We start from the raw sequence: 134,554 nt of genomic DNA on the forward strand, positions 1-134,554 counted from the left end.
TAGTGACAATCATATTTTCATCTGAATCTAGATGAATACTATGAATGTTTTTTTATAGCCGTCTGGATCATCGTCGCAGCAGAAAAAGACGAAGCGAGGCCCAAAAAAAACTGGAAGGGCGGTTCATTATAATGGAAGTTGGTCCAGATGGCGAACCAATCGCTCCAGAAGCTGCCGCCAAAAAATTCATCCCGATCAGCTTCAGGCTCTGGAAAGCTTCCAATCCAATAGAGGAACGAGATGCGGTACCCGAAAGAGAAAAAGAATGGTGCTGGCGTCCAATCCGTCGTTTTGCCACAACTTGCAACCCATGTTCACGGAATCAAAGTTGGGATCAGATCGAGTAATTATATTATTATCTCCCTCCCATGTTCAATGAGTCGATCAGATCGAGTATATATTATTATCTTCCTCCATTTCAAATTGTAAGTCATTCCAACTTTTGTTTAAGAGTCAAAATAATAAAATTCTAACATTTATAATACCAAATAGTAAGTATAATTAGATTTCTCATTAAATATATTTTCATAGTGTATCTATATGGTGCTATAAATTTTATAATTTTTTCTTTAATTTTAGTCAAATATAAAAACAGTTTGACTCTCTATGAAAGTTGAAATGACTTATAGTTTGAAATGGAGGGAGTATTATCTACGAAGACCAGATCCAGATCCAGTTGGTAATTTTGAATGCGGGTTTCTTGCACAAAAACCAAAGGATAAGAAACTATGTGAACCCATTGCGATCGATATCGCAAATACTAAGATAGAATTAAATAGCGGGGAGGAAGTGGATTGGTAGGGAGAGGAGAAAGGTCATCAAAGCAATTTATTTTGTAACTACAACAACAAATTATGCATTGGAAACTAGGTGGTGTCTACTATGTGACATGGAAACCAAATGTCATAATCCAACATAAAATTATTTTGAGCCAAAATCAAAATATGCTGGAAAGCCTGATCCACTGGCAGGGCTGAATTCAGATTACTGTACTATCAGCTCGCAGTACAGCATTTGACTGCCACATTATTCCCTCTGGATAGTCTATCTCCGTTTCAAAATGGAAGTTATTTAGTTATGTCCAAAATTATAGAAAAACATGGCAACATCTATAATATCAAATTAGATTAGTTAAATACATTGAAATAAGTTTTGTAGATTTGTCTGGTACATTTGAAGTTAATATATTTTTTTATATGAACATGTTTAAAATTAGAGATTCTGAAACGGAAGGATTTCCTCAATATCATTGTAACCCGATAACAAAAAATTGGATAAGGCTAGCTGGAGGATCGGAACTACAATAGTCACAGCAGCCCACATGACCCGGCTCTATCCTTATCTTTCCGAGCGACGGAAACCCGAGTCAGCTTTGTGGAAGTTGAATTTCGAACAGCTTGCTTGCTGCAGAATTCCTCCACTCTAGCTATTCGATGACACCAATGTATGAGACGTCCTCGACCATATTCAATAATTTTTTACGCCGCATTACATGTCACTATGTATGTCTCGCTTGTAAGTTACAACTTACTACAAGGATAAGTGGACAACGGCCGCCACCTCCAACAGTAACATGTTACATGTATACGTGTGACTTTCAGATAAAGCGAACATCATCCACTCTGTTCGCTGTGTTATTCCCGTAAGTTTTTTCCGTTAAAAAACGAATGTGCTGCAAATCTTGATGTTATTATGCATATAATAATGATGAGCAAAATATGCTAAGTGTGAGATTCGAGAAGGGATTTATTTCAAAAAAAAAGAGATTCGAGAAGGGATGCGATCGATCGAATAGTACATGTATGACTCCGCTAACGACTCCATGGAGGCGTACTTCCAACGCTGTGCCCATCTGGGCGTCGCCATGTCTTCCCCAGGCACCGCGCACGCATTTTCTGCGACCAAATGCATTGTACTCCACTATATATTGAAAGCGTAACGGGCATATTTACATCATGCTGCGTGCGTGTGTTGTTGTTGTAGGTGCAGTGAACATGGCCGGGTAACGAGCTGAGTCCGTATTTATAGGCAGCTCGCCCCTTGTGACACTTGATAGCTCAGGCGCCTTGATTCTTGAACGCCATTATTTTGCTGCAGCAACTGCAACTTGCTATCCATCCGAACAGAAACAGCAAGTTCTTTGGAGACAAAATTGCAATTTGAACGGGCTCGGCTCGGCGGCAGAAAGTCAGAACTCAGATTTGTCGCCATCGCGTGACCCTATGCGGGTTCGGTGAGCTCAAACATCAGAAATAACAAAGTCGATGTGATCCGCTTGCTGCTTTTTTACTTACACAAATTATTGCTGATACCCTTTCGATGCTGCGGACTTGTTCGCTGCAAGTCCTTTATTTCTTTTTTTTCCCCGACACTACGCCGCGAGGGAGCCACCTCCTTGCCGCGCAAAAGGGAAGAAAGTTCAATGGGGAGATGGGGGCTGTCCCCAAACCGATGTCAGTGAGGACCTGCCCCGGATTGGCGACGTGTGGCTGCTGGAGCGATCCGACCACACTTCGAGCGCACACCCCTCCGGCTGGGAATAGAAAAGGCTCGTAGCTAGGCTCTCTCCAACACGCGACTCGGCTCCGTGTATGTCCATCCGGGCCGCCCAACCCAGCCCGAGCCCGAACCCGCCCTGGTCCGGTCACCTTCGGGCCGTGCCTAGCCCGGTCCTATTACTTAGCGGGCCGTGCCGGGTCAGCCCACGGGCTGCGCCGGCGGCCCAAGCACAAGCCCACGGGATTGTTTCGTGCCGGGCCGGCCCACGAAGCCCGGCCAGCTTGTCGGGATCGGGCCCTCCGCGGCCCACGAGGCGCCGGTACTCGCCGGCGCGGCGGACCGGCAAGGCGCGGCAGAGCGGCGACGGTGGCGGAGAGGCGAGAGGAGAAGTGCGGCGAGGCGCGGGTCGCGGGAGGAGGCGCGGCGGTGAGGTGGCGTGCCGCGGATGGCGGCGGCGTGGTCCGGGTCGGAGTGGCGGCGGATGGGCACGAAGCACTGAAGAAGGTCGGAGCGGCCCGGATGCAGCACGTGGAAGCGGCGGCGGAAGGCGGGGGAGGAGCAGACGGCGGCGAGGAAGGCGCGGCAGGTGAGGGCGGCGCGGACGAGGGAAGAGAGGGACGGAAGGCGGAGGAAGATCTCGCGGAGGAGGACACCGAAGAGGGCGCGTATGGTGGTGCACGGAGACGAGGAGTCAGGGGAGGCGGAGACGAGGAGTCGGGGGAGGCAGGGGCGCTGCGTGGCAGCGCGGAGACGAGGAGTCGGGGGGTGGCGAGGCGCTGCGCGAGGGGGGACGACGGGGTCGCGGGGCGCTTGGGTTTGGAGTTAGTGGGCTGAGTTGTGTAGCTAGGTTTTGGTTTGAAGTTAGCTGGGTTGTGCCTTTGGAGTTAACGGGCCAACATCGGACCAGTCTGCTAACTCCATGCCGGGCCGTGCCAGCCCACGGGCTGGGGCGACGGCCCAAGCCCGGGCACGGTTGACGGGCCGGGCTGGCTCGGGCACGGTGGAGAGCAGGCCGGGCCATATTAGTTGTGCTTAGGCCGGACCAACGGGCTGCAGGCTGGACATCTATAGCTCCGTGCGAGATGAACATCGCAGCTTGGCTCCCAGCGCAAAAACACGGCCTCGTGGTCGGCTCCTTGATCTGCCATCGCGTCCTCCTTCGTCCATTGACTACCATCGTCCACGTATCTTGCTCTCGCTAGCGCATCCTCTATCTCCTTTCCGTCTCTTCTGGTCCTTTTTCTCGTCTTGCTGGCAAGTCGCAAAGCATCATCAATTGATCACGGATCTCGGATCTGGCCAGCCGCAGTTCAAATCCACCCGAGGGATCCGACCACACTTCAAGCGCACACCCCTCCGGCTGGGAATAGAAAAGGCTCGTAGCTAGGCTCTCTCCAACACGCGACTTGGCTCCGTGTATAGATGTCCATCCAGGCCACCCAGCCCGGCCCGAGCCCGAGCCCGCCCTGGTCCGGTCACCTTCGGGCCGTGCCTGGCCCGGCACTATTACTTAGCGGGCCATGCCGGGTCAGCCCATGGGCTTGTTTCGTGCTGGGCCGGCCCACGAAGCCCGGCCTGCTTGTCGGGACCGCCCCCCGCGGCCCACGAGGCGCCTGTACTCACCGGCGCGGCGGACCGGCGAGGCACGGCAGAGCGGCGACGGTGGTGGAGAGGCGAGAGGAGAAGTGTGGCGAGGTGCGGGTCGCGGGAGGAGGCGCGGCGGAGAGGTGGCGTGCCACGGATGGCGGCGGCGTGGTCCGGGTCGGAGCGGCGACGGATGGGCACGAAGAACTGAAGAAGGTCGGAGCGGCCCGGATGCAGCGCGCGGAAGCGGCGGCGGAAGGCGGGGGAGGAGCAGACGGCGGCGAGGAAGGCGCGGCAGGTGAGGGCGGCACGGACGAGGAAAGAGTGGGACGGAAGGCGGAGGAAGATCTCGCGGAGGAAGACACCGAAGAGGGAGCGTATGGTGGTGCGCGGAGACGAGGAGTCAGAGACGCTGCGTGGCAGCGCAGAGACGAGGAGTCGGGGGCGGCGGGGCGCTGTGTGAGGGGGGACGACGGGGTCGCGGGGCGCTTGGGTTTGGAGTTAGTGGGCTGAGTTGTGTAGCTGGGTTTTTGGTTTGAATTTAGCGAGGTTGTGCCTATGGAGTTAACGAGCCAAGATCAGGCCAGTCTGCTAACTCCATGCCGGGCCGTGCCAGCCCACGGGCTGGGGCAACGGCCCAAGCCCGGGCACGGTTGACGGGCTGGGCTGGCCCGGGCACAGTGGAGAGCAGGCCAGGCCGGGCCGTGCTTGGGCCGGGCCAAATTAGCTGTGCTTAGGCCGGACCAACAGGCTGCAGGCTGGACATCTATAGCTCCGTGCGAGATGAACATTGCAGCTTGGCTCCCAGCGCAAAAACACGGCCTCGTGGTCGGCTCCTTGATCTGCCACCGCATCCTCCTTCGTCCATTGACTACCATCGTCCACGAATCTTGCTCTCGCTAGCGCATCCTCTATCTCCTTTCCGTCTCTTCTTGTCCTTTTTCTCATCTTGCTGGCAAGTCGCAAAGCATCATCAATTGATCATGGATCTCGGATCTGGCCAGCCGCAGTTCAAATCCACCCGAGGGAATGTAACGAACATGACACCATTTATGTCATTTCGAGTAATTTTGGTGATCGTATGACAACGCAATCAATGGGACTAATGGTTTTGTTGAGTGAACATTTCTAGATCCCAGGAATGAAGTAAAAAGGCCATACAAAGCAAAACACAAAGAAAGAACTCAAAGAAACGCTGAATTGGACAAGTTCTACTGAAATCAGTAGCACCGAAAGAACCGATGCCCATAGCATCGGTGCATCCGATGGTTGTCGGAAGATCCGACGCCCTGGCATTGGTGCAGGACTGAGCACCTTTGGAGATCAAGTGAAGAAAGAAGTGAAGCACCGGTTGAACCAATGACTTCAAGATAAGCATCGGTGCATTCAACGTACCATGTTCCAGAGATGATGTCAAGCGAGCAGTAGCGAAGTCTTCAGCACCGGTTGAACAGGTGGTGCGTCGGAGCAATGACGTCAGCAAGGGCAACGGCTACAAGATGATCAAGAGTCACCGGTTGAACCGACACCATAGCATCGGGTCAAACGATGGGTGCCAACTTAGCTGCAGAAGCGTCAGAGAAGCCAACGGCTAGTTTCAGCCTGTGAGTGACCGAAAGAACCGATGCAGAAGCACCGGAAGTTCCGATGCCTATGCAGAAAAGCTGCTAACGGCTACAAACGGCTAGTTTGAGTTGGTAGCCTATATATATGTGCTCCCCCGGCCATTTGAAGATTGCTGGAGTTGCTGAACATCCCACACACACTCAAGAACATCTCCAAGCCATCCAAGAGCATAAAGTTCAAATCCTTAGTCCTTAGCGCAAGCTTCGTGAGTGTTAGTGCAAGGTTAGCTCTTGAGTGAGTGATCAAGCAAGGTTTAGATCCTTGTGTTGTGGTTCTATAGTGAACTATCCTTGTATCTTGGTGCGCCGGCCATACTTGGAGCTTTGGTGGCTCGCCGGCAAGTCAACGACCCTCCGGCTTGGTGTGGAGCGGCGTCGACGACATTGTGCGGGGGACGGAGACCCCTCCTTCGTGGGCAATCTCCCTTAGTGAAGATCGGGATTAAGGTGACCGTGATTGTGTTCACGGAAGAGACTTGATTGCCGGGAAGCGATACTCTTAGTGAGTGTTTCAACAACGTGGACGTAGGGGTGTCTTTGTGACAAACCGAACCACGGGATAAATCCTCGTGTCGAGAGTTCGCTTCCTCTCATCCCTCCCTTTAAGCTTCCGCATTTCATATTGCAACTTGTGTGCCTTTACTTTAATAGAGTAGTATCTTGTTAGGATTGGTAATATATTGCTAAACTCTTTTGGGATGAGGGTTTTACCCTAAAGTGAACCGTAGTTGCACATCTAGATAGTTTGTTTTAGTTTAAGTTTTGTGCAAACTAGTTGGAGCCATAGGTTAAGGTTTTAATAGTGCCTAATTTACCCCCTCCCCCTCTTAGGCTAGAGCACCCGATCACTTTCAATTGGTATCAGAGCCGGGACTCACTTCTCTCACAAAGAAAGCCAATTCCATTGGCAGACTTGTGTTTACCGGCTCATTAGATCGGTAGGTTTCACCGCCTAGTGAGTTAGCTCTTAGGGGGAAAGGATGGATCATTTTAGACCCGCTCCACGGTTCGACGGCACGGGCTTCCAAAGATGGAAGGTTTTGATGCAAGTCCATCTCCAAGCAACGAGACTAAACGTTTGGAGAGTAGTGAGTGAAGGGGTAAAAAATAATAGTCAACAAGAGAAGCAAAATGATGTCACCGCCAAATGCATAATCTTGTCTTCTCTTAGTGACAATGTGTTCAATCGTGTTTATTCTTATGAAAATGCTAAAAAGCTATGGAAGACTGACATCGAGAACCATGAGGGCACGGAGGATGTTGCCAATGAAAGATATCATGTTCTCATTGATAAGCTTAATAGCTTTAAGCAACTTGATGATGGGAATGCCGAATCTATGTACTCACGATTGAATACTCTTGTGAATGAGGTTAATTCCTTAGGTGTGAAGCAAATTGAAGATTTGGAACTCATTCGCAAGATCCTTCACTCACTCCGAAGGCCGGACTATTATTTAGTGACAGCAATTCTATATGAAAAAGATATCACCACAATGACACCAAATCAAATCCTCAACAAGGTGATTGTCCATGAGCTACGCAATGACATCAAGGCAAAAGCGCCTTTTTCTTCACCAACGCATAGCGCTCTTGCATGCAAACAACTCAAGAAGTTGAAGAAGATGGTCATCAAAGGTAGCTCAAGTGATGAGGAAGAAGAGGATGCAAGAAGCTCCTCAAATGATGAAAAAGAGCCAATGAACCCCAACCTCTACAAGCAAGTAAAGAAGATAAACAAATGCTTGAAGGAAATCAACTCAATAGGATATATGGTCTTCCTCAAAGATGGGCCTCACCATCAACTTATGAAGGTTGAGAAGAAGTTCAAGAAGAATAAGCAAAAGAAGGAGAAGAAGCCCAAGTATGAATCATATGTCGTATTTGGTGAATAGGTAAGCGGTGGTGAAGAATCAAGTACAAGTTCAAGTGATGAATCAAACAAGAAATTCACCACCCGCATGGGATCATCATCCAACACTTACTTTATGGCCAAAAGTATGGATAGCGATGTAAGTGATGATGACTCCGACTCTCCTTCAATTGATGAACTTCTTGACCGTGTTCATGAGCACCAAAAAGTCATTAAAAAATAATCAAAGGAAATCAAAAACCTTAGTACTCTCAAAGATCTAAATGCTTCTCTTGCTATAAATTTTGAAGATTTGATGTGCAAATTCCAATTGCTTAGCAAGGAGCATGAAGAGCTTAAATTAAAATTTGAGAGCATTAATGATACTAATGACTCTTTGGAAATGAAGCAGACTATCCCTTGTGCAATTCCTATCTCTAGGGTAGATGCTTCAACTTCTTGCACTGATTTAATTGATGAATCTTGCTCTAACCCTTACAATGAGAAATGAAATGAGAATGTTGTTGTAGAATCATGTGATGATCTCATTGCCAAGGAGAATGATGAGCTCAAGCAAGAAGTGGAAAGGCTCATGAAGGACTTGTATAGATTGAAGGGCAAATGCATAGAGAGCAATGTCTAACTTTCTCAAGATAACCGTGAAGACATGGTGAAGAAGCTTGAGAAGGGGTCCACCGTGACTTGCTCAAAGTGTCACAAAGAAGGTCACAAGTCCAACAAGTGTCCTCAACCAAGGAAGAGCTTCTGGATGAGAAGAACAAGAAGAAACTCACAATCAAGAGTTCTCTCATCTACACTAAGCCCAACCGGAGGAACAAAAGCAATAGCACCTCCTATGTGATAAAAAAGAAGACCAATGGCAAGGTGGTTGCTCACAAGTTTGGGAAGAAGGAAAGGAGTTGGAACCAATCCATTTGGGTGCCCAAGGACATCATCACCAACATGAAGGGGCCTCAAATGGTGTGGGTTCCAAAGGAAACTTAAAGCCAAGAACGACTTCGGGGGGTTTGTAGGCTTAGCTTACAAGTTGAAGTGAAAGTTCAAGTCAAAACAAGCTAAGCTCACAACTTGGACATTTGTTGTCCAAGTCCCCCATAAGGTAATGGTAGCTAGATTTCAATTCAAGCATATCATGTAGCTCCATTACTCTTGCTAGAATATTTGCATGTCTTGCATCTCCTAGTGTGATATATGGTGGGTTGCTTGTGTCATGATTCTAACCCATGAGCAACCTACATGATTTGATAAGTGTGTAGAAAGCTACACAAGGTTACCCTTCATGGTATATGGATCTCATGAGGTATGTATTTCATATGTGTACCATGAACACAAGCTATAGGGTAAACTTCCCAATTGTGTCAAAATCAATGTGCATATATTTGCTTGGTAATTCAAACACTAAATGCACACATTTAGTGGGAGTTCATCCTATAGGTTGTGATTTTGAGACTAACATATTTGCAAGTTTGATCTTTTGTAGTCTCACATGGGAGTTAACACTCTAAGAGAATGTTATTCACGATTAATATGAACAAACAACTCTATAAGAGTGATTAGCTAGATTGTGCTTCATGCATATTGAGCCATGTTCTATTGAACTTAAATGTTCATATCTAAGTTCAAAGGTTATGTGCTCATACATTTGCTTAACCTTGGTGTACTAAGTGCTCTTTGTTTAAAGACTTTCAATTGGTTGCAAGTCACTTTCAATTGGTACATGCAAGGTAAACAAAGTAACCCCCGGAGGTATGCAAGTTTCTAAACTCATTCAATTGATATTATTGACAATTTCTTATTATTTTAGAGCTACCTCCGTGCATGATATGGCCTAAGCTTTCTAGTTAAAACTTTTAGTTGTGTACTTGATTTTCACATTATCATTTTGTGCACATACTTATGGAAATCTTAGCTCATGTCATGCTAGTTTCGTAATTTTGTGATCCACCGTAGTAAATTTTTTCAATTGGTATCTTTATTGATATCATACATTTGGATCATGAGTCATGAAACAAACTCCCTAGGCTACTAATCTTTTCTTGAGCTATATTGTTTTGCAAGACCTTTTAGGTGATTTGATTCCAAAGTGGGAGAAATATGGATTAAAGAAAGGCATGTTCCCAACAAAGGGGTGAGATGTTCCCAAAAAGGAAAAGTATATTCCAAAGGGGGGAAATGCAGACTGGATCAAGTCAACATATGAGATAAGAGTAGCAAATAGGGGGAGGAACAAAGGGGGTCATGGTTTTAGGGGGAGGCCAAACTGTCATTGGATGATGGTAAGCATCCAAGCAAGTGTAAGTAGTTTAATTTGTCAATTTTTGCAAATTTTATGCTTCCTTTGATTGTGTTGTCACCAATCACCAAAAAGGGGGAGATTGTAACGAACATGGCACCATTTATGCCATTTCGAGTGATTTTGGTGATCGTATGACAACGCAATCAATGGGACTAATGGTTTTGTTGAGTGAACATTTCTAGATCCTAGAGATGAAGTAAAAAGGCCATACAAAGCAAAACACGAAGAAATAACTCAAAGAAATGATGAATTGGACAAGTTCTACTGAAATCAGTAGCACCGGAAGAACCGATGCCCATAGCATCGGTGCATCCGATGGTTGTCGGAAGATCCGACGCCCTGGCATTGGTGAAGAACTGAGCGCCTCTGGAGATCAAGTGAAGAAAGAAGTGAACCACCGATTGAACCGATGACTTCAAGATAGGTATCGGTGCATTCAACGTACCATGTTCCAGAGACGATGTCAAGCGAGCAGGAGCGAAATCTTCAGCACCGGTTGAACCGGTGGTGCGTCGGAGCAATGACGTCAGCAAGGGCAACGACTACATGATGATCAAGAGTCACCGGTTGAACCGACACCATAGTATCGGTTCAACCGATGGGTGCCAACTCAACTGCAGAAGCGTCAGAGAAGCCAACGGCTAGTTTCAGCCTGTGAGTGACCGGAAGTTCCGATGCCCACGCAGAAAAACTGCTAACGGCTAGATTGAGTTGGTGGCCTATATATATGTGCTCCCTGATGAGGACATCACTCCTATAGATATACAAGATGTTCCTCCACTGTACATTCAAACCATTCAAGGTCCAATCACAAGAGCTCGCGCGCGATAATTAAATTTAGAGGTGAGCTCGCTCCTAAGCGTTTCTATTAATAATTGTGAGAATAGTTTGCTACCTAATTTTTACAATGTGATTAGGAACCAAGGAGAGGGCCAGGGAACACATGGAGAGGAGCATGGAGGCGTGGAGGAACAGCAAGGGCCGCCAAGCCACATGGAGGCCCAATCCAATTTAACTTCGAGTCCACCTCGGAGTCCAGGAGTAGCCTGACGTAAATTGGACGCCCAGGCCACATCCGAAGTCCGAATTTGACGATCCACATATGGATGGAAAGCTAATTTCATGGAGCTTCTATTGGCGTTGGTTTCTGGCCCAAACTCATTCTGAGTCATCAGGAATTGTCCGAGGAAATTGGCGTCCAGAATCTGTCCCGGTGCTGCGACATCGTAATTTGGCCTTTGGGACGTGTATCTTCGTTGAGCCCATTAGGGGCGCGTCCAGGGGGAGCCACGCCCCTATCCCCTATATCTCAGTAGCCGCCGCCCTCATTAGGGTTTGGATTTTGCTTTAGATCAATCTGTCTTTGAACAGTCGCCGTCTTTCGGTTTGTAGAACCCCAACTTTCGAGCTTAATCATTCATTTGCAGTTGTCACTACAATTTGAGTGCTGCGTTTCTTTCGAGTTCTTGCTTGTGTTCTTCGTTTTGCAGGCAGGGATTAGCCTTCTCGGCGAGGTCAACCGGATTGTGACTATGGTTGATAACCAGAGGAGTTGTTGTGCTAAGATTGCGGGGTTCGAGTTGCTGACTTGAAGCCGGATCAGTGTGTCGCATTCCGACCAAAACGAGTTATCCTTCACATGACGGAAGATCGGGCACCCCCGTTCATATCAAGTGGTAATCAGAGACTCAGGTATTACCGTCAGGCTTACCCTAGTTTAGTTTGTTCCATCGTCCTATAACTCCAGAAAATTGCCATACAAAAAAAAATTCTGCTGTCTTCGAACCCTTGTTTAGCCTTTGCAATTTCGTTTTCAGACTCGCTTTGTTCAGTTTGTGTCCGTGGTCGAGTCGTGTTGCTAGTTTAGGGTTTGTCTTCATCGTAGTTCAACCGCACCATTGCTGTGTTTTTGTTTCCGCCGCTATCCCATCCAGCATTATCCAGATCCCAAGTCAATCCACCCCATTAATCGACTTGCCCTCGCTAGTCGCCTTGTGTGAACTCTCGCCGCGCCAGCCCTAGATAGGTTGCGAGCCGCCTTGTGCCTTCCGCCTTACACCGCAGCCCCCTTGGATCCATCTGGCGATTACCCATTGCGCATATCAGGGAGAATTTGTGCCCTAGCCGCTGCTGATCTATCTGCCGAGTTGTGCCTTCAAAAAAACATAACTTGAGATATCTTCCATAACACAGGCATAACTTTTCGCTCGGTTCTCCGTTTTGGCTGAAATTTTTACAGGAGCTTGGCAATGAAAAGTTGCACATACGATTCACCTGGGTTCGCCGGTCAGGCCGATCTCAAAAAAATCAAAAAAATCAGGAAGATAATTAAAAAAATTCAGTTTCTGTCCAGCATGCTTTTTGGCATACCTGTTTGATTTTCAGTAGACCACATCTGCTCTCTGTTTTAGGTGAAACTTGGTGTGGTTCCTATTCTGGTGTTGCTTGTGCTGAGAAAAATATCAAAAAATCAATGAAAAAATAAAATCAAAATCAATTAGGTTTTGCACTAGTGCCTTTTTGGCATTGCTAGTACAATATTTACGGTACTGCCATTCTGATTGTTCTGTGAGTTTTTTCCATTGTTCTTTGTTCCAACTTGTGCTACGCCTAGGACACGTCTTAGCCAGCAATTGTGACTTGTACTTTGGATAGTTATTGAACTTTGCTCATCTGCACTCGATTTTGTTCCACATACACATACATATTGTGCTTGTCCTACAGCTCCACATACATACACTTCATCTCAGTGCAGCGAAGGACCCTTGCAATCTTGGTACCTTCTTCCCACAGGTTTTCACCATCCACCGGTTGTACCATCCCACTGCTTGTGTTGGTAAGAACTTGGTAAGACACGTGTGAGGGTGTGATTCCACCAACAAACCCACCTATTTCATAGGGTCTTTTTGTTTCACTAACCATGCCGGACAACAAACCTGTTTTGTCTAGTGAATTGCAGGCCATGAAGGACGAACTCAAGGAGTTTTTCGCTAAGGAGATAAACAAGGTGGCGCAAGACGTCCAAGGGGCCAATCATACGATTGAGGGTGTGAACAAACGCCTCTCTACACTGACCGACAGGGTTCAACGTCTTGAAGTCAACCCTTCCAAGAACAAAGACGACGATGATGACTGGCTAGAGGACGATGATGAAATCATTTTTGGGTCTGATGGCGAGCCTGATATGGCTAAGACTCGTGCGGAGAAGGTCCGTCGTCAACGTCTTCGCAAGAATAAAACAGGTATGGGAGGAACCAAACATCGGCGCACTATAGGTAATGATGATCCTTATGCCAAAGTCAAATTTACCATACCTTCTTTCCATGGTCGTTATGATGCAGAGGAATACTTAGATTGGGAGATGACTGTTGAACAAAAATTTGCTTCCCATCTTGTTCCTGACCAACATAGGGTTAGACAAGCCACTAGTGAATTTAAAGATTTTGCTATAATCTGGTGGCAAGAATGTGCTCAATTAAATATACAACCTGATTCATGGGACGCGCTTAAGATAGCAATGCGTGATCATTTTGTTCCTGCATCTTATAAGCATGATATGCGTAAGAAATTACAACGTTTAGATCAGGGTGATATGTCTGTTCAGGAGTATTATGCAGAGCTTCAAAAGGGCATGATTCGATGTGGTGTAGTTGAGGATGCTGAGGATAAAGTGTGTCACTTTTATGGTGGTTTGAAACGTGAAATTCAGGACATTATTGACTATAAATCTTTTACTACCACCAACCAGTTGTTCCAGCTTGCTATGCTTGCAGAAAAAGAATTGCAGGGACGACAACAATAGCATCAACCACCTCAGAGCAGGAGCACTATAAATCTATATGATATGGATGTTTCTACTGTGTGCTATGCTTTGATATGTAAGGATGCTTTATTTCCTATTCGTGATATAGCTAGCACTTTGCCTCCTGCGGTTGCTGACATTTTGCAAGCGTATGAGGATGTGTTTCCAAATGAGCTCCCACCGGGGTTGCCACCTTTGAGAGGTATTGAGCACCAAATTGATTTGATTCCGGGAGCGTCTTTGCCCAACCGAGCAGCATACAGGACCAATCCCGAGGAGACTAAAGAGATTCAGCGACAAGTCCAAGAGCTGTTGGACCGTGGGTATGTGCGTGAGAGCCTTAGTCCTTGTTCTGTACCTGTGCTTTTGGTTCCTAAGAAAGATGGTACATGGCGCATGTGTGTAGATTGTAGAGCCATTAACAACATAACTATTCGATACCGTCATCCTATACCTCGGTTAGATGATATGCTTGATGAGTTAAGTGGCGCTATAATTTTTACAAAGATTGATTTGCGTAGTGGATACCACCAGATTCGCATGAAGTTGGGTGATAAATGGAAAACTGCTTTTAAGACAAAATTTGGTTTATATGAGTGGTTAGTGATGCCTTTTGGTTTAACTAATGCACCTAGCACTTTCATGTGCTTGATGAATGAGGTTTTACGTGCTTTCATTGGTAGATTTGTGGTGGTTTATTTTGATGATATCTTGATATATAGCAAGTCACATGAGGAACATTTGGATCATCTACGTGCTGTTTTTTACGCCTTGAGAGCGGCGAGCTTGTATGCTAACCTTGAGAAGTGCATTTTTTCACCGATCGAGTTGCTTTTCTTGGCTATGTTGTGACTCCTCAGGGCATTGAAGTGGATGGTGCAAAGATTGATGACATTAGGAGCTGGCCTACCCCTCAGACTATTACACAGGTGCGAAGTTTTCATGGTCTTGCAGGGTTCTATCGGCGTTTTGTGAGAGATTTCAGCACCATTGCCGCCCCACTACATGAGTTGACGAAGAAATGTGTTTCTTTCCATTGGGGCCAGCACAAGATCAAGCTTTTGATACTTTGAAAGCGCGGCTTACTTCGGCGCCTTTGCTGCAACTTCCTGTCTTTGGTAAGACTTTTGAGCTTGAATGTGATGCCAGTGGCGTTGGCATTGGTGGCTTGTTGATGCAAGGAGGTAAACCTGTTGCTTATTTTAGTGAGAAATTGAATGGGCCTACTCTGAATTATTCCACGTAAGATAAAGAATTTTATGCTCTTGTTCGTTCTCTAGAGACTTGGCAACATTATTTATGGCCTAAGGAATTCATTATTCATTCTGATCATGAATCACTTAAGTACCTTCGCATGCAAAATAAACTGAACCGTAGACATGCCAAGTGGGTTAAATTTATTGAATCTTTTCCATACATCATTAAACACAAGAAAGGGAAAGATAATGTTATTGCTGATGCCTTGTCTCGTCGTTACACCATGTTGTCTCAACTTGATTGTCGCATTTTTTGGACTTGAGTCGATTAAGGGACATTATGAACTTGATGCTGCTTTTAAAGATGTGATCCTGAATTGTAAAGAGGGTCGTGCTTGGAATAAATATGTGCTGAATGATGGGTATTTGTTTAGAGCTAACCGCCTATGCATTCCAGTTGGATCCGTTCGTCTTCTCTTGTTGCAGGAAGCACATGGTGGAGGTTTGATGGGCCACTTTGGGGCCACAAAGACGTTGGATGTGTTGGCCAACCATTTTTTTTGCCACAGATGAGGCGAGATGTTCAGAGGTTCGTGAGTCGCTACACTACATGTCAAAAGGCTAAGTCACACTTGAATCCACATGGTTTGTATATGCCTCTTCCTGTTCCTTTTATTCCTTGGGCGGATATTTCTATGGATTTTGTGTTAGGATTGCCTAGGACTAAGAGGGGGAGAGATAGCGTTTTTGTTGTGGTGGATCGGTTTTCTAAAATGGCACATTTTATACCATGTCATAAAAGTGATGATGTTGTTCATATTGCTGACCTCTTTTTCCAAGAGATTGTACGCTTGCATGGTATGCCTTCTACTATTGTTTCAGATCGTGATGCGAAGTTTTTGAGTCACTTCTGGCGTACTTTGTGGAACAAGTTGGGTACAAAATTGTTATTTTCTACCACTTGTCATCCGCAAACTGATGGACAAACGGAGGTGGTGAACCATACCTTGGGGACCATGTTGAGGGATGTTTTAAAGAAGAATTTGAAGATGTGGGAAGAATGTTTGCCTCATGTGGAGTTTGCATACAATCGGGCAACACATTCTACCACCAAGGTAAGTCCTTTTCAGGTAGTGTATGGTTTTAACCCCCGCGCTCCTATTGATATTTTACCTTTGCCTACTAGTGAGCGAATTCATAGTGAGGCTAAAGAACGTGCTGAGTTTATATTGAAAATACATGAAACAACTAAGCAAAATATTGAAAAGATGACTGAAAAATATAGAGTTGCTGGTAGCAAAGGTAAGAAAGAATTAAAGCTTGAACCGGGTGATCTAGTGTGGTTGCACTTGAGAAAAGAACATTTTCCAGATTTGAGGAAGTCTAAGTTAATGCCAAGAGCTGATGGTCCATTCAAAATACTTGAGAAAATTAATGATAATGCATACAAACTTGAGTTGCCTCCCGTGTTCGGGGTTAGTCCCACCTTTAACATTTCAGATTTGAAACCTTACTTGGTAGAAGAGGATGTGGTTGAGTCGAGGACGACTCTGATTCAAGAGGGGGAGGATGATGAGGACATCACTCCTATGGATATACAAGAGGTTCCTCCGCTGGACATTCAAACCATTCAAGGTCCTATCACAAGAGCTCGCGCGCGACAATTAAATTTAGAGGTGAGCTCGCTCCTAAGCGTTTCTATTAATAATTGTGAGAATGGTTTGCTACCTAATTTTTACAATGTGATTAGGAACCAAGGAGAGGGCCAGGGAACACATGGAGAGGAGCATGGAGGCATGGAGGAACAACAAGGGCCTCCAAGCCACATGGAGGCCCAATCCAATTTAACTTCGAGTCCACCTCGGAGTCCAAGAGCAGCCTGACGTAAATTGGACGCTCAGGCTACATCCGAAGTCCGAATTCGATGATCCACATATGGATGGAAAGCTAATTTCATGGAGATTCTATTGGCGTTGGTTTCAGGCCCAAACTCATTCTGAGTCGTCAGGAATTGTCCGAGGAAGTTGGCATCCAGAATCTGTCCCGGTGCTGCGACATCGTAATTTGGCCTTTGGGCCGTGTATCTTCGTTGAGCCCATTAGGGGGCGCGTCCAGGGGGAGCCACGCCCTTATACCCTATATCTCAGTAGCCGCCGCCCTCATTAGGGTTCGGGTTTTGCTTTAGATCAATCTGTCTTTGAACAGCCGCCGTCTTTCGGTTTGTAGAACCCCAACTTTCGAGCTTAATCATTCATCTGCAGTTGTCACTGCAATTTGAGTGCTGCGTTTCTTTCGAGTTCTTGCTTGTGTTCTTCGTTTCGCAGGCAGGGATTAGCCTTCTCGGCGAGGTCAACCGGATTGTGACTACGGTTGATAACCAGAGGAGTTGTGGTGCTAAGATTGCGGGGTTCGAGTTGCTGACTTGAAGCCGGATCGGTGTGTCGCATTCCGACCAAAATGAGTTATCCTTCACCTGACGGAAGATCGGGCACCCCCGTTCATATCACTCCCCTGGCCATTTGAAGATTGCTGGAGTTGCTGAATATCCCATACATACCCAAGAACATCTCCAAGCCCTCCAAGAGCATAAAGTTCAAATTCTTAGTCCTTAGCACAAGATTCATGAGTGTTAGTGCAAGGTTAGCTCTTGAGTGAGTGATCAAGAAAGGTTCAGATCCTTGTGCTGCGGTTCTAGAGTGAACCATCCTTGTATCTTGGTGCGCCGGCCATCCTTGGAGCTTTGGTGGCTCGCCGGCAAGTCAACGACCCTCCGGCTTGGTGTGGAGCGGCGTCGACGACATTGTGCGGGGGACGGAGACCCCTCTTTCGTGGGCAATCTCCCTTAGTGAAAATCGGAATTAAGGTGACCGTGATTGTGTTCACGGAAGAGACTTGATTGCCGGGAAGCGATACTCTTAGTGAGTGCTTCAACAACATGGACTTAGGGGCGTCTTTGTGGCAAACCGAACCACGGGATAAATCCTCGTGTCGAGAGTTCGCTTCCTCTCATCCCTCCCTTTAAGCTTCCGCATTTCATATTATAACTTGTGTGCCTTTACTTTTATAGAGTAGTATTTTGTTAGGATTGGTAATATGTTGCTAAATTTTTTTGGGATGAGGGTTTTACACTAAGGTGAACTGTAGTTACACATCTAGATAGTTTGTTTTAATTTAAGTTTTGTGCAAACTAGTTGGAGCCATAAGTTAAGATTTTAATAGTGCCTAATTCACTCTTTCCTCCTCTTAAGCTAAAGCACCCGATCACTTTCAGCGACTTAGCTACTGGCGGCTTCTGTTGCAGTCGCAGGATTCTCCGAAAATAGCCGGCCGCTTTGACCATGTCATTCCCAGGCTCCGTGAGCTGCCGAGACATGCGTACCATAGTGGCATAGTCACGCTTCAAATCTTGTGTGCTGACAACAGCTCTGAGCCTCAGCTAGGAAGTCACACGAGCCCGAGCCTAAGCGTGCGCGTGAGAGAGCCGAGTGAGCGAGAAAGCGTCGCGGGACTGCGGGAGCGGCGACCCACTCTGTTGGCCACGTGGCAGAAATCTAGACTAGGTCCTCACAGTCAACAGTGGCGGAGGGGGAAGCTAATTGTAGAGGAGCCTATTTCAGAAAGCAAGTGAAATTCAGTTCAACAATTCAAAAATAATAATTATATATACATATATTATATATATAATTGGTCATATATTACAAAATACAAGTGGTCATGACAATTCACAAGTGATCTAGAGAATTTCTACCGAGGGGGGGGCGGACGGCGGAGCCCAATTTCGCCTAGGCTCCGCCCTACTGGCAGAGAGGTCTTTGAGGACCGTCCTCGTTGAATTTTCTTCCCACAAAAAGCTCTAAACATAACAGCCCGCTTCATATACAGCTGGCCCAATCGGCCCAAAAGAAAACCCGCCCACCAGCCGCGTTGTTTTCGTTCTCTCATCATTTTCCTTCTTTTCTTAACGGAACGATTTTCTTAACCCACTTTCAGTAGGGAGTGTAATCATAAAGTTACGATGATGACACCTATCTTATATCCTATGACACTCCTTTCTCTCTAATGCTATATCAGCAAATATAGGTCCTGTTTAGTTCCCACCCCATAAACGCAAAAACACAAATTTTTGCGATGGAATCTTGCTAATTTGAATTACTAAATAAAGTCTATTTACAAAACTTTTTACATAGATGGGCTGTAAATCGCGAGACGAATCTAATGAGCCTACTTAATCCATGATTTGCAACAGTAATGCTACAGTAACCATCTGTTAATTATTGATTAATCATGGATTAATTAGCATCATTAGATTCGTCTCGCGATTTACAACCCATCTGTGTAAAAAGTTTTGTAAGTAAACTTCATTTAGTACTTCAAATTAGTAAGATTTCATTTAGTACTTCAAATTAGTAAGATTACATCGCAAAATAATTTTGTGTTTACATGACGACGAACTAAACACGGCCTTAGTGTTCATAACATTTCCGTAATACCTCATTAAAATTGCGTCCCGCTCCGGCCACCCCTGGCCCCCGTCGCGTCGCGCCAGTACCTATCCTATTTCCGTGTTTGACCCGCCGCAGCGGCCATCCCCCAAGCGTGCGCTCCTGGCCCTTCCCAAAATATTCCGTACATCCATCACACGTCCTATCTAGTCGCGCCACGCCGCCGCCATGTGCGAAGACTCTAGTCTCCGTCAGGCTCAGGCATCTCCGGCCGTTCGCGTCATCGTCGTCCGTCCTGTGCTTAGTCTCGTTATTATTTATCATCATCATCAGCTAAGGTTCAAGTATTAACAGTGGAAAACTTTGTACATATTTTGCTTCCTACTATAATGCATAAGCAGAGCACCAGCTATATTCCTCTAATTAACAGTGGAAAGTGCTAAAATTTGTACGAATAAGATTTAACAACTTGCAAATAGATGAGTGTTGAAGGAGATGAGTACTAATAGCTAACATTTAACACTTGGTGACGATAAAAATCTAGTGATCGGACCTCACACGCGAGGACCAGTGCCGACTGCCGAGCCAGTCTCTTCGACACGTTTTTTTAAAAAAAAAACGGTGTCAACAACACTCAACTCTCGGCCTTTCAAACAGGCTCTAATTTGCTGGGAGTCTAATCAAATTCACAAATTGCTTGCGTGAAGGTTATGAAGGTATACATCATCACGTACGAAATTGTCACAATTTTTTCTACAGCACTTTTTGGCCTGGAATCGAGATGAACCACTTGTAAGTTGAATCGAGGTCCAGAAAAGCGGAATCGGCCATAAATAGACGTACAGAATCGAAAGAAGAGATAGATTACTGCACAAGTGCACATGATAGCTCCCCTGCTTACCCTCTCTGTAGTCTGTACACACCTAGCACCAGCCCAACACTGATCGATCGATACTCCAGCAGATCACGATCACGATAGCGCCAGCCAACCTTTGCCTATCTCTTATTGCCTAAGTAGTACGGTAACAAATAAATCCCAAAGAACTAAACAAACACAGTAATTAAACTAATTAAGCAGACCAGCAGCTCGATCAGCTTGGTTGCTAGGAGCTGCGGCCCGCGCTTCTCTTCTCCGATATCCACTGCTTGTACTGGTCGAAGAACTCCTTGTTCTCCTTCTCCAGCTCCTTCCACACTGCGCTCGTTCACAGGCGATTCACATGAGGGTTAGTTCATCAGAATTAGAATTACAGCTGGATGGGAAAATTAGTGGTGCTTGGTTGCCGGACCTGTGGAGGTGACGACGGGCTGGACGTCGGCGCGCTTGGCCAGCGCCTCCATGCACTCCTCCATGCTCATCCCGAACGTCATGCACCTCTCAATCAGGTGCTGCACCTGCGACAACCACCGCAAATTACTCCTGACCTTTCCTAAGAACACGGAGACGAGTGCAGTCTCTGTACATATACAGGAATGGATAGATGGTCATCAGTTACCGTGTGGATGTAAGAGGCAGGGTTGGAGTCGTCTCCCAACGCCATGGATCCTTTCTTGTTATAAAGCAACACTGGATTTTAAATAAAAAAAAGCTACTACACTAGCCAGCGTCTTGTTGGCCTTTCTCTCTTTCGTCTTCCTCCTGGTTGCCTCGCTTCAGCAAGCAAGTCTATGGCTGCTCGCAATCTGACTCTGTGTGTGACGATAAGGCGTGCAGAGTCGACAGGGGAGGATCCTATATATACATGCGCCACGGATGAGGACACCGCCCCCCGCCCGCCGCCTCGCTGGGACGAGTCCACGGCGCCTCCCGCCCCCGCGACGGGGCTGAGGCGTGAACCGCGCGCACGGAGGGGGCGCCCGGTAAAGCGGGGCGGGGCGTTCACGTGGGCGCGGGGCGGCGATTGGTGGAGCGGAGATTGGAAAGCGACGTGGCAAATATCTTTCGTCCCCCGCCCCCGGTTTATGCCGGCGGGCCCCTCCGGCGAGGAAGCCGCCAGGTGGTCAGGTGGACATGCACCTCGCGCCTTCACGTGCCACCTGGCCCCGCCGGCCCGCCACGCCGCGACTGTGCTCGGCCCGGCACCGGTTGTCCGGGATCCTCTCTGCGATGTGCGAACTCTGAACTCTCGTTCCTTTCACCTAGAAAAGAACTCTGAACTATGGGCGAAAGTGCGAGATCTCAGTGGCAGCGACTCGGCACAGCACAGTGGCATAGGCAACGGCGGCGGCGCAACGGATCCCGCCGCAGCCACTGTGCGACACGGGACCTCGCAAGTGGCCGAGCGGACAAAAGGGCAGCGTGGGGCCGTGGCCCGGCCGACGCGTAGCCCGGGTAGTTGTCTACATGGCGGAGCACCTGTCGCGCATGCACGGCGCCTACGCAGCATGCCTGCCTGAGTCCGGATCTCATCTTCTATCCCTATCCCATCTTCCTTTCTCCGGCTCTCTCCGGAGTCCGGATGACTGGATCTGGAAGGGACGAGGCCGGCGTCGCGGTCATGCTCCTGCACACGGACAGAAAGCTGCGGCGGGCCTACAAGCTCCGCTCCCGCTGCCCGGGCGGCCGGGCCGGAAGTACCGGATCCGGCGTCCGCGGCGAGGAGCAGCGACGCACCCGTGCGCATCGGATCAGATCAGCGAGGCACGAAGGTAGATCGGTCGAGCCGCGCCCTGCAGGCTGCAGCACCGTTCGCACAGGCACAGCCCAAGGGCATGGCTGATGGGGGCTATTCGGGTCACTCGCGTGATGCTGAATGGATCCAGCACAGAAGGGTTTAGGGGTAGCGCCCGTACATTCTTCTGGGTGGAATAAATTGTTTCGTTGAAAAAAATCTATTAGAATAAAAATTAAAGCTTATTTAGTTGGGTCCGGTTTTACCCTTAAAAATATTCCACTAAAGCAAATTTAAATAATTCTATTGAAACAAAATGAAAGAATATTTTTTTATTGGAACATGCATAAGAAAAAAAAATAAAAAACTGGATCTTAAATCCACCAGTGGGCAGGGCGTCGTGGGCCTCTCGTACCCTTGTGTCTGAAAAGACTGCTGGGCCTCACCAAGCTTGGGCCCGTTTAGTTTCCAAAAAAATTCACACATTATCCGTCACATCGAATCTTCGATACATGCATAAAGTATTAAATGCAATTGAAAAAATAACTAATTACACAGTCTAACTGATTACCACGAGACGAATCTTTTAAGCCTAATTAGTCTATAATTTGACATTATTTGTCAAATAACAACGAAATGTGCTACAGTGCCAAAATCCATACTTTTCACCAACTAAACACACCTTTGGGAAAACCTCAAGGGTGGCCCGTTAAGTCCTTGCGCTAGAGAGCCCAAATGCCTGAGAACTTCGGCCCGTTTAATACTCAGTATTTGCTTGAGCCAGGCTAAACCAAGGGTATGAGATTACAAGTTTATTAGGATCCGGATTATAATCTCAAAAAAAATATCAAGATTAAATTAAACTCGAATACACATATCCAGTATTACAAGGTTGGGTTTCGCAAAAAAAAAAAAAGTATTCAAGGTTGGGATTTATTTCAGGTATACGCGCCCAGTAGCATTTTCACATCAAAACAAATAAATTGCTATGGTATTGATCAGGAAAAAAAATGCTTGTCTTTGTCCCCCTTGGAAAGAAATGATTTCTTGATATAAGAGCAACTCCAACAGTTTAATTTTTCTCTTTCCCCTTTCCACTTTTTCTCAATATAGGGGATTGATGGTGAAAAAATATATTCCAACATATTGATTTTCCATCTCCCTTTCCATTTAATTTTTTCTCAATCACCAATATTATCTCTCCAATCCCCAATAGAAAGAGGAGAAATAGAGTCTCCCTTTCCTCTTCGTCGCCTCCCTCTGTCGCCTTGAGGTTGTGCCGCCAGGGCCGCAATACTGCAGGGATCTGCATGCCATAGTGAATGATTCATCTCCTCGGATCAGGCACAACCTGGCGACGACGATAAGTTTCTTTCAGAGTGCAGAGTTTGTTTCAGACAAGGTCCTTGCAGGGTCATCGCAGGTTAAGATTTCAGAACAAGAAATAGCAGGGCACTGAATCTAAGAGCAAAACATGGCCTGGGTACTGTTTCAATTATTTTTCGAGAAGTATTGACACTGAACCTAAACCTGGATATGAGATACAGAGATAGTGCCTTTTATTTGTCAGAGCATTGCTATCTGCAACATGGATAGACTAGGCAAAATCAAGAGCCATCATCTGCAGCCTGATAGCAGGATGTATTTGCCACAAATGCTCAACTGTGCTGCTGGCGTTCTTGCTACTGCTTGCTGCTGGCATCAAGGCTGCACGCTCCCTGCTGTGCTGCGATGGATGAGCTTGCTCTGTGCGTTTTCTGCCTACGTGCTTGCCAGCTGCTCTGCCTGCTTGATGCGCGAGAGCGCCACCGCTTGCCGTCCGCCGCTGCGTGGACAAAACCTGGCCTGGCTCTTGGCTCGCATGCTGCGCGCGCTGCAGTGTGCAGTCCGCACCTCGGCTCCTGGGCACTCGCGCGTCCCTGCCGCGCGCGCGTGCCTGGCACCGCTGGCCACAAGGGAGCAGACGAGGGCGCGGCGGCTCCTCACCCTGCTCGCCGACGGACGGGGAAAGGAACATGAGGGGAGGGAAGGGGAAAGGAAGTGAAGAAGATGTGACAATGACAAGTTGACCCCATGTGGCAGAAGGGGGAAAGGGAAAAGAAAAATATCTAACTGCTCGAGCACTTCTCCCCTATAAGTTGAAAGTTGGAAAAATAATTTCCCTATATGGTCAGAAAGGGAAAAGGGAAAAGGATTTCCCTTTCACCTTTCCCCCTCCTGTCACATGAGTTCAACTTGTCATTGTCACATCTTCTTCACTTTCTTTCCCCTTCCCTCCCTCGTTCCATTTCTGTCCATATCGAAAAGTGCTCCGGCAGTTAGATTTTTTTCCCTTTTCCCCTTCCTGCCACGTGGGGTCAACTTGTTATTATCACATCTTCTTCACTTTCTTTCCCCTTTCCCTCCCTTTGTGTTCCTTTCCCCGTCCGTCAGCGAGCAGGGTGAGGAGCCGCCGGCGCCCTCGTCTGCTCCCTTGTGGCCAGCGGTGCCAGGCACACGCGCGCGGCAGGGACGCGCGAGCGCCCAGGAGCCGAGGCGCGGACTGCACACTGCAACACACAGCACGCGAGCCAAGAGACAGGCCAGGTTCTGTCCACGCAGCGGCCGGCGGCAAGCGGTGGCGCTCTCGCGTAGCAAGCAGGCAGAGCAGCTGGCAAGCACGTAGGCATAAACGCACAGAGCAAGCTCATCCATCGCAGCACAGTAGGGGCGTGCAGCCTTGATGCCAGCAGCAAGCAGTAGCAAGAACGCCAGCAGCACAGTTGAGCATTTTTGGCAAATACATCCTGCTATCAGACTGCAGATGATGGCTCTTGATTTTGCTTAGCCTATCCATGTTGCAGATAGCAATGCTCTGACAAATAAAAAGCACTATCTCTGTATCTCATATCTAGGTTCAGGTTCAGTGTCAATACTTCTCGAAAAATAATTGAAACAGTACCCAGGCCATGTTTTGCTCTTAGAGCCCGTTTAGTTACCAAAAATTTTCACCCAAAAATTTTTACCTCCCCTTTAAACACATGCATGTAGTATTAAATATAGTTAAAAAATAAAGCTAATTGCACAGTTTGAATGCACACGACGAGACGAATTTTTTGAGCCTAATTAGTGCATAATTAGCCATAAGTGCTACAGTAACCCACATGTGCTAATGATGCGGTCAAAGGCCTCAAAAGATTCGTCTCACGGTTTCCAATTGAGTTCTGAAATTAGATTTTTAATTAGTGTCCGAAAAACCCTCCCGACATCTGGTCAAACAGTCGATTTGACATCCAAAAATTTTCATTTTGGGAACTAAACAGCCCCTTAGATTCAGTGCCCTGCTATTTCTTGTTCTGAAATCTGAACCTGTGATGACCCTGCAAGGACTCTGTCTGAAACAAACTCTGCACTCTAAAAGAAACTTATCGTCTCGCCAGGTTGTGCCTGATCCGAGGAGATGAATCATTCACTATGACATGCAGATCCCTGCAGTATTGCGGCCCTGGCGGCACAACCTCAAGGCGACGGCGGGAGGCGACGAACAGGAAAGGGAGACTCCATTTCTCCCCTTTCTATTGGAGATTGGAGAGATAATAATGAGGATTGAGAAAAAATAAGGGGAAAGGGAGATGGAAAATTAATCTGTTGGAATAGGATTTTTCACCATCAATCTCCTATATTAAGAAAAAATGAAAAAGAGGAAAGGAAAAAATCAAACTACAGTTGCTCTAAGACTTTACATATTTCTAACCCCTTAACACAAGACACGTGTTCAAAGAGAAGAAAAGCTGAAAGCACCTGATTCTCCGGTCAGGTCGTGAGGGTGGAATTAGAACTAACATCGCAGAATCACGTGTTTGAATCAATTGAATGAATCAGAAAAAACGAATTGCCAGATGGCAATTCTATAAGGTTGTTCCTTCATGTGTATAAAACGGCGGGCACCTAGCGGCGGGCAAAGCTTCTAGAAGGATGGTCCAAATCGGGGGTCTAGAATCTAGAGGCGGGCACCTAGCGGCGGAATTATCGCTCGTTCCCCGGCGGCGCTGCCTGCCTGGGTCGTCAATGACCGTTGCTATCAGCCGCTGCTAGGTCGCAGTCAACAGGGCGACAGCGTGGAGACCGAATAATTCTACGGCTACCCAACCCAACTACACTCGCAAGTACCACTACCGGCATTGGGTCTTGTTTGGTTCGCGGGCACTATTTCTAGCGCATACAAGCGGAGAAAAGAATCTTACTCCCTCCGTTTCAAAATAAATGCAATTCTATGATTCAAAATTTGTCCTAACAACCACAAAAGACAAGAGTCTCGGAAACTTCTCGTACAAAAAACAAGCAAATGTCTTGATTTTTCTTACAAAAGACAAAGGACAATTAGGAATCATTGATTTACGTGTTCGATCCTAAAATTACATTTATTTTGGGACGGATGGAGTACATGCATAAAGTACAGAATGAAGTCTATTTGCAAAATCTTTTCAGAAATGAGTATAACTTTTTGCGACGAATCTAATAATGGTAATTAATCGATGATTGGCTACAATAATGCTACAGTAACAGTCCTCTAATTACGTGGTCAAAGGCTTTATTAGATTTTTCAAGGTTCCTAGCGCTGGAGTTCTAGAGTTGGTTTTGTAAACTGACTTAGTTTGACACCATAATTAGCGGTCAAAGTTAGCTACAGTTCCTAGCGCTAGGGAACCAAATAGAGCCTTGGTATAGTGTAACTGGTACTATATGTATGATGTGAGATGCTAATATTATTCTAAGTTAATCGTAGCTTTCTCATTATTATTATGTTTTCATTTGTCGTACATCGGTTTATCCATTTTGCATGGTGTGATCTCTTTGTGTAAATATATATCAAATGCACTATATGCATCTAAAACATGAAATAATTTAATAGAATTAAATGAACAAGGAGTGAAACAACTGTATGGATAAGAAAATGCCCCTTATTTCAAGATCACATTTTAAGATGCATCCGTTTCTTTGTTGTAAACTCTCTTCGTTTCTTCAAATGTACACAGAACGTAAACATTTGTGGATTATTCACATGCATATATATGTAGACAAATATATTTTGTCTATTGAACATAGCGGGCATCACTTTTTAGGTTTAGTTTGTTTATTTAATTAGTTGTCGCATCGAATATTCGGATATAAATTTGAATGTTGAGATGTGAACTTAATATAAAAATAATCACATAAGTTGCAACTTAACTCTAGATGAATCTATTAAGTATAATTAATGCACAACTAGCGGATGATTACTGTAGCAATTAGTGATCAAATTATGGACTAATTAGACTTAATATGTTCGTCTCGTGATTACAGTGGCGACTTATGAAATTAGTTTGATAATAAATCTATATTTTTGTATTTAAACAAACGGGACCTTAATCCCTCGGCCTTATGTCCAAACTTCCTCTCATGTCACATTCTTTTTTTTTTTTTGAGACCACTCTCATGTTAGTATGTCACATTCGGGAACAGCACCACTCTCATGTACGTTGGGGCTGTTTCCGAAAGCTAGCTGCCACAGGTCACCTCCACATGAACCAACAACGGCGCCTCCAATTCCGTGTGTCCCTAGCAGCCCAGGAAAGCTACACAACACAGCTCATGCCACCAGGCGCCGGCGGGCCCCGCCATCTTCGTTCTTCGATGCCCACGAGACCTTTCCGCACCAATCCCGCCCGTCAATTCTAAACGCCCCCGCGAAAACATTTTCCACACGCCACACGGAACACGTAACTCCCCGTCTCCCCCGCTCTCTCGCTGTCAGCGCTGGCCCACCGAGCCGTACTCGCCCCCAGCCCAGACCACTCTGCCACCGCCAAGCGGGCCCGCCGCCACTCACGCCAGCCCGCTTTACACCAAACCCCAGGCTGAAAGGGCCACCGCCAGGTGGGCCCCGCCCATCACACCACAATCACAAGCACAGGTCCCCTTCTCCCTCGCCTTTCCTACCCGCACGCCAGAAGAGAACGAACTCCACTGCGCGCACACCATCCCACCGCCGCGCGCCGCGTCTTCTCCGGCGACGAGCCGCCGCCAGCCGCTCGCCGCCGAAGAGAGCTCCGCGCGGCGCGGCGTACTCTCGTGTGGGAGACGCTGCCGAATTTCTCTGACCAGGTCGTCGTTGCCGTGTTCCGCCGAGAAGAGATTTTTTTATTAAAGGGGCTCTCCTTTGCGGGGCACTGGCTTGGCCTCTCGGAGTCTAGTTTATTTTGGAGGCGGCTCGAGGCTCGCTTCGGAAGCGACCAGGTCGCCGCCGTAGCCGCCGCTTCCCGTCGTCGCCGTCTCGGGGCTAGCCGTAGTGATGAGCTTCGCCGGATCCTAGGGTTTTGAATTTGACGGCTTCTTCGAGCTGCGCAAGGCTTCGAGGGGAAGATGGTGCCGACGGGGCTGTTCGGGTGGGCGTCGCCGCACGTGCAGCCGCTCACGCCCGTGTCCGAGGTCTCCGAGCCGCCGGAGTCGCCGTCGCCGTACGGGGACGGGCCGGCGGGGGATGCGGGCGTGGGGGCGAGGGAGGGGGAAGGCGCTGGCGCCGGCGAGGAGGAGGTGGAGGAAGACGAGGTCGAGCCGCCGCCCGCGGCCGTGTCTTTCTGGAGGCTTTTCGAGTTTGCCGATGGGGTTGACTGGGCACTCATGGCTGCTGGGGCGCTCGCTGCTGCCGCGCATGGTGCGGCGCTCGTTGTGTACCTACACTACTTTGGGAGAGCCCTGAATTTGCTCGACTCTGAGCGGGTTGAGTCGGCTCTCCATGGGCGCAGCAATGAGCTGCTCCACCGATTTAAGGAGGTAAGCTGATGCTTCTGATGCATGCCACTTAATTGTACAAGAGTAGTTGCATTTTCGATTTACTTGGATGGATGCTTGAAATGTTTAATTTTTTATGGTGGATTAGCTTTTCTCTTGTAATGCCATTCTCAGAAGACAATTCAAATCTTCCTGTCAATTAGCTACAGAGTCGAATTTTGTACTTTGGGGGCTTGGAATTTCTCAAAAATTGTAAGATATTCAGGTCGCTTTGGTTACATTTAAATTGCATTTGAAATATTAGGGTTAGGAGGGTTTCAAACCGCACATGTTTGCTGCACTGCACTTTTTAAGGAGGTAAAGCCGATCCTTCTGATGCATGCCACTTAATTCTAAAAGAGTTGTTACATTTTCAATTTAGATGGAAGGATGTTTGGAATGTTTATATTTTTGTGGTGGACTACTGGAAATGTACGTGCCTGGCACGTGTTTTAAAAATCCAAGAAATAAAATATTTATATTATATATAAGACACAGCAGACAAACCAACTCTTCTTTTGTCTAAAATAGTTTAACCATGTAGTGATCTAAAATAAGATATTTATTTCTGGATGAAGTGAAGTGAGCTGGAATGCACCGAACCAACAAATCCTACCACCGCTACTACGCTAACCTTAGCACCATGAGGTCGTGCCATAGTATCATCCAAGCGGAGGAAAATAACGGATGATACGGATTCTATTCTGCTTTCCATTGGTAAAATGAACCAAGGTGGTGTCCTTTTGTTCTAGAGATGGGTTATGTTCCATGTTCTTTCGTTTAGGCTATCCGCAGCACCTTATATACACGAGCTATATATAACATATCTAAAGGAAAGTATCCACACTTCAATCAATCAATCACTTAATTAGATATTTCCATAAACAATGCAATAAGAAAGGAAATGCATGCCCATCCACTCAATCAGTTGTACGTTAAAGATGCTTCCTTTTTGCACACTACCAGTCATAGTCGTAAGAATGATCGATTATGTACCAAAGGATTCCATCAGTCAATCGCTTAATTTAATATTTCCATAAGCAACACAATAAGAAAGGAAATGCATTATCTCTCCTAATTGCTGATTGTAGCTTTTCCATATGAGACCCATGATTATTGGCCGCGTCCTCTCTTGCCATGATCAATTAATGTTAATATTTTCCTAAATTAACGTTGACATTGCCTAAATATCTCATCAAATATGATGGGTGGGTATGCTGGGTACGTAGCAGAGCCGTGGTGAGAAAAGTTAGAGGTTTTGGGTGGAAACATTTTAGAAATAGCTGTTTTTATCTATCCACCATCTTGAGACCTGCGGTGTGGGGCCATCTGTGAGGGGTAAGGGTGGTCCACTTTTATAGTATAGATATATTCTGCCATAATGCCATTCTCAGAATACAATTAAAATTTTGCTATCAATTAGCTACAGATGTTTCTTGCACTTTGGGGACTTGTCAGTTCTAAAAAATTGTAGGATATAGGTTGCTTCGCTTACTTTTGCTTTCACGGGGTCCTCTAGTAGGAAGTTCCAATTGCACATATTTTTGAACTGCATGTTCTTAATTGCAGTTTCATAGCTCAAGTTAACATTTCAAATCGGTGCATTTTCATTTCGTTTCTAATGCATAGTTTTCAACATAATTGTAAGTGGTGGTTTGGGGTGTGTTTGGTATCGCCTGTGGTTAAAGTTCTGGGTGCCTGCTGCTGCTGGGTGGCACGTTGTGGGATTGTGTGCAAGCTGCGGCAGATAATGTAGGAGTGAAGTAGCCCATGGTTTAAATGTTAGTTGTGTTTTATGAAATTGGCCATTTAAAAATTTATGTTGAGGTTGATGCTGGATGGTCTCATTGGTCTGAAGGATGCCATGGTCTAAAGGCTCCTATCAGTCTGAGCTGTGTTGCTTAGCTTTGTTAATACATTAGGGGAAAGGGTTACACCAATGGATGTCTCATAGTTGATCATTATTGTTGTATCCATAGTGTAATTTGAACGTTATCAAAGAACTTCTGTATTAAGCACCAATATGAGTTCTTTTGTACTCTGTTTATTTTGTTTCTGAAAGGTTTCCCGGAATATCCTGTAGCTGCACTTAGTAATATCCATTTTGGAAATTTTCTTGCAAACAAGGGAAGTGAGGCAGCCAAGTGTTGTACTCAGTCTTGTCGTTTATGGCCACCCATTTATTTACTTGATATTTCAGTGTTTCAAGTTGTTCCATTCTGCTCACACCCAAATTTCAGTCCTACTCCCTCCAAATAGGTGCGGCCATTTCTTATAGCCACTCTTCCTCCAAACAGGCGCAATTGTTAGGGATGTAACTAGAAAATGTTAAAAAAAGAGGGAGGGGGGAGGGGAGGGGGGGGGGGGGTTCATAAGTAGCTACATTTTCTCTACCGAAGGGGCCAAATATTAACTTATAAACTAATTTAGCATGAAAATGCATATATAGTTATATACATAAGGGTGTAGATGAAGTATGAGGGGCCAAGGGGCCCCCATGTGGTAGCTCCATCCCTGGTGACCTAGCACTTCTCTCATGTCACCTCCCTCGCACTTTCCCTTATTCTTGAATCCATATCTTGCAATCTTACAATTTTAACATCTACATGTTGCAGCATGCCTTGTATATCGTCTATATAGCTGCTGGTGTTTTCATCGCAGGATGGATAGGTAAAACTCGAGTTCTGTTCTCACTCGGCACAAACACACATTCCTGATTATTTTAATTCTGCAGAGGTATCATGCTGGATTCTCACTGGGGAACGGCAGACTGCTGTCATCAGATCAAAATACGTCCAGGTTTTACTAAACCAAGACATGAGCTTCTTTGATACATATGGTAACAACGGTGATATAGTCAGTCAAGTGCTCAGTGATGTATTGCTCATTCAGTCAGCTATAAGCGAAAAAGTAAGTTTAAAGAGTGTGCCTGGAATTATGATCCGCAGAGTGAACCCACTTTTAGAGTCTTCTAACGACTGAGTCCTTTGTAGGTTGGGAACTACATACACAATATGGCTACATTTATTGGTGGTCTCATTGTTGGCCTTCTCAATTGTTGGCAAATAGCACTTCTAACTCTTGCCACTGGACCCTTGATAGTTGCAGCAGGAGGAATATCTAACATATTCCTTCATAGGCTGGCTGAAAACATTCAAGATGCATACGCCGAAGCGGCTAGCATTGCTGAACAGGTTGCTACCTTTATCCAATCTGCCAAGCTTTCTTATCTTTTTTTAAGTATACACCAACCTAAGCTGCTGTCAGATACATTGCTCATGGCCGGTGTATCTCTTATACTGATAGTGTTGTTTCAGACGGCAGCTATTCTGCAGTTTGGATTTGTAGATTATACATTCATTCTGGTTTGGTGCAATTAATAAGGTCAAATATGGCTAGTTGCCAAAGGCCTGCTATCGTAGTGGTAGCATCGCTGGAGGCACTCCCCAGAGGTCCTGGGTTCGATCCCCCTCGGGGGCGAATTTCAGCTCTGGGGTTAAAAAAACTCCCTCGCTTGTCCCACGTCCAAAGCACTGTGGAGCCCGGCCTAACTCACAAGGCGACGGGCCCCTGTGTACGGGTGGGGCAGGGGTTCGGGGGTTTTCTTGGCCTGCTGTGAGAAGGTCATTCTACCTCTCAAACAATGCCATGGGGGCGGTCTCACCCCCCGCAGGTCAAGTTTTTTTTTTAAATATGGCTAGTTCTAATGGGAACATGTGCATGTACAGGCCGTCTCATACATCAGGACACTGTATGCTTTTACAAATGAAACTCTTGCGAAGTACTCCTATGCTACCTCACTTCAAGCCACACTGAGATATGGAATTTTGATAAGCCTTGTCCAAGGAATTGGCCTTGGATTTACATACGGACTTGCCATTTGCTCTTGTGCTTTGCAACTTTGGGTTGGAAGACATCTGATACATAAAGGAAAAGCTGATGGTGGTGAAGTTGTGGTAGCTTTATTCTCTGTAATTCTGAGCGGCCTGTAAGCATCTAAATTATACAGTTTTTGCTGCTGCTTTTTTTTTCAGTCATGTATAGCCTTATCTTTGTCTCTTTTTGAATTTGTAGTGGTTTGAATCAAGCAGCTACAAACTTCTATTCATTTGAGCAAGGACGCATTGCTGCATATAGACTATATGAGATGATTAGTCGTTCAACTTCCAGCACGAATCAAGAAGGGATCACCTTACCCCAAGTGCAGGGGAATATTGAATTTAGAAATGTGTATTTTAGTTACCTGTCTCGTCCAGAAATTCCAATATTAAGTGGATTCTTCCTCACTGTACCGGCGAGAAAAACTGTTGCACTTGTTGGTAGAAATGGCTCAGGGAAAAGCAGTATAATTCCTCTGATGGAGAGATTCTATGACCCAACATTAGGTAAGAACACTGAAAAGCACCTTTTGTTTTCCGCATTGATTCGTCCATTTAAAAGGCTACTCTTTTTATGTTTTCAGGTGAAGTTCTTTTGGATGGTGAAAACATAAAAAATTTGAAAATAGAATGGTTAAGAAGCCAAATTGGTCTGGTGACACAAGAACCAGCTTTATTGAGTTTAAGCATTCGGGAAAATATTGCTTATGGAAGATCTGCTACCTTTGATCAGATAGAAGAGGCAGCAAAGACTGCCCATGCCCATGGGTTCATCTGTTCGCTTGAAAAGGGGTATGAAACCCAGGTAATGGAATTATGGAAGTACCATACATCTTATCATCTATCTGGGCTAGGCTGGTCAGGCATTGAGGCTCTGGTACTCACTTTTATGAATTCTGTAGGTTGGTCGAGCTGGTATAGCACTCACTGATGAACAAAAGATCAAAATTTCAATTGCCCGTGCTGTGCTTTCGAATCCATCCATTCTGTTGCTTGATGAGGTCACGGGAGGACTTGATTTTGAAGCTGAAAAGGCTGTCCAAGAAGCATTAGATGTTCTCATGTTGGGAAGATCAACCATTATAATTGCTAGACGTCTTAGCCTCATTAAAAATGCTGATTACATAGCTGTAATGGAGGAGGGTCATCTTGTTGAAATGGGTACACATGATGAACTACTGAACTTAGATGGCCTTTATGCCGAGCTTTTAAGGTGTGAGGAAGCAACAAAACTTCCCAAAAGGTAATGCTTTTTTTTCTCGTAGATAATATCCACCACATGGTGTAAGCATACCTAAGTACTTGTGCAACCAAACTTTAGATCCAAACTTTAGATCCAGCATTGTTAGCTACAGCATTAATTGAATACTACCATTCTGAAGAGATATTGCTTAACCCTTTGTGTTTACTTCATGACTCTGCATTCCATGCTATCAGCTGCAATTGCATAATTTGATTTAGTCGCCCTATTAATCCTATCTTGATCCATGTCAGGATGCCTACCAAGAATAGCAGGGAGCGTAAGTCACTCCAAATTGAGGACGCATCAGTGAGCCAATACTTTCAAGAATCATCTTCTCCTAAGATGACAAAATCACCTTCACTTCAAAGAACACATGGAATGCTTCAGTTTTGGCGATCAGATACCAACAGAAACTCACATGATTCACCAAAGGACCGAAGTCCACCTTCAGAACAAACTGTGGACAATGGGCTCCCTATGGTTGCAATTGAAGCTGAAAGAGTGCCTTCCATCAAGAGACAAGATAGTTTTGAAATGAAACTGCCTGATCTTCCGAAAGTTGATGTCCATCCTATACAACGGCAGTCATCTAAGAATTCAGAACCTGACTCGCCCATATCTCCTCTTTTGACTTCTGATCCTAAGAATGAGCGTTCACATTCACAAACTTTTAGCAGACCACAGAGTGAACGAGATGATACGAGTTCTGAGCAGAGTGAACTGGATGAGGTTCAGCACCAGAAACCTCCATCCTTTTGGCGTCTTGCATCACTTAGTATTGCTGAATGGCCTTATGCACTTTTGGGTACAATTGGTGCTGCTATATTTGGCTCGTTTAATCCTCTGCTTGCTTACACAATAGCACTTATTGTGTCAGCATACTATCGTATAGAAACCAATGATATGCGCCATGAAGTGAACAGGTGGTGTTTATTCATAGTCGGCATGGGTGTTATTACAGTGTTTGTCAACTGGTTGCAACATTTCTATTTTGGAATAATGGGGGAGAAGATGACTGAGCGCATAAGAAGGATGATGTTCTCTGGTAATTGCAACCTGCATGCTTATACACTTTTCTCGTATTTTGCTACAATCTTGGAGTTAGTTTTTATCTTATGGAGTTTTAAGACTTATTCATATTTATGATTTATTTGACAGCAATGCTGCGCAATGAAGTTGGATGGTTTGACAAAGATGAGAACAATGCTGATACACTGTCCATGCGCCTGGCAAATGATGCTACATTTGTCCGTGCTGCCTTCAGTAACCGACTCTCCATCTTTATACAAGACACTGCTGCAGTATCTGTGGCTCTTCTTATTGGAATGTTGTTGGCATGGCGGGTGGCACTAGTTGCACTTGCAACTTTACCAGTTCTTGTTATCTCTGCTATTGCACAGGTAATAAAGTCTTTTGGTTTGTCTGCTATCCCATGAAAAAGTTGGTATGTTAACATAAATCTGTCACCTGTCCTTGGAATTGTTGCATAATTGAATATTTGTTTCGTTGGAGGTTTGATTGGAAAAACATCAAATTGTTGCATAATTGAATATTTGTTTCGTTGGAGGTTTGATTGGAAAAACATCAAATAATAGCAATGATGTGATAATACATCGGAAAGGAAATATTTTCATAAGTTGTGATCAACAAAGCCTGGTTAGACTACGGATTATTTGGTCTTATTGTATACAATACGATTTGAGCATAAGAAAACCCTTCTGGAGGCTTCCAAAATTGAGTGCTTGCCTTAGCATGTACTTCACTTTGAAGCTTGCTTGTGTAAGATCAAATAGTCTGTAAAAGCTTACCAAACACGTCGAAGTTTAAACTCTAAAAATATTACTTTTCACGTTAGTTAAGGCTTCATGGCAATTCCCTACATGTTCTACCCCTCTCAATGAAAATGGACTATATGTGGGTAGTATCAGATATTGAAAGTTTTATATTACGCAACTTGCTCTTAGAAGTATAGCTTGTTCATGTCATATTCCACATGTTATAACTGTAGCACATAAGTGCACTGTCAAATCTCTTAAAGCATCAATAAATCCTGTTGCAGAAATTGTGGCTTGCTGGTTTCTCAAGAGGAATCCAGGAGATGCATAGAAAGGCTTCGTTAGTACTTGAAGATGCAGTACGGAACATATACACTGTAGTAGCATTCTGTGCTGGGAACAAGATAATGGAACTCTACAGATTACATCTTGGAAAGATACTGAAGCAAAGTCTTGTGCAAGGATTGGCTATAGGCTTCGGCTTTGGTCTCTCACAGTTTCTTCTTTTTGCCTGCAACGCTCTACTTCTTTGGTACACTGCTTTTTCAGTTGACCGGCAACGTCTGACAATAGCCACAGGACTGAAAGAGTACATTCTCTTTTCATTTGCATCATTCGCATTGGTGGAGCCTTTTGGACTTGCACCTTACATACTTAAAAGGAGGAAATCTCTTGTGTCAGTGTTTGAAATTATTGACCGTGAGCCAAAGATTGATCCTGATGATACCACTGGCTTGAAACCACCCAATGTCTATGGAAGTATTGAATTCAAGAATGTTGATTTCTCTTATCCTGCTCGCCCTGAAATTCTTGTGCTGAGCAATTTTAACCTTAAAGTTAGTGGTGGGCAAACAGTTGCAGTAGTAGGGGTCTCTGGATCAGGAAAAAGCACTATTATTTCTTTGATCGAGAGATTCTATGACCCGGTTTCTGGCCAAGTTCTACTGGATGGTCGAGATCTGAAGTCATTTAACCTGAGATGGTTGCGAAGCCACATGGGCCTGATTCAGCAAGATCCAGTTATTTTCTCGACGACAATAAGAGAAAACATTATTTATGCAAGGCACAATGCAACAGAGGCTGAGATGAAGGAAGCTGCAAGGATAGCAAATGCTCATCATTTCATTAGCAGCTTGCCACACGGCTATGATACTCATGTGGGGATGAGAGGGGTTGATCTAACACCTGGTCAAAAACAACGGATTGCCATTGCTAGGGTGGTTTTGAAGAATGCACCGATACTGTTGTTGGATGAGGCCAGTTCTGCTATCGAGTCTGAATCAAGTAGAGTGGTACAGGAAGCTCTAGACACTCTGGTCATGGGTAACAAGACGACGATTCTCATTGCGCACAGGGCAGCAATGATGAAGCATGTGGACAACATTGTTGTCCTAAATGGTGGTAGGATAGTTGAGCAGGGTACACATGACTCTCTGATGGACCAGAATGGTCTATATGTTAGATTGATGCAACCCCATTTTGGCAAGGGCCTTCGCCAGCATCGGCTAATGTAATTATGGTTGAGCTTGTTAGGTGTAAATTATCCTAGGGCATGATCAGGTTCCGTTTTGCTCTGTCCAGCCACCCAAGGCCCCTTTCTGGCAGATGAAAATGCTGGAAGTGTCCGCTTGTTGGCGCTGTTTCTGAGTGGAAGGGTGACCTGATCTTGACAAAATTTTAGCTTGAAGATTCAGGTAAGTAACGGTGTTGAAACTGTAGGGAACAGCTTATTCTGGAAATAGTTAGCAAAGTTTGGAGGGCGTTGTAATTGCTGTAATATATGAGTTGCAAACATTCTTTTGGAGGCTCCTGTTCGTGGTTTCTTGCCTCTACATTGGAGGCTAAATAAGCGGTGCAGCGCCACGGGATCGAGCCCGGGCGGGTGCGCTCCCCACCGGGAGGCCGCACCAACCGAGCTATGCTCGGTCTGCCGTTTGTGAGAAGATGTCGTGGCAAATACTCAAATCCTTGTTTCCCTTTTCGTCGATTCGTTTCGGTGTTTTACCGCTGGCATAGCCCTGCACCTGCCCTGATTGGGTGCTGTTTCACCGAACATACAATTTTGGACGCCACAAAACGGTAGCAAATCAATATTTGACGTTTTACATTTCACCAAATGAAACACGCACGATTATGGCGCGCGTAAGTATACCATGACTGAATGAGAGCGTACACTACAGTTAAACGAACGCTGGCGGTCACGCAGTCAGGTCGGAGATCTTGAAAGAGTCCGCGACGACTTTGAGCCTGTTCCGGAGCCTGCTCCACCGTCGTTCGTTCGCGGTCACGATCAGCGTGTAGTACCGACCTGGTAGAAGAACAGAGGTTCATGAGTTCATCTCCCTTTTTTTTTTCAGACTAGCATTGCTTATGATTCTGTGCTTCAGTGGCTTCCTACCGTTTCCAATGGCGACTGTCGCGAACGCGGATACACCGTAGCCCGGAGCCTCCAGATCGTACTCGAACGTCCAGTAGTTCTTGCCATCCACCGTGCGCTGCAAAAACAGTAGGATCAACTGAACACTGAGCTGCAACGCAATAGAACAGTACATATAAAGCAGCGCATAAATTACTCATCATAGTTTCTGCTCAGGCTTGGGCAAATGTAGAGCATCCAATTAAATTAGCAACTCTGTGGACGAGTAAGAAATGTTGATTGCATGGACAATGAATAGACGGCAAACCTCTTGCATCTCATAGATCGACGGTATTTGATTTGGGGCAGCGTAAACGTTGTTTACCAAATTGAAGATGGCCTGGTATGATGTGAAAAATGTTCATCAGATCAGCAAGAGATTCAGTACTTCAGCTGCAGGGTTTTCAAAGTATATATGTCTATCTTCTGTGACTAATCAAAGCAAACAATACATAGTAGGAATATATATATATAAACCCACCTCATCCATTGGCCCTAGGTCACGAACATCTGTTTTATCAGTAGGAATAAACCCCACACGGACACACTGAAGAGCCAGATTACGATCTTTGAATGCGGAATCATGACCCAAGAAGTCGAAATCCTAACGAGAGACAACCAAGCAAAGGAATTATGAAAATTTTCATACAGGGGAACAGGTCGTTGGCATTTGAGTCTTCACTATACAGGAATCATATGGCGACCTACCCTCCATTCGGCTGGATAAAGATACGAATATCCATCTTTTGCATCCACGTAAGACTTGTAATTCTTCGGTACTTCTGGAAACTAGGAACAACTCCAGTTAATGTCGAATCAAAGAACCACAAAGTCTGCTTGAGAGCTTGAGGATATCATATACACTGATCCTGAAAGACGGCCATTACCTTCAGCAAATGCAGAGGTTGTCTTCAGTAGGCCGGTGGCTAATGCTCCAGCACCAAGCAAAGCTAACTGCCTTTTCGTGACATCTATATACAAGTGCGGAGATGTATTGTAAACACAACTCTGTGGAGCATCGGATGAATTGAGAAAAACTTCAAAAGGGGGCATTACTCTTTTCATGCGAGGATGCTCCGCTTGAGCTTGCTGAGACAACAGAGTGAGAAGCCCCATTCAGTTTGGCAGTCACCGCAAAATTTGGCGCAACCAACTGAAATCAGCACCAGGTTCAAGGTATTAACTCCTCAAAACAGGCAGGGGAAATAAATAGATTCTAGAAAACAATGAGACGTGGCTCGAGCACATACTTGTTTGGATACGGAGCAAATCAGATTCTGCAGGCTTGCCATATCACCTTCAGTAGTTCAGGGTAGCACTGAGCTCGTGGAAGAGTTCTCTGAAGCTTGTACCCCAGCATCAGTTATCCATAGTGGCTGGACCAGGCTCGCTTTTCCAGAGTTGAGTGTGTGGCTGGAAGCCAATGCAGCCAAGTCTGCATTTTCATTATCCTCATTTCATCACTTTTGCCCCGTGTCTTGTCCTGAGCACTGACTGACAAAAATGGGCCATCCAAGAGCACTGACTGACAAAAATGAGCCATCCAACATCCTTTCTGATGGATAGCTGATGGCTTGGCCTGTTTCTGCTCGTTTTCCAGGGTTGAGAATTAATAGCATCAAGAGACAAGAGATGAGATGTTTCTGATCGAACATGCAAGCAACAAGTGGAAGCGGAGTATCTACATAATATATCAGCTGCCGTTTCACAAATTTAGCAAAGAAGCAAAGCTACAAGACACAGGCATATCAGATTGATGCCGTTAAAGACATTAAACATCAACTGTTGCAAATACAAACATATGGATACCATGAAACAAAATTTTCAGGTTACATAGTTTGATGAAACCATGATAAGCAATATACAACAGCTGCTACAACTATTGAAGGCTAGTAAGTCTTTGGAGCTGGTTTCACTAACCCTAACCCAGAACCACTCCCCAAATACTTGAAATCCCTTGCCTCCAAGCGTTCATCATGCGCAGCAAACCCAGTTCCTCCTTTCTCCAAAGGAACCAGATTCCTCTCCTTAAATGGTTTGCTACACTCCAAGCAAACTTTATCCTTCACTAGAAACTTGTCAGAGCACTTCTTGCAGAAGACATGGCCACAGGTGCGGATCGCCACCAAGGACATGGTGTTTGTGAGGGTGGACTTGCAACTAGGGCACATGTAGCTCTTTTCCACTGACTTCTTGCTCTTCTGGTCAGCGTTTTCTTCAGTGAACGAGATTGGGAAGAGCGATTTCAACTTGAGCTTCTCCTGCCCCTCAGGGCAGACAGTATCGGTGGAGGGGGCATCTAGCTTGACCGTAGCTTCAGGGGTAGCCGAAGGGAGCCAGAATGCCTTCATATTGCGGAGAGCTTCCTCTTCGAAGGAAGTAACCTTCACACTGTTTGCTCCATGAAACCCATTCTTGTCTTGGGAGCCACTGCGATCATGGTACTGGGGAACAGCTCCATGATTCTGTTGATCAAAGGCGTCCAACTCCTTAGCCTTCTGCAGCATCAGCTTCTCCTCCTCCTCTTCCTTCTCTTGCTTTTTCTGGGCCTCATGAGCTGCTAGCTTGCTGGAATAACAAGAGTAATACTCAGTATTCTGCTCAGTAGTTCAATTATCAAGCAGATAGTTTAGGGCCAACACTACAGCATTTTTGGCGTCCATCATGAACATCAACAGAAATTCTAGGAAAGGCAACTACAAAGAAGGGAACTAGTCTGATGTTCAGTGGCCGATGAATACGATTACTGGTAAACTTGAACAAACATATATTCAGACACAGAGACAAATGACAAGGGTCAAATGTTGGTGCTGAACTCCACTACGTACATACAAGAGTCCGATTCAACACAGTACAGATCCAGGAAAGCCAATTTTATCCTATGTACAAGTGTGAGCTTGCAAAACTAAATCTAACTTCGGGTGAGACACTTTAGGCCTAAAATATGGGTGAGCTTAGCTTAATATCCTCACAGAACTATCAGCCACCTGCGCCTTGCGGCGCTGATATTAGCCTGACAATTCTTCTCGCAAATACGCTGCGACCTCCTCTCCTCCCCTCTATCGCCCACCCCTCCCTCCCCAATCAACTACGTCTCAAAACTCCGTAAAGCAAGTGAGCAATCAACAGCCCATAGAGGTGAACCGTACAGTGTGGCCACCTACCGCTTGATGTCCTTCTTCTGGGCGAGGAGACACTCGAGGATGCACTCCTTGCAGAAGGCGTGTCCCTTGGGGCAGCAGAGCGGGTCGATGAGAGGCTTGAGGCAGAGGCAGCAGGCGTCAAAGGGCTTGATGGAGTCCTTCCCCAGGCGCTCCCGCTGCGTGCCGTAGCCGAGCTTCCGCTTCTCCTCGTATGTGAAGAAGGCGAGGTCGTTGTTGTTCTTCGAGTGCCGCTGCGGCATCTTCGCTCGTGCCTCGACTCGGCTCCAAGTTCGGGAGGGTCCAGGGGATCGGCCGGCGGAGGTAGGCTTCGCTCGCTTGGAACCCTAGATTTGTTTTGTCGGGGAAGGAAGGGAAGAGACGAGGAGGGGCGACGGGAGAGGACGAGAGAGAAGCGGTGGTGGGCTTTGCGCTGTCTGGATCGGGCTGGGAAAGAGATGGGCACACGATAAAGTGGGCTGTGCGGCTGAACGGGACGGCCCGGATGAATCCGGGCAGCATTTTTTTTACCATCCTTTAATCTGAATTCGAATATAAATTCGAAGCTTCTCATATATGAATACTAAGATGGATAGTTTGAATGTGAATTTGCATTTGGATATTCATACAGTTCAACTTAAAATGAATGTACTAAAATTTAACCTAGACGAATAGGATATTAATACCAAGTTTATAAATAGTCAACTCTAATTAAAAGCAAAGCACTAGGTAGATCGAAGCATGGACGGCATCGAGGTACACCCATGTATTCCATGGAAAGCATCTCCAAGAGTTATCCATTTTTTATTCTCCAAATTATGGTTTTTACTAACTCCTAAAATAGTATGGGGAGCGAAAAAATAGACCATCTCCAAGAGTATGTTATACTTCACTTGAAAAAGGAATTGAGAGTCACAATGGGGTGCCTATTTTTTAGCAGAAAGATAGGGAGTAGGCCAATTGTTAGGAGATGGAGAATTAGAATAGAAAATTATTGTAAAGTTTTTTTTCCTTTTTCCAAAAAAAACAAGGATGTGGAAGGGAAATAGTGAACTGTTGGAGTTTCTCTTAATAGGAAGGAAATACCCAAGAAAAAGCACGGGGATTAAGTTATTTCACAATTAACTGTTCGTCCCTAATTACATCTTTGCAAATTCTCTCACTCCTGCTGCGCACCCCTTGGATTTTGATCGTGACCCACATTAAAATTTGCACGGTTTGTATGAAGATGTTGATTTGCATCTGATATATTTCTTTTATACTATCAAATATAGTTTATAGGCCCAATACAACAAAATCCAGGAACGAAGCCTAGAAATACAGAAACTTCCGTCCATCTGGTGATCTCGTCGTTGCTAAGTACCACTCGCGTCCAGTTAGCGGTCGGCGCTCGACGGGACGGTGGCTCCCCGCTCGGCGCTCCCTCACCCCGGCGACCTCGCATCCTCGCCCCATCGGCCATCGCTCCCGTCCTCTCCTCCTAGCGCAGTAGCGCGAGTCGCGTCCTGGACCAAGAGAGCCCTGGATAAGTGAAATGATTCGACACCGTCAGAAACTACCAGGTTCAAGGTTTAACCTGATCTTCTAGTTCAATTCCAAGCCGAAGAGAACTCGAAAACCCAAGAGTAGGGGCACCGCACCCACTACCGACAACTGCTAAGTCCAACCGCGCGAGTACCAAACTACCTCCTGAACAAACTTGATCATGTGAGCAGCGAACAGAGCCGGACCTAGAAACTAGGGAGCATGGCCATGGCCTGCAGCACCACGAACACGAAGGACAGCATCTTGACCTGCTGATTTTCCTTTCCATTGCAACGGCTTCGGCTCGGCGATCTGACCATACGCGCCGGAGCCTCTCTCCTGGCTGGAGCCCGCAGCCGCCGGAACGGCATCTTGCGGCAATTCTGCGGCGTCCACCAGGAACATGTCAGGGTCGAAGTGATCCTGGCTCGAGGAAGCGAAGCCGTGCAGAGCTGGGTGAGCAGCGTACGCGTCCAGCGGCGAGGCGAGGCTGGTGTGGCCGAAGCCGGTGGAGGACGATGCGACGCAGCACCCGGCTCCGGCCCGGGCGTAGTGCCCTTGCATGGCCGCGTTGCCGGGAGGCCCGAACGCCGCGGGAGCAAGGGCCTGGCTCTGGCCGTAGCCGGTGGCTGCGAACGCGCCAGGCCCTGCAACCCTGGACCTGGAGCATGATGTTACGGGAAGCATCATCGTCTGGGCGTTCCTCGCCTGGAAGCCCGCGAGCAGCATCCTCGCCTGGTTCCTCGCCTCGTCCCTTTCTTGCATCGTTCGACGGGCAAGTGCGGCCAGATGCCAGATGGCTTCGTCAGCCTCTGCGGACAAGGCGAGGACCTTCTGCCTCTCCAATCTGGCCCAGCTGAGCTCTTCCTCCAGAACGCCGCGCCCCTGCAAGAGAGGACGGGCAAGGGCAAAGCTTTTTTTATCGACTTCGGACACATCTCTGCTAATGCCATCTCTGTCATGTCGTGTTAGTACCATGAACATTCATGTGCAAGAGATACTTTTGCGCATGTCAAATTCATACATTTCATAGAAGCAAAATTCATGGGGAACTTTGCAAACAGTTTGCAGTTTTCATACCTTTATCTTGTTGGCGAAAAATCCATTATATTTATATACAAGTTGTACCACAAAATTTTCGAACATTATATCTCGACACAGAGCAGGCATCTAAATTTTATCTCAATGCATCAAGACATATGTAATCACTTATCGCTTTCTAAAACACGATTTGAGCGAATAAATGTGAACTTAGGCGAGAGAGAGAGAGAGAGAGAAGAAAGAGAGAAGAAATGCTGGAACAAGTAAAGAGAGGAAGTGAGGAACGGACCTCTGTATCGCTGATCGACAAACCATTATCTTGGCTCACGAGACTCTGCTCCTCTCCTCTGTTCTGCATCTTATTCTTTCCCTTCTCCGCTGAGTCCCCTCTTTCTTCAGTTGATCTCTGCACCGTTCACCATATCATCCTCTCCTCTACGCCAGCTTCCTCATCCCACAGTCCTCCACAGAATCTGAAACAGGGAATAAGAAGTACTGCAATATCTTGGTTTCAAAAAATGGAAAGCACGCTACAAAAGGAATAGGTGGATCCTCGAGATACATACCATGGTAGTAAACCTTTCAATGGTAATGGTTTTGGACTTGCCATGTATTATGTGTTAGGAATGAGAAAGAAATTGAACATTTGCATGCAACTTTCCTTGGACACGAAGCCTTCACAGCATTGATCAGTTTTTTCTTTTCTGAATGAGGATTGATAAGAAATCTTCGAAAGGATAATGGATAAGACTAGGAAAATCACACTCATTTAGATAATATAAATACTTCACAAAGAGAAAACAAATCGTTTTGGCCTTCTGATATGCTAATCAGAATCTTTGCACACAGCAGCAGCTGAGGCATGATAAAATAAGGTGACAAATCGGCAAGATATCTTGCCATCTTTACAACATTTGAGCACCATACAATTTGCTACGTTCTTCACTCAACGTACTGATTGAGAGGCATCAGAGGGCTTCTTGAAGTGCGTGTCCTTTGATCTGAGAATTGCTTCCCCTTGTCAATTTCATCCAGCTTGTTCTCCGACCTGAACTTTGCCACGAGATCTGGAACTGAAGCTCTTAGTTCTTCAATTGCTTCCAAGCTGTTTTCATTGGTCAGTAGTTCCCGTGGACGGTGCCGAATCGGACTATTAGCCTGATGGGTGAACAGTAGTTAGTCAGTGGCTATAAATAATCAAGTGACAGTGATATAAAAGGTTGTTTGCATTGAGCAATATTCAATTCATCGCTTGAAATTTTAAACATGCTTATACGAAGACATGGTTCTGTTGCAATGAGAGATTTGCCACTTTCAGCCAGACAACAGTAGTACAGTTTCGTTTGGCTAAACTTCAGCAAAATATACTCGAAATGCTTAGAGCTTACCATGTAATCCTTCTCAAGACAGTTACTTGAAATGTATCGTATAGACTCTCTGCCTTCACTGTGTTTTTCATTCAGCTGTTTCAGATGATCCGAGAAAGTGGTGGAGACACTTTCTATCATCTTTCTAATTTCATGATCCAATAAGAGGGAATCTGGAAATGAGTATGGCCAACATAAGGAAAATGACACCTTTTGGCAACAAATTTATTATAAAGGTTAGTCGAGTTACTCTTTGAAGAAGTCAACACATCTGATGTAATGGCATTAAACTCTGCATCATTCTGTGAAGAAGACATCAGCTTTTCTTGGAAAATATTTTCATTTTTGTTTCTTCTTTCTCTGCAAACCAGAAACAAGTATGAGATCTGCAAAAGCCCTAAACAAATGCTCTGAATACCAACAAAAGATAAGTTTTACTGAACATGATTACAACTTACTCGATAAAATCCTCAGCCTCCATGATTGATCTCTTACAAAGATCATGCAAAGATGATTGTGTATGTGACCAGTAAGATACAGAGTGGCCACCTTTCTTCAAGCTGCAATGCACAGTGCCTCTTCATCATAACAATGAATGGAAATAAAAGCACTTCAAGAGTGAATAGCTGATTAAAACTGCTCTATGTTTGAGGCTGGCAGGTGTGGGTACCATTGGTGCAAGATGCCTTCCATTTGATCATTTAATTTAGCATGCGATGACATATCCTCCTGGAACTGGCTCTCTACTACTCCAACATAAGCCACCGACTCATCTTTGCCATTATCTGAAATCTGCTCTAGGTTGCGAATCTCCAAATTTAGGTGTTTCTGCTCTTCACTGTATCTCTCATTCAGCTGCCCCACATATGCTGAAACCTGTTAACAGATACGTTAGTTAAACCTGAAGTCATACTAAGGCCATTTTATTTGCTCATGCAATAAACTATCTGACCATTGTAGTTTTCTTGGCAGTCAACCCTGATAAAATCGCAGCAATCTTGTTCATAGCAGCTTGTTCATCTTTAACACAAATTTCCTATCAAAAGGAAGTTCGTCATTGGAGAGTTCGTTCATAAATGAAATGTATAGCACCACATATACCAAAATTAACTACCTTAAACTCATTCTCAAATTCAAGAAGCTTTGAGGACCTTTCTATTTGATTCTGCTCCATAAGCTTGATGAGCCGAGACACATGTATCCTGATATATTTAAAGAAATCAATTGATGTCTTTGACATGGCTTGTGCAGAAGTAAGACTCCTTTTCAATCCCTGAAAATAAAAAAATCCAATGGGTTGCTGCATCAACAAAATGTCTAAATATGTTCCATACAGGCACATGAACTAACAAGATCAAGGAGACATACAGCCTGTTGTAGTTCTGCAGAAAAGGCTAAAAGTTCCTTGAGCTCTGAAGTAGATTTCAGAACATCATCCAGAATTTGTTCAGCTTCCGAAACCATCATTGCTAGAAACTGTTAATGTTCATAATATAGAAAATAATTAGACTGCATTCAGCATTACTATTTTTTTGCATGAGATACTGATATGAAAGTTTCTGTTATTTCATACATTGTCGACAGTAATTGCATGAGTAGATATGCTAAGCCTCATCTGCTCAGCGTCTATGATAGATCGATGTCTCAGGGTATCAGCAAGCCCCTTCATGCATTGGACCCCAGAGACATACATGTCTTTGGCTTTTTCAATTCTTCTCTCCAATTGATTTGCTGACTGTAACCAATTGTTTGTTGCAGCTATTTTAGTGTACTAGGAGAGGGGCAGTAGTCATTGAAAAGTATAGCATTTCAAGAGTGGCACCTCAGTTTTAGCTGAAAAGTATGACTTCGTTTGTTCATTCATAGATTCCAAAATTTTATGCTGTTCACAAACTGATCCAACTACTGTCTTCTGCAGAACTCCAAGACACTGATCCAATTCATCCCGAAAACTTGATAGCAAGCCTTCATTTGCAGCTTCAGTTTTTGATTGCCTTTCTATAAATGATTGTGGAAGACACAAACAATCAGTACAAAGAAACAGCAAAACAGATTAACTTACTATAGATGATTGTGAAAGACAAGAACAGTCAGTACAAAGAATCAACAAAATGGATTAAATTAAGTTACAGCAAATATTTACCTAGTTTATTCAAAAGTACAGTAATATCTCCAGATGCATTTTCCAAATTGTTGCGCATATCCTTTGCACGTTCCAGAATTGAGTTTTCTATACAATGTGATGGACAACACAAAAAGTAATGACCATTGATTGAGAGTATTACATATATTAAACTCTTCGAGTTAGAAATTATCTTGATTACTTGTAATACAAACAAAATTTACCAGAACAAAGTAAATTTGAGATTACGAAGTCCTTCTCCCTCAGCAACATGTTAGCTCTACAATGAGCTTCTTGAAGATCTAGAAACTTTCCCTTCCAGTTTTCAAGATTTACCTAAGGATATGTGCAAAATGTGAGGACCCTAAGAAATCTAAAAAAATGAAAACGAAGCTTCTCCAAAGTGCTTTACCTTTAAATCTTTGTTCTGACTTTCGAAATCCAAGCGGCGTTCCTGCTCTGCTAGGTACAAGCCTTTTAATTTTTCAACTTCCTAACACATCACCATAAGAATATGAGTCAGTTCAACCTCAATTTAGTGGAAGAAAAAATACAACTACATCAGAATTGCGAATAGGTATACTTTGTTCTGCTTTTCAAGGCTGAGCTCCAAATGTTCCATTTTTTCCCTCATTGACTGCGATAAATAGTCAATGCTGTTAGAATATTAAAAAATACAGGAGTCCCGTAAGAACTATATTTAATGAAAATCTGAAGGCTTTGGTGATGGAGGTATTGTGCACTTGTACTTACCTTTTTTTCTGCCTCATCTAGGACAAACCTTTCATGAGGGATATAGATTCCATTCTTTTCCCTTGCAGCTTTGACATCTGACAAGTGACAATATACTTGTGAGATCCGATAATGTGACGGACGTAGGAAAATCTAGAGGAAAAGGGCGAACCTTGTTTCATTCTTTCCATTTCTTGGTAGATGTCCTTGAGCACAACAGATTTACATATTTTTTGATTTGGCTGCAATTGTTGTTAAGTTGGTAAGAAGATCAAGTAAATTTAAAGTTTCAAACTACATGCATGAATAGAAGTTGCACCTCAGGCTTATTTCTTATGCTTTTAGCACGAGAAGCATAATCAAGCGTAACCAGTGTTTCTTCCAGGGAATGAACAGATGGAGACACCGTTGCTATGATGCATGTTTTGGCTTTTCCTCCTAATGATTCTCTTAGCAGTCTTGTGAGTTTACTATCCCTGATAAAGTAAATGAAATATGCATTACTGCCATGCACATTAATTAAACTACCAATGATCTTACATATCAAAAGTAAGCACAGCTGTATAACCTGTATGGCACATGAACAGAATGCTCCACAAGCGCCGTGATGACACGCCCCAGAGTTAATAAGCTCTTATTCATTTCTCCGGCTTCTCTTGCTCTACCCTATTAGCATGCTAGAAATCATGACTTCAAACAGGATTGGCATGCCAAAAGAACATAATTTTGGAATGCTAAGATAGAGCCACAAGCATATATTGTAACAAAGCACTTGAGTAAGATAGAAAATGGAAAACTCTCCATTTTACTGGCAATGTAAGGTCCCCGATACAGATCGCTACTCCTGGATTATGCAATATCACTGAACAGAATTGATTCCTTTAATGGCCATGTAACCCTATAACTCCCGAGCATCACAAAGACCACTGAGTTGGAAAACATCAGCCAATTGTTGATGACATTTAATCAAGAACCCCCATATCGTCCTTGCATAGTATGGGTTCTTATGTGTGATGGTACTAAGTTAAATTCTCATTGTTTGGTCCACCTATTTATAATTAAATCATGTTCTACCACATAATGTACCATGAAAAAGTGATTTGATAGGAGAAGTTAGACAAGATGGACACGCTAACAGATAATGTAATCACTAATGATTGGCAAATGGCAATGGAAAATAATTACCTCTCTTACGCCTGATCGAGCTATATTCTCTGATCCTGCCAAGTCTACAAGGTTCAACCTCCCACACTTCATGAGTTCCTCATCACCTACAGTTGTTTCTTTGACATGGATGTTTATAGAAAAAACAGCATGTGATCGGCTGCAAGAACAGAATGCAGGAGCTTAGCCCCCAACAGACAACGACCTCTGTACCAAAAGGTGGAGACAGAATGATCAAGATCAAGAACCTGCTTTGCTTGTTTAATGCAGTGTCAGCAGTGCGTCTCCTAGCTGATCCACGTTCTAAAAGGCTATATATATCTCTAGGACTATAGACAACAATCTCTTCAAGCCCTCTTATGACTGCCCCGCCTTTGCCATCTTCCATAAGAGTTATGTGCCTCTTCTGTCTATCTTCAGGGAATCTGCTCTGGTCCTCCAAAGCCAATAGGTCTGTTATATCTTCATTATAGAGCTCTAGAAAGGTTACCTTCATGCTATAATCAGCCTTTTTTGCTTCAAGTATATCAAAGATATGGCGCACTGCTCTAGGGATGACACCAGCAGTATCCGGCAGTTCACTGACCTAACATATTGCATATGACAAATTATTCAGCAGTTACAAGGTAATTCATGTTCTCATAGATGATGTCCAAATATCATTATTCTGTGTACCTTCTGTCTTATCTCTCCCTCCATGGTATACGTTTTTCCTGTTCCAGTCTGTCCAAAGGCGAAGACAGTGCAGTTATAGCCTTCGAGGACATCGTTCACAATAGGTGCAACGGCATGGTCATAAATCGACCTCTGCTGAGATTTAGGTCCAAACACCTGGGATAAAAGAACCACCACATGTCCAAGAACAATGGCGGTAAGCAAATATCAATCACAATAAACATTTCTGTTTAAATCTTATTACATGTGTAAGATTTTGTTTATTTTTCAGTAATAAAACCAATTGACAGTAGAACTGTTCCCCTCTACAATCATATCATACAATAAAAAAACACATAGGTGTCCATAGAGGCTTTACCTTGTCAAAAGTAAACGTTTTGTCTGCTTGCTTGAAGAGACTGTGCAGAACTGTGACCTCCCTCTTTGGGTCATTACAAGAGATGGCGCTCTGCACATTCGCTCTCTGCTCATCCTCGCTAAGTGGCCTACAAGTCGGACCAACACATCAGCAACGGTAGCTATAGTCAAGTCGGTTATGCAAACGGATTGCTCACTTCTTCTGCTCGAGTATAGCAGGCACTTTTTTTTAGGAATAGCGGGTACTTGTAACTCGCCCGCTAGAACTCGAGAAGAAGAAGTAAGCAATCCGCCCGATTCATTCATGCTCAGTATCCAACTAGTAGTTTAGCACTACGCCACTACCAGGTAAAACCATTTCTGCACAGTCTCGAGTAACTCACCTGCACCGGAGCACGACCTGGACGTTCACCTCGCGATCCCTCTCGCCCTCACCCCAACCTCCACCATTGCCAGCAACGGCGCCCACGCCGCTGCGGCGCACGGCGCTTTGGGACCCCCCGTCCGCCCACCTCATCTCGAGGTGCCGCCGCTCCGGCCGTGGCGTGAGGAAGGGCATCGGCGCCGGGCCGACCAACGACCTCCTGCTGGGGTTCGGCGTCTGCGCCATGCCGCCGGCGACACCCGCGACGCTCCGATCCGAGGAGTACCTTGAGGGAATCGCGAGGTTTTGAGGAGGATTTTGGTTGGGGAATTGGGAGGGATTGTGTGGACGGGTGGGTTTTTTTTTTTTTGAGCAGTGGTCGGGTGGGTTGGGGAAAGGGGAAGGGGAAGGGGGGAGGGCCGGCGTTGTTTCCGTTGCGAAGAAATTTGAATTCGCAGCTGGGAGCCTGGGACTGTGGGATCAAGGGTGTCTCTGCCGTCTGGCAGCGATCCGTTTGGACACGTAGCTTCGGGGCAGTGGGGGTCGCGTGTATCTGTTGGGCCTCATCATGGGCCTAAGACCAACTAAATTTTAGGCCCAGTTCTGAATGTTGCTTGTGTTTCGATGAACAATAAGCCCATTACGAAAGTCAGGTGAGTCAAAAGTCAGACTAGGATCGTTCAGTTGAGTTTGATCATTCCTCTCTCATTAAAAAAAACTGAACTTGGCCATGATTTCATAGGAAACAATCAAGTCAAAGTACCTTGTAGGACTATATCCAAAGGCAACCATTCTTTAAAAAACAAATTATCGACAGAGAGAGATATAGGCACATAGGAATGGTAGTTGCAAGGAATTCTATTCCAAACTATGCAAAAGGTCAACGACAGAGCACGGCTCACTTCTGTGGAGGAATGGTTCACCGACCATTCTTGCAAGTTGCAAGAGACGTCACGGCGAGCATGCGTGTCTACACCGCTTCTACCACTTCAGTCGCTGTCGATGAATCAGAAAACTCTATGATGTCTGATGCTTGCAGTTTGAACTCGCACAAAACTAGCATTGTTGACTTTGCAGCACGTTGGTTCTGCATAATGCCGCTAGATTACTGCTGGATTGCAGTGCAGCTAGGTCCAACCAAAATGAGGCCTAGCTACACCTGAGGTGGTTGATGCCAGTTGCGTTTCTTTTCTTAGACCAATTATATGCACTCTCTACTCCTAGGGAAGGGAACATGTTTGACTTGGGAAGCAGCAGTTGTTTACGCGGCTGGATGAGTTGACTTCACTGCAAACTTGGTCCCGGCCGGGCCATGTTCCAGCTAGAAGGTCAACAGAACAATGTGTTGTGTGTTCCTCAGGGGCTAGCTAGAAGGTCAACAGTAACCATCCGCTAATTATGTATTAATTATACTTAATAGATTCGTTTAGAACCCTAATTGTAACTTATGCAATTAGTTTTGTATTAAGTTGGCATCCGAACATTTGAATTGTCATCCGAACATTCGATTCGATGTGACAGCTACTTAAAAAAACCAAACGAGACCTCAATAATTAATGGACATGAAAGTATTCTGTCGTTCTGCATGCGTCATGAAAAATGCTGCCCCAAAAATCAAAGCGCAAGAATATTACGAGAATTGAGAGAGATTGCAAAGTTAGCTTCAGATGGGGCGTAGCAGTTAGCAAGCTGACCTGACTTGGAAAAGGGAAAAATAATGCGTGCAATTCGAGGGCTGGTCAGGTCAACTCTCTCATGCACTTTCCCTGTATTATTCTGCTAATGCATTATGAATGTGAGGATTGACACCTGAAACTGAAACAGAAATAAAATATGCTAGTGCTTCATTCCCTGAATACGGATTCGTTCGATTCTGGCCAGGCCTGCTGAATGGTGGATATATTGGTGGAGCTGGGATGATGATTGGATCAGAGGTGGCTAGAAAAAAGAAATGGTGGCTAGCTAGATCGGCCGGGCACGTCGATCATGGCACGAATAGTCAACGGGCCGGGATAGCTAGGGCAACACAAACTCGTGAGATGAAAACGAAAAGGTGTCATTGCGTTCAGGTTCAGGAGCCACAGCCCAGCCCATATATATAGAGACTCTCCTCTTCTTCTTCATCAGTCATCTTTTTTTTTGTTTGAAATAAACCCTTCTTCATCAGTCATCATTTTCCAGGAATACCTAGGTGAAAAATTGCAAACAACACCACTATTTTATTTTATTTTTTAAAATGATAACAACACCACTATTTTCCATTTTGAGTGTGGCAACCTGCTAGGCCTTCGCAATCGCAAGGTACGTACAATCTAGCTAGGTCCGTCGCTATTCCAACTTTTTGAGAAGGCTGCTTCTGCTGCATCGTAGCCCGCCGACCATTGGCGAAAGATGAAGCTACCCGCGCGCAGCCATCGTAAGCTGTAGGGCTGGCTGTACGTCTGGATGCTGCGATACGATCGCGAAGCGGTGGCGAAAAAGCTATAGCCGCAGCCGCGTAAGCATCCGTTCGCGTCCGTCCTGCAACTGCAAGCAATCGAGGTCGAGCGAGGAGATGGCGAGGTGCAGTCGTCGTCAAACCGCCGCCGCCGTCTCCGCCATCAGCACTCCTCCCGTGTCCATTTATGCGGCGGCGGAAACAGGGAAGCGGGTGTACGGAGCTTATAATAAATTGAACTTTGTTACAATGATGATTGTAAAGTACTAATAGATTTTTAGGTATTTTTGTCTTAAAATTTTTTCTAATTGTTGATCAATGGAAGGTATTTACAAAAATTAAATCAAATTAGTATTTGATCCCACTTTTTGGTACTTGGTCATATATTTTTATACCACTAAGTACTTTAGTTTAGGTACTTTCAGGTAATTTCTAACTTGACCACCGTACGATTCAATCATTGTAAAAATTCTCAAATTAAACCCCTCTGAAAAACAACAAAGATCCTGTGGCCTTTCAATAAGCAACAACGCAATAGACGTACAAAATTCAGAAATATAATATTCGTGACGGTAGAATTGTGTAGATGGCTGTGATTTAGACAGAATTCGCCATATGATAAACAATAATAACTTATCCAGTCAGAGGACTAGAGGAGGATCTCTTAGTCCAATCAAGCTAGCTAGTAGCCTAGTACCGTCGGATCGGATCGAGAAGGTCGGGTGTGTGTGACCGCAGCAGCATGACAAGCTCGATCAAGGGCTTCGGCCGCAGCGCTCGGTTCAGTGCATATAGCGAGCTGACGCAGCAAACGGATTGAATGGGTCCAAGCACAAATACAATTTAATTAATATAGCTGGAGCAGCAACGATTGTGTTCTAACAGATCACGCAATTACATGTTCACTTGTAGGAAAAAATAGGAAAAAAATTGATTTATACTATATAACTGTTGAAAATTTGATCATTCGGGTGGTTACAGAGTCAATTTTCCATTTTTTCTTTCCAATTTGATCTATAAATAACTAATTTATTTTAAATCAGAAAATATGAAACTTGCGCTATTTTTCTTTTTACGAAATTAACTTAAATGTTACTGCTCTATGTGGAGCTATATATCGAATATAATTCGTTCTTTTCTTAGTGTTTTATTTTCTGTATTTCGAGTAGGGACAAATCTTACTATTACTAAGCCACCTAGGATTCTAGGTCTACACCCTAAAAAATAGAGCAATTCTAAAAATTCTCACAAAAATCAGAAATATTCAGTCATCAATCCGACAACTCTAATCATAATTGTCATTGGATTTGTTATATTTTCTAATAAATTACCCACCTATGCTATTATGAAAATGGGATAAAGTAACCCTCTAAACATGTATCTAAATTACCCAACTCTGCTATTATAAAAAATCTAAAATAACCCCTTTATCTTGTTGTAAATTACTCATCTATGCCATTATAAATTAATTATCAAATTATGTCATTAGTAAAAGTTAAAGTAACCCCAAAATCTAAATCTACGTTATGCAATTATAAGAAAATCTTGAATTCCACCAATATAAAAGTCTAATTTTTATCATTATCAATATAATATTTATATTATTTTTTATATAAAAATACTACTCGTGGTGTGTGCCATGTATGACAAAAGAGATAAGAATACCAATTTTTTGCTATTCACATAGCTCAAACAAATGGTTTAATTAAATACGTATCAAACACACATGGAGGTGTAATGCAATGTAAAAAAAATTGTTACTAACTAAACCTATTATAACAAGATGACAATGGATACATATTTTTAGAGTATTGTGGTAGAATATTTAAACGTCAATTTCATATTTTCTTGATTTAACTAATTCCTTTTAGTTGTTAGAAAATAGAAAACCACCTTCCAATTTTTTCCGACTTGCCTTAGATGTTTGGTTTTGTAGTTCAGGATTTGAAATCAAATTACCGTGCTAGTTGGAGCTTAGAAGGTGAAAACTGCACTTTAAAAAAATAAAAGGAAAAAGAAAAGGAAATAGATGGTTTGCGCGTTATCATACCTTATCATTCACAGACATCTTTTCACAGTCGATAGCACTCAGTGCACTATCCAGAGATCATCAAAACCAATCATGTATACGAGGGTTTCGAAATGCACAAGCTGCGCATTTTTTTCCCTGGAATCCCAATTCCCAACTGCCTTGAGCAACTTGTGGCCTAGCTTATTAGCATACAGAATTATCTGTTAGAGAAAGGCGTCATCGCGTGCGTATCCCACTCTCTACTACTGCTGTTGTCGCTGTCCACACGCCATATTCTAGCAGGACTGCTGTTGAAACTTGAAAGTCGTCTGAATCTTAAAGCCTGATCAATGGCTGCTCCGGATGCTGTTGCAGTCCAAGCACCGAATCTTCAGTCTTCAACCTTTATTATATCTCGTCGTACAGAAAATACGCGTATACGTGGTGTGAATAAGAACCGCGCAGCTATACATAATACTTGCTGTACGTACACAGCAAGTATTATCTATTGTCTGACCCCTAGTGGTAGCAGTGTTAGCAGTCTATTGTTCTTGCACAAGCAATGTCAACGGGTGAGATGTGACAATAAGCACTCTCCTTTTGCTTTAAAAACTGAAATAATAGAGTGCGGAAGTAGCTTATACTCCTTTTCTTTTGTTCTGACCATGTTGTTTCGATCGGAAGCGAAGTCGGTGAAGGTTCATTGCGGTTTTATTTGGAATTTATGGCGTGTCTTAATTATCAGTTGTCGAGCGTATGTATAAATGCCATAAATAGGGTGTCAATTAGTGACTCTTTGATGCACCTTTAACTATTTTTAGTTCAAAATTTTATAGTAGTTCTCCAAAATCAGATCTTATTTTGAAAAATTAGTATAAAATTTTAAACTAAAGAAAGTTGGAGGTGCACCTAAGGGTCAATTTGGAGGTGCACCTAAGAGTCACTAGGTCACTGATTTGCACCCCTAGCATAAACAATATATCCTTTTTCCCATTCCTTGTGTTCAGAGGATCGGAATTGCACCCCTTCCTTCGCCCGGCAAGTTGGCAACACGTACGCCGCTTGAATAGTGACTTCGTGCTGCACCAACTGCCAATGAATAATGGTGCAAACCACGTCGTGGAAGAACTGTATTTTGGCTAGGAAGAAAATGGAGCAGGAAACTTCTGATCGCAAGCATGTGTGTAGAATATGCAGATAGCTACTAGGACCGGTGCTTCGCAGTGCCATTATCGGAGAGACTTCAGACCATTTCAACGCCGAAAGACTTAAGGCATCTGATCGAGCTAGGTGGACCGAGGCGTGGTTAATTACAGATTTGAGGATTTAATCAAAGGAGATGCTTTACTTGCTACAGGCAGCAGAGATGTGATTAGCTGATAAAGCTAGGGTATAGAGCTACTACCTCCCAACTCGATCTCGCAACAATAACAGACAGCTGCATGAACCGGACTGAAGGAACACGAGGAGGGACCGAGGGAGCACCGCCTAGCTAACCCACCGCACCGAAAGCCAGCAGATAGCGTCAGACTGACCTTATATAGGAGGAGTTCAGAGTTCTCACTCTTCAGAGCTTCCATAGTCCCGGCGGGCCGGTAACTTGCCAAGGTTGCCAACGGCCAGTTAAACAAAGGCTACTAGCTAGTTGCTCAGCTGATGGAGCTCGAAAGATCATGAAAAGGACACTGGACACTACATTTGTCTCAGTAGATCGACGTAGACACTGGTAACTACGAAGGATCAGGTTGCGGTTCATTTGCCACCGTGGACACGGCCAGGTCAAGACAATCTCCTCGAACGGCTCTGACAATAACGCGACCAAAAACGGCTTGGCCGCGCCGCCACCGTCGCCGCCCCGCAACAGCCAACAGCTCGACTCTTAATTTCCTCCATCGAGCGCCGCGGCGTGTCGTCACCTTATAGACAACCAAAACTGACGAATAAAAGCTAGCTAAGCTAGATTGCCAAAGGGCAAATCTGACTAGATTTGTTTATGAGCTTCACAAGTCAAGCCATTAATAATTATGCTGCAAAGTCTCATCATGGCGCATGTACATGTAGAGACTTCTCTCTCAAGTCTCAAGATTGGCTACCTATAGCTTATGGCTTATAAATAGGCTCCAGCTTCCTCATCCTTTCCTCATTCAGAACGCTTCCGAGGGGGCAACCAATCGGCCTGATCATCCAGCTTCCGGTTCCCGATCCTTCGTCTCCGCTAGCTAGCTTAGATTTGCTGTTCGTTTGGCGATTCTTCGGTCAATCAATGGCGTACGGCAAGAGGTCGAGGCAGCAGGCCGAGGAGATGATCTGGCTGCCCGAGGGCGCCGACGTCGCGCGCTTCCTGCTGCTCTTCTCGGGCCACCACCAGCACCACGCGTCGCCGGACCCGGCCTCGGCGCCGGAGCGGGTGTTCGAGTGCAAGACCTGCAACCGGCAGTTCCCGTCCTTCCAGGCGCTCGGCGGGCACCGGGCCAGCCACAAGAAGCCCCGCCTGGCGGACGGCGTCGACGGCGGCGCCGCGGCCGAGCCACCCAAGCCCAAGGTGCACGGCTGCTCCATCTGCGGGCTCGAGTTCGCCATCGGCCAGGCGCTCGGCGGCCACATGCGCCGCCACCGGGCCGCCGATCAGGCGGACGGCGCCAGCAGCCCCGGCCTCGGGCTTGGCCTCAGCCTCGGCAGCGGGCTCGGGCCGGAAGACGTCGGCAGGAAGGCGGCGCCCGCTGTCGAGCTTGCGCTGGACCTGAACGCCGTGCCGGAGCTGGAGGAGGAGCCGGATCGCGCCAAGCTGGGGCTCCCCGTCGAATTCCCTGTAGCAGTAGTTGACTTCTTACGTTAAGAACGTGGAATACTGGAATAGACTGATCTTCACGGTTACATTTTTGAATTACACGATGATTTACACATTAAACCACCCCAGAGGTCAACCTTTGGAACATTAGAAAGTCCAGTATACATGTTTTTTTTCTCAGAAATGTATGAGGATATTTCTAGTGTTCAGGGGGAGGGGAGGCTCTCTCTATACACTTATACAGTATGCTTTGAATTTCTGCATATTTTATTTTTTTATTTATTCAGGGCTTCTATGTAATATACACACACGTCTGTTTTGTCTCACCATTTTCATCTAGTGACTATCTCGTTTTGGTTTTCCCACTTGCATGTAGTTCAATTATACTAATGGCACAACTTGGCGGCAAAATTTGAATGTCAAAAGACATTTTATTTCTAGTTTTAATCTTTGTTTCGAGAAGGAAAACACTCAATTTTCGGTGGAAGGAAATGAAAGATGGCTGAAGGGTAAGTTTGGTGTGGGCTAGAGGGTAGTTGGTGGCGACTAAGCATGCTAGAAATAGTACCACAATACTAGAGAGGTAGAAAATGCTAGCTAGAATTGTAGTGCCTATATATAGACCCAGCTGTTGGATTTTGTTCTTATGGATGGGAAAACGATTGTTGGAAACATGATTGATGCATATACATTTTTTTTGTGGGGGGTACGAGCTTTGGAATTATTAAGTTGCATGTACTGAACACTTCAACCTAAAAGTCTACTCCAGCAAATACCACCGGGGATCGGAACTTCATAAGGATACCCAAATAAAAGTCTCGTTTTCTGGAAGTGAACATTCAGGTTATCCGTTTTCACTCTCCGGCCCCTCTTACCTCAATTCAAGAAGGTCAGTGAAAATTACGGTGGAGAAAATGAAGATAAAATGTTAGCATCGCAATGGTAGCAAAAGGTGATCAGACCGGCAGCCATGCATGAAAAGTATACCAATCTAGAGTCCAACTTCTTTCTTCGTGACCTCAAGCGTGTTCTTTTTATCTTGCACGTGTTAATTTCCATAACGTCTTCATGTATGCAACAACATCAAGCGCAAAAATTGAATATTACCCTTCTCCCTATATGTACGGCTGGTGATGGCGGTAATAACTAATAAGGTTATTCCTGTAGCAGATCAGATCATTTCTTTGTCACCCTCTTATAAATTCCTTTTAGTTGTCTATTAATAATTGTCTCTAGATTTGAGTAGCACAGATAGAAAGGTCTATAAGACTGGAGAAATGATGAGAGAAAATTGGTAAAAGCCAGTTAATATGGATTTTACCTGGTCACGAGTTCCACAAGTACAACTGCATACAAATTTGTAAAAAAAACTTTTTTTGGAAGAAACAGTTTTTTATACCTCAACCCGCAGTACACACCAGGAAAGACTGGGGAAAAACGCTGGTGACAATGGTGAGTTGAGCAGCGCTCGAACTCGAACTCACGACCGGCAGCTCCAGAAGCGATGAAGCTTGGGTCCGTTCCGGCCCTTCCCGTTTGAAATGGGCCACGTATCCGTCAAAGAATTCAAGCCCAGCCCACACAAGAGGTAGCCCATGTGCAAACGCACCAAAGGAAAAAATATCTCATCGCCATCCGCACGCACCCAATATCTCAGTCCGCGTGGTCATCACCAGCCTGCCGTTCCGGCATCCGCAAGACCGCAACCAGCCCACGCAACCACCCCAAACCCAAAACCCTACCGCGCCGAACATGGCCTCGCCGCCGCCGTCTGCGCCGCTCCCCGCCTCCGCGGCCGCCGCCGCTGCGGCGGGCAACGGCCGCGCCACCTCCGCCTCGCCGGTGGACGCGCTTTTCCTCCAAAACCTCATGAGCCGCGTCCAGCTCCGCCCGCCCTTCCTCGACACCAACTCCTTCCTCACCCAGGACCTCGACGACTTCCTCCTCAACGAATTCGCCGCGCTCTCCGCCGCCGCTGGGGCGTCCGACGACGAGGAGGAGGAGGACGATGAGGACGACGGGCTCGCCGGCGGGGAGGCGAGGCGGCGGCGGATGCTGGCCAGGGAGGAGGCGAAGCTGGAGAAGGAAATCGTGCGGATGGTCCTGGCCGGGGAGGCCGAGGAGAAGCTCAAGCCCAACTCGGGCCAGTCCGTGGCCGCGGGCGACCACCACCTCTGCGTCGGCTTCCACGACGAGGCCGGCGGGGAGTACCGCGTCTGGGAGTGGCACGGCCACGTCATGCTCTTCGACGACGAGGACGGGTACTCTGCAGAGTACATCTACGGCAACCACTTCGAGCCGCTCGCCGCCGCCACGGCCAGGGCCAAGAAGAGGGAGAAGGAGAAGAGGGAGAAGGACCTGAGCATGGGGCTTCGGGATTTGGTCGTGAGCAACGACGACGGTGGCAATGGCAATCGATCCAAGGAAAACGGTAGCAGCGGAGGGCCAAGGGTAGTGCGCAGGAATGTTGTCAATTCCCCCTCAGCGCCTGCTAGGTAATGCCTTTCTGGGGCTACCTTATGTCAATCTGAGTGGCTTGTCGAGAGCAATGCGTCAATCCAAGTGACAGAAGCAAATAAAGATTTGTTGATCTTTTTTTTCTCGTTAATGGCTGTTTAAGCCGTCTCTTGTGTTCAGATGAGAAATCATCTAGATTTTGCTTCTGTTATGATACATACAATTTACCGATTGGGATACACATATGACATATGCTGTTTGTTGAGTTAAATGTAGCTCTTTTTCCTAGCTCAGGCATCGATATGCTAGGCATTTGTTTTCAGTACCCTGCAGCCTTTGTTTACATAAATCAGCCTGCTATCTGGGTAGCTTTTAAGTGTTTTGGATCTTTAAGATGGCTTAGATGTCTACATTCTAGTGTGTTTGAAACTGAATGTCCTCTTCTGTCGCCATAGCTTATGCCAACCATGAACACATCCAACACGTGTGGAATATTTCTCAACCATTATTGCCTCTACTATTTAGCCTTTAGATAATCAAATTGCATATAATTGCATAGGTGATTTCTGCAGAAAGCACAATAGGTTTATGCTTTTGTTACCTCAACCGATAAAAACTGGGTGCTCTTTTGTTCTTCTTCAAAGATTATGATTAATTTCATTGAGTTGTCATTGCTGATCGATGTTATCACTCTGAATCAATTGGTCAAGCCAATCAGAACTGTGTATTTCGGTAATCATTTTACTGCGGAAAGGTTGATGACCAAGGGCTATTTTTCTAACTTAGATTTCCATAATGCTTTTCAAAATTTGTTGTCAGAAGGACCACATGAACTGTTCATAATTCATCCCTTTTGTGTAACTTCGATAGCCTTTGATAGTTATCAATTCACTTAATCAACTATGAACCTGTTTTTTCCCCAAGATGATCAGGAGTATGTATGTTCTAGAGGGCTGTGTATTCATCTATGAATGGACAAGCTATTATGCAGTGCTACAAATGTTTGCATTAACACGAGTTACATCAAATAATATTAATAAACTTCAGAAACTTTTGTTGAAAACATTTCTGAGGAGCATCATACTCTTACATGGTATTAGCATCTAACACTGTATGCTTACATTGTTAACTCTCGCAAATATTTGATTATTTGTATGCTAGCATGATAAAGAAAATTGCTTTGGCATAACACCTGCAAATGATTCTTCCAGACTATACACAGGTGCTGGTAAGTCCATGCTGATTACAGAGGTGCTGACATTTCTGGTAAATAGATCATAAGATGTTTTACAATACCCTTGACTAAGACATCTGAACTGCTTAATCATATGAACATTCAGTTTTGTTTGCAGAGTAAAAGCCACAAACAAAGGTCCCTTGCTTAAAGTCAAAGGTTTTTTGCAGCTATTGCAATATCACATCAAAAACCAAGATTGCTACAAATTAGGAGCCTGATTGATTGGGTACCAAAATCAAAATCTGCCCAGCCAAAATTTATTTGGCACTTGTTTGGTTGGAATCCAAAAATAGCCCACTTAACCAAGTCTTGTTCTAAAATTGCCAAGCTTTTGGTAAAAATGTTTTGGCATGCCACATTTTGGCATGGCAAATTTTGGTATCCGACTAAACAGGCCCTAGATGCCCAATCTTATACACCATCTTTATCCTTTTTCCCCCTATATTGAGTTTGTTGTCTTATTTCTTCCAGAACTTGTGTTTGCTACCATATCGCTTAACTTGTAGTTTTGAGCTCTTTCGTCTAGGTTTAGATGTGTTGATTTATGCTTTCTTTTGGCAGAAGCTAAGTTGGTATTACTTCAAATAGATTCAACTTGTACAATTTGTATAGAAGCATACAAACAGTTATGGTCTGCAGTGACCTTTGGTTCTGTACCTCTATTTTACTTGTGGAACTTGGGCACACTGGATTGCATTTTCAACCTCCATGTGAGCTTAACTTGTAGTTTTGAGCCTCTTTCATCTAGGTTTAGATGTGTTGATTTATGGTTTCTTTTGGAAGAAGTTAAGTTGATTTTACTTTAAATAGATGCAACTTGTACAATTTGTATAGAAGCATACAAACAATTATGGTCTGCAGTGACCTTTGGTTCGGTACCTCTATTTTACTTGTGGAACTTGGGCACGCTGGATTGCATTTTCAACCTCCATGTGAGGCTAAATGAACTAGCTTGCACGGTTAGCCATAGCATGGCTGTCTTCTATTCTGCATCCCTTTGAGCTGTCATATGCTTGCTAGCATTTGACCTTTCTTTTATTAGCTACTAAACAGGTGAGTTATGATACGCATAGATTTCAGATGTTGTTAGTCTGCTTCCATAAGCTGATAAGCATGTGGGGGCTAGACGGCTAGTGGAAGGCAAGATGAAGGCCCTGTTGCATCAGAGCATGACCAAGTGTGCCCCTGTTGAATTGAGTATTGCTTTACCTGCCACATAGATGATTCTTGATTCTTCTAGTAGACTAGTAGCATCCAAATGTAAGCTTTCTGGGCAGAAGATCCATGATTCGAATCATGTCATCGGCTTTCATTTTTGCCCTTTTCTGCTCACACCTTATCTGCACAAACTGGAGTTATGCACGATAGTTTAAGCCTGAAACGGTTGATACAATAGTAGTTCTGGTCAATGTTGGTCATACATGTTGTGTCATGTAGTAGCTCCTCTCTGACCGCTTGCAAGTCTGCAAGCGCAACCAACCCCATTGCTGTGCTGGTCTCAAGAAAACTATTGCGGCTGCAACAGCATTCTCTTGTCCTGTAATGAATCGGCCCTTGTGATGACCAACACACCGGGTCATAGTTGTCCTTGCTTGCATTCTTTATCTCTTGCTGCTGGCTGGTACTGCCATGACTTTGTGAAACGAAAAACAGTTGAGGCCCTGTTGAGATCTTTACCCGTAAATTCCGTAAACGCAAAAAAAACATCACATCGAATATTTTGACACATGCATGGATTACTAAATGAAGTCTATTTACAAAACTTTTTTGCATGGATGGGCTGTAAATCACGAGACGAATCTAATGAGCCTACTTAAGCTATGATTTGCAACAGTGGTGCTACAGTAACCATCCGCTAATTATGTATTAATCATGAATTAATTAGCATCATTAAATTCGTCTCGCGATTTACAACCCATCTGTGCAAAAAAAATTTATAAATAGACTTCATTTAGTACTTCAAATTAGCAAAGTTCCATCGCAAATTTTTTTTTGCGTTGGAACTAAACACGGCCTGATTCTTGGTCTGCAGGTGAGAGAAGAGGCAGAGGCTCTGACTTGTTTTACTACTGATCATCATTATCAGCAGTAGCAGCAACTATTCCAGTGACAGCCAAGACGGCAGGCACGGCTGAAGACAAGTTCTGCCGCGCAAAGCTGCCCGCAGGAAGCATCTAATAAACCAGAAGGCGATGGTCATATGAAACAAATATCTTTGCCGTATTGGAGAGGGTTAGGCCTCTTTAGTCCTGTAATCTTTTTTTTGTGTGCCGTATGTATCGAAATGGCAGGTACCTTTTATTTTTCCCCCTTTGGTTCCATTTTAAACTTGGGTCTCGCCTCAAAATTTTCAACTTGCGTCTATTTCGAGAGGTTACAGTTACATGTCAATTGGTCACCAAGAAGGCAAGAACCTTTCTTCCCAAGCTGGTGTTTTGTTCAGGCTTCAGAGCAGCGTGATATCTTGGTGCACGCCATTTGACCTTGCGAACTCCGAATCGAGTGAGAATCCGGACGAGGAAAGGCATCTGATGATCCAGCCATGCCGAATTCAGAATCGGCTCGAGACAAGGGAGATCCACATCTGGCAATCCTGTCGAGTTCTGAACAGTACGCGGCTGTTCGAGCTCGCCTAACTCGCATTTCTGGCTGGTTACGGCCGACAATCGCAGCCCGGCGTGCTGTATTTGTAACAGCCCTATGCTAATTAATAAATTAAACATGTCATCATGTGCATCAGTAAGTAGTAAACATAATTAGCTCGTACTTAAGAAAAGAATTAAATCTTAGGCTAGTCCACTGCTTTTGGTAGTGGCGGACAGTCCGCCCCTATACGGCGGACAGTCCGCAACATGCCACGCGGCCGACCACGGTCAACCTCGAACACATCGACTTCACTGCCACATCATCCCATCCGCGGACAGTCCGCGCCACACTCGCAGACGGTCCGCTAGTGCATCCCCGATGTGTGTCATGCGCGTAGAGTCTTGGCGCCACATCCCACCCCCGGCCCCACTCGTCAGTCCGGGCTCTCCATCTCCCCAGCACTGTTCGCCTAAACAGCTGTTTAGTCCGTTTAAACAACGTTTAAATGCTAAACCCGTTTTGTTTAGACCCTAAACGGTGAATTAAATGGTTGGACTGTTTAAACCCGTTTAAACCGTTAAAATCCGTCTAAATTGTCTAAACAGAGTCGAGTTAATCATAATTAAATGAGCTAAATGATTATTTAATTTATAATTTAGTCAATAGGAGGATTAATACTACCACAATCAATAGCAAACCAAATAACACCGTAAGTATATGAAATGTTGTGGGATTTAGATTTCTTCCAAAAAAATTATTTGGCAGAATAATTACTTTTACATGTGTAAATATGTAGACTTTCTAGCATCTTTGATATTTACGTACATAAATATGCATATTTTAATGTTACTATGCCAAAACGTTTAGGCCGTTTAACTCCATTTAAACACTGTTTAAACGACCTAAACACTAAATAAAGGGTGACCGACTGTTTACCGTTTAACATTTAGGAAAACATTGCTCCCCAGCACCCCTCTGCTCACTCTCTCTCCCTCCCACTCTACCCCAAAACCTTCTCTCTCTAGCCCAGCCATGGAGAAGCTCCCCTTCCTCCTTCCTTGCCATTGAAGCTCTACCTCGCCGGAGCATCGCCAGAGGACGCCAGGGGGCGACGCCGGCAAGCTGCACCGTCCGATCTCCTCTTCTTCCTTGGGGAGGAGCTTCCGCAATAAGCTTCTTCTTCTACTCCATCTCCTCCCTCAAGCTCCAAGCAAGGAAGACGACTCCGAGCTTCCCCAAACCCTCCCCGTCGCCTTGGAGCCCTCGCTGGTGTTCTACTCGACGCCGGTGAGTGTTCCCCCTCTCCGATCCATCCTCATTGCCCTAGGATTTGGAGCCAAGAACGCACCTAGAGCACAAACCACCATTGATGATCTAGAGCTTCAAAACCCTAATGCATGTGAATTTTAGTTGCCAAAGTAAATTCCCTAGGCTCCCAGAAATCTCTAGGAACAAACCCCACCTCAAACCGTGGCTGGAATCGCCGGTGGCAAACTTGCCGGTGAGCCTCGGCCGTGTCGCGGACGGTCCGCGATTTAGTCAGATAGCATGTTTTCACCCCAACACAGTCCGCGACTGACCGGCGGACGGTCCGCTACTCGGTCCGCCGTTCAGACCGGACAGTCCGCTTCCTTAACCCGGACGGTCTGCCCCTACCTGTTCAGCACCCTTGCACTCATTCGTGAACAACCCACCCATGTATCTTAGGTCCGGCCTCTATACCTTAGTTTGGCTTTATTAATACATGCCTCATCATGTCTTCTACACATCATTGCATACATTCATGACATATTCATTTATCAAGCATCATTTGCATTCGTGTAGAGACTGTGACGCCGGAGCAAGAGGAGGGTGAGCCGGAGCCCGTGGGAGACGACGCTTCTTTTGAGACTCAAGGCAGGCACCTAAGCATACTTTCATCCTATATTTGGATCAATGAAGTTATATATGTGTCTTGTTTGTGCATGAGTTATTATGTTTATATATCAATGTTTGCTTAGAACCTAATTGATGCATTCCCAATCTTGCTTAGGATAATCCCTCTTAGCTGAGTATGTTTGTTTAGGAGTCACGGATTAAATGCTTAGCCATGCTTAGCTCCGGTAGAAGACAAGCGGTGGCAAGGCACCACCACTCGCGAGTTATAGGATGTTTGAATAATTCTACACTCCTAGATGATGATGAATAAAATATGAACAACTATGAATTGTGATTCGGACTTGAGCAAGAATGGTAGGGCCATGATGGAACGGAGTCTAAATGGTTAGTCTTGCTTGAGTTGGTTAAGGACCGTCTCTTTGGTCGCCGGTCTCCTTAGCACCTTTTTAGTACAAACCACATGCTTGATAATGGGAAGGCAAGCCAATTAGCATGAGTCACACCTTGTCTTGATCGGATTCGGTGCGGGTCGTGATGGAGTGTGATCAACGGTTTCGGTGCACTTGTCCTTCCCGACCGTTCGCTCATAGTCGGTTGTGTTTGTGTGAACGGTTGAGGTATAATTCAACCCTTATCCTTGGCCGTGGATATGGGCGCTGGGCTTAGCCTCGTGTGTGTAAAGTTGTACCCCCTGCAGGGTCTTTAATCTATTGCAATAGTCGCGCTCTCGGACAGTGAGCACGCTCTTTGAGGTTCGCACCATTGTAAAGTTTCGTGATGAGTCCATGGAAGATTGATCTCGAGTTGTATATGATCACTTTACTTATGCAATCGTATTGATGTATGACTTAGAGATTATAGATGCTTGTATTTTGCTTATCACAACTTGATCAAAAGTAGATGTCTTTTTGCAAAACAAATTAAATGCCATGACCTAATCTTGCTACTAACCAAATTTATTCTCCTTGAGGTCGGGATATAATTATCCATGTTGGATAAGTCCTGCAAGTACCATTTGTACTCATGGTGCTATCGTTAAGTTGATGTAGGTGATGCACAGCCGGAGGCCGTGTTCGGCTACTTCTACCCCGCGGACGGAGGTGCGGGTGAGGAGTAAAGGGCCGGTGACTTAAGAAGGGCACTATCGCATATAGTGTTAACCTTCTATTTTGCGTTATGTATGGAGTGCTTATGTCGTAGACTTTCCACTGCAAACTCAGAAAGACTTGATGTGATGTAACTTGAACTTCTGTTGTAATATAACTTGTGCGTTGGACGTGCCTATGTGATGGTATTATTGTTGTGCTAGTAGAATGTGTTTAAATCCTGAGCGGTGCTTACGACACATTCCAAAGATTACCAGGATTAGTCCTCTTTAATTGAGTTAATCAATAGAAGATGATTCGATTAGACGGGATCAACTTGGGCTGGTTCCTCACATATTTAGCAGCAGGAATCCCCTCCCGGCTCGCGCTCGCCAAGGACACTTCCTGCCCGCAACTGCAAAGGCGAGCCAGTTTTGCTCGCTCGCGTCGCGTGCGCTCCGAGACAGGACGCCACGGACCTTCCACTCCACGCGATCTGATGCATCATCCCTGCTGACTTCTCTCCTCTCCTCGGCCGACCGGGGGTGGAGCTCTTGTACCGGACCCAAGCAGGCCGCAAAGGCGTCGAAACTCGGCCTGCAAGGGGTCCGGTTCGATCCCTTCCTGGACTCGCTCCGCCCCTTAAATCAGGTAACGGATCAAAGCGGATCGCCCCTAAATAAAAAAGGTGCAATTGAGTCCGTGAGCCATTGACCCTGGGGTGACCCGAACCGCCCCTGCTGTTCTCATCGATATGTCCCATCACCTAGCCAATACACAGCTGCCTACCGTCGCCGAGGCAACAGCTAGCTATGACGAGTGGTGCACTTGTGCAAGTGGGTCGCCCCCGGCTACCCGCGGATTTGACGGGGCAGCTGTACCTAAGGGGCGGTTCGACCCTGAACCTCCTTGGACACCGGAGGAGCGGAGGATTCATGTTCAGGGGCGCTCCGAGCCGCACCGTTTGCAGGCTGAGGCGTCGTGACGTTTCAGGAAACAAAGGCGCGGCCGGACGGACCGACGAGAGCTCGATCGAACAGGGAAAACAAGCGTCGTTGATGCGACGCGGCCCTTAAACAAGTGGCCGGCCTCAGCGGCGTGCTTGGTCGTCGGCGTTCGGTCCATCAACCAACTTGTTAACACAAACCAAAGCTTTTGTCTACTACTACTACCACCATACAAAAATTGATCCTTGCAAGGATAAGGACTCGGACACGGGTCAACCGGGTCCAAATCTATGTCGTGACACTCGTCGCCACGGCAACGAAGAGGGGAGACTAGGAGACAAGAACCTAGGCCGTGGCCACCTTCCAGCACAGGAGAAGCTACCAAATGCCCCGGCAGTCGGCTAGTAGTCGATAGAATACTGCTCATTGCGATCGCGATTAGCGAACGGGTTTGTGATGGGCCTATCACCTGCTAATCATATCATCATCATGTGAGGAGTCAAAGGGGTAAAGAAGAAAGGAGGTCGACAGGGAGAAAGAAATTAGGCTGAAACGGCCGTGAACGTCAATCATTTAATTACTAATCTAATTTATGAGAACAGTATTAATGGGGGCTAAACCCCCCTGACTTCTCCCTCCGTCGCAAAGCATCTTCCCTTCCCGTTTGGCTTCTCCCGGCGTGCTCGTCTTCTCTAACTCTAGTTGGCAGCGGCGTCTGCGAGTGGAAACGGCAGGAGACGATCGAGGGGAGGGAGCCCAAGCGAGCCACGCATTCATCGCTGCTCATCATTACAGAAGCCGCACGTACTAGTACTAGCACGCTGCTGCTACTAGTATTTAACCGCCGTACGGGCTCACTACTTCTTCCCCGATCCTCTTCTTCGCTCGTCTGCTGCATTTCGCTTCCGGCCGCCTACCTGCCTGAACATGTAAGTAACAAGGGTGCCGATGGGTCTTGTGGTTTCAGACTTTCAGTGTTCTACCTTCTTCTCTTGTTTACTGAAGGCGCTCCTGCAGGTCGATGCTAGAGGAAATTCAGACAGCGACACAGGGCATGAACTTTTGCTTGCTTTCTTCTTGTTCCTGTTGCTGCTGTTCTTTTTGAGCGTGTGGTTTTTGAGTCGTCGTCGTCTTGTGGTTTTCTGCCTGGCTGCTAAAAAACTGGGGATGGTGTGTGTTGCTTCCTTGAATTGTTCTTCGGTCTTAATTAAAAGACTCTCTTGCTATTGGATTTACCACGTCTTTGTGAGATCAAAGCTTTAATCTTGATCTTTGTCTTGTTCTTGCCCTCGCAGCTTGGATTCCTTGCTCTGATCATAACCCTCCCTCCCGGCCGTCTGCTTGTTTTCAGGAGGTGAAGACCTTCGTTCGCGTTGGTGGCGATCACGGTTGGACCGATCAGACACAATGTGGAACTGCTCAGCGCCGCACCCATTCCTGCTGCCGTACGGCGACGACTACGGTACGCTCTGCCATCCTACCATCTCTCTCGCGTTTCTCCTGGAATGAATGTAGTGATCGTGGTTTTTCTTCGATGCAGTCAGGTGCGAAGGCTCAAGTTCACCGGCAGGAGCTGTGGGTCTGGACAGGATGTGAGTTCCATGCATGTTCATGCACTAGTTTCATTCCGGAAGTGGTATTCCTTGACATTTCATCGTGTCTCTTCCTGGCATTTCTTCGTAACTGAATTTGTTGTTGCACCGAGCAGACTACCAGCGGAGTATGATTTATGCCATTCTCTGAATTTGTCACCGTCACTGCACGGCCTTCAGACGCCAACGCTGTTTGCTATGAACGGTTCAGAGAACTATCTGGGTACCTTTCTTTTTCCTTGTGTATTCCATCAACGTCTGATATGGGAAAACCACATTCTTTTTCACCCGTTAAAATCTCGTTGATCATGGACTAGGGATAGGAGCGAATCCGATCTACAGCGGCGAGACCCGGCCTGTGTTTTCGCAGTTCAGCTGCACCCAGCCAACTGCTGCTGCTGTAATTTTCTCTTCATCTCTTCCAATTTGTAATCTTAGTAACATCATGCTAATGGTTCTGAAACTTACGTATTGGACATGTCTGTTTCTGTCAGCACTTGGTGAGATGGACGGCAGCGGGGGAGACGATGACCGGTGACGGCAGCCGTCTCAGAGGATCGAAAAGGCTCAAGACAACGACGGCAGCAGCAACAGCACAAGATCCACACCACGGCCTGCGTTGCAATGTGAAGCCAACAAGAAATCAGTCTATGAAGGTAAGCAAGGTTGTGCGTGTTGTTTTCTACGCGAAACGCAAATAGGATCGTCAGTGAGCAGTGAATTTCGATGCCTGCCTGGTCATGAACATCAATGCTATCTGAATGTGCTGGACTGTTCTGATTTTTTTTTTTCGGTTACCGCAAACAGGCGCCATGTAAGAGGAGCCAGAAGCTCGGGGACAAGATCACGGCGCTTCAGCAGCTAGTCTCCCCGTATGGCAAGGTAAGCACCAGCCACCGGCAGTTCTTGTACCTGCCCATGCATGTTTACGCTGGGTTATTTCTGCTTCCCACTGCATGCCGATCTGAATGCGTTTGTGTCTCTGAAACCTGAACCTGATCTCCCCGGTTGCAGACGGATACCGCGTCGGTGCTCCGCGAGGCAGCCACCTGCATCAAGCACCTTCACGAGCAGATCCAGGTGAGCAGATGCTACATCAACTTCTTCCTGATGTATGGTCATGCGTCACCTGGACATGACCGGTAACAGATTTGCAGCATCTGTCTGCTTTTTTTTTTCACCCCCTCTTTTTTTTCCAGCAGATTCTGACCGCCTCCTACCCTGCAATTAGCTCACCACCGTCAGAGCAGGTACCTTGTTCTGGGAACGAACGATGCAATCATGCATAAAGCGATTGACTTTGACTTAATTAGTGTTCACAATCACACGTAGGAGTAGGGTTTGTAACTTAAAGGTTAAATTCTGTGGCTGGCAGGGCACCGGCGAGGAAGAAGGCCCGACGGATCTGCGCCGGCGAGGCCTGTGCCTGGCGCCGCTGTCCCCGGACGTCGTGCAGCTTGTGGTGTCGGCCGAGGCGGCGCTCCGCCACCGCGACACGGCCGATACGGAGGATCGCTGGCGCAGGCTCGCCATTCTGTAACCGGTTGGCAGTTGCTAGTTGCTACCTTCGTCACTCGTCAGGCCCTTAAGTGACCGCGCTAGAACTTGATTTTACTGGCAAAATAAAAAATGTACCTAGTTTGATTATAAATCAGAGCTTAGGCCAGATTACAATGCAGTGGGAAATTGGGAATCCATCACGAACTGAACTGCCATATACTTATTGAAATCGGGTGCTTAGTCGGTTCAAAAGAAAGTTAACAAATGCTTAGGCAGGTACGAGGTCTTACTCGCAGAAAAAAAAGGTACGAGGTCTTGCGTCGGGAGTACACGCAGAGGTCAAATGGCAACGATGCCATGCGTCGGCCTGCAAGGGGTCCGGTTCGATCCCTTCCTGGACTCGCTCCGCCCCTTAAATCAGATAACGGATCAAAGCGGATCGCCCCTAAATAAAAGAGGTGCAATTGAGTCCGTGAGCCATTGACCCTGGGGTGACCCGAACCGCCCCTGCTGTTCTCATCGATATGTCCCATCACCTAGCCAATACACATCTGCCTACCGTCGCCGAGGCAGCAGCTAGCCATGACGAGTGGTGCACTTGTGCAGGTGGGTCGCCCCCCGGCTACCCGCGGATTTGACGAGGCAGCTGTACCTAAGGGGCGGTTCGACCCTGAACCTCCTTGGACACCGGAGGAGCGGAGGATTCATGTTCAGGGGCGCTCCGAGCCGCACCGTTTGCAGGCTGAGCCATGCGTAACTCAGTGGTGAAAATTTTGTCGGGATGAAGATGATTGGTGGAAGGCTTCATGCGAGGCAAATAAAAACAGGTGCATGTCTCCTGCTGCTGAAACAAATGCTAAACTACTAGTAGCAGGCGATACAGTGCGCAGTCGGCATCCAGGTACAGTCTAAGAAATTGAGGCAGGTGTTGATGCGTTCCTTTCTGTTTTTTCATGTAGTTGCGCATCAACATGAGATAAAACAATCAGAGGCATGAGCCCAGACCTCGAGTAAGGATTGGCGCACGTCAGTGGCCGGCATCTTTCCCTTTCGTTCTGTATATTTGGGGACTCGACGCGTGCTGATATCATTTTCACATGCTCATAGGCTGAGATTTTATTTTGAGATCAAAATAACATTTTCTCATGCTCATAGGCTGAGATTTTATTTTGAGATCAAAATAACAATCACAGCTTCTTTTATTTTTGGGATTCATCCTGTGACCATCTCCTGGGTCTGTTAGTGATCTCTTCCCTTTATGTATATAGGACTAAAAGGGAAAATTTCTAAATTCAATTTCGTTTAGACATCAAGTCTTGCAGGAGTTGCCAATGTTTACTTTCTTTTTGAGGGGGTCTACGGCAGGCAAGAAACCAGCCTGAATATTTGCATTAATATGAAAAGTTGTATATATTTGAATTTAGTGTAAGGGGAGGAATGAGTTACATCAATACTAGAACTCCACGGATATAAATCAGTTTTTTATCAACATTGTGGGACCTATGAGACAAAAGCTCAGCTTTTTATCAACATTGCGGGACCTATGAAACAAAAGCTGGATGTTGGCTGAAATGGCAGGTAGCACAACTGTCGGCTGAACAAATTCTCTGTTGAAAACCATTGTGTTAAGTCTTTCCAGATGTTTCAGAGAATCGTCGTGATGATTGTGGATTGGACCTTGATGCCTTGATGGAGTTGTTGTCTAAGGCAGGGAGCTGCCAAAGGTCAGATGATCCGGGCAAGAGGAATTAACGTTTACTAACCTACTTGCGGGAAGTGGCAAAAGGTTAAATGACTACATATCGCTAACATATTTTTCACAAATAGATCAATTCAAGCCAAGCAAAAGGAAAGGGCAAGTCAGCATGTTAGTTAGCCCATCAATAGACCGTTTGTTTGGATGGGCTTAACCGGCTGGCTGAAGCTGCTGCTGGAGTGCTAGCCAAACTAACACCACGCAGCGCCAGCCAAAGCAATCCAGCCCAGCTCCAGCCTCTTCCACCCAGCCGAACAGGGCAAAAGATGTATAAGTTGTTTTGGGCACAAAAATATATATTTCAATCAAAAATAGAAATTGTAAGTAAATTCTAAGTAATAAATTTTGGTCAAAAATAGAAATTATTATAGAATAAAAATATTCTAAGTGAAAAATAAGATGCCCTTGTAGAAATTGTTCAGAGAATGAAAAAAATTGATCAAAAATAAAAATTATTGCTAAACAAGAAAAAATGTTCCAAGTCAATATAAATAATTAAAATATTGATATTGGATCTTATTGCTTCAAATTAATTTCTAAGAAAGTTTAGGCCTAGAAAGTTTGCATCCACTTGCCCATTGCCACACAACCCAAGTATTTTTCTCGACGTCTCTAGCCAATATTAAGTTGTGGAATAGTGGCTTTTGAAAAGAGTTATGAATATTATATGATATGTCGGGTGTCATGTTATCTCCAAGGGCAAGTGTGAAAACACAATCAAGACTTTCATGAGCATGAGAGCAGACAATGGGAGAGTAGGATTGTAATATTGTAATTTTGAAATACCTTATTTATACTTTGAACTCATCATGATCCTGTTTATGTTAATTTTAATCTTATTTTTTGAATTTATCTATGCTGGTATATGAGAGCTTTGGTACATTTGGGGAAGATGAGAACCGGCACACTCCATACCAAGAAAGATCCACCACTGCAAGCGGATGCAGTGACTAGCATGTGGGCCTGTAAACCGTTTTAGACCTTGTTTAGATCCAAAACGCAAAATGCAAAATTTTTGTAAATCGCTTGCATGATGTACTAAATGTAGTCAAAAAATAAATTGCATTACACAAATGGAATGTAAATCGCGAGATGAATCTAATGAGCCTAATTACGGCGTGATTAGACACTAAATTGCTACAGTAATGCTACGGTAAACACGCTCTAATGATGAATCAATTAGGCTCATTAGATTCGTCTTGTAGTTTACAGACGAGATCTGTAATTAGTTTAGTGATTAGTTTACATTAAATACTTTAAATATTGAATATTCTCTTCTAAAAATGTAAAGTGATCTAAACACACCCTTAGAGCATGTTGGATGATCCATTAACGTCTTTCAGCATTTTAGCCAACTGACCCGTTACTAACAATCGTTCGTTTGACCGGGTTCCCACACACCCGAAAACAACACGAGTCTACGGCCCATGACCATGAGGCCGAAGACCCACCTGCCGCACAGCCAGGCCGCCGCCGCAGCCACCACCAACCCCGCGGCGGCCGGCCTCGCCCGATAAGACGCCGGCCCGCCTCCCGCCTCCCCCTCCCCTTCCGCTCCCACCTGCCCCCGCGGCGGCCGGCCTCGCCCGATAAGACGCCGGCCCGCCTCCCGCCTCCGGCCTCCCCCTCCCCTTCCGCTCCCACCTGCCCCCGCGTGCCACGGCCCACGACCAGCCACCTCCTGCCGCAGCGATGCCGCCCCCGTCCCTCTTGCTCCTCCACTCCCGCGCCCCGCTTCAGCCCCGCCCATTCCGGATGAACTCCCGGGGAGCTCCGAGCAGGGTAGTCGTCTGCTCCGCCGCGTCCGCCGAGGGGTTCATCTCCGCGGCTCCGATCCTTCTCCCAGAGGGTCCCTGGAAGCAGGTGACTGACGAAATGGCAAGGGTCGCAGGCGCGGGCATCGACGGGAGGGCTTTGGTTGGGCTTAAGACTGAGCCTGGTTGCTTGTTGGTGTGAAATGCAGGTAGAAGGTGGCGTTACTGCCGCGAAGGGGTTCAAGGCGGCGGGCATCTACGGTGGGCTGCGCGCCAAGGGCGAGAAGCCCGACTTGGCATTGGTCGCCTGCGACGTCGACGCCACCGTAGCAGGTACGTGCGCGACTCTTTATGAACTCCTCCTTTCACTAGTATGGCAGAGGTGGGAAGATGTTCTCGTAGTTTCTGAATGCCAGTTTGCTGCTTTGGTGCGCTAGGTGTCTATGTTCATTATCGATTTGGACGCAATGAACAATTAGATATGCTGTCGTTTCTGATGTTACAGCTTACAGGGTGCATTGGCTTCCGATTTTACTTGTTATGCCTTTATATGATTGGTTAGTTGTTAGCTAGGCTTAACTCTTATGCTGAACTCCTTTCAGGAGCTTTTACTACAAACGTAGTTGCTGCCGCACCTGTTTTGTATTGTAAGAACGTCCTCAATACATCGAAAACAGTAAGTTAATGCTTCCTTCTCATCTGCCTTTGAACAGAACTTCCTCAAACAATTTGGGTTAATCACTTATTGGTTTATTATCTTTATGCAACACTTTGTTCTATAGGGTCGTGCTGTGTTAATTAATGCTGGACAAGCAAATGCTGCAACTGTAAGTGTTAATAAGAACCATATCGGTCCTACTCGTCAGCATCTGTTATGAAATCTATATGGTAACTCAATACTTGGTGCCTGATATTGACTTATTTTCTCTAAATGGTTGCCTGTCAGGGTGATCTTGGCTATCAGGATGCAGTTGATAGTGCACATGCTGTTGCCAAGGCAAGGGCCTGCCCTTTTAGCTGTCTATTCACAATGAAAGTCATTTGACTGCTATATATGTTTGACCACGTAACTTCTTCTGCAGCTTCTCAATGTGAGCACAGATGACATACTGATTCAGTCTACTGGTGTCATTGGTCAAAGAATAAAGAAGGTACACGATGATATGTCCAGTATGCAGTGATTGATCAGCTACTTGTTTCCCAGTAGCATATTGGCTTTAGTATGACATTATATAGTACAGTGCCTGTCTGATATATGTCCTTTGGTACTGCAGGAGGCACTTCTAAATTCACTGCCTAGACTTGTGGGTTCACTGTCTTCTTCAGTTCAGGGGTAACTAACATTCAGTTATGAGTAGCATTATAGCCCAAGCCTTTAAAGTTTAAAATTTTGTGGTAATCATAAACACTTACTGTCACTAACCTAATATACCTTCTTCATTAGCGCGAATTCTGCTGCTGTGGCCATTACAACTACAGACCTTGTTAGCAAGAGCATTGCTGTCCAGACTGAGGTTTTATTCTCTCGGTTTGCTTGTAATGTTTTTCCCTTGGATTTTTATTGTGCTATGATCAGATTTTTATTGCCATCAATTCGTGTTGAGAACTAGATTGGAGGAGTGGCTATCAGAATAGGAGGAATGGCTAAAGGTTCTGGAATGATTCACCCAAACATGGCAACTATGCTCGGTGTATGTTCCCATCTTCCGTTGCTCCCTCTCCCTTCCTCTATGAAGGCATGTAGCAATCTTAATAGGCATTTTTTTCTTCTATTATAGGTTTTAACCACTGATGCTCAAGTCAGCAGTGATGTCTGGAGAGAAATGGTCCGAACCTCAGTTAGTAGAAGTTTCAACCAAATTACTGTGAGTCTCCACTCTTTGAATAATGTATTGATGATTTGTAAACAATCAAACGCCAATTGCTTCTAATTTCTAAAGAAGGACTACTGTATGGCAAATGTGCACATGAAAATCCCAGATGGTTAAGGGTGGGGGGACGCTACGATTTGTTCGTCATACTGTTCATATACCACCACTCTGATACATCACTATTTTGAAGAATTAATATTGCAATAGGTAGTGTGCATATTCATTAAAGTAGCAGTTTTTTTTCCTTGCAATAATATTTTACTTTTTTTGCAAATGTGATAATCTAATCAACAGAAGACACAGAAATCAATAATCATTTTGTGCCTTAATCCTGAAGGTGGATGGTGATACAAGTACCAATGACTGTGTTATTGCTATGGCAAGTGGGTTATCTGGTTTATCTGGAATTCTCAGTCTTGACAGCACTGAGGCCCAACAGTTCCAAGCATGCCTAGATGCAGTAAGTGCTTCCCAGTGTTCATTATTATTTCCATGTCTGTCAGTAAGTTCTTATGTTCAGATGTACTTTAATGTGGTGCAATCATATTTCATAAGTCAGTTGTTTTCCTTCTAATTTGCATGTGAATGGACCAATGTAGACTTTATATTGTTCTCAGTAACACATTTCTGCATCCTAGTTTTCCCCCATTTGCAGCATATTATATACCTGTTAATGGGAAGATGCTGAATTATTCCTTTCATGTAGGTAATGCAAGGTCTTGCGAAATCCATTGCATGGGATGGTGAGGGTGCAACGTGCTTAATTGAGGTAAATAACAGCTTGTTATTATGAACATGATAACTGGGTTTCTTAGCTTTAATAAACAATTTGGCTTATCCTAGAAGAGAAAACTGCAGTGCACACTATATAGGTCCTTTCTTAATTTCCCTGGAATACAATGTAATGTTCTAATGTGCCTTTTCCAATGCAGGTTACTGTAAGTGGTGCGAACAATGAGGCAGAAGCTGCTAAAATTGCTCGTTCAGTAGCATCTTCTTCTCTGGTTAAAGTACGTTAATGTTTTTTATGGCAATTTTTGCAATTCACTTTGTACATCAGCTGTAGCAGTCTTCTTTTTATTCATCGCTAAAGAAGGCCAGAATGATTACATTATTTATGTCAGGCCGCTGTGTTTGGAAGAGATCCGAATTGGGGACGTATTGCTTGCTCAGTTGGCTATTCAGGCATTCAGTTTGATGCAAATCGACTTGATATTTCTCTGGGAGCTATTCCACTAATGAAAAATGGTCAACCACTACCCTTTGACAGGTTAAAGTTAGATTGCATAGTAAATCCACATTTTATCATTTCAGTCACTGTAAATAGATTAGGATTGCAAACAAGTTCTTTACCTCTGGCTGTTAGGATCTAATGCCTACTCATATTTTAGATCTGCAGCTAGCAAGTATCTCAAAGATGCTGGAGATGTCCATGGTACAGTGAACATTGATATATCAGTTGGTAAGCCTTCAGCTTCTTCATTGCAAATTCTTATCGATTACTATTTATTTATGGTTGCATCTATCCAAAACATATGGTTCATAACCAGGCCCTCTGCATCCAATATAGATTTGCTGTTGTGGAATTTGATTACAGTGCCATCTCTTTTATATTCATTGGTATTCTGGATGTCCTTTACTGCAATGCTACGAGTCACCAGAGTGGCCAGGCAGACGAAGCTGGTGTTATATGAATTAAACAAATGCTTTAAAAACTTGGATCCGTGTTTCAAAAACTGATGTCTTATTTAACTCTTCGTTTTTCTACCAGACAAGTTGATGCTCCGTCTCTACTCATACTTTACAAAATTACTATATTGTCATTATCAATCTGTTGATTGTTTTATTGACAGGAAGTGGAGGAGGAAATGGAAAGGCATGGGGCTGTGATCTGAGCTACAAATACGTTGAAATAAATGCTGAATATACAACGTGAGATATATTCACTTTGAAGAAAAATGTCTTCACTGGTTGGAACGATGAATCTTTCGGTGCAACCACCATCTGGAGAATGTATATCGTGTTGCAACAGCCAGCCTTTTCTTACCAAGATGTTGCACGTGTACTGTTCTTTCACGCGAGATCAATTTAAACCAATGCCTTGTAAGTGTAATAATGCGATGAATAATGGTGGGCACAGTAACTGTGATGACACCACCTTGTTCGGTTCTGAATCTTTGATGACGATATGGGAAAGTATAGGTCTGACAAACAAAAATCTGAAATCTGGTATCCATGCGCATCGATGGTTCTACATGTCAAATCAAAATTTCACGTTTATTAGTTATTTGGACTGAAATGGTATTGATTCCACCAACCACCGTTGATCTCTAAATCGATTGGATCCCCGTAACCCAGTATGCAACTTTGTCATTTGGATTCTTCAAGGTTTGCCAGCTGGGAGTTCTCTAGTGTTTACATTTTATTCTTAAGACCCTTCCATTACATTCTGAATAGCTTACCAATAGAACGTGATGTTGATGTAACATTGAGAAGTGGTTTATCTAATGTAGAATGTGTTCGAAAACAAGCTATGTGACATGATACTATAAAATTATTATTTTATATGAATCTATGATACCATCTTTTATTTGGAAAAGCTAACATTTATACAATTTCATGAAGAATTAGATTATAGAGTAGAGTATGCTCGTGGTTCTAAAATCTAAACTTATCTTGTGTTAAAATTTGACAAGTTTGTGGGGCCTGTATGCTTGTCTTAAGATATTAGGAAAATAGGCGACACTAAATTACAAGTTTAACTATCACCAATATGTTTTAATCTACATTATAACTTATAAGCATGTCTATTGATAGGAAAAAAATATTGTTAAACTCATAACTTACATCCTTTCGCACAATGTTGCCTTTTGTAGCTATAAATGATATATGTAGAAAACAATAGCAAGAGTCTAATCCAAAAACTTTTATTCTGAACAAATTCGATGGTCTGCATTTGGGTAGCCACCCTAATAAATCTCAATTGCATGATATACTTCCTCCCTTTATTTTAGAGAGAATGAAAAAAAAACTACAAGCTATGTGCCTTCAGACCCCACTAGGGTATCCAATTCTAGCCCCTGCAATTTTAGTGTGTTTTATATTTATTCTCCTTTTAGGTATGGATGGCAATCGAATCCGCAGGTGTGAGTATCAGATTTCATCGGCGGTTATGGTTTCAATCGTCGGTGCTAAAAAAAAGTGGATTCATTCATTCTTACTTGTAGGGATGGTAATTCGATCCAGGGGTAGGCATGGTGGTGCCACACATGATGAGTGTGCCTGCGGGTGTAAAGTTCCATTGATAGGTGAGGTTTTACCCATTGAACATTTTTTATGGTGGGGTTTTCCACACTCACTAAACCAGATCTGTTGTCGTCCCTACTTGTAGGGGCCTCCAAGGCATACACCGCATTACACATTTCAGGATTATAAAGTTTATCAAGATTTAACATAGGAATATGTTGGTTGTAGGTTGTAGAATACAACTTTAGTGTTGTTGGATTCACCTTTGGAAACTTTTACATCGATTGTTGCCTTATGATCATGAACTATATCATGTCATGTGAGCATTATAGATCGTCCTAATGAAACCAATCCTTATGTTTTGAAGTGGAGGGTTCTCCTGCCAAGTTATCGCACCACTGTCCATTATTTGAAATAAATCTACATATTTCCTTAACTCAAGGGTTTTATAAAGACATTGAATTGTTCAAAACTGTCTAAATAAGTAAGTATTCCTTAGATGGTTTTGGGCATATATTTGCTAACTTAACATGCTAAGATGGACAAACTTGTCTACGCGGGATGCCACATACTTGCATATCGATGAATTTTATCTTAGTACTCTACTTCCTCTAGCTCTCTACATCTCTCCCTACTGCAAAATGATTTACATTATGGTAGACAGAGCAAATATGCTACCTTAATAATCGCAAACCATGTTAGAGCTCGATCAGGGAATTCTTTATTTGCATACAAGAAGAACACTTCCCTTATTTCTTCTCTCTGGCAAGGACGACCCATTGTGCCACTGCCAGACCGTCATCCATGTAATGCACCATACTAATAAAATCACCAAAATCACTGATAAAAATAGTAAGAGGGTCATTTAGATAGTTTTCTGTAGTTCAGGACACTAGATGGTTTTGTAGAAGAGGTTTGGTCTATGTAGATAAATCTTAATATGTTAGAGGGTTATGTACATTTATTCCTATTCGAAACAATACCATAAGAGAAATTCCTCTTTGGCACGTAAGCGCCCAGTCACACGAGACACCCAATACAATAGTCCTACCTTTTTTGTTCTATGCGCACACCCACCCTCATGCTCTGGGTCCACACGACCTCGACAGAGATGTCATAGTCCTATTTATTCCCTTGCTCACGCGTCTCTCTGCGGAACAGCACTATACATCAGATCTGAGTCCACCCGCTAAGCCTTCTTGGGGGATTTGGCCACCTTCTTCAGCAACTTGGCCTCCTTGCCGCCACTGCTTGATGTCTTCTCTACTGTCTTCTTAGGCTGCAATACCCGAGTGATGTTGGGAAGGATGCCGTCACGAGTGATTATGCCGCATGGGAGCAGCCCTCCGAGCTCCTCATCATTGCGGATTGTCAGGAACATGTGTTGGGGGCAAATTTGTTGTATGCAAGTGTAGCCGCATGTTAGCGTTATTGTCTCTCCTTTTATGCTTGATTATTTCTTTTGCCAAATCTTCTTTTCTGCATTTTCTTACAAAAATATTTTCGGTGTTCAAAATTTTGATAGTCTCTCTCTCTCCCACCTTTCTCCCTAGATTTTTCTATTTTCTTCAAAAAAAAAAATTGTATGATTTTTTCGAGTGCTTCAAAACTTGTATGTAACTTATTTTCTTCCAAACTTTCACTGGTAGTAGGAGCAAACAAAAATCTTGAATCTTTCGGATTCAGTTCAGACTTGTCTGGCTCTTCACTAATTCCTATTTTTAGCTGCTAAAAATTTTCACCGGCTAGCTGGCGCGTGTTGCCGAAAATCCCTATTCCCGTGGGCGGGAGACTGGAGGCACAATTTTTCGGCGCTCCCGAAATCTGCTCGCACCTGATTGGCGGAGCCACCCCTCCCACGGATCGCGCTCCGTTAGCTCCATCGCGGCCGTCGGACAGCCTCCAGATCTGACCGTTCGTTGCCCCCGCACGCGGATCGACGGGCCCACCTCTTCCTCCATCGCGCCGTTTAAATACCCGGCATCGCCTTCCATTCTAGGTCACCTTGCAATCTCGCATTCCTCCGATCTCTCGAGCCTTTCTTCCTCGTCCCGAGAAGCCCCACGAAGAGCAGCGGCGGCAATGGACTCCACCGGCACCGGAGCTGGCGGCAAGGTGAAGAAGGGAGCAGCTGGGCGCAAGACCGGCGGGCCGAGGAAGAAGGCGGTGTCGAGGTCCGTGAAGGCCGGGCTCCAGTTCCCCGTCGGCCGTATCGGGCGCTACCTCAAGAAGGGCCGCTACGCGCAGCGCGTCGGCACTGGCGCCCCCGTCTACCTCGCCGCCGTCCTCGAGTATCTCGCCGCTGAGGTAAACGGCAGTCCAATCTGCTGTCGAAATGAAGTCATCTGTTTAGCAATGGCGTATTAATTTCACGGTGCTGATGCGCTTTTTGTTTCCATGTGTGACCAGGTTCTGGAGCTCGCCGGCAACGCGGCCAGGGACAACAAGAAGACCCGCATCATCCCCCGCCACGTGCTCCTGGCGATCCGCAACGACGAGGAGCTCGGGAAGCTGCTCTCCGGCGTCACCATCGCCCACGGCGGCGTTCTCCCCAACATCAACCCGGTCCTGCTGCCCAAGAAGACGGCGGAGAAGGCGTCCAGCGGCGGCAGCAAGGAGGCCAAGTCGCCCAAGAAGGCCGCCAAGTCCCCCAAGAAGGCATAGAGGGTGGGCTTAGATCCAATGTCTAGCGCCGTTTCGTGTTTTCATGTGATTGATGTTTAGGTTGTAGATGTGGAAAAGTTGTGGTCGGAGATGAACCAGTGGTGTCGTGACTTGTGATCTGTGGTTTTCAATGAAGAAATTACTGGTTAAACTTAACACGATGTGCCTGATTTCTCTTTTTTGCGCCATCCCCCCCCCCCCCCCCCCCCCCCCCTGTTTTGCAATGTTCATGTCATCATGTGGGGATTTTCAGTGGTCTACTACGATTTCCCTGAAATATTGTTGATTTAATTGATTCGGATTCAATTTTTGAAATTACTCATGAGGAAGTTCTTCTCAAGTCTTCGTAATTTTTTGCCTGTCCTTCACAATTTAATGCTGAAGTTTTGCCTAGATTTCAAGATTTCTCGTGGATTGAACCAACGCGTTTGGTTTGTAATTTGAGATATTTCTTTTTGGAAATTCGGATTTCGTGTGGCAGTTCGCAGTTGCTTGCTGTTGCTGTGGTTGGATATCTCGTGGTACTTGGAAACTTGGATTTCGGCGCGAAGTTTCCCGCTCTAGGCTGAATTTTCTACGGTGCTTTGGGCGGACAATTCAAGCCTCCGAAACTGAAATTTCGCACTGTTAACCGCAAAGTACCCCGCTCTAGGCTGAATTTAGCGTTGGTGCTCTGGGCGTGCAATTCACGTGTCTAAAACTGAAAGTAAGCCACAAGCTTATCACCGCACAAATCTTTGTTGAGATTTCCTTTGATGCACAAATCTAAACGATTTATTATATGATTACTATAATATATTTAACTATATTTCCTTTGCAGCCTTCAATTATTTAGCAAATCTTTGCAATCATTTCTACTCCATCCTATGAAAAGCGCAATCTTGCATTTGAACAAAAATCCCACAAAGAGTGCAATTCTAGAGATTGAATCTCAACTGATTATTTAATTAAGTGGTTAGATACCAAAACTAACCATATGTAAAAAAATGAGGGTATGAGAGTCTTTTCATGTCACCACTGTTCATGGGACGGAGGCAGTAATCTTTTAAAAAAATCTTTAGCAATCTTCTCTTAGCATGCTTTAATAAAGAATCTTTAGCAATATTGTCTTAGCAGGCTTTAATTAAGATATCTGTAGCAATATTGTCTTAGCATGCTTTCTTTAAGAAAATATGCAGAAACATTGTCTTAGCATGCTTTAATTACGAAAATATGAAAATATTTTCTCTTCTTGGCGTTTAATTATGAAAATCTTAGTAATCTTCTCTTCTTTCTCGGCCTTTATCAAGAAAATCTTTAATAACCTTATTTTGTTTGTAGGAGTTGATTGCAAATAAATTTTCAGACCTTTGCACATGCCCAAAGTTGCAAAACATTTCTTGGCCAACAGAAAACAATGCACGATAGTTTATCAGCTAATCTGGTAGCAGCGTGTCGAAAAATAAGTAAAAAGCTCAACTTCTATTTACACGCTTACAAGTTAACCTGAAGACACTTCCGAGTACCAGGTTAAGACAGACGAACATATTCTTTCCAAAAAAAAAAAGACACGATCACACGAATAGACATGTTAAGCAGACCAGGTTATGTAACAACTAACAAATATGATTGTTCATGAACCAAAACAAGCTCCAACAAAAATCTAAAAACGAGAAGTAGTAAATCCGCGGGAAGATAAGCTTAGGTAAAACTCAGTTTCAGCAAAAAATTATTGCAGAAATCTACGCCAGCTACAAGATTTTTTTTAATAATCCAGCGAGCTACTGTATGATCTGTATAATGCCTTCAAAAATTTTCTCTTTGCAGGCTTCAATTAATAAAATCTTTAGCTATCTTCTCTTAGCAGGCTTTAATTAAAGATAATTCTTAGCTGTATTCTCTTAGCAGGTCTTAATTAAGAAAATCTTCTACAATACTATTTTAGCAGGTCTTAATTAAGATGCACTCTGCCATGGGATCTATTCCTCTCGCATATTCGAGGAATAGATTTCCCGAGTATTTCCTTAGCAGCAAAATCTTCAACCATCTTCTCTTCTCAGTCTTTAGTGACAAACTTCTGTGAATCAAACGTTTTCGTTGCCAAAACATTTCTTACCCAGGCCAACAGAAAATGCCTCATAACTTTTCTACTGCCGTGGTAGTAAAGATCAAGAAATAAAAAGCTAAAAACATCAACTTCTGCATACATGTTTAAACCAACAATCGCGAGATCAGGCATATGACAATCTGAAGATGCTTCTTATTTTCAAGGTTAAATGTTTCAGGTTAAGACACGAACAAACAAGTTGAAGCACACCAGCTTCAGTAATACTTTGGGAATATAAGCTTTACGAATCAATCTTGTGGGTGAAAGCCAAAAGCCTAGAACCGCTAGAGAAGAAAATGGTCCATCTTAAGCAATGGAGGGGGTCTTCTACTTGCTTTTGGGTCCCTTGGCCATCTCCACAAAAATCAATCTTCCGCGTAGTATCTGTTAAGACAATAATTTGGAGAAAGTTGAAGCTTATATATGTAAATAATATAATGTAAACATGAAAAACTGATACTAATTCACATCTAGTTCAGGAAATGAAGCCTGTGCATATTTTTCATTTTATAATTTATTCAGTTATTGGAACTAAAAGTCAGGGATCAACACATGATCTTGAAGCAGGAGTATTGATGCTGGAGTTCCAGCACGTTCACAAGTTGAAAAATCTATGGATACGAACACAACAACTGGAGTTTTATTTTTGTCAAGAACATAATGCCAAAAGACAATTGCATTAAAGAACCAATAAAGATGGAAATTGACATTAAACTATGTTGCAGATGGCTTCCTGTTGGAAGCTAATAATTTCAAGCTAGGTAGTGATTTCGTGAAAAGTTAGAAAAATTGCAGAAAGAAAGTGCAACGAACTTATTTACAATGGGACAATAACCATGGCCATGTGATTTTCAGTCCATCTGCAAAAAAAAGTTCAAACATGTATTTTGCCTACATAAAGAATGTATCATGGTTATCTGCAACCGTCCTACCTAGTAGCCCAAGATAGTTCTACCGATTGCTAAAATGCCTTAAGAAGGGGGCAATTTTCTGAATGCAATACATTTATATCACCAAGAAAAAACTGTGCTGTTTACATAAATTATCTATATTCTAGATCGCCTTATCAATGACAAGCAGCAAGATACAAAGAAATGCTAAATCGAAGAGTCGCTACCTAAGGTTCTTCAAGAAAAGAAGTCATACCTTAGGAAGTGAAATACATAAAATGCATTAACTCAATCCAATCATCCAAAACAGGTGTTTTCACAAAGCAATGCATCCCAGCAGAATTTAAGATTAAGCTAGGAAATGCTCTTTTACATAAAGGGCAGATGTAATAACTTCAATTGTTCTGAAAAAATGTATAATAATTAAGACATTCAGGACGTGCGAATCACAAATACGTTAAATATTTGTGAAATAAGAGTACGTATAGAAAAAGTGAAAATACGAACTTTTGCAATGGTTCAGCTGAAAAGAAATGACATCAGATAAATATGCTGTCAAGAATTTTCTTCAGTATCATGTCAAATAAATGACAAGTAAACAACTACAGCTAACAATTTGTAGACATCACAACTTATTAGCATCAGTTAATCACGTTTTTAGTGGAAACAAGTGCACAGAGCAGAATGCACATACCCTTCCATCCATTGCCTTAACAGCTTTCTCCGCCTCTGCCTGCGATGAATATTTGACAAAACCAAATCCTTTCATCCTTCCAGTTTGGCAATCTCTCATAAGTCGGGCTGCACTTGATAAGATCCCAAAAGCGACATCAAACTGAAATACTGCTATTTTGATTCAACTAACATACTGTCACAAACCAAACACCAATTTTCATTGAGAAATAATTATAAAGATTGACTGCAAGTCGAAAAGATATTGAGGCAGGTCTACAATAGCACAGATAATGTACCTTCCTTTACATTGCCAAATGTTGAAAAGACATTATTGAGCTCTTCCTCTGTTGTATAAAAAGATAATCCTGAAAACACAATAAAAATGAGTAAATACTGCATGCCACAACCACACTACACTAATAGCAAACAACATTAGACAAAACAAAACTTGGTAAGAGATTGGGATGGATGTTCACGACAAAGGGGAGACATATTGGATAGATTTACAGCAGCTTTACAATATAATGTTTCTACTTTGGAATGATGGTCCATGCCTTCATGATAACCAATGGAGGTGAAAATGACAATCCACCACAAATCCTCCAAGACGAAGACACTAAAGTGCCAGAATTAACCAAATTGCTGTTTAACAACTAGATGTACTGATACACCAAATTGATTGGCAATTGTTATGGCCAACTATTGGAGGAACTAGGCAGTGATCGTGCTAACACAAGAATACAAGATGGAGAAAGGCACAACAACCCATCCTAGAAATCACCCTACCCACTCTCTTGCAAAGGAATGAAATTCATGTAGCACCAGATACGCATTGCAAACCCAACATCCTCGCAAGCAAAGCTGATATTCGCAAGAGAAAAATGCCAAAAGCCTAGACCACCAAGGCACCAACCAGTGCTACCCTCCGCCCAAAACATTAAAAGTCACAAGTCCGCATTAACTTGCTAGAGAAATTTCGATATTTGACACTCAATCCGCACGCCTACCAGTACCCTACAACTACACAGTCACAAGGTCTGGAACAATTCCAATCATCAAGGTGAATCACCCGACTGTAGAAACAAGCAAGAATCGGTCAAGATTTACTTACTGCTCACAAATATCTCCGTGCTGAAGCACCTCATGCCCAGAACCTGAGAGGACAAACCCATCAGCCTCCCACCTCGCATCATCATTGGGATGACCTCCACTGCTGTCCAGTGGCAGAACCAGCATTCAAACCTGGTGTCAGTCCTGACCAAAATTTTCAACATGTAATTCGGTATAATCCAATACACAATACGGTAAGTACAAAATATGCATACAAACATAAATTAACTAAAACCACGGTACACATAGCACAAATATTTTTAGAAACTTGCATACATTACAATAAATAGGTCTAAGATAAGGTTTTACAACTCTTCGTGCTCTCTCAAGTCCCAACACTAGCAGTAATAGATAATATCTAATTTACAATAAATTGAAAAGAGAGGTGAAATTAGAGCTCACCACTGAATGAGATGAGAGATACGATGACGGCGAACCGCCCGGCGCCGTGGCTTTAGCGATTTTTGGCCAAAACCCTAGCTCCGGCCGTCCGGCGGCTGCTTGGCATTCCGAGGCGAGGCCGCGAAGGAGAGCAGGGAGCAGGGCAGCAGCGACCGACGAGGGCGGAAGAGGTGCAGGCCAGCAGAAAGGGGCCGCGGAGGTCGGAGGGCGACCGCGGGGCGGCGGCGCCGGCGCTTTAGCGCTTGGGAAGAGGAGGTGCGATGAGCCCCTGTCTGCGCCGACTGCGCGTGTTGTTCGGTGGCAATTTCTGACGGAGACCTATCCTGTCTAATCAAGCTTATGGTATAATTACCGTGCAATTCAACTAAAAAAAGTCTCAAAAAATTCTGAAAAAAATTTTGAATGTGCATCTCAACCTACTTCATCTATATATAAAATTTCAGGGTCAAATTCGTCCTCCTCTGGAAGTTAGAAAAAAACAAATTTTCTGACAAAAGTAATAATTCAAATGCAACCTAAATTTGTCTTTTTTTAACTTCCAGAGGAGGACGAATTTGACCCTGAAATTTTATATATAGATGAAGTAGATTGAGATGCACATTCAAGATTTTTTTCAGAATTTTTTGAAACTTTTTTTAGTTGAATTGCACGGTGATTACACCATAAGCTTGATTGCACAGGATATGTCTCCATTTCTGACCCTGATGATAACGGTTCGGGAATTCCCCCCATTCCGTTTGTTTCCATTTCTTGGGCTTGGCCCTTGCTCTCTCAACCAGGGCCCATTTGCACTATACGGGCTCGATGGGGAGTGGTGAGGATTCTGGGCTAACGTGCGGTGCCACGGAGAGTAGGGAAGAATTTCGGCCCAGGAACCCAAAGCTCAGGAGGGGCTCGGAATGGCACGGGCCTTTTCCGAAGCACAAAACTGGACGGGGGAATATCGGGAATGCACTTCGGCATATATGTTTACAACAGCAATCACGAGATTAGGCATATGACATAATCTTAAGACGCCTCTTATGTTCCAGGTTAAATGTTTCAGATTAAGACACGAACAAACAAGTAGAAGCACCAAGCTTCAGTAACAAATGCGATTGCTCATGAACCAAATCTGAAAACAGAGAGCAGTAATACTTTGGGAAGATAAGCTTTGCGAATCAATCTTGTCGGTGAAAGCCAAAAGCCTAGAACTGCTAGAGAAGAAAATGGTCAATCTTAACCAATGGAGGTGTCTCCTACTCGCTTTTGGGTCCCCTGGCCATCTCCACAAAAATCAATCTTCCGCGTAGTATCTGTTAAGACAATAATTTAGTGATAATTGAAGATTACATATCCAAATAATGTAAACATGAAAAGTTGATACTAATTCACATCTAGTTCAGGAAATGAAGCCTGTGCATGTTTTTCACTTTATAATTTATTCAGTCACTGAAGCTGAAATTCAGGGATCAACACATGATTTTGAAGCAGGAGTATTGATGCTGGAGTTCCACAACGTCCACAAGTTGAAAAATCTATGGATATGAACACAAAAATTCAAGCTTTTTTGTCAAGAAAATAATGCCAAAATACAATTGCATTAAAGAACCAATAAAGCTGCAAACTGACATTAAACTATGTTGCAGATGGCTTCCATCGCCTATTGGAAACTAATAATTTCAAGCTACCTGCTGGGTTGTGATTTCGTGAAAAGTTAGAAAACACTGCAAGAATTGCAGAAAGAAAGTGCAATGAACCTATTTACAAGGGGACAAATAACCATGGCCATGTGATTTTCTGTCCATCTGCAAAAAAAAAAGTGCCAGAAATTGTAGATGAAGACACTGATGATGGTGAAAAATGACAGCCCACCACACATCCTCCAAGATGAAGACACTGAAGTGCCAGAATTAACCAAATTGCTGTTTAAGCCCTAGATGTGCTGATACACCAAATTTATTGGCAATTGTTATGGCCATCTATTGGAGGAACTAGGCAGTGATCGTGCTAACATAAGAATACAAGATGGAGAAAGGTACAACAACCCATCTTAGAAGTCCTCCTCACTCTATGCAAAGGAACCATATTCTGGTAGCACCTGATACTCGATGCAAACCAAACATCCTCGCAATCAAAGCTGATGTCCGCATGAAAAAAATTGTCAAAAGCCTAGACTACCAAGGCACCAACCAGTGCTACTCTCGGCGGCTCTCCCAAACCATTAAAAATCACAAGTCCACATTAACTTGCTAGCACACTGTGTGAATCATACCTTACAACCACGCAGTCACAAGGTCTGGAACAAATCCAACCATCAAGGTGAATCACCCGACCGGAGAAACAAGCAACAATCGATCGAGATTTTACTTACTACTCACAAACATCTCTGTGCTGAAGCACCTCATGCTCAGCACCAGAGAGGACAATCCCATCAGCCTCCCACCAAACATCATCAGGATGACCTCCACCGCCGTCTCCAAGCCCTAGATCCCCAAAATTCCCAGCGCAGAAGAATAAAAGTGCAAGCGGCGAGGGCTCCACACCCATTACCTTAAATCCAAGACGTTCATCACAACCTGGCATGATTTACAAAGCAGGCAAGCCAGCTAGTACTAGCTAAACATTTTCACAGCAGATACTACATCATGAGTACCAGAGGAAGGAAGGGGGGAACACAACGAAGAAGCCTAGAAGTGGCGGAGACCTAACAAATCCGTGGATGTCGCGGTTCGTTCAGTTGCTGGTGAATTTGGTGACGGCCTTGGTGCCCTCGGAGACGGCGTGCTTGGCGAGCTCGCCAGGGAGGACGAGGCGCACGGAGGTCTGGATCTCGCGGGAGGTGATGGTGGGCTTCTTGTTGTAGCGGGCGAGGCGGGCGGCCTCCTGCGCCAGCTTCTCGAAGATATCGTTGATGAAGGAGTTCATGATGGACATGGCCTTGGAGGAGATGCCGATGTCCGGGTGCACCTGCTTGAGCACCTTGAAGATGTAGATTTTGTAGGTCTCCACGCTCTTCTTGGCCTTCTTCTTCCCCTTCTTCTCGCCGGCGGTCTTGGAGGCGGGGAGGCGCTTCTCCGCCTTTGGCTTCTTCCCCGCGGGCGTCTTCTCCGCCTTCTCGGCCTTCTCCTCCGCCGGCTTCTTCTCGGCGGGCTTCTTCTCGGCCTTTGGCGCCATCGGGTCGGAGCCTCGGAGGGTCGGGGGTCACCGCTTCGCGGGGTCGAGGGAAATGGGGGGCGATTCGGCTAGTGTCGGGGGAAGCTTTTCTTGGCGTGTAGTGGGGGAAAGGGGAAGGGGAATTAATATATAGATGGCCGCCGCGCGAGGTGATTGGTCAAGAGGGGTGGGATGCGGATCGATGAGGTGGCGTAAGCCATAGACGTTGGATTTTTTGGGAGCGGGAGGACGGATGGTGGAGAGTGCATCTTATTTTCCGCGGGTAGTGACGCACCGACGTAATAGATGGGCGCCTCTGCGCGTGTTTTTCCGGTGGAAAATTTCAGACCCTGATGATAACAGTTCGGGAATTTCGCCCCATTCCGTTTGTTTTCATTTCTTGGGCTTGGCGCTTGCTCTCTCAACCAGGGCCCATTTGCACTATACGGGCTCGATGGAGTGGTGAGGATTCTGAGCCAACGTGCGGCGCCATGGAGAGTAGGGAAGAATTTCAGCCCAGGAAACATCCCGGACCCAAAGCGGGCGGGAAACTACTAGCCCAGAAGGGGCTCGGAATGACACGGGCCTTCTCCGAAGCACAAAACTGACTGGACGGGAATATCGGGAAGGAACGTGGTAGCGAAGCGTGCATCGGCATCGTGTGGCCGCCGTTCGTCGGGGCACGGCAACCCAAGCCGTTCGGATAGATAGCCGGTGGCCCGCCTCCCCTCTTCCTACCGCACCACCACCACCACTGAACTAGCCGCCGCCGCACTTCCACCCCCAACTCTCCCCGCCTCGCACCCATGGCGACGGCCCTGATGGCTGCGGCCACCACCTCATGCTCCCCGCGCCGCGCGGCGCCGCTCCTGAAGCCGGTGGCCTCCTCCTCGTCTAGCTCGGCGCGGCCGCGACGGCCCTCGGCGCAGCAGCTCCCGCGGCTGCTGGCGACGGCGACGGCGGCGGTGGCGGCCGCGCCGCTCCCGGCGCTGGCGGAGCAGATGGAGAAGGCGGCGCTCTTCGACTTCAACCTGACGCTCCCGGCGATCGCGATCGAGTTCCTGCTGCTCATGGTCGCGCTGGACAAGCTCTACTTCACGCCGCTCGGCAAGTTCATGGACGAGCGGGACGCCAAGATCCGCGGCGAGCTAGGAGACGTCAAGGACGCCTCCGAGGAGGTGAAGCAGCTGGAGGAGCAGGCCGCCGCCATCCTGAAGGCCGCGCGCGCCGAGATCGCCGCGGCGCTCAACAAGATGAAGAAGGAGACCACCGCGGAGCTGGAGGCCAAGCTGGACGAGGGCCGCCGCCGCGTGGAGGCCGAGCTCGTCGAGGCGCTCGCCAACCTCGAGTCCCAGAAGGAGGAGGCCGTCAAGGCGCTCGACGCGCAGATCGCCTCGCTCAGCGACGAGATCGTCAAGAAGGTGCTCCCATCCGCGTGAGCGAATCAAAACAGCGAGCCGGCCGGCCGGCCTTCTTCCTTGCTTAGCTTCTGATCTGTGTGTATACGCTTGTTGGGCTGCCGTCCATTGCCGGCCCTGCTTTATCCTATGATGTGTGTAATTGCATCAACATTTTGTGGCAAGTATAAATGAATCAATCATATTTCTGAAGAAATTTGGGTGGTTTAGATTCTACAGTCGCTTATAAAATGTTTGGGATTATTGGCGACTTGCACTGAGGTTGTTCTGTAAAAGTTGCCTGAATCTTTCACGCTTCTTGTGTGATCCTGGTTCGAGTCAGGCGAAAGGGAATGTTTACTGTTCTTTAGGTCAATCGCCAAGGCGTTCTCAAATCACAATCAAGTTTAGTATGGAGCCATCTGAATCATCATGCCTCACGTCTTGTTTGCTTTAGCCTTTTTACCCTTTAGACACCATACAAGCGTAAAAGGCGCCTGAAACATTTAGGACCTGTATACAAGGAAACACCGCGAACTGTGTTTCTGCCAAAAGAGAGAATAAAAATCCGACAAAAACGAAGTATTCTGATATGCGATTTCTTCGAATAAAAATTCAATATCAAAGTGAGCGTAGTTAAGCTGTTAAGGTTTCTTGTGATATGTTCACTAGTGCATGACACGTGCTATCGCGCGCGATCATGGGGGTATTGTATCAATTTTTTTAATTTTTATTCTAAAAAAATTAATTTTTTCCTTCAGCGTTTATTGGTATCTGATTGTATACAGGGATGTAAGGTAATAACTGTAACCGAATGAAGTTTATTAATGTAATAAACTGTGAATGAACATTAGTGCCGTTGGTCAGTGATTCAATCCATTCGTATAGACATTGGCTATAACCCATGTGCAAAAGCATGAATTCGGTCTCTTAGGGTGGGCTGGTTTATTGGGCCTGTCCTATAAGGACCCCATCAACAGACTTGGCAGAAATGGAGTCAACGAGGCCAAGGCTAGCGCTTAAATGTTACTTAGTAATATTAACTGTGTGGTAATAGATGCTAAAAAAAACCTGTGTCGTAATAAGGACGGAGGGTGAAAAGGAAATGTCAATGTGAAGTAGGAGCTGATAGGCAGTGTTTTCTCGATTGGCATGCTTTCTGAACGGACCTAACATCATTAGGATAAGTAGCTGATAGCATTAGGGATGAAAACGGTCGGAAACGATCGGCGAAAGACTCCACCATTTTCACTTTCATATTTTTTTCATCGAAAACGAAAACAGTACGGTATTTTCGAAAACAAAAACGACGTCGGTATTCCGGTAATTTCGAAAACAGAAATATACGGTCGAGAACACATCGATAACGGTCGAAACCCATCAAAACGATATTTAAAAAACGATAAACATATCAAACAATAGAGCATAACATTAACTATATAACTTGACACATTTCACATGCAAGTAGTGAAAATTCGATTAAGATATTAATCCAAATATCGAACCAATCTGTGATAACTGACACATAGTAACATGCACGATAGTATGGCACAAAGTTGCACACAACATAAATGGCATAGTCATATATGATCATTAACCAAATTAAAATAGAGACTTAAGACTAGCATGCCATTAAAAATAGTGCTAGTGCAGGGCCGCAGGCTGCCTATGCCTACAGCTGAACCTCCGCGAGCTATTGGGGCGGGAAAGCATGTGTTGAACTGAGCTTCAAATACGGTAATACAGGCGGTAAATTACCAGATAAATATGGTAATTTTCGAAAATGGTCGGTAGAAGCTGAAATCGGATAAAATTACCATTTTCGTTTCCGTATTTTCGGTAGCCGTTTTCATTTTCGTTTACACCAGAATCTCGAAAACGGTTCCCGGTAATCGAAAATTTTCGTTTTCGTTTTCAACCCTAGATAGCATAATTTTTTCATTTTTTAGACCAGCATACAAAGACATAAGTTCTACCCCCTCTGTTCCAAAATATAGGTCGTTTTGACTTTTCTAGATTCATATATTTTGCTATGTACATAGACATATGTTCATATGAATCTAAAAAAGCCGAAACGACCTACATTTTGGAACGGAGGGAGTAGATAGCAAATTACAATACTCAATATTACACATTAGTTGTCCATAGATAAGTTTTGAATAACTGAATACTAAGTAGGTGGATGCTTCATATTGGTAGGTTGTTCAGCTACTTTAGAGTATGGCTGGTAGTAGCGGTAGATGCTTGACAAAATGATGGCCACATCCTCATTCTATCATGTAGGAGGGTCTGCAGCTGAAATAATTCTGAAAATGCAATCGTAGAGCAAAGTTGGGGAAAAGGAAATCTAAATATTGATTAATCACCTTGTAGGATTGACCACCAATGTAGTCATTTCTCTGCGCTGAAGAATTGAAGCTGGTGTGAGTTGTCCTTCTGGTAGTATTTCTATTTGCACATGTCAGATCAGGAATGGCTTAAATGTCTTGTAAAGGGAAAGTGGTGTATGAAAACAATAAACTACCAAATCAGAAGGTGAAAAAGTGAGGCAGCATGAGGGAGAGGTGGGAAAAGGCGCACGTGCAACAGGTCATTGAGGTGATTTCATTCTCACTTATACTGGGTTTGACCTGAGTATCACTAACCTGTATTATGCTTCCAGGCTATACAGACGTAAGAGCATATCCTTCACAGAATGACATTTAACATTGTTCCAAATAAACTTTGAACTACAAAGAGGAACTGACAGCAGTAAAGAAATGTATCAGCTAATAAAAGTAGAGATCAGCTTAGGAACCAAGCATACCAGGACTCGTGAGCCGGCCGAAATTTGAAAATACAAAGCCTGATGACCTCGGTGCGTGCAACCAGTTTTAAGACCTGCCCAAGCACATAATAGTTGTAATCCATATAGTATCCGGAAAGGGTGGCCATGATATATGATTTCATCGTCATAAACTCTGTAATGTTCAGTGGAATGAGTGTGCCAGTGACACTATGTAAGGTTCCATACACAAACTTCGCGAAGCGAGTTAAGATACCATGGTGATGAACATAGTTCTTTCTACCACACTTTAGATTCTTTCTATTATATTATCTTGAATCTACATAGAATCAATTAGTAGATTGAAATAGTAGTCTAATTCAACTGCTTTTTTCACCGCATCCCCAGAGGGGGAGAAAAATAATACGCGAATAGAATATAGTAAAAGAAAAAAACCTACGAATCTTTCATGCTTAAAAATGGCGCGAGATGCTTCAATCGAGATCCTTCAAAAAAAGAACATAAATTTTTTTCTAAGAATAAGAAAATAGTGACAGTCCACAGTGCTGAAGTAAATTTAGTAATAGGACACAATTTAGATGTTCATGTGTTAATTAGAAGATGCATGCCGAAAATTGGAAAGAAAAGGGGCATACCAGGGCTGTGAAAGCTGGCCTGAAGCTGTGGTAAGCAAGGGTACAACAGCAAATGCAGAAGCAAAATCAAGGACCTTCAACGAAATAATAGCCCACCAGTTTGAGCTCTGATTGATCAAGCTGGCTAGCCATGTTTAATATTACATTATGCAATAGTCATATAAGGCAAAGCACTGCTACAATATTGAATATCAGACCTACACTCTTTGTTTGAGGTCAAACTTTTCAATACACTAATTCAGGAATTCCGAGATGTGTTAAGAACATTGCATTAGGCCTCCAAGTATACTCTGCATTTTTAATTCAAACACAAACTTTAAGTTGATGTTCCATACACTACTCCAAGTATGTACGGACTGCTTAGTTTAGTTCAGGAACATATTGAAGTCAGACAAGACTACATGGCATTTTCAAAACTAAATAATAACCATGCATATATATGAAAAAAGAATAGATGTGTCTTATAATATATGGTACTTCATTTTATTCTTCAAGTACAAAATACCGACATCAACCAAATCTGGCCATAGAACTCCCATGCCGCACGCGCCTGTGGGCCATCGCTCGCCTGTCCCTACCCTGCCCCTATTGGACACGCGCTGCTGGTGGACGGCCGCGGAACGGTGGCTCCTGGGGTCGGCGCTGGCTGGCGTCGTCGGCCTCGGGGCAACGGGTCTGGGGTCAGCCGCGGGGCGTCGCCTGCAGAGATGTAGGAAACAGGAGTAACGGGGGAGAGAAGGAACCAGAGATCCAGACTTGAGGGAGAGATGCAGATCCTTTGAGCGAGGGAGTCCGAGGTCCTTGGTTGCGATTTGAAGCAGAGGAGCACGGGGGAAAGGGCGATTCCGGCGACAATGGTGGCCATGGAGAGGCGACGCGGCCTCCTGGGATCGAGCCGCACTTGTAGAGTCCCGCAAGGCAGCTAGGTGTGCCCCGAGGCGGGCTGACCTCGTGCGCCGGCCGTTCAGACGCTCATCTACGACGAGCGCTCGGTAGCGAAAGCGGCTGGGCGAGGCTCCCCAAGGTGCGGCGCACCGGGGGGGGGGGGGGGGGGCGACAGGCGGAACGGCCGATGCGCGGAGACACGGCGGCACAGCGCGCGACCAGGAGCTCAATTCGGGCGGAGGACTTGAGGGAGAGGGTCGACGGCGGCTGGGCTTCCGCGGGGGAAGCTGCTCCGCCCGGCCGGAATCGCTGATTACGGCGGGGAATGGCTCGGCCGGCCCGGGAAATGGCAGCTCGAGGTGCGGGACGAGATGGGGAGGCTCCTGGAGCAAGTTGGCGCACATATGGCCGGCGGCAAGGAGACGAGAGGGAAGATAAGGGAAGGAAGCCGATGAAAAACCTCTAGAGTGAGTTGCCCGGTCATGAGCGGGGCGTCGTGCGTGAGCAATATGAACGCAGGACACTTCGTGTTGAAAAAGCAGGCAAGTTTTTGGATGGATGGAAACCTCTAGAGTGAGTTGCCGGTCATGAGCGGGGCGTCGTGCGTTAGCAATATGAACGCAGGACACTCCGTGTTGAAAAACCAGCGCCCGTGAGAGGATAACTGAGGTAGAATCACAACCCTCAGACGACGATCGAACGGGCACTTGATTTCGGGCCGACGTGGACAGCTTCCCTGTGCGTCGTGGGAACGAACTTTCATCTCTAGAAAAAATTTGGGTTCCAAGTAATAGGCACCATGGTTGACCAACAAACCAAGTAAACAGGGTGAATGAAGTATTTTGATCACAGGTTTCTCCGAAACTCGTGTTCTCGTGTGAAAAACATATACCACTGCACGGAACAGCCGAACAACAGGCAGGCTTTCACAAGCCCAAAGAGTGTGTAAAGAGGGGCGTGCTCTTCTAGTCTACTGTCTGGGCCGGACCAAACCCAACCCACGACCACGGCCACACCCGCACGAACCAAAACCAGAAGCAAGAAGGGGGCGGCGCCGCCGCCGCGGGGTTGGGTTTTAGCCGCCGGCGATGGCCCTCTCCACCTCCTCTTCCGCCCTGCTCCGCCGTCTCGCCAGCAGCTCCACCCGAGCCTCCTCCGTATTTCGCGCTACCTTTTGCTCCTCCTCTTCCGGCTCCGGCCCGTCGCACACCCCGCCTCCTCCGTCCTCCATATTCGGCGATGACGCAGAGGTTGCCAACGTGCCACCGCTCACCACCCCCAAGCTATTCGTCAGCGGTAACGTCTCTCCCCCCTTCCATCTCCCGCCTCGCCCGGCGCAATCCATTGTCTTTCGCACCGTAATTGTAAGTTTGCTTCAGGGAATACAATTTCACTGTAAATCGGGCCTGCTGAATACTTATGTGTGATGTGCATTTGTGATATTGCCCAAATTAGAGCTGCATGCACCTGGATACCTTTATGCTATGTTTGTACGAGCAATGCAATCCAGAACCCAAGATAACCAATGAGCCACATGGATGAATCACAGCGTTTAGACCTGTTACAGTTTGCATCCCGTCCTGCAGCTCCTGTGCTGTCAAATCCTATTGCACCTGTGCGTTTTTGTTGAATTCTTTTTTATCACTGTAAAAGTAGACTTGTTCCATTCAGATTGTAGTTTGCCACCATACTCAGTAAGCTGCTGCCAGTTTATTTTCACTTTTATGTTTCCCTAAAAATGAATTGCTGTTAGGCTCATAATCTCTGCTTGATTCTATTTGGCGGAGGCCTTTCAAGGCTAACAACAGATGAGAAGCTCCAGGGCGCGTTCGCCCCTTTTGGGAGGCTCCTTGAAGGTACAAAGCTTTCTTTCAAGTACTTGGTACAACTCTGTTCATCCTTTTCCTCACGCCTAATTGTAATGTGCTTTTATTACTTTGTGCAGCAAAAGTTGTGACGGATAGAGTCTCTGGGAGGTTAAAGGGTTTCGGTTTCGTGAGATATGCCACTATAGAAGAGGCTGAGAAAGCGTGGCAGGAGATGAACGCTAAGTTTCTGGATGGATGGGTCATCTTCGTCGACCCTGCCAAACCAAGGCAACCAAAGCCTGCTCCTCAGCAGGACACCCGTTCTTCACACGCTGGCTTCACGACGAACAAGACTGTAGGATGGTGTGGCTAATTGCATCAAGCTGTTGTTATATTGCACAACTTGGTTGAGGGTACTAGCAGAAACACCATAGAGTAGTTTGATTTGATATAGGCAATGGTGGGCTGGAGATACAATTTTCTTATTGGCGCAACATTTTTGTTCTATGATCGTCCTCGTTCACTTTTTCTAGTGCATGATTATGGGTCGCCGTCTGAGTTTTCCATTGCGAATGCAAAACTGATGATGCTATCTCTGTCGTCTATTTACATGGTTGCTTGTCCTGTTACCTGGTGAGAGCTTTCCCTGTTGCTGCAATTTATCAAAGACACCACAGATTTGGCTGATCTTCCTTAGGCCTCCTCCAAATATTGAGTCAACTGCTAGCTCGTAGCAATTAAGAGCAAGGCTAATGATCTAGCCAGCTGCTGGCTGCAAGAATCCTTGCAGCTCATCTTTCAGTCCACTTGTATAATGGTTTAGTTCTCCATCATTAATATATAACCCACTTGTCTATCTCACAAACTTTTCTGGTTCTTGTGTCGTCTATCTCACAAACTTTTCTGGTTCTTGTGTCGAAGCTAGCTGTAAGCTTACAGCCCACTTCTCTTCTCTCTCCTCCACCTCAGCATTCAATCTGCTTGTAGCCTACCATAATACTTGCTCTAAGAGATAGCATAAGAGATCACTTCTTTAATTCTCCAGCTCTTCGCACATATTGACATAACTACCAGCCTCACATATTTTATCTTTCCTCTCTTTCTCTCTCTTCCAACTAGACAAAATATTATATTTTACACCTATAATCTAGCTGACTTGGCATCATTGGAGGTCGTCTTACTGGAAGTCTGGAACTGGAATTAAGGGCCTGTTTGATTTGTGGCCACAGTCTGCCACGCCTAACATTCGGCAACGGCACAGCGCCATGGCGACCAAAATGGTCGCCACACGCCACAGCCTTGCCACGGGATAACGTCAAGCACAGGCAGAAAAACGACAGCTATGGCGGTTGGCGGCCGTAGCTTAAGCTGAAACCAAGCAGTGGCTGCAGCCGCCCGGCGTGCAACCAAACAGCCCCTAAATCAATGGAACTTTCAGTTCAGGCTACAATAACTTGCTTGTAGTGCCATATAACATCAAGATGATCCATACAACGTCGTGTCATTCACTCATTCTAAAGAGACGGACATACACATTGATGCAAAATACCAATATTCAGGCAGTAGAATGTTGAAACATCACTATGAACTCTGACCCATTGTAAACACCGAGGCATATAAACATGAATCATTGTGTGGGGGGAGGTTCGTATGACATGATACAAGCTGCGAAGCGTGGGCATGGCTGGATAGCAGAAAGAAATTCAGGTGTGGAACCGCCTTTGCATGTGGGAAGCAAAGCGTGAGCTCACGATGAAGGTGAGAGCACCTGCTGTAATCATACCAAGCTGGAAACTTGTACGGCAAATTGAGACCGGCACACACGCAACCAACAAATCAGCAACTGAGTACACATCTAGGCCCAATATAACTTGGGGAAAAGTACAATTTTTTTTACATCTCTATACTCCCTAGAAAGGTTGTGCACTGAAATCATATCCTAGACTAAGCTACAGAAAATTGTGCCACAGGTAAATCATCTACAAATGTCTCTCCCCAGATATCTTTTAATGTAGTGTACAAACAAGCACAGATTGATTTGCTCAAGCAAGTGATTTTTGAACCAAGGTTAGGTTCTCAAACATCACCAAGGGGGGCGACTCCAGCATTGAGTTCTTCTGGTAGCAGCACAACAATAATAGAAGGGATACTACTGTTAGTATTAGCGAAATGAAGAAAAACATTGTAAGGTTCAGTTAGTTTTGTTCAAAAAATAACAGAACAATTCCATCATTCTGTGAACCAGTTTGGTTCAAAAAAATAACAGAACAATTTCATCATTCTGTGAACCAGTGAAATATGCAATAAAATGAATGTGGTTACCTCTTCATCTGACAAAATGGTGAACCCGAGCTTCTCAGACCATATTGGCGCCATTTCAGGGTCAACAGGCGCTGTAAGAAGGTTTACGTTCCAGGCTCTCAAATGTGCCTCGATAGACTTTAGGAGAAGTACAAAGTAGCCCTGCAAAAAGAAATACCAAACAATAAGAGTCACAATTTGCTAAAATATCCATTCAGAATTATTGAAATATAAAGGTGTTTATAAAAAATGTATTCCTATATCGGAGGTGAAGGGACCCAGGAAAAGTAATCAGATATACGAGGACTTGTGAGTGAACAGAGTGAAAACACTCAGTCTATATGAGTTATGCTTGATGGGCAAACATATTGCAGTTTTTTTTTTCTCCTGAAAATAACTTATTGTTTGAAGTTCCAGCATACACCTATCAGATAATTATTAGTGGATTCTCTTGTCAGCGACTCATTAACATTCTGTAGTTATGCACCCCCTTTTTTGAGGAGTGGAGCATGCAAAATCACATTTACATGAGATAATTGACAACATTCACTATGTAGTGTATGTTCTCAAATTCATTTTTACCTTCTTCCGGCACTCACTACGAGTAGCAATAAGGACCAACTCTGCAACTTGTTCCATGCGCACTTTCAGAACTGCAGCAGACACAACATGCGTACTGCAATAAAATCAAAATTGGGGAAAGTAAGAATATCAGGAAAAGATAATCATACAAACACAGTTCGAGGGCTAACAATCTGAGGATTATATAGGAGCTCTTTTTGCTAAGTTTGATGCAGCACTGCAAAAACATAATGGAGGCATCACTGCGAGCAGACCAGAAGAAACACAAAATATTGTAATGATGAAATACCTTGCAGTTAACACTGCACAATACATTCCTCGAAAATCCTTCTCTCCTTCTACATTCTTGCTGCAACAATGAAGTTTAGATTGTTTACAGACTTCAATATATGAACAAAAAGGCTGAAGAGTGAATGCAGATCAATGGAACTACTCATACACCACATGACAAGTCAAGAAGTGGCAAAATAAAAACCTACGCATAAACCATATCCGAGAAGACACCACTGTGCTCAGCAGTTTCCGCAAATGCATCCTATAAAGTACAGAGATCAAGGTGAGACTATAGCAGTAAAAAAGGATACTGAAAGGAGATGCAAATTTATAAGTCAAATAACTTACTTTGAGGATATCAATGACCTGAGGCATGTAGAGCCGCAAATCACTACGTGCATCCATTCCACTTAAAAACCGCCAACAAATATTGGATCTTATCTGTCTGAGAAAGGCAATATCTTCACACTTTTCCAGTCCTTCATCTAGACGGGCACGAAGCAATCGACATATTTCGCAGCACAGGAAGCAAAATTGCATATATTCTTTCAAAATTTCTAGGGGCGCCTGAAATGTTCAATTTAACCATTCAGCAACACTTTTTTTTTTACAATGGCAGACTTTGCTTTTGCAAATGTAAGTAAAAAGGTCACAAACCTTCTTTTTTAAAAGTCCAGTGTTGTAGCATTTAATATGGCATGGTCTCTCACACTGTAAAGTAATAAGGCATAGTTTGCAAGCCAGTAATCTAAGTATCAAAGACAAGGATGTAAGCATTGAGCATCACAGACCTGGTTACAAAAGACTATTGTATCTGGATCGATATTTCCAAGCGTCGTGTGGCCATCCCTGATATTATGTAAAGATGCAAATTTTCGTATATGAACTCATCGAATCCCTGTTAATCTGCCAATGGAAAAAAATGCTTAGTATTACAATCTTACCCACAGAAAGAGCACCTCTCTGTTTCGACCACTCTTTCTTGTAAAGTCCGTTTCAGGGGAATGATAGGTCCACTGGTGGTAGTAGGTTCTCTGCCACAACCTATAATAAAGGAACGAATTAGCGCAACACAGAGAGGCGGTAAATTATATACTGAAACATAAAGCTCTACGACTACTTCCTCCTTACCTAAAGGTAATACAGTTAAATCTACATGGCACAGCCTTGACATAAAAATCAATATCGCCAAGGAAGCAAAACAAGGCCTGCTTGAGGCCAGTAAAGTCTCATGTGAGTTGTGACTGGATAATGCAAGGTCCAAGCATAACTACTGTGCTCAGTGCTCACTTATAAAAATATTGGGAGCACAATGTATGAACATAAACCAAGAAAATCACACACTTTAAACACACAAGAAGATAGAAATGAGGAAACCATTTCTATCTACTAGATCAACAAGTGGGAGAAATTAACATATGGTAAGGAACAAATTGGAGCTCTGATACAATCTAACAAAAGGAACTGGAAAGGCAGAACAGACAGTGATGATAGCAAAGGAAAAGGAAACTTCAACCCAGCAAAAAAGAATCTAAACATTAAATCCCAATGCAGATAAACCCCCTCTACAACCACAGTATACACCAATACTTTATCCACCTCAAAATAGTAGCACATGAATAGGACTAGAACTCATCAAGCTCTTGGTATAGCAAGTCCTTGTAAGGCAAAACAAGTAAAGGCTGGGAGTAGTAAAGCCACCAAGAATAGGAGATCCCGGGCTTGAAAGCCACATTGCCATCCCAACAGTTTCACTGTTCCACAACTCCTCCAACACTATGGTTACAGACTGAGATCCTCTGCAGTAGCTGCAGAGGTGATTTCAGTGACTGACGCATGGGTCCAGTAAGAAATCATGCCTATTCAGAAGTCACTACCCATAATCCTTTTCTCGCTAAAGTATTTTCTTTAGACAAAAGAGGCCTTGGGGGTAAGGATAAATGCAAGCTTTCCAATCCACAGGAGGGATCCAGCAGAAAGAAACTATTCTCCTCATGAAGTGTGATGGCTGTGCACCATGCCCTGCCCTTCGCAGAACTTTGGCTCATGAGTCACGAGTAACAATGTCTCTCCTTGAGAAACCTCCATGAGGGGATTGCCATATTACCTCTTTCATCCATATTTTAATTGTTTACATCATTTGAAATGGAAAATGCCCGGTGCAAATAGTTCATCACCGGCAGTGCTTGCTTGAAGCTTTCCATCTAGCTCAGGTATCAACCTCATAGTCTAAAATGGCCCAGTTCCTAGTTCCTCAACATACCCCAAGGATCCAATGCCACAAAACCATCAACTGGGACATTTTACATAAATATCTATCTCTTACAACAGTCAAACAGAAAATAATGAACCCAGCTTAATAAAGTAATGAGACATGTGAAAGCAATTTGATACGACAGCAATTTGATATGACGACTGGTGGTCAGGAATATTTCCCTAACTATGGCTGGTGCATGCTTGCTTAACAGGATGGGGAAAATTTAACCTGAAACGGTCTTGCCACAACATGAATATTTGAATGTCCTTTTTTAAAACTTTGTCCTTAGAGGGGTTGTAACTTCGAAATAATTTCATTCCTTAAAAAAAAGGAATGAGGCTGTTAACTACCAGATTCTGTGGCCTAAAGAAAAACTGCGCAGAGAAAATATCATCATAGTATTCCAACATGGTTAGCTAGCATATATTGCAGCAGGATACCCTACTTTTAACAGGACAACACATAGACATCTATATGCCTGAGTATTCACAAAGGCCGCGGTGGAGTAGCTGTTAATTTGAAAGAGTCATGAGACATAACCACACAACATGCAGCAAACTAAACTAGATAATAATTGTAACCAGAAAAATAAATGAGCTATTGTAATGAACCTCAGCATATAGACAACACCCATCAAGTTACCTGAAGAAATAAGGTTAGGGTAGTCACTAAAGCTAGAATTCAAACGATCTTGCAATTGCAGCGCTAGCTTATGAAGTGTTACCCCTTCTGATGTATAAATGTTGCGATACCTGAAACATAAAATACTCACCACTTAAACGAACTGAAACACCCAAGGACTTTTTCTTCACGTTCAAGTAATTACAAATACTTTAACGAATGATGTTTTGTATTCTTAGCTCTTATATGAGTAAAAGGTTGAAGTCAGACACAATTTCTTTCCAGAATGGTGGTGCTTACGGTTGCCGTCTTCTCCCCATGCCAGCATGTTCTTCAAAGTGCGAAGGAGTAAACTGGAGTCAAAAGATAACAACAAAAACATCCGTTGATCCTTGAGTAGAATAATTACATCATAAAAAACAAAATTCCCCTATCGCTTAATTTTGTACCTCTTGATTGCAACAATTACAGACTATTCCTGTCCCCCGCTTATACCCTTGCTTTAGAGCCTAAAACACAGTGAAACGTAAGTCCTCTTAAGAGCGCTAAAACTATAGGTGATTGTTGAAAAGGGGCAGTTCATGACATATCCAGAGCACCTCTCCGTTCTTCAACTTGTAAATCAATAAAGTATTATCTGAAAGGCCACCCTCCTTGAAAATCAGTGGATGCAAGGTGGTATCCCTGAGAGGAAACAAACCACATTTATGGGTTACGCATTGTTTCAATATAATGTCATGTAAAAGAACCAACCTTTCTCCAGTGTTTGCAAGGAAATGATGAAGATTTGATCTTTTACCTCGTTTTTGATTCTTTTGACTTTGAGTCGATGTTGGAGTTTGGAAATGGCTCTTGAGGGATTGTTACTGGACTTGGTAAAGAAAGCCCTAAGTCTGTGGGATCATGATTTGAGCAATCGGGTATTATTGCAGTAGGTTCTGGAGAATCGGGTTTTACATCATCGATGCTGAAAGGACCTGCTGCTGTGTTCTCACTATGAGTATCTTCAGTGCCGTTCTTCTTTGAGGTGCCAGTAGAGAGGCCAGAAACTCCTTTTTCATGGCTTCTACTCAAGGCTGGAGTTGAAGTCTCAGAGCCTCCTCGTTTACACTGTCTCTCAGACCGCCTTTTGGATGCACTCCAATTAAGGTTTAAGATGCTACTGCTGGCAGATTCTTTCAAGTGTGTCAAATTATAAATCATCTCCCCCACAGCCGACTCCTGTGAACTACATGTGAGGTTTCAAAGCAAGGTGAAGTTAGTATGAGCTATGAGGTGTATTGTGATAATTTAAATGTAACTGACTGCAAATTGGCAGTGCACTTCATAAAAATGGTTAAAATGTTAGTTAAAAAATGGTTAAAATAAAATAAATTAGCAAGGACCAGTTCTCAATGGAACAGTATGGCTTTAAAGCCCAAGTCATCCCTTGCAAGGTCAATCGGGTTAACTGAGTGTGCGCATGAGTTCAAGCCCCGAAACAATAGATAAAACTATTGATGCATAGAAAACAAATAGGTCTTGAAAATATCAAGGCACAACATACAAATTTATAAACATGAATGCAGTCCTACTGAAATTTGGATGCCTTGTAACTTACCCCTGAGTTGAACAACCATCTGAAGCTACATCATCTGAATAATCTTTCCTCTTTTGAAATGAAGCTAAATGGCGAACAAGACAGAAGACAGGACAAGGGAAAAATTAGCATATTCTGAGCAAATCACAAAAGCAACATAACCTTAGGTACTCACTAAAATACCTTTCCACTTGTTATACTCATTCATATTAGGAGGGAAGCCAATAGTTTCTTCAATGAATTCACCAAGCATGCTAAGCCTATAATGTTTTAGAGCTTTCACCACCCTGAATAGAGAAATCCTGGTTTCCAAGAAGATGTGATCATTCTGGTTGTTGGATGACTGACCAGAATGCTGTTCAAACTCGCATGCATTCATAACCTACAGTTTATCACACATCATGAGGTCAGGTACAAGACAATTTATGAATAAGCATGGAATGTTTAAAACTGAAGCAACGCAGACAGTAAAAGAAAGCTTACATTTCTACTGTAATTGCACTCTGAGCAGCCACAAGAATACCCCTGCCCCCTTATACGTCCAATCTTCTCCACCTAAATATCACAAAATGGAAGTATATATGTTGTCCTCGAGATAAATAAAAACCCTAGGTTTTCAATTAGCATTCATGCCAAACCTATAATGCTACAGTCAGCAGGAAAAACACACACCTCATCCTTCTTGTAGGTCACCTTGAAACCTTCAAGAAGCCCAGTGGATAACAATCCTCTAACATCTTTAAGGTAACTCTCTAGCTGATACTTTGTTTCCGACATTCGCACTTCAACAGGAGTTATTGTTGACAAACTACCATACCTAGGTCGTCGCTCACCAGCTCCTTTCCTTCTCTCTTTAACATCAGGCATGGCACAGTCACCACCTGCTGCATCTTCGATCTGTTCTGTAGCAGGCTCTTCAATTCCGTCCATAGGGTACGACTGAATCGTGGAATTTTCTCTGCTAAAAGGAGGGTCAAGAGTGGCATAAACTGCAACGAGTTCTAAATTCTAATTGAGATGATTGGTTATATATTTGTCCAATTCTATCGGTTTATTACAGAACACATCACCCTGAGTCCCAGTGAGGAGTTACGACTCGCTATGAAATTAGTGGAAATTACACAACCGCATAGACAGTTCCAAGCACAAATCAAGCACAACAACCGCATAGACATTTCCAAGCACAAATCAACCAGGGGAATCGCTCACCTCAAACCAAGGAGACACAAGCTGGCCTTCTCCTCCTCGGTCAACATATCCACGTCGCCACGCGCGAGCGCCGGCGACGAAGGGGGCTCCGCCGTCGCGCCGTCAACCTGAACCCCGTTCGGTTCCCAGCTAGCGGGCGCTCCTGGCTGGTGCCCCTGACGCGGCCCCTGCGGCGCAGGCGACGCTTCGGCGGCGGCCATGGTCATGGGCACCCCTGCGGCCGCCTCGAACTTCTCCGCGAACGCCTCGGCGGGCACGTCCCTGAGCTCCTGGAAGAGGGCGTAGAGTGACTTGCCGTTGCCGAGGAAGATGTGGCCGTTCTGGTTCTTCGACTCCGCCCCCGCGTGCTTCTCGAATTGCAGCGCCGACAGCACCTGCGCGGCGCGGAGAAAAAACCCTCAATTGTCTCCGCGTGAAGCCGCAAAACCGGTGGAGTGTTCTGGAAACAGATGGGCATCTGATCGAGCTGGCTGACCTTGCCGCGGTAGCCGCAGCAGGAGGAGGCGGGGCAGGCGCAGGCGTAGCCGCCGTCGGTGACGAATCCCTCAAGCCAGGCCTGCGCGCGGAGGCGGAGCGATTAAAAACCAGCGCAAGGAGAGCAGAGGCGGCGGCGGGGGAGCGGGCCGCGGGCGGGGGTGCCTCGCCCGAACCGAACTGAACCGGGTCGAGGGGTACTCACATCTTTCTTCGGGAAGCTGTAGGTTATTGGAACGTGCAACAGGAAGGGCAACAGATCCCGAACGCTGTTGATATACTCGCCGGCCGCCGTCGAGGCGCACTCCTCCGGCTGCTGCATCGATCAAGGACGGTGGCCGTTTGCTTCTTCGACGAAGAAGGGATTTGCCGTTGCGGAAGAAGATATTGCCGCTCTGGTCCTTCGACGTCGCCCCGCGTATTTATCGAACTGCACTACTGCCGCGCCGATAGCGCCGGCGCGGCTCGGAGAAAAACCACGACTTCTTGGCCGTGGCCGCAAGAGACGGCGATGGGGGCAGGCGCCGCGTAGCTGCCGGCGGTAACGAAGCCCCTGAACCGAATCGGGTCGAGGCAGTTCAGAGGGTTTTAGACCAACTTAACGGCGTATAAATGTATAATATTACTCGGAATATCTCTTATTTTAACCTATTTTTCGATTTTATTTTAAAAATTAACTCATCGGGACAAATATTTGCAAATCTAACATTTTTAGTCGCGCCGGTCCATGTGGTGTGAAAAAACACTCAGTCGCGCCACATGTATTGGCGTGTGTGATGCGACAAGGTGCGCCACGTTGGCATGCTTCGAAGCGCTCGAAAAGAGTCTGCCAGCACATATTCCACGTATCAAGCTTGTCATGCTACTCTCACCGGCGTGACAGTATAGCCTTGTCACGCCACCCCCACCAGCGTGACAAGATCTGACCTTAGAAAATTATATTTTTTTCCATATGAATTGAATGGAAATGATTTTTGTATGAAAATTGTAACTCTCAACGAGATCTACAACTTTGTAGTTTTCAGTTTTTCATTTGAAATCATTAAGATATTTAAATAAATAATTTAAACTTTTGACAGCATATTAAGCACTTTACCTCTATCAGATCGCCTCTAACTTGACATGTTTATCATGGTTCTACAAATTAAGTTCTATCACCGCGTTCGGCAGGCTGGAGCTGGAGTGGTGTGAGAGAAAAACACTGTTACCTGGTTGGAGACTGGAGGCTGGAGTTGGAGTGGTGTGAGAGAGAATTACTGTAGGGCTAGAGCCCTACCCACCAGCCGAACACGATGTATATGATGTTTCATATATGAAATAATATGTACTAAATAATAATAATTTGATAAGAAATACAACGACGAACTATATCGTCGTTATGAAATGTAATGTAACACTCTAAATATTAATTATAAACCAGGACGATTGTGAGGGATGAGAGAGAATTTCCGAGGCGATCGATCAGTAGCAGTGAGAGGGCACTCATTCACCGTGTTCGGCAGGCTGGAGCTGGAGTAGTGTGAGAGAAAAACACTGTTACCTGGCTGGTGGCTGGAGGCCGGAGCTGGAGTAATGTGAGAGAGAATTACTGTAGGGCTGGAGGCTCAATCCACCAGCCGAACAGGGTGATTGCCTCTGCCTCGATGAGGAGTGATCTGTCTCGGTGCGCTCGGTGCCCTTCAAATCCGAGGTAAGCTTTACCTAGCAATTGGCAACCGCCTCCTCACTGCTACTGATCGATCGTCTTGGAAATTCTCTCTCATCACTCACAATCGTCTGGCTTATAATTAATATTTAGGGTGTTACATTATATTCCATACACAACGATGATATAGTTCGATTTTTCGTTGTATTTCTTATCAAATTATTATTATTTAGCCCTTATTATTTCATATATGAAATATAATATAGAATTTAATTTGTAGAACCATAATAAACATGTCAAATTAGAGACTATCCGATAGGAATAAAGTGCTTAATATGTTGTCAAAAGTTTAAATCATTTATTTAAATATCTTAATGACTTCAAATGAAAAAACTCAAAACTACGAAGTTGTAGATCTCGTTGAGAGCTATAATTTTCATATAAACATTATATCCATCCGAGTTTATATGAAAAATATGATTTTTCTAAGGTCAGACCTATTCATGCCGGCGGGGTGGCGTGCCAAGGCTATACTGTCACGCTGGCGGGAGTGGCGTGATAAGCTTGACACGTGGAATATACGCTGACAGATCTCTTTCAAGCGCTTCAAAGCATGCCAACGTGGCACACCTTGTCAAGCCAATGCATGTGGTGTGACAGCGTGTTTTTGTCACGCCACGCGGACCGGCGCGACTAAAAGGGTTAGATCTGCTTGTCCGGTTGAGTTATTTTTAAAATAAAATTGAAAAATAGATTAAAAATAAAAATATTCATATTACTCCTCTCATTATTATTATTATTATTATTATTATTATTATTATTATTATTATTATGTTGTTGTTGTTTAGTTCCAGAAACTAAACTTTACACTATATCACATCAAAGAAAATCTTAATATTTAGAAGTATTAAATGAAGTCTAATTACAAATCTAATTCCAGAACCCTGGGGTAAACAGCGAGACGAAACTAATGAGGTATGATTACTGTATCATCACTATAGTAAATTATGGATTAATTTAGCTCATTATATTCATCTCATGAATTAGCATTTATCTGTCAAAAAAAATTTATAAACATATTTTATTTAATAGTTCTAAATAGTAAGACTTCATTTGATGTATTTGATGTGACAGAGAATAAAAAAATCCCTGCAAACAAACACACCCTATATACTAGTATATATGTATATGCTGCCTGTACTTTAATTTCAAAATCCACATTGAGCATCAACTCTATTTTTATTTTTTATTATTGATGGTTACAAGTTTCTACGTGGACCAACGCCCCCACTCCCCTCTTTTCTGTGTCTGTTTTGTGATGTATATCTATTATTTCCATTACTTATCAGCCGAAGCAGGGGTTGGTCTCGATTAAAAAAAAGTAAAAATGATTTCAATTTTGTGCCACTTAACTAATTATTAGTAAGCCAACCTGAACTTGGCAGTCCACCTACGTTTTATACGTTTTATAAAGGTGTGTTTGGTTGGGCTGCATCTTTTTTGGAAAAGTTGTCGTAGCATGTGACTTTTGAAAAAAGTTGTTGTAGAATATTGTCTAGAAGCCGATTTGATTGAGCAGCTGTGACTTTGGTAAAGCTCCTTTCACTTACGAGTGGACCCTATATGTCATGGAGACAAATTACTTCTTGCTCTCTCACCTCATCATCTTCTTCCTCTCTGTCACCAATCTTCTTCCTCTCTCTCACCGAGGTTGGCAGGGGCAGACCGCCGAGGCTGGCCGCGCCCACCATGCCTCGCTCGCTAGGGGGAGCTTATCGGCGATGTAGCGGAGCAAGAGGGCGCGCTGCGACAAAGAGCGGGCGGGAGAATGGAAATAGAACGAGAACAACGAACCATTATCTACATAATCAGTGAAGGTGGGTAATTTTTGTGCCAAAAAACTAGTAAAAGTAGAAGAAGGTGCTTCTGGATGCAATTGTAGCTTTTGGTTAGCTTTTAAGTTTTGCAAAAGTAAAAACGGGTTGGAAAGCCCAACTAAAAGCACCCCGAGTATGAGGGAAGAGTGTACTATCGAGCAATTCGTAGAAGCTTCCAATTTAATCTTTCCTATATGCCTCCCTCCACTATTCTATATTATCAAACAAAAAAATTTAAAACATTTCTCGCGAGATCAGATCCTTCGCACCTTTTATGTTGGACTCGCGTGTCGAAATTGAGAAAAAGGGAGTGCGGGTCCATAGAAAATATGAGCATAGAATTATAACATATATGTCTGTACGTTGCAACTGACGAAAAGTCTCCATAGCTGGTACTCCTTCCACTCCTCTTCTTTCCATCATGAAAGCCAACAGCGGTAGGGGGCATCTCCTTCCACCTTCCTCATGCCAACGCCCTTCACGCTGATGCTTTTCCTCAAGTAAATCAAACGCATTAGCACCCACTGCACGAGCTCTCCAATCAATCCGAGAAAGCTCAGCTCCAATTTCCCATCATGCCAAATCCTAGCCGCCAAATCCTAGCCCGTGTTCGCACCCAAAAGTGGCACGGTGTCATGGTTTGGGCCTTCTCTACTGGGCTTCCTTCGTGGGCCGTGGTGATTAGTTAGCTAGTGTTTCACGTCTGCCTTGTAACCGCCGGTGGCGAGGCTCATAACTTGCGGTGGGTGAACTCTGTGACCGATTACGACATTGAACAAACAACTTTGAAGAACAAGAGCAGTCATCGTCCTCGCGGAATCCAGCCGCGTTCCTTCCCATTCCTCCTGTTCTGCTATCCTTTTCCCAGTCTACTTCTCCACTTATCATCTGAGATCATAACAATTGGTACTCAGAGCCATCTACCCAAAATTTTTCCCCATTTCTCCTGCGCTTCATCGTTCTGGCGCCGCGCAAACCATCTCAATTCGAGGCGCAGATGACGGATTTGGTGGAGGCGTTGTCGCCGAAGTTCGAAGCCTTTGATGCGGTGATGCAGAAGATTCTAGACAAGGTCACCGGGCTCAAGGCCTGGAGGTCTTCCGCTGACATCTCCATGACCACTCTGCTCTCCAAGGCGGACGACACCGCCGCACGACTCCAGCGACTCGAGGTTGTTCCCCCTCCTCCACCGCTACCGGTGCGCCAAGCACCACCACCGCCACCGCCTTCGGCATGGGTTAATCCGTTCGACCTCAACATGGCTCCGGATCTAGCGGCGCGCCCATTTGCGTTGGCTGAGGAGTGGCCCGGCGGGCACCGTCAGACACAGCATCACCGGGTTGATGGTGATGGGATCCTCGGATCTCCTCCGCCACGCCCGGTCACGGGTATGCCTCCTTCCCACCCCCTCGCACGTTTGATTTCCTACCTGAGCATGAGTCGCGCGCGGTTCGTACTGGTCCCAAACCCAAGCTCGAGTTTCCCAAGTTCAATGGCCAAAACCCTAGGCTCTGGAAGGATCGTTGCGAGTTGTATTTTGAGGTTTATGGGGTGAGTGATGCTTTGAAACCGCGCTTTGCCGCCCTCAATTTCAAGGACACTGCGGCTTTGTGGCTCCAGACAGTTGAGTTGCGAGGTTGGATCAACACCTGGGAGGCTTTGCATAAAGCAGTTTGTGAGCGTTTTGACCGGGATCAATATCAGCATCATTTGTGTCAATTAGATACCCTGCGACAGACCGGCTCTGTAGCTGACTATCATGCAAAGTTTGAGCAGCTTGTGCATTCTATCTTGCTTTATAATGATTCCTATGATGATGTCTATTTGGTTACTCGCTTTCTGGGTGGCTTAAAAGAGGATATTCGCGCTTCAATTGCTTTGCATCGCCCAAAAGATGTCGATACTGCTAGCGCCTTGGCTTTGTTGCAGGAGGAGGAGCTGGAGTTTCGCCAACATCAGTTGGGTGGGAGTTCTGATAACAGAGAACAATCTCGTCCAGGCAGCAAGGTTTTCACTGCTCTGGACCGTAACAAGACATATCACAAGAAAGATGATTCAAAGAAAAGTGATCAGTCTGGTACTGATTCCAAGATGGCAGCTCTGTTAGCTCACCGCAAAGCTAATGGTCTTTGTTTCACTTGTGGTGAGAAATGGACAGGCAAAGCTCATAAGTGTCCCGAGCAGATTCCTCTCCATGTGGTTCAGGAGTTAGTTGGGTCCATTCAGTCTGAAACAACATCTGTTTCTGAAGACTCAGATTCTGACACTGAATATCCTGAAGACTGTGTCCTATCCTTACCACTTATACCTTCCCAATCAGAGCAAGTTCCTCCCAAACAAAGAAAGACCATGAGGTTCAGAGGTTTGGTTGACAAACAAGAAATTCTTATTCTGCTGGACTTAGGTAGTGCTTGCACCTTTATCAGTCAGGACTTGGCATCACATTTTCATCAGCAGTTGCAGCCCTGTGAGCCCTTACATTTTGCCACTGCTGATGGTACACCAATGCTATCTGATACCTTCATTCCACAGTTTACTTGGCATATTCAGGGTCAATCCTTTGTCTATAATGTGAGAGTGCTTCCTCTCAAATGTTTTGATATGATAATTGGAGCTGATTGGTTGGAAGACCACAGTCCCACATGGATTCATTGGAAAAAGAAGAGGATGAGCTTCCCTGTACAAGGCAAGAGAATTTTTCTCATTGGCATCACAGATGATCTCACTTCTTGCAAGAAGATCTCTCTGCCTAAATTAAAAGGCTTGTTGCGTAGAAAAGCTATTTTGCATGCTGTGGAGTTACACAGAAGTGGGCCTAGTGCTAGTTCTGCACCAATACATTCTATCCAGGAGACAGCTCCTTCTGTTATGGAACAAGATAATGTACCACCTCAGGTTCAGCAACTCCTCCAATAGTTCTCACATCTATTCCAAGAACCTGCAGATCTGCCCCCTCTCAGAGATGATGATCACCATATTTCTCTGGTTCCTGGCACCCAACCAGTGAATATACGACCCTATAGATACTCTCCTCAGCAAAAGAATGAGATTGAGAAACAAATAAAGGAGATGTTGCACAGAGGTGTCATTAGAAACAGTTCTAGCCCATTTGCCTACCCAGTTTTACTTGTCAAAAAGAAGGATGGAACTTGGCATTTTTGTGTGGATTATAGACATCTCAATGCTATCACAGTTAAGAACAAACATCCAATGTCTGTGGTAGATGAATTGTTAGATGAATTGGCTAGTGCTAAGTGGTTCACAAAGCTGGATTTTAGGTCAGGCTATCACCAAATAAGAGTGGTTCCTGGTGATGAGTACAAAACTGCATTCAGGACCCATAGTGGATTGTATGAGTTCACAGTGATGTCCTTTGGTTTGACTAATGCATCAGTTTCCTTTCAGAGCATTATGAACAAGGTGTTTGCTCCCTACTCAGGCATTCTGTCCTTATTTTCATGGATGATATTCTTATTTACAGTGCCACCTTGGAAGAACATATCCTCCATTTATAGCAAGTCCTTGAGATAATTCAGGATAATCAGTTTTACATCAAATTGTCCAAGTGCATTTTTGCTCAACAGCAACTTGAATATTTAGGCCATCTGGTCACTTCTCAAGGTGTAGCTACTGAACCATCCAAAATTCAGGTTGTTGCTCAGTGGCCCACTCCTAGTACCACAAAACAGTTGAGGGGTTTCTTGGGTTTCATTGGGTATTACCGACGGTTTATTAAACACTATGGCATGATCAGTCACCCATTGACTCAATTGCTTAAAAAAGGGGTGTCCTTCCAGTGCACCCAACAATGCCAAGAAGCATTTGATCTGTTAAAACAAGCCTTAGTGCAAGCTCCAGTGCTCCAGTGCTAGCTGTTCCAAATTTCTCTAAGCAGTTTGTGGTTAAAACTGATGCCAGTAATTGTGGGTTGGGTTTGTAACAGCCCGAAAATTTACCAAAATAAATCACGTGCTAAAAATAATTTTCAAAATTTATTTTGCATCATTGAGCTCAAATCTTTTCTAAACCCCTAATCTCCCGAAACCTTTCCCGACGATTCGCCGTCCCGACACCCGCATCAGTCGCCGCCTAACTTTTTTTTCCTGTTCTCCTCGTTTCTCGTGCACGTTGCTTCTCGTCGACGTCGCGACCGGCTCGCGACTGTCGCCGCGAATCCCGCCGGCGCCCCCTTTTCTTTTTCTCTTTTTCCTCCCTCTCTCTTTTTTCTTTTCCTCTTCTTTTTCCCTTTTTCTTTTTCTTTTTACTCTTTTCTTTTTCTCCCTCCTCCTCCTTTCTCCCTTCCTCTTCCTGCTCTGCTGCGCACGGCCACAAGCTGGCTTGGGTCCGCCGGGCCCCTCGCACCGCGCCCTCCCCGCACGCTGATCAGCTCAGCGCCGCCCCCTCCACGCGCTGCACGAGCGCGCGCCTGTGCGCCCACGCGCACCACCACCGACCGCTTGCCACCACCCCACCTACATGTGAGCAGAGAACAGCGCCACCACCATTACTGCCGGCCGCACAGCGCCCCTCCCTCCCTGCGCGCGCACACGTGCCCTGCTCCCACGTGCACCACGCGTCCGGAGGCTCGCCGCGCCGCCCGTCGTCACGCACAGTGCCGCCTCCTCCGCTCACGCCTGCCTGACCCGTCCATCGCCCTGGGCTCACTGCGCCGCCCGGCACAACGCCGCCGCCTTGGCGCTCGCACTCGCTGCGAGCAGAGCTTGCACAGCCACCGTGCGTCGATCCCCCCTGCGAGCACCCCCCCTCAGCTACCACTGTCCCCGCTACGCGCCACCGCCCCCCTGCTCGCCTCGACACTCGCGCAGCACAACGCCACCGCCGGTCCCGCCGCCATTAAGGCCGCCAAGACGAGCTCACCGACCACCACCGGCGTCCCTCCTTCCCATCGCCTTATTTCACCTATAAAAAGGCCCCTCGCGTCGCCCACCACCACTACAAGCCACGCCGCCCCCACGTTCCTCCTCCCTAGTTCCCTAGCGCCGCTGCCAGAGCTGCCTAGCGCCGCCGCCACCGGCCCTCGTGGCCCGCCCTCCACGCTCCATCCCGGCCCGAGGTGAGAAGGGGGATGGAATCCCCTCGCCTCCCTCCCTCTTTTGCCCCCATCCCCGACCGCCGCCGTGCCCCAGGGCGCCGGAATCGGCGCCGGCGCCGAGCGCCCCCTCTCCTCCTCTGTTCCACGGGAGAGAGGAAGAGGAAAGGCAAAATTGCTTTGGGCCCCCTCCCTTTTCCCCATTTCCATTAAGAGTCCATCCCCCATCTCTATAACCTTTTACAAAAAGGCCCCTTCCCTTCTCTCTTTTTGAGAACTAGTTCCTCCACCATATAAACAAAATTCCAAGTATGCCCTGGCCCTTTGGCCCTTTTCAGAGTGACCACCCGTATTCCCAAAAATTATAATCAAGCCCATGCCATCCCAAAAATAATTACAAAAAGGTCCCTAGACCTCGGTTTAGCCCTAAACTCCTCGTTACCCTATCATTTCATGCGCCAAAAATCCTCCAATCGCTCCGAAACTTTACCACGCCATTTCTAAGATAGTTTCGGCCATGACATTAGAAGACCACCCAAAAATATTACTCCTATCTCCATATCTTAATTGTTTCCGATTCGAGCTCAACGATAAAACCTTTATTCCTTTTTTTTTGATTGTGTGCTTGCTTGTGTGCGTCGTAGATCATTGTGTACACGAGGGAGAACCCGTCGACGATTAGGACTGCGAGCAAGTGAACGAGGACCAGTTCCGCAACCCCGAACCCGAAGGACAGTACCTCGATCAGGACTTCTCGGAAGGCTTTGAGAACGGCAAGTTCAATCCCATCCTTTGATGCATATTCTGTCCCAGTTTTATAAACACAACCCATTGGCCTATTTTACAAAACTGCATATGTTTTGACTGCTGAAAACATGGTTAGATAGTGTAACACCTCCGGTGTTTAACACTATATAAAACAAGCGATTAACATGCAATGACACAGTTAACCCTAGTCGGTTAATTACTTAAAAGCCGAGTTCCTTTTAAATACACCAAAAAGTCAACTCTCGCACCTTTGATCAAACGAACTTTTGCCCAACACGAAAGTTGTAGAGTTTGACAAGGTAAACAACTTTCGTGTTCAAAGTTTTTCAAGTTACAACATAAAAATTTGATTTAACCCCGAAAAACAAGCGGGATCATTAAACTTGAATTCAAATTTTAAACTTCCAAACCATCGCTCAAATGAAGTTTTGCCTGAAAGGAAAGTTGTAGGAAATGGAATTTTGAACAACTTTTGTGTTCAAAATTTTTCGAGTTTCCATTGAAAATTTCGAGTTTTGGCTAAGTCAAACGGTGGACTTTCTTTTCTCTCTCTCTCCACTCTCTTTCTCTCTCTCCTCTCTCTCTCCCTCGCTGGCCCTTCCCTCTCTGTGCGCGCGCAGACACTTGAACGCGGCCGCGCGTGCGCTCGCTGCGCTGCTGCCGCGGGCTCGCTGCGCCGCTGCCTGCTCCGCTCGCTGCCCCGCACTGCCTGCCGCGCCGCTGACCCTCTCCTGCCTCGCTCGAGTGCGCACGCGCCCGGCCACGCGCTGCTGCCCGCCCGCACGGCGCCCTCGCCACCAGAGCCGCCGCGCCATTACTGCCCCGCCGCCCGGCCGTGTCACCGATGCCTCCCTTCCCTCTTCCCACACGCCACTGCCTACCCAGCTACGCACGCACGCACGCCGTTGACCTCGGGGGCGCGAGGAATGCGCCTGCTGCCGCTCCGCGCCGCCGCCGTCGCGACAAGCGAGCCCGGCCGGCGCCGTGCCTTCACCCCGCGCCCCTCCCCTGCCGAGCTTTCCCCCCCTCTCTAATTGCCTTGCCAGGAGCCGTTCTAGCATCCCCGCTCCACTCCCCTCCCTCTCCTAGAGCCGCTCCTCCTCGCCCTTGCCCAGGAACGCCGCACGCTGCCCGCTGCCCGCCATGGCCACCGCCTGAGCTCCACTGCCGAGTTCCCCTCTGCAGCCCTCTCCTCCCCATTTTGCTTCGCCACCCTGCGTTCCCGCTCCTCCCCTTTCCGTTCCACCCCAAACCGAGCTCCCCCTCCGCTCCCCTTGCCTTGGAACGCCGCCGCCCACACCATTGCCGCCGCCGAGCACCCCCTCACCGCGGAGCCCCCTTCCCCGCCCCTCCCCGACTCCAATCCACCCCGAGCTAGCTTCCTCATGGCTCAGTGAAGCTCCCCGGCCTGCCATTGCCCCTCCTCCCGCACCGGAGCGCCGCCGCCCGCTGCCGCCGCCGCCGCCGCTCCCTGGACGCCGCCGCCGCCGCCGACCCTGCTCCGGCCAGCGATGGCAATGCCGAGTGATGTCATGTACGGGCTTCATCATGACATCATGTATCGTCGTTTAGGACTCGATTTATTTCCGCTGCAATGAACTCTGAACTACTTTAAATTCGAACTTCAAGTACCTTTCGGAGATTTCGAACTCGGTTTGTAACAATTAAGTTAAGACTCTGTAATGTAATATATCTGTGAAATGTTGTACTCTCTGGACTCACCTTTGTGTGAGTTGCATGTAAGCTTTGGGTTCCGAATGCAGCTCAGGTGGTTTTATCGGGACTTTACCCGACTGGACTGCCGGATTACTCCGTTTGAAGTGCGAGTTAGCCGGGATTACCTTTATGGTGATGGTTAGCGCACTTGAGTCGGATTAATTTGGGTGGTACTGCCACAGATAGTCACCCCTTGATTTGTTATAACCATTCCTTGACCACTTAGATTAATGTCTGAATATGATTTATTCTATTTGGATGTTAATCGCTGCTAGGACGCTTAGGACCTTGAACTCGGTACCACTTGTTTTATAAAAAGAAAATGTGTGAGTGTGTGTGGGAAGGGAAAATGTGGAATTTTCGAAAGATGAGTTTAGACGGGATGGATGGCACTTCTGTGTGAATTGCCAAATGGTGTGCTCGTACCTGTGTGGTTGAGCAAGGAAGGGAGATATCCATCTTGTCACCATTAAGAACCGAGTTGGTGTGTCATCTTGCCTAACTCCACTTTCGTGCAAACCACTCGACCGTTGTATGGGCAACGGCTTAGCATAAACCCCACTAGTTAGTCTGATAGCCATCAGGAGAGCTGAGAGCAACGGGTGACCAAGGAGAAGGGATAAGCTCTGTGTGACTGATGCCCCGGTTAAACCTCAGAGTTAGGTCAATGGCCCCTTGGTGGATCCCGTGGTGGCTAGTCAGGTCTAGCTAAGGTGGGTAATGGCTTTGTTGGGATCTGCACCGACACTAAGGTGATCGTGCTGTGGTACCCTGCTTGTGGATAAAGTTGCACACCTCTGCAGAGTATGAAATCTATTCGAATAGCCGTGCCCACGGTACTGGGCGAGTTACGGTTTGGTCACACAACTAGTGTTTCTTCTAGGAATGGTTGAGTTAGCGTGAGTTGTTTTGGAAAAGTGTCCGGCAGCCGTGTCGTGTGCTACGGCGGATGAGGAGTCCGGTAGCAACTTAAAACTGGGATCCTGTGTGGATCAGCCCTACGTGTTACACAGTGCAAGATAATTGCTTTTGAAAAACCCTTTCTTTCAAATAAACCCCTGCATAAAAATTAGCTTTCCACAAATTAAACCCTAGCCTTATCCTTAATTTACTCTGTGCATTATATTCTATTTATACCCCATCCGTGGGTGTGGTTGGACTTGCTGAGTACGTTTGTACTCACTCCTTTCCTAATTTTTACAGAGGAAGATCCAGACTTCGTTCCCGAAGACGTTGAGTAGGGGTTCCGTCCTGCACCCAACCTTGCCTGTGGATAGGGTCACCCGCAGGAAGCTCCGTATGGCGCAAGACTCTGATGATCTCTTCATAGTTAATATCGTTGTGTGGGTTTTAGTTATTATCCTCGCGATAGTGGCGCTTCACTGCCCATTACCGCGTAGAATTATACGGTGATATACCATCTGATGTAATAAATATGTTATCAGCCTCCTAGGACTGATATTTGTATCACATTTAAGTCTTCTCTTATGAGGGGACGCTTCATGTGGTATCAGAGCCGTAGGTTGGCCGTAGGACGTGTCCCTAGGAGCGAGACCCTTTTTCTTCAGGCCTTTTCACAGTAGGACTTTTCCTTGCTTAATCCTTCTTCCACACAAACACTCACTACTGGTTCTTGCCCTGTTCTAGATGGCTGACAATGGATAGAGTGGCAGAATCTGCCACGCAGAGCCCGGCCTTTCTAAGTTATTGCTACTCAGCCTGGAACGCGTCGTAGTTGTGGACCCACCAAAGTACGTCTACTGGGAGTACGACTCCAGGGGCACCCTTCGGTGTGACATGATGATCTTCGTAGGAAAAAGCACCCGCTACCCTGACGTGGACCCCTGGTTCATCTCCACCACCGGCTTTCGCTTCCCAGACACCTATTGAAAGGCCGCCCGAAAAGCCCTGCGACGTCTACGCGTGGTCTACAAGCATCATCTTCAGCGGACTCCTATGGGATTTTTCCCGCCTACTGGAGAAAGAGGACATTCATGGATTGCCCGGATGAGAGGACTTGGGAGAGAAGAAGAAGACCTAGAAGATGCGATCTCCCACCTATCCATCTACCTCACCGGCCTGGATGAACTCTACCGCGAACAGGCAGAACAACTGAAGCACCTAATCCGCAGGGCAGAAAAGGCAATCCAAGAAATGGAGGAACAACGGACCAGAGCCGTACGACCCGAGTATTCCCTAGCCACTCTCCAAGCCCAATGGCAAGAACACGAGGCTCACAGAGGAGTAGGTGGGTGGATAGAAGAAGAACCCGAAGAAACCCATTGGGATAGGGGTACTCAGACCGAAGATGATGTGATGAAGCAGTGTCTTCCACCAAAGAAGCACCCTATCCAGATCGAGGAAGAGTCCCCATGATAGGAGTAGCACTCCAAGCTAGAACTCCCATCCTAATAATCGTGTATCCATGGAAACTGTACCCCACCGTGTTATAATAATAAGTACCATCTATCCCCTTTGTACCTAAATATTTGTGCAAATCTTGTTCACCCTATCTTTATTTTCAGATGGCTGAGGAAGGATGAACCCAGGGCAATTGCCAAGCTGCACCTGGCTTCCTGTTGTCAGTCAAAACCCACCGGCGAGTAGCGACAGGCAACACGAAGAGCCGGGAGATCGCCGGGGCGCTGGCAGGCACTGCTCCCTTGTCAACGGCCCGCAATCCTGGCACACGCCGCGGCTTTATAAGACGCAGGGCGTGCCACCTGACCTATACCCGATCAGGAAGGTGCGAACGTGCTTGCGATGATTTGCCTACAAGCACAGACACGTGTAAACATTAGTCCGAGCCGTGGTCGGCTCCCCGGGACGACTCTTGCATCGGCTTTAAAGAGCCGATCGAGTCCTGGTGTCAGATTGGATCTGCATATCCAGATGATAATGAATAAAGCAAATAACTATAAAGCCGCTCATAGAAGCGCAGAGTGCAGCGCCTACGCAATCTCGAAGAGGCAGAAGCAAGGTACCTTGACGTGCTGAGGAAAGCATGTCCAGATCTCGCGGAGCAAGTCAGGCACCCGCGAAGGGTGCAAAGGCGCCCTCCAAGGAAGGAGTGGCGCCCCAAGCAGCCAAGAGCCGATGAAAAGCCATCGGCTGATGTGAACATGGTGTTCGTGCTCCCGTCGGAGTTTCGGGCGCCCCAACCGGAGGAATTGGCCGTCGCGTAGCTGGATCTTGGCCCACAGCCGATCATCTTCGAGAAGCCCAAGGAGAAAAGCTACAAGCACCTGAAGGGATTATATCTCAAGGGCCTCATTGACGGCAAGCCTGTGAATAGGATGTTGGTCGACACTGGCGCCGCGGTCAATCTAATGCCGTACTCAGTACTGCGCCGATTGGGTCGTTTTGCTGCTGATCTTATCAAGACCAACGTGATGCTCAATGATTTTAACGGCCAGCCGTTGGAGGCACAGGGCGTCCTCAAGTTGATAGTTGGCCGCAAAACTGTCCCAGCCTCGTTCTTCATCGTCAACAGTAAGAGTACGTACACAGTGCTGCTTGGGAGGGATTGGATTCACGCCAATTGTTGTATTCCTTCCAAGATGCACCAGTGTTTGGTCCAATGGGATGGCGTTGAAGTGGAGGTGGTCTGTGCAGATGACTCCAGCGAGGTTTCGCTCGCAGGCATGAACGCCTGGGACGCGGAAGGGCAAGAGCCGATTTCAAGGATCGCGCTAGAAGACTGTGATCGGATCGAAGCGACAAAAAATGAATTGAGGCTAGTCTTATCCACTGAGCTCACAGAGTAAATACATCCTGGCAAGCTACGGAGCCTAGCAGGTTTAGAGAGGCCGGTCCCAGTGATCGGCCAAAAAAAAACAATTCTTGTTTAGAGTCAAAACTGTTACATTGTGGACAGACTATAGCCTGCTCTGGCAGTTGGTTAGTTAATGAGCATTCGGTTTTGAGAAGTAATATAGAAATGCTCGGCCCGTGCGGTCGGCCGAAAATCTTCTTTTGTAATCTCCCCGTGTTTGCTGTCGACGTGGCAGATGATGATGAGTCGCCTGTGTCCACAGTCGATTTAACAGGCGACGACAAGTTGGGGTACGGGTTTACATCAGCTAACGATTTGGAGAAAGTTGGTATTGGTCCCTGGGATAAGCCGCGACCAACATTTATCAGCAAGAAGCTAGACCCGAGTCTGCGTGAGCCGATGATAGCACTGTTGAAGGAATACCGGGATTGTTTCGCGTGGGATTATACTGAAATGCTTGGTCTAGATAGAAGAATCGTCGAACATCGGCTCCTGCTTAAGAAAGGATTTCGGCCGTTTCAACAACGAGCAAGGCAGATGAAGGCTGAAGTCCTAGAGGAGGTCAAGAAAGAGGTGCAAAATATGTTGGATGCAGGGTTCATCAGACCATGCAGGTATGCAGAATGGATCTCTAGTGTGGTCCCTGTATAGAAGAAGGATGGCTGATGGATAGTCTGCGTGGATTTCAGAGACCTCAACAGAGCGACGCCAAAGGACAAATATCTGATGCCCGTGGCAGAAACATTGATCAACGCCACTGCCGGTCACAAAATGCTAAGCTTTATGGATGGTAACGCCGGCTACAACCAGATCTTTATGGCCCTAGAGGATATAAGCAAGACCGCGTTCGAGTACTTGGTTATGACCTTTGGATTGAAAAATGTCGGTGCAACGTATCAGCGCACCATGAATTATATTTTTCATGATCTCATCAGCAAGCTGGTAGAGATCTACATTGATGATGTCGTGGTCAAGTCCACATCGGCTGGGGGGCATCTGAAAGATTTGTGTAAGGTTTTGGAGCGGACTCGGAAGTTTGGGCTCAAAATGAACCCGAAGAAATGTGCCTTTGGCGTATCGGCCGGTCAGTTCTTAGGATTCCTGGTACATGAGCGAGGAATCGAGATCGGCTTGAAGAGTCAAGAAGCGGTAAAGACAATGAAGCCGCCTACTACGAAGAAGGAGTTACAGAAGCTCATCGGCAAAATCAACTTCGTCAGATGATTTATCTCCAATCTGTCTGGGCGTATCGAGCCGTTCATAGGTCTGGTGAAGATCAAGTCCGAGGATGAGTTTCACTGGGGGGCAGAATAGCAACGGGCTTTTGATGAAATCAAGGAATATTTGTCGAAGCCTCCAGTACTGGTTCCGCCTCGACAGGACAGGCCTTTCTACATGTACTTGTACATGGGTGACACTTCCACCGCCTCGGTTCTGATTCAGAAATATGACGACTAGGAGAGGGTTGTCTTCTACCTCAGCAGGTGCATGTTGGACGCCGAGACCAGGTACCCTGAGATCGAAAAGCTTTGCTTTTGTTTATTCTTTACATGTACAAAGCTTCGACATATTTTGCTCTCGGCGGAAACGATCGTCATATGTAAATCGGATGTCATCAAGCATATGCTGTCGGCTCCTATTCTAAAAGACCGACTAGGAAAATGGATGTTTGCATTGTCAGAATTCGATATCCGATATCAACCTGCAAAGGCAGTCAAGGGGCAAGCACTGGCAGATCTCATTGCAGACAGGGTCAACACTGACGTGTCCGCACTTTTTGTACGTGCCTGGGCCATGTTCTTTGACGGATCGGCTTGTGATGATGGATGCGGCGTAGGAATTCTTTTGGTATCGCCTCGTGGGGTAACTTATTCTTTTTCCATCAGGATGACTACTCCATGCACCAATAATTTAGCAGAGTATGAGGCCGTTCGCAAGGGGATGGAATTACTTCTGGAAGCTGGTGCAGAAGCAGTGGAAATATTTGGGGATTCAAAACTGGTGATTTCTCAGCTCACGGAAGAATATAAATGTGAGAGCGAGGCTCTTTTTCCGATATGGATGCAGTGCCGTGAGTTGATGTCACAATTCAGGTACATTAATTTCCACTGGATACGAAGGACTTTGAACAGTAAAGCCAATGACTTGGCACAGATGGCTTCCGGATACAAGGAAACAGCCGATGGGGTCGATGTAGAGGTTCAGTTTCTAGAACCTAGAGACTGGAGAGCCGATATCTTCAATTATTTGAAGGATTCGGCTCGGGGGGCACCCAGAAGGATAAGACTCAAAGCTATGAAGTATGTTCTGATAGGGGACAACATGTTCTACAGGACTTTGGAAGGACTGCTGCTTAAATGTTTGGGGCCTTCGGAGTTGAATCGGCTCTTGCATGAGGTTCATGAAGGAGCCTGCGATACTCATCAATCGGCTCATAAGATGAAATGGCTGATTAGACGATCGGGATATTACTGGCCTACCATGCTTGAGGATTGCTTTAAATATTACAAGGGGTGTCAGGCATGTTAGAGATTTGGCAAGATTCAGATGGTGCCGGCATCAGTAATGAATCCTATCATTAAGCCATGGCCGTTCAGGGGTTGGGCCATAGATATGATTGGCCAGATTAACCCGCCATCTAGCAAAGGTCACCAATGGGTGTTAGCTGTTACGGATTATTTCACAAAATGGGTGGAGGCGGTACCCATGAGGTCGGTGGCATCGAAAGATGTGATTAGTTTCGTTAAAGAGCACATCATTCATAGGTTTGGGATTCCTCAGACCATTACGACCGATGGAGGATCGGTCTTTATATCAGAGAAATTTAGAAAGTTTGCCGATGATACGGGGTTCAAGCTGATCAGATCATCCCCATATTATGCCCAGGCTAATGGACAGGCTAAAGCATCCAACCAGAGCCTTATCAAGCTGATCAAAAGAAAGATCGATGAATATCCTAGGCGCTAGCATGAGGTGTTGTCAGAGGCTTTGTGGGCATATCGTATTTTGTGTCACGGATCCATCAAGATGTCACCATACCATCTGGTCTACGGTCAAGACGCTGTGTTGCCATGGGAGATCACGGCCGGATCAAGGCGTGTTGAGTTTCAGAATGATCTATTGGCTGAAGAGTATGCAGCCTTGATGAGCGATAATGTGGAGGATCTTACAGAGCTAAGACTTTGGTCACTTAAGAAGATCAAGGAAAACAAGGCTAAAGTTGCTCGTGCATACAACAAAAAGGTCAAGCCGAAAGAATTCCAGGTTGGAGACCTAGTTTGGGAGGCAGTGTTACCATTGGGAACTAAAGATAGGAAGTATGGTAAGTGGTCTCCTACTTGGCATGAACCGTACAAGGTTGATCAGGTCCTGCCTGGAAATGCGTACATGCTTGAAGAATTAGATGGTGTCAAGTTTCCTGTAGCCGTCAATGGCCAACACCTCAAGAAATATTTTCCGAGCATGTGGGAAGGCGACTAACAAGAGCCGATGAGATCCATCTGGCTACATTATAAAAGGCCAACACGTTGAGTTGGCCAGTAAAAAAAAGGATGAAATAGGCCAACACGTTGAGTTGGCCAGTAAAAAAAAGAGATGAAATAGGCCAACACGTTGAGTTGGCCAGTAAAAAAAAAGGGTGAGAGAGGCCAACACGTTGAGTTGGCCAGCAAAAAAAATATGAGATGCAAGGCAGCCGATGTGTCACCATCCACTTAAGATGTTTTTAATAGACATGAGTTTCAGTTTAACAGGCAGCACTAAATGTTTTCTGAATTATTCTACTAGTTCAGGAATCCTTCTATGGCATGGATGGCTTCTACGCGTATGGCGTCGGCTCTCGCTATGACTGCTTCGTCATCTTTGTCATCTCCTGTTACTATCTGTTGACTCAAGGTGTTGATTTCTGCAAACTCTGCCCGTATTTGCTCGGTTATTTCTTGGGCTTCTTGCTTGGAGTTTGCAATCGAGGCTTTCTCCTCTTGGATCAGTCTTTGTGTGGTGCGGACTTTTTCTTCAAGTTCTGCCAGTTCTTTCTCCAGGAGGCTGAGTCGCCTTGTGCTCGCTGAGATATCAGCTTTGGCATCCAGAGTTGCCTTCTTCTGGTTTAGCATCTTGCACTTTTCAGCGATGTCGGCTTTCAGAGGAATTTGAGAATGCCTTAGTTCTATCCTTTGTTGCGCTGCTTTCACTTCTGCCCAGAAGAAGGGAAGATGGCCGGCTAGCCAAATCTTGACCCGACGTGACTCTAGGAGTTGGGATTCTATCTGCTCGAGGACTTTCTGTATTTCGCTAGAGTCATTGACCAGGGTACTGATTGGAGCAGATAGCAGAGTTTTGATGTGTTGAAGCTGATCTGCGAGGTCAATCGGTTGCTGTGGTGGTGGTATCTTCGCTCCAGGGGCGATCAGACCCATTGATGCCGGGTCAAAGGAGAGCAAATCTGAAATATTGAATCCCTGTGGAGATATCAGAGTTAGTTTTGGGAGCAAGGCATACCAACAGAGTCGTCAGCTGATTTAAAATCGGCTTATGCGGTGTTACCTGTTGTGAGGAAGAAGCGATGGTCGGTCCGAGTGTGATCGGCTCAATTGGGGCAGCGACAGTAGCATCGACCATGTCAGCTTGTTCGTCACACGCCTCTATTGGAGCATCGGGAGTTCCGGGTTGGGCTTCCATTGTCACGTCATCTGTTGCAGTTTCTTCGCTGCGAGTTTCTGCTTGGACGATGGTTGGTTCTTGCTGTTCAGGGATTTCAGTTGTTCCAGTGCTAACTTCATGAACGACAGTTTTCTTTTGTGATGGGCTTCCAGTGCTAAGGATTTCTTCAGTTGTGTCCTGGAGAAAGGATTACAATCAACCAGAGTATATGTGCATATATAAAAGGAAAAAAATCAGGAAATTTCAGAGAGATGAATTACCTGGTTGGTGTTGGAGTCTGATGGACTTGGGGGATGTTGTGCTGTCTTCTTGATGACCCGCCTTGTGAAGATCTTCCTTTTCTTAGTTGGGACTCAGGGGGCAGCACTTCCAAAGGTTTGTCTCCGCTTAGAGGCCGACTGGGGTGAGTCTGGCTGAACAGTCATTATCACTTTCTTCATCGGCGGTGATCCCTTGCAAAAAAGAACATCAGGGGCAGTTGGGAGAAAGTGGAATGGCTCCCCGTTATTTGTCATGGGATCTGGACCATCTTGTTGCTACAAGCAAGATGAGCAAGGTTAGCCAAGAGAAGTCGGAGAGGGCTTAGAAAGAATAAGAGCACGGATTCAGTACCTCTTCCTCGGGGATTGCATATTCAGGATCAATTTGCTGCAGTAGAGGGCCTAAAGCTTTTCTGAATACATGAGTTTTCCACATTTCCCACCAAGTGTTAAAGCCGATTGACAAGGAAGTAAAAGATAGATCGGCTGGTATTGGAATGTGGAGATTGTCAAACATGCTGTAGCATCTTGAACTGGTGAGACCGTCAGGTAGATCGGCTCTACTCTCCACCAAGTGGTGAATATGGAAGTGGGGAGGGACTTGTCCTAGGCTGAATTGCCGAGCTGCTATGACTGGTTGATAGGTTTCATAACGTGGTTTGATGATTCTGTTGGAAGTGCTTATGCTGACAGGAAGGAAGCCATGTCGGATCATTAGAGAATATAGATGTCGAGTGCTATTGTCATCGGCAAAGCTATCCAGCCTGAAGGTAGTTGGGTTCTCAAAGACTTCAGATTTAGTGAATGGAAAGAAGAGCGGATTCTCTAGGCCTTTGTAGAAAACTCTGAACCATTTTGCTGCATCTGTTGAGTTCAGTTTACTGCCAGGGAGGTTGAATAAGGTTTGGCCATAGCTGGTGCATCTAATTGGTCTGCCATTCTCGTCAGGGAAGGAATTCTTGGCTAAGCTTTTAGAGTTTGGAATTTGATGCTGGAAGTAGAGTCGTGCCCATAACTGAATGAACCAACAAGGGCCTCCAGTTCTGAGTTTCCTTTGGCTGAGCAAGCTAGTTGTCATCAAATGGAGACATCTGTATGTTTCTCCGAGGAGAAGCTTGCCTAGGCTGGTGCGGTTGCCATGGGCTAGATGGTAAGCCAAAGGAAGATAATTCTTGGTTGGGGCTAAGGAACGACCACAGAAGATGAAATGTTCTAACCAAAGATTTAGAAAGGCTGTGTGTTCCTTTTTACCTACTGGACCTTTTGTTTTCATGTGCTGGTTCATGTAAGTGCTCCAGTTTGTGCAGTCTGTTTTAGATGAAAGTTTGAAGGGGACTTCTACCATTCTGTGAGCTGCAGGATCAGGGGATCCAATGTCAAGGCCAGTGATCATGGTAACATCTAGCAGAGTAGGGGTCATGGGTCCATGACCAAAGAGGAAATAGTTCAGAGCATCGGACCAGAAATAGCCGATGATCTTCAGAAGGTTTTCATCTTTATCCAGGGGGGATAATGATAGACTGAGTACATCAGCTATGTTCAATTCTTGCCACAAGGGCATATAGGTTTTTGCTACTCTGCTATACCATGTAATCCAGCTTTCAGGTGGATTAGGCCAGGCTCTTAAGCAGTCGGCCCAGATATTTAAATTAATGCCTTGACTCACGAAAGGGATTCTATTCGTTTCACAGGAGATTAAATCTGTGGGATTTTCATAAGTTCGTGGGCCAAGACAAAAGGATTTGGGATTGGAAGGATGCGGTAGAAGGATGTCTGACACCTGGAGTTCAGAGATTCAAAAATTTATGGTGTCATATTTCAGAGTTTAATTTGTTGGAGGTTTAATGAGCTGAAGAAAGGGCAGGCTGAATATTACCTTTAGGCCACAGATTGCCGCATCGTCGATTGAAGAATTCGCTGTTTGAGCTGCAGAATCCGCCATGGTTCAGATCTGCTGACTTAGGGTTTGGTCGTTTTGCGGGCTCTGGTTCGAATTTTGGATGCTTTGCGAGTCTTTGCTCGAAATTATGGAGCGGGATTCTCGAATTACGCTCGGATTTGGAGTGTCAAGTTCGAGTTGGATTCAGAAGTGGAAGTGGTGTTCTGTTCTTATACGGGTTGCTTCCAATTTTGAATTTCGTCGGCTCTTGGACATTAGTAAAGCCTGGTGCGATGCCATCGGCTTTTTTCGGGGATAATCCAAACAAGCAAGATTAAGGGATAATAAGCTTCATTAAAAGTTGGATTCTTATAGAGGAGCCGATTTGACAAAGGAAAAATCCTTCGGCTTTACAATACTACTTCTACAGAACTACCTACATCTACCGCTTGTAGGTACCTAGTACCTACGGCGCTTGGGGCTTCGAGCCAGCGCATCTCCGCCGTCGCTGTCATCGTCGTCGTCGTTGCTGGCACCGTCAAAGGCCCTGCCGCCACCGTCAGTCTCGGCGTCACTGCTCCGGCCGCCTCCGCCGCTGCTTTCTTCCTCGCTGTCCTCCTCGGAGGACCCGAGGAATTGTAAGGGGTTTCCTCCTATCGGGTCATCATTGCTGGAGGGGGAGACGATGTCCTCTTCTGAGGAGGAATCGGCTCCATCCCAAGAGAAGCCTTCCTCGCTGCTGTAACACCCCGGGTGTCTGCACAGTAATTAAATAGGTGTCTGCACAGTAATTGTGTATGTTTGCTATGCATCATGTGCTTGAAATGCTTAAAAAGGATCTTTTTGTAATTATAAAATGCTATATGTGTAATTATGATTTTATGCAAGGTCCTTTCTTTAGTTATTTCTGAATATAGCTTTTGTGGAGTGTGTTTTTGCAAAATTTCAGTGCATTTAATGCATGGCAGCAAAATTTACTTTTAAGTCTATGTTTGAAGTGAATTTGCTTTGAAAAAGACAAAATTCCTAGAATTCAAAATCCCTACAATGTTTTAAATTTTAGCTCTTGAATATTTGGTCAAATAAATTTTTGCACAACATCAAAGTTGTAGATCTTGAAAAGTTGAACAACTTTCATGTTGGGCACTTTTCCATTTGAGCTTTGGTTTAAAAGTTATTGCTTGTTTACAGAGTGGTCCCTGGAATTTTTAGAAATTGCAAAACTGCCCTTGTCTTCCACCTCCACCCCCCCGCTCTGTTTCTCGCCGCCGTCCACCGACAGCGCCGCCGCCCACCGACAGCGCCGCCGCCCACCGACAGCGCCGCCGCCGGCGTCGTGGAGAGGCTTCCCGGCCATTAATTCGCCTCGCGCTGGCACCCACGCGTCGCGCCGCTCCTCCTCCCCCGCCTGTTGCCTCGCGCTAGAGCATTCCCGGCCGAGCCACGCGCCCCGCCGCTTCCAGAGCCGCCCAGGCGGCCGCCACCTCGCCGTCGCCGTGGACAGCCCCGGACAGCGCCCGCCGCACCCTTCTAGCGAGCGCCCAAGCTCTACAAAACCCCCAGAATGCGATTCCTCTCTCTCTTTTGCTTCCCCCTCACTCCCACGCCTCGGAACGCCGCCGCCACACCACCCCGAACCCCGGCGAGCTCACCCCGCCGCGGAGCCGCCTCCACAGACCCGCTCCACCCCAATAGCCCCCACCATTAGCCGCGCCTCGTCCTCGCGCAACTCCCAGACCGCCTCCCCTCGCCCAATCCTCACCGGAGCACCCTCGCCGCCGCTTGCCTCCGCCGCCAAGCCACCCTGCTCCGTCGAGCCGCCGCCTCCGAGCCCCTCCCCGCAACCCTAGACCACCCAGAGGTGCGCCTTGAACCCGTGAAGCTCACACACCCCTCCACCCTCGCCGCCGGTGAGCCCCTCACCGGGAAACCGCCGGTCAAACCCGCACTCCCCCTCTGACCCGACCCGAGGACCTCGGGTTTGAAATTCCAGAGAACCCGGGGGGTTATTTGAATAGGCCTAGACTCAGATGAATAGTGCCTTAGGGACTGCTTTGTAATGTTTTTCAGTGAACTTTGAAATTCAATATCAATTCGTAGAAAATTCGTAAAACAGCAAATCTTGATGTTTTGGAATCCTCTTGAAGAGCTCTATGCAATAGAACCATAATATGTTAGGCTTTAGTTGCAAGTTTTTGCTGTAGATTTGGATTTGTGTTACTAGTGCATAATTATTGGTTGATGTTATCTTTTTCTTAACTGCTGAATAAAGCCATGTCTTGCAGTGAAACTTTTATGGTAGTTTACTCATGTAACACTTGTTTTCCTATAAAAATTTCATGATCAGTTCTTTGGTGTAGCTATTTATTTGATTTAATCCTTGTTTAGTAGACTTTAATTATGGTAAATAGTTTCTGTTCTTAATAAATCATGAATTTATTTCTGCATGTTTTTTTGAGTATCTTAGCTTGTCCAGGAAGTTTGAGCTTTAGTTCATGTCTAGATCAGGAGCTAAAATTAAATCTTGCTAATCTGTTGTCTATTTTGTTTATTTTCTCATATTTATTTCTGTGTAGATAAAATCATTAAATTTTGAGGTTCTGCTTTGTTCTAATTTGACCTGTATAATTCAAGTTTGTTCTATGTGCTGCCTGCATGAATGTTTTGTTGTGATTAAATGGCTACATGTCTTGTCATGATTTTTACAGGGTAGATTGCTTTGTTCATGTTCTGTTTAGTGTAATTTTGGCAGATTTTATTACTGTTTGTACTATGAGTAGTTGATTGGTTAGCAAACTATGTTTTGTTTGTTATAAGAAAACCACCCCCACTTGTTTATGAAGTTAGTCAACTTCTTTTGTGCTGTTGATCATGATGCCTTGTGTAGTTAGATTTGTTATTTAACTACTCTATAAACGATTGCCCATGTGTGTATTTATAATGTTATTCTTGCATTACATATAGATACGACTACTTTGTCAGACGGGACGTACGAGCTGATCCCGGAGTCTGACGGAGGTGATATTGAAACTCAAGTAAACACTGCTGAACTAACTGAAGCCCCAGACCAAAGTTCGGAAGAGCCTAGGGCTGAAATAGTTAGCAACTATCGAGAAGGCAAGCCCCGGACATAACCTATACTTCAAATTAATATCATTTACTATATTACTTACTTGTGCATTTACAGTTCTTAGGATTTGAATTGAAACCCTACATGCATGATCCTAGGAACCTATGTACTGAACACTAGACTCGAGTTCGACTACTTGCTAAGCTTATAGGACCGGTAAAAGTCGAGTGATTGCCTGTCACTCGCGAGCTTTATAGGAATTGTTTGTTTACTTCTGTTATCAATATAAGGACGACGGACGGGGTTGTGATTGATATCATGACTTTATGTGAGACCCCGTCTGTGTTGATGAACTTGCTAAGGTCGCGGTGTGTGGTAGCGGTGGTTAAGTTTTTGAAAGTACTAGCCACATGCCGTAAATATGGTACGCGGCAAGCCTAGTAGCCGATTGGACCGGGGAGTGGATATACCTCCCACTCTCTCTTAGGGATAGGTTTTATTTTATGTTGTGCAACACTACGACTTCTAGGGACAAGGTTCGGCCTTGGAGCCCTGTAGTCGGGGAGAGTGGCACTATCCACAAGCCGGAAAGAAAGGTCAACGGTTGTTTGGAAACGACCCGACGGTGTTCCAAACGTGTGTGTTAGGTTTGTCTGGCCAGATTGAATTTCGATTCAGAATCGTCCGCCTCTCACGATGAAATGAGACTACTTGATCCCTTTGCCACACAGAGTAATAAGAGCAACAATATTATTTATCAATCTTGATGTTTGCTTAGTTTTCTACCATGATTGAATAGTAGTTGCTTACATAGAATGGTTAATCAACTAGAATCTTGAAAGCTAAAACTTGAAAGTAAGGACATACTCTTTATTGCTTTTCAGCAAAAGGAAAACCAGTGCCTCCCAAAACCTTGCATAGTCTAGCTAAAGTGGGCTATTTATACCCGTTGGCGGTTAAGTCTTGCTGAGTATTAGAATACTCAGCCTTGCTGTTGAACTCTCTTTCAGGTATGAGTTTTGAGGATCAGATCGCTAGCTTGACCTACCCTTGCTCGTTGCCTCCTGGCTGGTCCGTAGAGTGGGATACATCTGCGATCGGCAATGACTATGACGAGTGATATCATGCTTGGGCTTGCCTGGTGTCCTTTTGCGACGTGTTGTAGCCGTCGTGTTTTATCTTCCGCTGTTTTAAACTCTGAACTTATAGTTTTGGCTTGTATAACTGCTTTACTACATTTGGTCTTGTATTAATGTTTTAGAACCAGTTTGTAATAACTTTTATGCCTGTGATGTAAAAATTGTGGTTGTAATATCTCTGGACTCGCCTTCGTGCGGGGTATGCTTGTTCGACCCGAGAACCGGTGGTTGTATCGGGACGTTACCCGACAGACCAAGAATTGTTCCGTTTGAAGTGCGTTTGTGCTGATGTTGCCTTTATGGTGATGGCCTGCACACTTGAGCCGGGATAATTTAGGCGGTTCTACCACAGCTGGTATCAGAGCTACAAGCGTACACCAGAGGTGTTGGAACCTTAAAAATCGCTTTCCGTATAAAATTGGAACAACAGGGTATTTCATAAAATTACGTTGGATTTGTTAAGGGTTGTGCATAGAACGTAAAGTCCTAGGGAACTTACGGGAATTACTAGGTGGCTATTTATGTATGGTTTATGTTATCTGACTTCCAGCACTTTGCATTTTGTTAAACCATACTCACAAGCAACTCTTAATTCTTGTAACGACGCACCTACGTTGAGGTAAGAAGGTAAGGATCCTCAGTCAGCTGAGGGAGTCTGACCTTCCCGTCGGTGATGCGAGCCGAACGCTGCCCTCAAGCAGTGGCTTACTTGAGGTGCTTCCAATATATCGACGATTAGTTGACTATATTGGAAGTAAAGTGTGCTCAGTCAGCTGAGGGAGTCTGACCTTTCCGTCAGTGATGCGAACCGAACGCTGCGCTCAAGCAGTGACCTACTTGAGTTGCTGCCAATATATCGATCTTGGTCGACTATATTGGGAGTAAAGGAACTTGTGAATACGCCTCTGAGTAGCGTATGTTAACGTTGGCCATACGGCGGAAATTGTATGGCTGCCGCTTCTATAGTGAGCGGTAATGTTTGGGGACGCTTTCATGAGTGCTGGCATGAAAGGTTCAATGGATATATATATGTTCTGTCAATCTTCTGCAGGTACACTAACCGCGATTCGATAAGTTAAGAACGGTTAGAATGTATCGACTAGCTATATAGGGAGAGCCGTATTTATGTATGCCACCGTGCTAACCACGTAAGCCCAACGATAGTTGGCAATTGTTTATCTTGTGAGGACGGTCAGGACGTGCATGCATATCTAGTTGATGTTTGAATTGGTTCTTAGTGTTTGAAGTTGTTACATGAGCTTTGTAAGGAGTTTCTGGTATGAATCCTCA

The 134,554-nt window shown here is 45.3% G+C and overlaps 15 protein-coding genes and 1 long non-coding RNA gene across 28 annotated transcripts; 8 read left to right on the forward strand and 8 right to left on the reverse strand.

Moving 5' to 3' along the window:
* Window positions 1-20,111: 20,111 nt before the first annotated feature.
* On the reverse strand, window positions 20,112-21,034 carry LOC120692982. The gene is made up of 3 exons (XM_039976387.1): window positions 20,811-21,034; window positions 20,604-20,709; window positions 20,112-20,509 (listed from the first exon to the last, which is right to left on the reverse strand). The coding sequence occupies exons 1-3, from the start codon at window positions 20,853-20,855 to the stop codon at window positions 20,418-20,420; spliced, it is 243 nt and encodes an 80-aa protein (XP_039832321.1). The 5' UTR covers window positions 20,856-21,034; the 3' UTR covers window positions 20,112-20,417.
* A 6,864-nt stretch (window positions 21,035-27,898) lies between these two features.
* Window positions 27,899-37,421, forward strand: LOC120688601 (ABC transporter B family member 20-like). Its single transcript, XM_039970967.1, has 11 exons — window positions 27,899-28,718; window positions 31,331-31,385; window positions 31,450-31,625; window positions 31,709-31,909; window positions 32,444-32,703; window positions 32,790-33,100; window positions 33,178-33,398; window positions 33,496-33,836; window positions 34,088-34,881; window positions 34,995-35,236; window positions 35,896-37,421. The coding sequence occupies exons 1-11, from the start codon at window positions 28,308-28,310 to the stop codon at window positions 37,123-37,125; spliced, it is 4,242 nt and encodes a 1,413-aa protein (XP_039826901.1). The 5' UTR covers window positions 27,899-28,307; the 3' UTR covers window positions 37,126-37,421.
* A 167-nt stretch (window positions 37,422-37,588) lies between these two features.
* Window positions 37,589-39,456, reverse strand: LOC120688603 (photosynthetic NDH subunit of lumenal location 1, chloroplastic-like). Its single transcript, XM_039970969.1, has 8 exons — window positions 39,278-39,456; window positions 39,084-39,180; window positions 38,915-38,998; window positions 38,736-38,809; window positions 38,509-38,631; window positions 38,296-38,367; window positions 38,010-38,106; window positions 37,589-37,919 (listed from the first exon to the last, which is right to left on the reverse strand). The coding sequence occupies exons 1-8, from the start codon at window positions 39,317-39,319 to the stop codon at window positions 37,810-37,812; spliced, it is 699 nt and encodes a 232-aa protein (XP_039826903.1). The 5' UTR covers window positions 39,320-39,456; the 3' UTR covers window positions 37,589-37,809.
* A 298-nt stretch (window positions 39,457-39,754) lies between these two features.
* Window positions 39,755-41,606, reverse strand: LOC120688602 (E3 ubiquitin-protein ligase CSU1-like). Its single transcript, XM_039970968.1, has 2 exons — window positions 41,192-41,606; window positions 39,755-40,595 (listed from the first exon to the last, which is right to left on the reverse strand). The coding sequence occupies exons 1-2, from the start codon at window positions 41,428-41,430 to the stop codon at window positions 39,917-39,919; spliced, it is 918 nt and encodes a 305-aa protein (XP_039826902.1). The 5' UTR covers window positions 41,431-41,606; the 3' UTR covers window positions 39,755-39,916.
* Window positions 41,607-44,477: 2,871 nt separating this feature from the next.
* On the reverse strand, window positions 44,478-51,025 carry LOC120691971 (kinesin-like protein KIN-5B). 2 transcript variants are annotated; one of them, XM_039975176.1, is made up of 24 exons: window positions 50,893-51,025; window positions 50,533-50,861; window positions 50,151-50,277; window positions 49,793-49,948; window positions 49,366-49,703; window positions 49,139-49,277; window positions 48,522-48,619; window positions 48,273-48,429; window positions 48,126-48,195; window positions 47,975-48,051; window positions 47,805-47,858; window positions 47,634-47,714; window positions 47,446-47,557; window positions 47,243-47,329; window positions 46,922-47,097; window positions 46,673-46,834; window positions 46,468-46,575; window positions 46,214-46,372; window positions 46,052-46,135; window positions 45,770-45,975; window positions 45,558-45,659; window positions 45,350-45,459; window positions 45,121-45,272; window positions 44,478-44,890 (listed from the first exon to the last, which is right to left on the reverse strand). In XM_039975176.1, exons 2-24 carry the CDS (start codon window positions 50,757-50,759, stop codon window positions 44,675-44,677), a joined length of 3,198 nt encoding a protein of 1,065 aa, XP_039831110.1. In that variant the 5' UTR covers window positions 50,760-50,861; window positions 50,893-51,025; the 3' UTR covers window positions 44,478-44,674. The 2 variants fall into 2 exon arrangements, with proteins under 2 accessions (XP_039831110.1, XP_039831111.1); XM_039975177.1 differs by lacking the exon at window positions 50,893-51,025 and having other exon boundaries at window positions 50,533-50,885.
* Window positions 51,026-57,109: 6,084 nt separating this feature from the next.
* Window positions 57,110-58,075, forward strand: LOC120691969 (zinc finger protein ZAT11-like). Its single transcript, XM_039975174.1, has one exon. It carries the CDS (start codon window positions 57,225-57,227, stop codon window positions 57,795-57,797), a length of 573 nt encoding a protein of 190 aa, XP_039831108.1. The 5' UTR covers window positions 57,110-57,224; the 3' UTR covers window positions 57,798-58,075.
* A 1,340-nt stretch (window positions 58,076-59,415) lies between these two features.
* LOC120691968 lies at window positions 59,416-60,494 on the forward strand. Its single transcript, XM_039975172.1, has one exon. The coding sequence runs from the start codon at window positions 59,502-59,504 to the stop codon at window positions 60,246-60,248; it is 747 nt and encodes a 248-aa protein (XP_039831106.1). The 5' UTR covers window positions 59,416-59,501; the 3' UTR covers window positions 60,249-60,494.
* An 8,095-nt stretch (window positions 60,495-68,589) lies between these two features.
* Window positions 68,590-71,256, forward strand: LOC120692863. Its single transcript, XM_039976259.1, has 10 exons — window positions 68,590-68,868; window positions 69,291-69,401; window positions 69,480-69,531; window positions 69,648-69,754; window positions 69,849-69,931; window positions 70,026-70,187; window positions 70,339-70,413; window positions 70,546-70,611; window positions 70,734-70,781; window positions 70,907-71,256. The coding sequence occupies exons 2-10, from the start codon at window positions 69,347-69,349 to the stop codon at window positions 71,069-71,071; spliced, it is 813 nt and encodes a 270-aa protein (XP_039832193.1). The 5' UTR covers window positions 68,590-68,868; window positions 69,291-69,346; the 3' UTR covers window positions 71,072-71,256.
* A 2,948-nt stretch (window positions 71,257-74,204) lies between these two features.
* LOC120691296 (arginine biosynthesis bifunctional protein ArgJ, chloroplastic) lies at window positions 74,205-78,675 on the forward strand. Of its 2 annotated transcripts, none has more exons than XR_005682173.1 (16): window positions 74,205-74,650; window positions 74,751-74,874; window positions 75,144-75,217; window positions 75,324-75,368; window positions 75,488-75,538; window positions 75,624-75,692; window positions 75,816-75,874; window positions 75,986-76,055; window positions 76,152-76,232; window positions 76,320-76,406; window positions 76,750-76,872; window positions 77,119-77,181; window positions 77,345-77,422; window positions 77,537-77,682; window positions 77,812-77,874; window positions 78,266-78,675. XR_005682173.1 is itself a non-coding variant. In XM_039974342.1 (16 exons), exons 1-16 carry the CDS (start codon window positions 74,480-74,482, stop codon window positions 78,346-78,348), a joined length of 1,395 nt encoding a protein of 464 aa, XP_039830276.1. In that variant the 5' UTR covers window positions 74,379-74,479; the 3' UTR covers window positions 78,349-78,675. The 2 variants fall into 2 exon arrangements, 1 of the variants encoding a protein (XP_039830276.1); XM_039974342.1 differs by having other exon boundaries at window positions 74,379-74,650; window positions 77,804-77,874.
* Window positions 78,676-81,657: 2,982 nt separating this feature from the next.
* On the forward strand, window positions 81,658-82,497 carry LOC120692361 (histone H2A). The gene is made up of 2 exons (XM_039975633.1): window positions 81,658-81,965; window positions 82,068-82,497. Exons 1-2 carry the CDS (start codon window positions 81,741-81,743, stop codon window positions 82,320-82,322), a joined length of 480 nt encoding a protein of 159 aa, XP_039831567.1. The 5' UTR covers window positions 81,658-81,740; the 3' UTR covers window positions 82,323-82,497.
* A 2,042-nt stretch (window positions 82,498-84,539) lies between these two features.
* LOC120687719 (glycine-rich RNA-binding protein 4, mitochondrial-like) lies at window positions 84,540-87,788 on the reverse strand. 3 transcript variants are annotated; one of them, XM_039969746.1, is made up of 5 exons: window positions 87,486-87,787; window positions 87,085-87,227; window positions 86,270-86,338; window positions 85,993-86,099; window positions 84,540-84,792 (listed from the first exon to the last, which is right to left on the reverse strand). In XM_039969746.1, the coding sequence occupies exons 2-5, from the start codon at window positions 87,167-87,169 to the stop codon at window positions 84,736-84,738; spliced, it is 318 nt and encodes a 105-aa protein (XP_039825680.1). In that variant the 5' UTR covers window positions 87,170-87,227; window positions 87,486-87,787; the 3' UTR covers window positions 84,540-84,735. The 3 variants fall into 3 exon arrangements, with proteins under 3 accessions (XP_039825680.1, XP_039825682.1, XP_039825681.1); XM_039969748.1 differs by having other exon boundaries at window positions 84,542-84,792; window positions 87,085-87,186; window positions 87,486-87,788; XM_039969747.1 differs by having other exon boundaries at window positions 84,542-84,792; window positions 87,085-87,215; window positions 87,486-87,788.
* A 2,193-nt stretch (window positions 87,789-89,981) lies between these two features.
* Window positions 89,982-90,751, reverse strand: LOC120687718 (histone H2B.1). Its single transcript, XM_039969745.1, has one exon. It carries the CDS (start codon window positions 90,639-90,641, stop codon window positions 90,201-90,203), a length of 441 nt encoding a protein of 146 aa, XP_039825679.1. The 5' UTR covers window positions 90,642-90,751; the 3' UTR covers window positions 89,982-90,200.
* Window positions 90,752-91,263: 512 nt separating this feature from the next.
* Window positions 91,264-92,234, forward strand: LOC120687717 (ATP synthase subunit b', chloroplastic-like). The gene has a single exon (XM_039969744.1). It carries the CDS (start codon window positions 91,427-91,429, stop codon window positions 92,057-92,059), a length of 633 nt encoding a protein of 210 aa, XP_039825678.1. The 5' UTR covers window positions 91,264-91,426; the 3' UTR covers window positions 92,060-92,234.
* A 1,884-nt stretch (window positions 92,235-94,118) lies between these two features.
* LOC120693260 lies at window positions 94,119-95,585 on the reverse strand. Of its 3 annotated transcripts, none has more exons than XR_005682942.1 (6): window positions 95,438-95,583; window positions 95,238-95,287; window positions 94,824-94,897; window positions 94,663-94,746; window positions 94,384-94,465; window positions 94,119-94,306 (listed from the first exon to the last, which is right to left on the reverse strand). It is a non-coding gene; the product is annotated as an uncharacterized LOC120693260 (long non-coding RNA). The 3 variants fall into 3 exon arrangements; XR_005682941.1 differs by having other exon boundaries at window positions 95,242-95,287; window positions 95,438-95,582; XR_005682940.1 differs by lacking the exon at window positions 95,238-95,287 and having other exon boundaries at window positions 95,438-95,585.
* A 1,702-nt stretch (window positions 95,586-97,287) lies between these two features.
* LOC120691744 (organelle RRM domain-containing protein 2, mitochondrial-like) lies at window positions 97,288-98,726 on the forward strand. 3 transcript variants are annotated; one of them, XM_039974920.1, is made up of 3 exons: window positions 97,288-97,618; window positions 98,110-98,178; window positions 98,268-98,726. In XM_039974920.1, the coding sequence occupies exons 1-3, from the start codon at window positions 97,411-97,413 to the stop codon at window positions 98,501-98,503; spliced, it is 513 nt and encodes a 170-aa protein (XP_039830854.1). In that variant the 5' UTR covers window positions 97,288-97,410; the 3' UTR covers window positions 98,504-98,726. The 3 variants fall into 3 exon arrangements, 2 of the variants coding, with proteins under 2 accessions (XP_039830854.1, XP_039830855.1); XM_039974921.1 differs by having other exon boundaries at window positions 98,131-98,178; XR_005682371.1 differs by having other exon boundaries at window positions 97,299-97,618; window positions 98,120-98,178.
* Window positions 98,727-99,951: 1,225 nt separating this feature from the next.
* On the reverse strand, window positions 99,952-107,943 carry LOC120688496. 5 transcript variants are annotated; one of them, XM_039970840.1, is made up of 21 exons: window positions 107,632-107,943; window positions 107,428-107,508; window positions 106,953-107,326; window positions 106,416-106,701; window positions 106,227-106,298; window positions 105,927-106,125; window positions 105,765-105,828; window positions 104,964-105,392; window positions 104,764-104,848; window positions 104,614-104,673; window positions 104,465-104,517; window positions 104,186-104,295; window positions 102,231-102,330; window positions 102,078-102,135; window positions 101,944-101,997; window positions 101,635-101,853; window positions 101,493-101,548; window positions 101,303-101,362; window positions 101,014-101,107; window positions 100,453-100,593; window positions 99,952-100,247 (listed from the first exon to the last, which is right to left on the reverse strand). In XM_039970840.1, exons 1-21 carry the CDS (start codon window positions 107,746-107,748, stop codon window positions 100,173-100,175), a joined length of 2,787 nt encoding a protein of 928 aa, XP_039826774.1. In that variant the 5' UTR covers window positions 107,749-107,943; the 3' UTR covers window positions 99,952-100,172. The 5 variants fall into 5 exon arrangements, 3 of the variants coding, with proteins under 3 accessions (XP_039826774.1, XP_039826773.1, XP_039826775.1); XM_039970839.1 differs by having other exon boundaries at window positions 106,416-106,704; window positions 107,632-107,903; XR_005681120.1 differs by lacking the exons at window positions 99,952-100,247; window positions 100,453-100,593 and having other exon boundaries at window positions 101,029-101,107; window positions 101,489-101,548; window positions 106,416-106,704; window positions 107,632-107,915.
* Window positions 107,944-134,554: the final 26,611 nt, after the last annotated feature.

Source organism: Panicum virgatum, chromosome 9N (genome assembly GCF_016808335.1).
Source record: "Panicum virgatum strain AP13 chromosome 9N, P.virgatum_v5, whole genome shotgun sequence".
In the NCBI taxonomy this organism is placed as follows: domain Eukaryota; kingdom Viridiplantae; phylum Streptophyta; class Magnoliopsida; order Poales; family Poaceae; genus Panicum; species Panicum virgatum.

Bases quoted from the DNA above. Each gene is read 5' to 3' on its own strand.
- LOC120688496 (XM_039970839.1), bottom strand. From the start codon at position 107,748: ATGCAGCAGCCGGAGGAGTGCGCCTCGACGGCGGCCGGCGAGTATATC. The intron at 106,705-106,952 runs GTGAGCGATTCC...CCCTCCTTTTAG, and splicing joins TTGTGTCTCCTTGGTTTGAG to CAGAGAAAATTCCACGATTC. The intron at 104,849-104,963 runs GTAAAAGATCAA...GTTTCCTCTCAG, and splicing joins TCAAAAGAATCAAAAACGAG to GGATACCACCTTGCATCCAC.
- LOC120691296 (XM_039974342.1), top strand. From the start codon at position 74,480: ATGCCGCCCCCGTCCCTCTTGCTCCTCCACTCCCGCGCCCCGCTTCAG. The intron at 74,875-75,143 runs GTACGTGCGCGA...AACTCCTTTCAG, and splicing joins CGTCGACGCCACCGTAGCAG to GAGCTTTTACTACAAACGTA. The intron at 75,693-75,815 runs GTACACGATGAT...TTGGTACTGCAG, and splicing joins TTGGTCAAAGAATAAAGAAG to GAGGCACTTCTAAATTCACT.
- LOC120692361 (XM_039975633.1), top strand. From the start codon at position 81,741: ATGGACTCCACCGGCACCGGAGCTGGCGGCAAGGTGAAGAAGGGAGCA. The intron at 81,966-82,067 runs GTAAACGGCAGT...ATGTGTGACCAG, and splicing joins TCGAGTATCTCGCCGCTGAG to GTTCTGGAGCTCGCCGGCAA.
- LOC120691969 (XM_039975174.1), top strand. From the start codon at position 57,225: ATGGCGTACGGCAAGAGGTCGAGGCAGCAGGCCGAGGAGATGATCTGG.
- LOC120687717 (XM_039969744.1), top strand. From the start codon at position 91,427: ATGGCGACGGCCCTGATGGCTGCGGCCACCACCTCATGCTCCCCGCGC.
- LOC120691744 (XM_039974920.1), top strand. From the start codon at position 97,411: ATGGCCCTCTCCACCTCCTCTTCCGCCCTGCTCCGCCGTCTCGCCAGC. The intron at 97,619-98,109 runs GTAACGTCTCTC...TATTTGGCGGAG, and splicing joins CCCCAAGCTATTCGTCAGCG to GCCTTTCAAGGCTAACAACA. The intron at 98,179-98,267 runs GTACAAAGCTTT...TACTTTGTGCAG, and splicing joins TTTTGGGAGGCTCCTTGAAG to CAAAAGTTGTGACGGATAGA.
- LOC120688603 (XM_039970969.1), bottom strand. From the start codon at position 39,319: ATGGCAAGCCTGCAGAATCTGATTTGCTCCGTATCCAAACAA. The intron at 39,181-39,277 runs GTATGTGCTCGA...TGCTGATTTCAG, and splicing joins TTTGCTCCGTATCCAAACAA to TTGGTTGCGCCAAATTTTGC. The intron at 38,810-38,914 runs GTAATGGCCGTC...CCTAGTTTCCAG, and splicing joins AACCTCTGCATTTGCTGAAG to AAGTACCGAAGAATTACAAG.
- LOC120688601 (XM_039970967.1), top strand. From the start codon at position 28,308: ATGGTGCCGACGGGGCTGTTCGGGTGGGCGTCGCCGCACGTGCAGCCG. The intron at 28,719-31,330 runs GTAAGCTGATGC...TACATGTTGCAG, and splicing joins TGCTCCACCGATTTAAGGAG to CATGCCTTGTATATCGTCTA. The intron at 33,399-33,495 runs GTAATGGAATTA...TGAATTCTGTAG, and splicing joins AAAAGGGGTATGAAACCCAG to GTTGGTCGAGCTGGTATAGC.
- LOC120691971 (XM_039975176.1), bottom strand. From the start codon at position 50,759: ATGGCGCAGACGCCGAACCCCAGCAGGAGGTCGTTGGTCGGCCCGGCG. The intron at 49,704-49,792 runs GTACACAGAATA...GCAATATGTTAG, and splicing joins AGGGAGAGATAAGACAGAAG to GTCAGTGAACTGCCGGATAC. The intron at 46,136-46,213 runs GTAGTTAATTTT...TCCTTTTGATAG, and splicing joins AATTTGAGAATGAGTTTAAG to GAAATTTGTGTTAAAGATGA.
- LOC120687719 (XM_039969746.1), bottom strand. From the start codon at position 87,169: ATGATGATGCGAGGTGGGAGGCTGATGGGTTTGTCCTCTCAGGTTCTG. The intron at 86,100-86,269 runs GTACATTATCTG...TATCAAGTGCAG, and splicing joins ATTTGGCAATGTAAAGGAAG to CCCGACTTATGAGAGATTGC. The intron at 84,793-85,992 runs GTATGTGCATTC...TTGTCTTAACAG, and splicing joins TTAAGGCAATGGATGGAAGG to ATACTACGCGGAAGATTGAT.
- LOC120688602 (XM_039970968.1), bottom strand. From the start codon at position 41,430: ATGCCGCAGCGGCACTCGAAGAACAACAACGACCTCGCCTTCTTCACA. The intron at 40,596-41,191 runs GTAGGTGGCCAC...TTGTTATTCCAG, and splicing joins CAGAAGAAGGACATCAAGCG to CAAGCTAGCAGCTCATGAGG.
- LOC120691968 (XM_039975172.1), top strand. From the start codon at position 59,502: ATGGCCTCGCCGCCGCCGTCTGCGCCGCTCCCCGCCTCCGCGGCCGCC.
- LOC120687718 (XM_039969745.1), bottom strand. From the start codon at position 90,641: ATGGCGCCAAAGGCCGAGAAGAAGCCCGCCGAGAAGAAGCCGGCGGAG.
- LOC120692982 (XM_039976387.1), bottom strand. From the start codon at position 20,855: ATGGCGTTGGGAGACGACTCCAACCCTGCCTCTTACATCCACACG. The intron at 20,710-20,810 runs GTAACTGATGAC...TGGTTGTCGCAG, and splicing joins CTGCCTCTTACATCCACACG to GTGCAGCACCTGATTGAGAG. The intron at 20,510-20,603 runs GTCCGGCAACCA...GAACGAGCGCAG, and splicing joins GCCCGTCGTCACCTCCACAG to TGTGGAAGGAGCTGGAGAAG.
- LOC120692863 (XM_039976259.1), top strand. From the start codon at position 69,347: ATGTGGAACTGCTCAGCGCCGCACCCATTCCTGCTGCCGTACGGCGAC. The intron at 69,532-69,647 runs GTGAGTTCCATG...TGCACCGAGCAG, and splicing joins GCTGTGGGTCTGGACAGGAT to ACTACCAGCGGAGTATGATT. The intron at 69,755-69,848 runs GTACCTTTCTTT...ATCATGGACTAG, and splicing joins CGGTTCAGAGAACTATCTGG to GGATAGGAGCGAATCCGATC.